At 40.9% G+C, this 144,179-nt stretch overlaps 2 protein-coding genes and 1 non-coding gene across 8 annotated transcripts in view; 2 read left to right on the plus strand and 1 right to left on the minus strand.

Annotated features, from left to right (window-relative positions):
* Positions 1 to 367: 367 nt before the first annotated feature.
* On the plus strand, positions 368 to 81,315 carry PPEF1 (protein phosphatase with EF-hand domain 1). Of its 3 annotated transcripts, XM_045582302.1 has the most exons (19): positions 2,252 to 2,400; positions 2,541 to 2,618; positions 6,514 to 6,547; positions 12,369 to 12,509; positions 23,296 to 23,423; positions 26,955 to 27,015; positions 35,791 to 35,954; positions 37,851 to 37,965; positions 41,195 to 41,241; positions 56,124 to 56,290; positions 59,177 to 59,213; positions 59,976 to 60,125; positions 66,474 to 66,614; positions 69,602 to 69,787; positions 71,667 to 71,809; positions 75,873 to 75,979; positions 78,156 to 78,319; positions 79,833 to 79,917; positions 80,721 to 81,315. In XM_045582302.1, exons 4-19 carry the CDS (start codon positions 12,464 to 12,466, stop codon positions 80,927 to 80,929), a joined length of 1,950 nt encoding a protein of 649 aa, XP_045438258.1. In that variant the 5' UTR covers positions 2,252 to 2,400; positions 2,541 to 2,618; positions 6,514 to 6,547; positions 12,369 to 12,463; the 3' UTR covers positions 80,930 to 81,315. The 3 variants fall into 3 exon arrangements, with proteins under 3 accessions (XP_036295907.1, XP_045438258.1, XP_045438257.1); XM_036440014.2 differs by lacking the exons at positions 2,252 to 2,400; positions 6,514 to 6,547 and adding an exon at positions 368 to 450; XM_045582301.1 differs by lacking the exon at positions 6,514 to 6,547.
* Positions 39,700 to 39,806, plus strand: LOC118720307. The gene has a single exon (XR_004988402.1). It is a non-coding gene; the product is annotated as a U6 spliceosomal RNA (small nuclear RNA).
* A 24,543-nt stretch (positions 81,316 to 105,858) lies between the features above and the next one.
* PHKA2 (phosphorylase kinase regulatory subunit alpha 2) overlaps positions 105,859 to 144,179 on the minus strand; it is a 59,342-nt gene continuing 21,021 nt past the window's right edge. The window contains exons 7-34 of one of the 4 annotated variants that reach the window (XM_036439710.2): positions 143,951 to 144,031; positions 142,164 to 142,262; positions 139,579 to 139,725; positions 138,975 to 139,028; positions 138,217 to 138,339; positions 136,546 to 136,641; positions 133,045 to 133,152; positions 132,586 to 132,664; positions 131,110 to 131,244; positions 130,343 to 130,452; positions 129,057 to 129,201; positions 128,715 to 128,793; positions 124,226 to 124,398; positions 123,319 to 123,495; positions 122,151 to 122,239; positions 121,018 to 121,157; positions 120,449 to 120,605; positions 119,527 to 119,606; positions 119,248 to 119,326; positions 119,015 to 119,144; positions 118,359 to 118,460; positions 115,349 to 115,467; positions 114,562 to 114,591; positions 113,112 to 113,165; positions 111,287 to 111,457; positions 108,778 to 108,831; positions 107,908 to 108,108; positions 105,859 to 107,396 (exon numbers count right to left, since the gene is read on the minus strand). In XM_036439710.2, coding sequence (XP_036295603.1) covers positions 107,226 to 107,396; positions 107,908 to 108,108; positions 108,778 to 108,831; positions 111,287 to 111,457; positions 113,112 to 113,165; positions 114,562 to 114,591; positions 115,349 to 115,467; positions 118,359 to 118,460; positions 119,015 to 119,144; positions 119,248 to 119,326; positions 119,527 to 119,606; positions 120,449 to 120,605; positions 121,018 to 121,157; positions 122,151 to 122,239; positions 123,319 to 123,495; positions 124,226 to 124,398; positions 128,715 to 128,793; positions 129,057 to 129,201; positions 130,343 to 130,452; positions 131,110 to 131,244; positions 132,586 to 132,664; positions 133,045 to 133,152; positions 136,546 to 136,641; positions 138,217 to 138,339; positions 138,975 to 139,028; positions 139,579 to 139,725; positions 142,164 to 142,262; positions 143,951 to 144,031 — 3,183 coding nt within the window. In that variant the 3' untranslated portion in view covers positions 105,859 to 107,225. Of the gene's footprint in view, positions 107,397 to 107,907; positions 108,109 to 108,777; positions 108,832 to 111,286; positions 111,458 to 113,111; positions 113,166 to 114,561; positions 114,592 to 115,348; positions 115,468 to 118,358; positions 118,461 to 119,014; positions 119,145 to 119,247; positions 119,327 to 119,526; positions 119,607 to 120,448; positions 120,606 to 121,017; positions 121,158 to 122,150; positions 122,240 to 123,318; positions 123,496 to 124,225; positions 124,399 to 128,714; positions 128,794 to 129,056; positions 129,202 to 130,342; positions 130,453 to 131,109; positions 131,245 to 132,585; positions 132,665 to 133,044; positions 133,153 to 136,545; positions 136,642 to 138,216; positions 138,340 to 138,974; positions 139,029 to 139,578; positions 139,726 to 142,163; positions 142,263 to 143,789; positions 143,865 to 143,950; positions 144,032 to 144,179 lie in introns of those variants that run through there. The other 3 variants (XM_045582306.1, XM_045582303.1, XM_045582305.1) reach the window with 3 other exon arrangements.

Raw genomic sequence — 144,179 nt, forward strand, 5'->3', positions numbered from 1 at the left:
ATCTTCTGCAATTGAAACTTTGTAGCCTGGAGTGGAGCCAAGTCTCCTGCTTGCTCTGTGGCTGCAGCCATTTCTGTTGGAATTTGTTTACCTTCTATAATCGAAACTTAGTAGCCTTCAGTAAAGGCATAGACCTGCAAGGGCAGGTGGAAAGGTTGGCTTCCTCCGTTGCTGGGGAAACCCAAGCCTCCATCCTGGTAGCCATCTTGGTTGGGTTTATTTGCATACTCGCTCTGATTGGCTGGTGGGTGTGGCTGGCGGGTGTAGTGGAGGTATGGTCAATTCGCATATTACTCTTTTTCTAGATAGGATGATGTGCCTATTGAGAGATAAATTGATCCATTATTTTTTCTTTTTTTTTAGGCTAAAACAACACACCCATCCTCAGCTGGAAGAAAACCAGATACCATCTGAATAGAAGCTGGAAACATCATTTTACAAACATATAAGGTGCTAACTGAGGCAGTATAGTGTAATGATTATAAGCAGAGGTTCTAGAATCAAAGTGCATGGGTTCAAATCCCAGCTCTACCGCTTATTTGCTGTTTGACTTTGTGCTATAGTTCTTAATTAGTAAATACGGATAATAGTAGTATATGTCTCATATGATGGTGTGTGGATTAAGGAAGGTTAACACATTTAAAATTGGTAAGTGCCTAGAACATAGTAAATCCTCAATAAATGTGCTACAGTTATTGTGATTTGTTAACATACATCAACGCTCATTCATTTAATAATTGGAGTCTGGCTATAGGACTCTGTGGTGCTCAATGTAGCTTTTTAGCATTCTTTGTACAATGGAAAAATATGGTTAAATTCTTCATTTTAAGCAAATTTTAAGTTTTAGACAAGTCACATATAGGGCACAGCCAATCCAATTCATGGTTCAGAAGCTGATCAGTAAAATAACTACCTAAATAAAGAGTTCTTATTCTCTTTTTCTTTTCTTTCTGAGCTTAATCAAATATTTGCATTTGGTGCTGTAAATGCCAAGAGGGATGAAATGGATCCTTTCCCTTCAGGGTTTCACATGCAAAAGGACAAATTACAGTGCACTTTTGCAAGTTCTATAATTGGACACACACATGGCTTTGCGTGCCAGAAGACAGAGTGACTAAGTCCCCTTTGGTGATTCAGGAAAGGCATCACACAGATGAGGTGACATTTGAACAACTATCTAGACCATAGCCATCATTTGATCAGTGGATTAAGCAGGCATTTGGCTGGAAACTCATCCATATAGCGACATTATCCATTATTTTTTAGGAGCCTGGCTAATTATGCTATCATTTACAGTGTGTATGCCAGTCTCCTCAGGTTCTAGGCTTGGAGTTCCTGCCATAGAAACCTGGATGATTACATTATCTCATAAGAGGCCCTCTGATGATATTGAATATGCTAATAAGAGTAGAGAAGCCCTTTCCGGTTATTTTAAAAGTGACTCCATTAGTATAAATATCAAACTAGGCAACTGCTTTACTGGATCTCCTGTGGCACGCAATTGCAGATAGGAATTGGCTAAAGAGTAGCTTGGGTGGGGTTATGAAATAATTATGTCTGGAGTCCTTTAAATCCTAGCTCTCTGTGCCTAAGGCCAGTATGCTAAGGCCATATGCTGTGTAAACAAGTAGGAAGAGTTTGGGAGGAAAATTGCTGTCAGTGCAGCTGCAATCAGCATGAGACCCTGGGAACAGGTCACCCCTGATTGCCTCAAAAGACAGCCGAACCGTGGCTGGTGGCATCCAGTACTAACATCCGTGCTTCGATTATTCAAGTGTGTCTTCGCTCCTCATCCTTCTCAAACTCAGCAAAATTACAGGTCAACTTTCCTTTTCCTTTCTGCTGATGGTGGGAGGGGAATCTCCCCTTCACAGATGGGTTCTTCAGCAAGTGACTAAGTGAATAGCTGGAGGAATAAAAATGTCATATAAATACATTTGCGGCACAGCACCCAACAGCCACCCCTTTAACCCATGCCTTTTCAAGTCCTAAGGAGGAATGGTTAGTAATTCCACTTCCCTTTCTTAATTGTACCCAGGTTACTATAATGTTTCCTAGAAATCATCCTTTATTTACCTAAAGAGCCAGCCATTGAATGCTTTTCTGCCCTTATTTGCCAAAATTCTCTTTTACCCTTTGTACTGATGCAGATTATTTATGCAGGCAGTGGCCTGGTCCTGCCCTCACAGAGCCTGGTCCCCCTGGAAGCAGTCATGTGACCACAGCCCATTACTTGAGCACATCCCTATCTCCTAGCGTGAAACAGGGCAGGGTTGGGGCAGAAGGCTGTGGCTCCCAGCCAGAGCTCAGGCTCTCCTGGATCTGTGGCTCTGGGCTCGGCTTCCAGGCTGAAAGACAAAGCAGCTGTGGCCTGTTTGGGTTATTTCTCTGTGTGTGCGGGTGTGTGTGTATTTCTTGATGCATTTAAGCCGGAGCTCATCCTGCAGAGAGCTGCAGAGATGTGAGATGTGTGGAGTGCGTGTGTCTATGTAGGGGGTGCTCCAGAGAGAGCTGACTTCTGTCTTTTTTTTTCCTTTCAGACTTCAGCATTCCTCATAAAGAACGTTTTTTTGGGGGGCGAGGAAAAACCTCTGCATTTGGCCAAACAAAAGAACCAGGTAATATGTTTGTTTGTTTGTTCTTAGCTATTTGGGGGAAGCAGAAGTCTACATTATCAGCATATATTATATAGCAACAAACCATGGGATGTGTACTCCTTGGAGTTTATTGTATTGCTTTGCAATTTCTCCGATTGATTTTTCTCAAGGATGCTGATTGCAAATCACTTGCCATCATCTTAAAAAATCTGTACAGATGACTTTGCAATCTGAAGGGTTGTGGCCTGTTTCAAATGAACATGATATTTGGAAAAACTCTGTGGTCACTTGAGTGAGAGCTGGAAAATGAGGGAAGGGCTACTTTAAGAAACTCTTTTAGGCCCTTCACGGGGTGTTCCCTAAACCCCATTGTGCAACTTGGTGTTCAGAATGTTCAGAAATCTTTTTTTAGCTGCCTTGGCCTCTTGTTACCACAGAGCTCCACAGGGTTTCCATCTGTCTGGAAGAAAGAGAAACAGAATTCCCTGTGACATGAAAGAATTCTCATTAGCGGCTTAGTGCTTACATACATTGACCAGGTTGGGTCCTGAAACCAGGGCATAGCAAATGTTTTCGTGGACATTTTTGTTTTTTTAAGATTAAGCAGAGTAGGTCTTCGGTTCTGCCACTGATCAGCTGTGCCACGGAGTACAATGTTTAATTTCTGAGTCTCAGTTTCTTCATCTGTACTATGGGAGTGATGATATGATCTTGAAGATTGCTGTGAAGCTTAACTGGATTAATAGGAATACAAAGCACCCACTGTACTGGGTAAATAATAGTTCCTTAATAAGTAGTGGTGATTTTAGCTGCCATTATTATTATTATTATTATTATATTGGTATAGTGTTCTTTCAGATCTTTGTGTTCTCGGGGAAAGAGCCCAGATCTTGTGAATCTGCAATTATCCCAGAACCTGTATACACCCAAGGGATTTATTCTCTGGAAGTTCCCAGCCGATGTATTCGGAAGGAGGAGATTAGAGCAAACAAGTTTCATTTCGACACTTCTACCACACGGTACCCCACCCATGCATAGCCTTTCCTAACTCATCAGCTAAGAATTGCTCCTCATTAGTCCTCCGTACAAGTATGAGAGGCCCGTTATTTTCCCTAGTTCCTTGTGAGAAAACTGAGGTGCAGAGGAATAAATGACGAGCCGAGAAGAATGTAAACTTTGGTTTGTCTGACTTCTAAACCCCAGGCTCCACTGCGCCAGCATTAGCAGTTAGAAAGCATAGGTGGTGTTGAGATGGGTTCCCTCAAAAGGGTTCCATGTTAGGCTGTTTGGGAAACAGTGGACACTATAGCCCTTTCTTAGAGATTCACAATGCACATTAACATATTGAAGGCTCTGAGGAGTCCTGTAGTAAAGAAACCTGGGTAAACATACTTCTCCTGAACTTATTTGATGATGAGACCTTTTTTTAGGAGGAGGGGAGGGGCTTATTCCTAGAATTATAAACAACATGGAACTACACTTCCACAAACACACTTTGGAAAACCTGGCACCCGGCCAAACTGCCCCTCATCACAGTCCTACCTCATATAATAGCAGATATCCACAGACACCTTCCAGTGGCCAGTATAATTTCTACCCTTTTCTTAGCCTTTAATCCAGTGGTCGGCAAACTCATTAGTCAACAGAGCCAAATATCAACAGTACAACGATTGAGAATTCTTTTGAGAGCCGAAAACCGACATCTCCGCATGGGCCACGAAGTTTCAATCGCACTGTACATGTGCGCCCGCACGTGGTATTTTGTGGAAGAGCCACACTCAAGGGGCCAAAGAGCTGCATGTGGCTAGCACGCCGCAGTTTGCCGACCACTGATTTAATCTAATGAGACCCAGGAAGAATCAGCAGCTTCGTCCTACAGATCTCCTCTTATTCATTTAGGACCCCATATTCAAGCAAAGGCTACAGTGTTTTACTGTAAAGGTAGTAGTGGAAGGAGCCTCTCTAGCATGGTCTGCCGGGGACTCCTCTACTCTATGCCCTTTAGTTATACTTAGGCCACAGACATCATGCTGTAGAACCCCTGTTTTTAATTTTTTTTTAATTTTATTTTATTGCTTAAATTATTACCAAGAGTAGTACAGATGTCTCCTCCCCCCCCTTTGACCTTCTTCTAGCCTCCCCTCCCCCCTAGTATCTTGTGTCCATTGGTTATGCTTATATGCATGCATACAAGTCCTTTGGTTGGTCTCTTACCTCCAACTCTCAACTCCCTCCCCAACCCTCCCCAGCCTTCCTGCTGTAGTTTGATAGTCTGTTCGATGCTACTCTGCCTCTATCTATTTTTGTTCATCGGTTTATAATGTTCTTTATTATCCATAAATGAATGAGATCATGTGGCATTTTTCTCTCATTGACTGGTTTATTTCACTTAGCATAATGCTCTCCAGCTCCATCCATGCTGTTGTAAATGGTAAGAATTCCTTTTTTTTTTTTTACAGCAGCGTAGTATTCCATTGTGTAAATGTACCACAGTTTTCCAGTTTTCTAACCAATTCATCTGCTGATGGGCATTTAGGCTGTTTCCATATCTTAGCTATTATAAATTGTGCTGCTATGAACATAGGGGTGCATATATCCTTTCTGATTGGTGTTTCTGATTTCTTGGAATATATTCCTAGAAGTGGTATTACTGGGTCAAATGGCAGTTCCATTTTTAATTTTTTGAGGAAACTCCATACTGTTCTCCACAATGGATTCACCAATCTGCATTCCCACCAGCAGTGCAGGGGGGCTCCTTTTTCTCTGCATCCTCACAAGCACTTGTTTGTTGATTTGTTGATGATAGGCATTCTGACAGGTGTGAGATAGTACTTAATTGTTGTTTTTATTTGCATCTCTTGGATGATTAGTGACTTTGAGCATGTTTTCATATGTTTCCTGGATTTCTGAATGTCTTCTTTCAAAAAGTGTCTATTTAGGTCTGCCCATTTTTTTATTAGATTGTTTATCTTCCTTTTCTTAAGTTGTATGAGTTCCCTGTAAATGTTGGAGATTAAACTCTTATCGATGATAACATTGGCAAATATGTTCTCCCATGCAGTGGGATTTCTTGTTGTTTTGTTGATGGTTTCTTTTGCTGTGCAAAAGTTTTTTTATCTTGATGTAGTCCCATTTATTTTCTCTTTAGTTTCTATTGCCCCGGGACAGTAGTTGGCAAACTCATTAGTCAGCAGAGCCAAATATCAATAGTACAACGATTGAAATTTCTTTTGAGAGCCAAATTTTTTAAACTTAAACTTCTTCTAACACCACTTCTTCAACATAGACTTGCCCAGGCCGTGGTATTTTGTGGAAGAGCCACACTCAAGGGGCCAAAGAGCCGCATGTGGCTCACGAGCCACGGTTTGCGGACCACTGCCCTAGGAGCTGTAAAGATATTGATATGACAAATGTCTTCTATTTTGCTGCCTATGGCTTCTACTGGGCCTCACCAGTACAGCCAAGGGTTCGGTGAGCCTAATCCGGGGTGATGAAGGATGAAAAAATGATAGACAAAGAGAAAAAGCTGGGTCTAGGCAGATCTTCTGTGCCTGGCTGAGGCCACAGAACAGATCCAGACTGCAAAATTGAGGCTTTATTTATAGTCAGGGACAAACAAGGCAATTTACAATGTTGTTATAAGTTTCACTTGTTTTGGCAGCACTTTCTGCCCCTCCCACAGCCCACTAGCTACCCAGGAAAGATCTAGGGAGCAGTTACAAGATCAAGCTTAATTCTGCTTAGAGGACTGTGCCCTCTAAATGGGACTTGTTTGCAAATTTGCCAACAGGTCAGTCTGAGGTTTAACCCTATAACCACTTCCTACATTGTTTCTTTGTCTCCCATGATCCCATGATCACTCCTCTCGGTGTTTCTGGTTATGTATTTATCTCTCTCCTGCATTGACTTTCTTTAGGCAATGCCAGCTGTGTTTGGTTCACCAGTTCTGGGTGAGTGCACTTTCTAACCCCCTGTTTAGATTTTTTATTGATTTCATAGAGGGAGGGAGAGAGGGAGGGAGGAGAGAAGGAAGAGAGAGAGAGAGAGGGAGAGAGAGAGAGAGAGAGAGAGAGAGAGAGAGAGAGAGAGAGAGAGAGAGAGAGAGAGAGGAGAGAGAGAGAGAGAGAGAGATCAATGATGAGAGGGAATCATTGATTGGCTGCCTCCTGCATGACCCCCACTGGGGACTGAGCCCACAACCTGAGCATGTGCCCTGACCGGGAATTGAACCGTGACCTCCTGGTTCATAGGTCTATGCTCAACTACTGAGCCATGCCCACCAGGCTAGAACCCCTCTTTTGATGAAGACCAAATGCCATGCAGCAGGATGAGCCTGAAGAGGTAACTGGAAGACACATCCGTGGTGTCCATCCACAGTTGAATAACTGGGTTCTATAATTGGCTTCCTCAGGGCCAGAGCTAGAGCATACATTTCTCATGAAAGCTGAGTTTTCCCTAGGAAAAGCTAAGTTTCTAGCATGGGAAACCAATCATAGTTCACATCTAGAATTCCAGAGGTGGAATCAAGGTCAATATGGCTGAGCCAAGGTGTGAGGGTTCAGTAGAGATGCATTTGAAATAAAATAATGAATAAGAACAACTTGGGGAGAGTGGGCTAGCTTAGAGGCTACTTGATGACTGAGGTTAGCTTGGCTCCAAGGACCATCTTTTGTTCTTTCTTTGTATCTTCATCTTTGGAAATGAAAAGTAGCCAGGATGAAAAGAAATGAACAACATCAAACAGTTCAACCCTCCACTTCTCCCTCTCACCCTTCTTCCACACATACACAGTGGAAACCTTTTAATGGAAGCCTTAGAAACCTTTTGTTATGCACAGTTTAAATGCGTGCCCATGATGAATCTCTTATTTTATGTTTATGCTTAAAAACCATCCTCATTATATACGTATGTATCAGTAAGGACGGAGGCACTGGGCAAGTTTCAAGCTGCTTTCTGACTGATTATGGCATCCTTGGTTCTTTCTGAATGCTGATGACACTCTCCACCTCTTGAGCTGACGAACCCATTTCAGGCTCCCGGAAACTGTTTTTTTCAGAAACTCTGGCACACTAAATGCTTTTCTAATGTGGACAGAGGGCAGGAAATGGAAGGAGCTTATGTCTTCCCAAATAATGGAAAATCCCCAAATCATTTTATCAGCTTAGCAAAAGCACATCTTTAAAAACTTGCTTCCCTCTCTGCCTTTAAGTGGATGATTACAGTCTAAGTTGGGCAGTGTGTGGGAGTAGGAAGTGGCATCTCCCTTAACCAGTTCTTGTTTTGGCGAGAATGAAAATGAACTCTTTTTTTCTTTTTTTAAAAAAATTTATATTTATTGATTTTAGAGAGACTGAGACACTGGGCAAGTTTCTGACTCAACAATGGCAAGTGATGTATTTCAGTCTCCATTTTCTTTTTCCAGAAAAAGAAAGAAAGCAATATTTAATAATATAAAAATTCTAATAACAAACTATTTTTTCTAATACCAAAGAATTCTAAAACAATTCTCACTTCCATCATGTTTTAAAAAAATTTTGTTTAAAAATGGATGTATAAATACTATCCATTTTTTGTTTAATAAAGAATTTATAATCAAATAGCCAGCATCTGTGCACAAAATTATAGACTAATAATTATATTTAGTTACTAATTTTTAAAGGACCCTGCCTTAGAAATATTCATTCATGCATGCATTCAGAATTCATCAAAAACTTGCTTTGTTAAAGATACTGTGTAGGTGCCAGAGATTCGAGGAGTATTTAGAAAGTAAGATACCCTAGAAGCTTACAGTCTAGTAGAAATATATTCAACTATGATGTATTTTAGTTCCTAGTGACTCTTTTATATGAACTTTTGTTGTACAGTGAATTAACTGAGAATCAAATGAGTTTGGAGAGATATATTGCTTTATTTATTTCTTTTTCTGGAAAAAGAAAATCGAGATTGAAATATGTCACTTCCTATTGTTGAATCAGTGTTTGTTGCCTACTCACTGCCCAACTCTTATCTACACTAATAAAAGAGTAAGATGCAAATTGACTATACCTTTGCAAAGGCCTCCAGCCAATCGGGAGTGAGTATGCAAATTAACACAACAAAGATGGTGGGTTAATTTGCATATATAGGTGCTGAGTGGTGGGGGCTGCTCTGTGCAGCATGGAAAGGTGAAAAGGCGGCTCTGGGCCAGAGCGAAAAGACCGCTTGGGCTGGAGCGATGGCAGTGCCTGCAGCCAGGGGAAGGAAGGCCCTTTCTTGCATGAATCTTCGTGCTTCAGACCTCTAGTGTATTCATAAAAAGGGTAGGAAAAATAGCATGAAGATGGAAGTGAAGCCCCAGGAAGAGCAGAGATTCTCAAACAGATATAGGGAGTGCCTGTGCCAAAGCACCCTGAAGGGTGCAGGCTACCCAGACTGCTTGAATCCAGTATTGGCAGTGAAGTCTGGTAACCTGAATTTTGATTTTATTTTTATAAAATATATTTTTATTGATTTCAGAGAGGAAGGGAGAGAGAGAGATAGGAACATTGATGATGAGAGAGAATTATTGATGGGCTGCCTCCTGCACTGGGATAGAGCCTGCAACTTGGGCAGATGCCCTTGACCAGAATTGAACCAGGACCCTTCAGTTCGCAGGCCAATGCGCTGTCCACTGAGCCAAACCAGCTAGGCCAGTCTGCATTTTTAATAATCTCTGGTACGTCTTGTGGTACTCAGGTTGGAGAGCATTAATATAGGCACTTGGATAAGGTCAGCAGGACTAGATAAACTACTTCAAAGGCTGATGAAGACCCTAGCACATGTGTTCTCATAGGCATTGCCGATAACCTTAGAGATATTTTTGAGTACGGAGAGAAAGCAAGCGATGTGTAAATATTCGATACTGCCCCAATTTCAAACATGAGAAAAGAGTAGATGCCAGAAACCGCAGCCTTACAAGCCTGACATGACCTTTGGAAAAATCTTGTTCCAAACACATGAAGTCAAAAAGCATTCAGAGGAAAATGTGATGTTCACTAGGCATCATCGTGGATTCACTAAAACATGGTCTCTATTAGAGATTGTCAAACTTCGCTGCATATTAGAATCATCTGGGGAGCTTTAAAAAATCCAGATGCCCAACTCTACCCAAGGGGACACGGGCACCAGTTTTTTTTTTAAAAGCCCTGAGAGATTCTGATTTAATAAGGTGCTGTCTGATCAATGGGAGTTTTCAAAGCTCCCCAGGTGATAACTAAAATGCAACAAAGTTTGATAACCGTTTTTGTCTATATAATAATTATGCAAGTTGCTCAACTTCCTTGTATTTTCTGTCAATTCTAGGAACTTTTAAAGGTCACTCTCACCTTTATACATCTATGATTTTGTTATTAAAAATCATTCCAAACTGATTTCCTTTTTTTCTTCCTCTTTCCTTGCCTTCCCACCCTCCCTTGTCCTTCTCTTCCTCCTCCTCTTCTTTTTCTTCTTCTGATTTGAGATAGCTTGGAATGTCAAGGTGTCAAAGTATGTATCTTAATTTCATTAAAATATTTAGCAAAATTTCCAAAGACCACCCTGACTGGTTTGGCTCAGTGGTTGGAGTGTTGGCCCATGGATCAAAGGGTCCCTGGTTTGATTCCCAGTCAAGGGCATGTACCCTCCATCTCCCTCTCCCTTTCTCCCTCTCTCCTTCCCTTGTCCCTCTCTTTCCACTCTCTACAAATCAATGGGAAAAATATCTTCTGGTAAGGATTAAAAAATTTTTCCCAAGGACCTCTCATAAATACATAAGTTGATAGGTATGCTGGATGAATGTACCACCTAAGTGCACAAATATGAGGATGTGAATGTAATGGATCTGCGGTAATCTTGGAAAATGTTTTGGAGTAGAATGTCACAAGGGTTGTTATGCTCTGGAGCTGATCTTGTTAAAATTTAAGAAAAGTATAGCTTGAACCGGTTTTGCTCAGTAGTTAAAGTGTCTGTCTGCAGACCGAAAGGTCCTGGGTTTGATTCCATTCAAGGGAATCATATGTTGGTTGCAAACTCAATCCTCCCGCCCTGATTGGGGCATGTGCAGGAGACTACCAGTCTATGTGTCTCACACTGATGTTTCTCTCTCTCTGCCTCTCCCCCTCCCTTCCATTCTCTCTCTCTAAAAATAAATAAATAAATAAATAAAAAATGGAAAAAATATCCTCAGGTGAAGATGAACAACAACAATAACAAAAGATATAAAAGAAATCCCTATTAGACTTGTCAATAATCCCAAATTTAAGAGGGTTAATTGATTCAACATGTAAAAAAAAACCAAGCTTAGATCCGATTAGAATATCTGTTTATTAAGGTTATTATTTAAAAAAAATGTTTGATAATTCAAATATTTTGCTTATTTTTGTTTTGCCTTTTCTTCAGTTGAGTTGAAATTCTGAAGCTTTTAATGTAGTGCTAGTGGAAAAATAAACATGCCTATAGGGTCCCTAGCTCTCTTTGTTTCTATCAGGAAATGCAAATATATTAGATCAGGTTGGTTTGGAGAATCAAACAATAAAGGAAATGTGGCAGCTAAAAAAAATAATGATTTTCCTCCCACCTTCTAGGTTCTTCTACGTGGGCTAATCAAATCAAAAGAAGAAAATTAAATTTTTATACACGCTCACGGGGGATTCACATAAGTATGGGTATTCCAAAGACAGTGCAGTAAAATTGGGTATATAAGTCGTTTTTAAACAAAGAAGAAACAGTGGCCCTGAGATTTCAAAGGGAATAGGCAATTTACAGGTAGTTGAGGAAGAGAGGAACATAGTTTTGCTGGCAACCCAGAAACAGCAAGACACAGGGTGGACTAGTGAACAGGCACCTGCCTGGAGTCCTCCTGTCTAGTACTACATTTCTCATCCTGAAGCAGGTGTTTTATTTTTATTTTGTCTTATCTGAATCTTTTAAGTAGGAAAGGGGGAAGGTCAAAGGTTCTTTCTGAGTCTTTTGTTTCTCTTAATATCCCTGCTTAATGATCACTATCCCCCAAAGCAAAACTTTGGCCCCCCTTCAGAAATATCACCGCCCAAAAAAGAATGGAGGAAAGGAATTTTGTCAGAAATTCCCAGGGAGTGATTGTGGAAAATCTCTGTAGCAGTTTCATAACTTGTCAGAGGGGCTGGTGAGCTACCGCAAAGAAGACTTGGAAGAGTCTCAAAAACACTGGGAGAGCTTGTTTGAAAAGGGCACTTGGACAGATTCTGATGCCTTCATTTGGCGGGGGAGACCTTGAACCTCCTTTTTATAAACAAGTGCTCTGATTCTGAGAAATATTGTCAAAGAACTCACTTTGATTTGGATGTTGGCATTTAAATATCTTGTTTTTGTCTCATAGTCCTCCAATTTGTGTTTTTCAAAGCCCAGATAGGTTTAATTATTTGAGCTGAAAACCAAAACTGTTCAATGATGTCAGAGCTTTCCTATCTTATTCCCTATGTCAATTAGAAAATTGTACGCTCTTACATTGCCACGCTTTTCTTTTCGTTTTTAATGTGTTATTTTCTGCAGACCTTGATCTGACGGAGACACGAGGAAAATAAAATTGATGTGTAGCAGAAAAGCAACCTATCGCTGCTCCATTGCTGCTGCTGTGCTGTGGAAAATAAACCAGGATTAGATTATGTCTGGTCACTTTCCACATCACGTGACCAAGGGCAGTTGAGAAGAAGCATAAAATGAATCCCGCTGAGCAGTCTAAGGACACCTAGTTGTTAACATCCTTCCTTCCCCTCCCTCCTGTGTATTCCCCTTCAGGGTCTGTGACTGAAGTGTCAGCTAAGGAGTGGTTTCACACATCTCTTCACCATCTGGAATAAGACGTTGAAGATATTCCACACCATCTAAACAACATGGGCTGCGGTAGTTCATCAATTAAAATCAGGAAATCTGCAAAAAGTGAGTGCTAGGAATGTGTCTTCCTAAAGAAAAGTGTGCCAATTACCTGTCCTCTTTTCTCATTTACGTAGATAGTTGGTTCTGGAACTGCCTGCTCTGTGTGATTTTGCACAAGGCATTATCACTTGAGCCAGAGGTTAAATATTGGGATAACATCAGAAATGACTAGTAGGAAGATTTAGCTTTGAATTTCTGATGTAGCATAAAGTATTATCTAAGAGATATTTTATATTTGATTTGATTTCAGTTGGAAATGTACCAATATAAAATCTCAATTTAAAACTCAGTGGCAGGGAACAAGAAAGCCTCTGTAAACCTACATCTGTTTATTCAGTGTGCTTATAAATAGCTATATTCATATCTGTGTAACGATTGGTAACATCATTGAATCTTTATTAGGTTTTATAACTCAGTGATCAGATTATTTTTATAGCTATTCAACACAGAACTTTATGAGATTTGCCTCATGTTTTTAGAATATTCTAGGTAGAATTTGGCAAATGTTTGATCATCTGCTTCTCCAAAAGGGGGTTGTTTCTAAATAGTTGACATGCCCCCTACTATTTCCATATAATTAGAAACTTATTATTTTCTTTATTTTGTACCAAGGTTCTTTCTCATGGCTACTAGAATCTAGTTGAAACTCGAGTGTCTAAGAAACATAGTTTTTACAAAGAAATTAAAAAAAAAACCAAGCAAGCTGGGACAATTATGTGAATAATGTGCTCTTAAATTCCATTTCTTTGCTATTTAGGTATAGATAATCTCCCCAATTTCTCTTTCACATCTTGATTTTGGAAGGTCACTCAGTCTTAGTATGGAGAGTTTAGGATGAAGAGTTTTCCATACTAGTTAGTGTGAGATGTTTTCCTTTTGGTTTCAGATGCTATGCTCTCTCCTAGTTGAATTGTGCATGTGTAGCTGGCCATCCCTATCTGGGTTTCCCATCCACTGATTTATCCAACCCCAGATCAAAAATATTAGAAAGAAAAATAGCCCCCAAAGTTCTAAAAAGCAAAACTTGAATTTGTCATGCCCTGAACACTATGCGAATCTGCAGGAATGAAGTGATGTATAGGCAGACACTGCTGTAGTCTATATGCAGATATAGTGTATATGCAAATATTATGGCATCTTAAAAATTTCTTTACTGATTAATTTATTACATATGTGTCCTTATTCCCCCATTACCCCCCCCAATACTATGCCATTTTATAGAAGGGACTTATACAAGTCCATCTACAGGTATCTTTGGGGGTCCTGGAATTAATCCCCCACAGATTCCAAGGGACAGTTGTATTGAGATGGTCATGTAGTTTTTGTCTTTTATTCTGTGATATGGTACACAGTTATTGGATTTTAGATGTTATACCAACTTTGCATTCCTGGGATAAATCCCACTTGATCATAGTGTATAATAATCCTTTTTATATGTTGCGAGATTTGGTTTGCAAATATTTTGCTTAGGGTTTTTGCACCTATATTCATAAGAGATACTGGTTTATGTGGTATCTTTGCCTGATTTTGATATCAGGATAATACTGGCCTTAAAAATTGGTTGGAAAGTGTTCCTTTTTCTTGCATTTTTTTAAAATAAGGGTTTGTGAAAAAGTTGTATTTAAATGTTTGTTAGAATTTGTCAGTGAAGCTATCTGGGTATGGGCTTTTATATATATTTATTTCTGGGATTTTCTTTGTGGGTAATTTTTGATTACTTATTCTATAGTTCTATTCAGATTTTATATTTCTTGTCATTTTCTTTAAAAATATTTTTTCACCCAGTCAGCGTGGCTCAGTGGTTGAGCATCGACCTATGAACCAGGAGGTCATGGTCACTCACCTGGGAAACCTTTTCCTGAGCACTTTCCATGTGCCAGAAATTGAGGGTCACTCCACCCAAAGCTTTTATTTACATAGTGCTCTTTAATTTTGTTTTTAGATTTAATTTCATTGTATTTTATTTTTTTCCATCACTATTTATAGTTGGCCAGGCCCTTTCACATACATTTGATCTTTAAAATCTGTGAAGAGTTCTCATTTTGTGGAAAAGGCTTTCAGAGGCAAAGTCATTTGCTCAAGAACACATGATCTGTAAGTAGCAGAGCTTGCTTCCTGTTTCTCACAGTCTCTATAGTGATAAGGGTGTTTCCCCCCATCTTGGTCATTCAGCCCCAACACAATACTCTGCCTTTGGAATGTCAAGGCAAAAAAAGTGTTTTTATTGATTTCAGAGAGAGAAAGGGAAAGGCAGAGAGAGAAAGAAACATTGCTAAGAGAAAAACACCCATAGGCTGTCTCCTGCACACCCTCTACTAAGGATCCAGCCCACAACCCTGGCATGTGCCCTGAGTGGGAATCGAACGATGACCTCCTGGTTCATGGGTAACACTCCAGCCAGCTGAACCACACTAGACAGGCTCATGGTATTTTTGAGAAAGTGTAGCCTGCATGTAAAATAGAAGCTATCCCCTTTTTGTGGGCTATTCACCTTCCATGTAGAGAAGTAGCATTGATTTTTATCATTATTGTTGTTATTTCACTCCCTTTGTGACATGCAACAGGGAAGAGAAAAATAATGGCTATACTTTACTGAGTGCCTACAACATTCATTATTTCTATTTCTCACCAAAATTCTTGGAGGAAGCTTTGGTTAGTCTCTCTTTCTAGATGAAGAAACTAAGACTTATAGAACTATCCTGAGTCATGCATTAGTTGGTGGCTGAACCTGAATTGGAGCCAGCTTTGACAGATTCCAAAGAATATGCTACTTAAAAAAAGTCTTTATTGAATGCATTTGGGTAACATTGGTTAATAAAATTGAATAGGTTTTAGCTATACAATTCTATAGCACCTCATCTGTATATTGTATTGTGTGCTTACTATCCCAAGACAAGTCTCTTTCTTTCATCATATCCTCCTTTTACCCTTTTCTACCTCCCCCTATTATTGGTGGAAGTAGAGTTCTCAGGGTGCTGCGAGGAAACAGAATTTCCTGAGGCCCAGTGGGAACACAGAGTTTTGTGGAAAGCTTTATTGATGATGTAAAATTAAGGGGTTCCCCTCCAAGCTCCCATCTTTGTCCATCTTGCCACGGAAGAAGTCCAGCCTTCAGCGGGGCCTGAATGCAGGCCACTGGCCAGAATCTCTGCTCCATATTAAAGCACAGTCCAGCCCAGCATCCGGCTAGCTTAGCTTGTGTTCCCAGCTGCAGTCCATGTGTGCGGGGTCCGCAAGCCATGGGACATGCATCTGCTTTAGGCCACATGGCTATGGAGAGAGAACAGACGAGCACACAGGTGAGTGAGGTCATGGAGCAAGAGAGAGCAAGAGAAGAACAAAGCATTGGGAACTCTATGGGGATTTTAACCAGGATCTTCTTCAAACTAACCAATTAACTTTCTAAGATTGTTCCCCATGCTAAACTGGCAGGCAAGCACCTCCCCTGCGCCACTCCAACTTCCACTGCACATGTGCCTGTTCCCCCTTTTCCCCCAATAATAAGGTGACCAGACGTCCCTCTTTTGGCGGGACAGTCCCAATTTTTAACAATTTGTGCCGTGTCCTGGGTATTTTTAAAAAGTCCCGATTTTTTAAAAGAATGCAAGACAAGCTAGGGAACGATGGGAGAATGGGAAGGGAATATACGGTTTTTGGCGGCCATGTGGCTATTTAGCCAGAATATGAGTTTTATATTATTTTTGTTAATTTTATAATGTTAAACTTTAATAATAACAAACAATTGTTGAGAACTGATTATCGAGAACTGCTTATCAAAGTTGGCATTGTTGATCAGTTGTTAGAATTCACTCAAATGAGAAATATGCCAAAGAATAAAATAATACTATACATAATTTTTTAATTTATTATATTTGTAAATTTTACTTGTGTTGAAATTTTTAACACCTTACCCAATAATCCAGTACCAGATGGGGGAAGGGAGAGGTGTTAATACTTTGGAGGAACAAGGCTGTGTGAAGCTGTAGCTTCCTGACAAAGCTTCCCAGGTGACCATGTTTACAATGTCTGACTCCATTTGCCTTCTTTCCTTTATTAATATTTATTAATGTTCTGATGATAACACCCCACCCCCCTTTCCCGCTGGTAATCGCCATACTGTTGTCTGTGTCTATGAGCTTTTGTTTTTATTTCTTAATCCCTTCACCTTTCACTCAGTCCATGCTCCTTTGGACACACTGTCCTGACTTGAAAAATTGGAATTCAACCAAAAAAACTCAGAAATTAAACATTGCAGTTTCATTCTCCTGAACTTCAGTTTACACTTAAGATTTTATATTGATGGGTTTTGAATTAATAATCTGTTTCCTTTTTCTTTTTCTCGTGGAGCACTTTGAGAACACTCTGATATATTTTCTTTTGTTTCTTTACTTGAGACCACTTAGACATGCATTTATTCATTTTCTCTAAGTGCTGAGAAGCCCACAAAGGCTATCTAGTTTTTTTAGCTTTGAAGTTTGATGTCTTAAGCTGTAACAAATGGAAAATTTCTCTAATGGAGATTGTTCTTTAAAAAAAAAATACTTGTTCTCTATTTTTACTTAAAATTTTGAAAATACTAAATAGCGACCACATACTTATATAATTCTTGGAATAACATCTAGTTAATTTAGTTGTTTAAATATCTAACAATCAAGCCATTCAGAACTGCCTGAGAGATCCCCTCTCTCCATGCCCAGCCCCATATTTCCCAGTTGTTAAAAATTGCCGTTTGTTAAAAGTTTGCTTCTGAAGGGAGTATTCACACCACTGGTCCCTATCTCTTCCTTTATCCCATCCCATGAAAAATGATTTTGACAAGTTCTTGAATGACCTTGAAGTCCAGTGGTACATTTTCAGTACTTATTTTGCTTGACATCCTGGCAGTAGTTGGCATTCTTGCACATTCCCCTCTTAACATACTCAAGGACCTTGCTTTCAATGCCAGCATATTCTTCTGGATTTCATTTTATGTCTTTGTTTGAACTATTTATCAGTCCTTTTAAAATACACACTGAGTGGCCAGATTATTATGATCTCTGAACGCATATAACCTGGTCACTCAGTGTGTGTGTGTGTGTGTGTGTGTGTGTGTGTGTGTGTGTGTGTGTGTATTAGAGATCTGGTGCATAAATTCGTGCATGAGTGGGGTCCGGCCAGCCTGGCCAGGGGGAGGGGACATGGGCAGTTGGCTGGCCAGCCTGCTGGTGAACTCCTGTTTGAGGGGACAATTTCATATTAGCCTTTTATTATATAGGATATGCACTGTGTGGCAGGATTATTATGCGTTCAGAGATCATCATAATCTGACCACTCAGTGTATATATATTTTTATTGATTTTAGAGAGGAAGAAAGAAGGAGAGAGTGATAGAAACATCAGTGATGAGGGAGAACCATTGATCAGCTGCCTCCTGCACGCCCCCACCGGGGTCTGAGCTCCCAACCTAGGCATGTGCCCTGACTGGGAATTGAACCATGACCTCTTGGTTCACAGGTCAGTGCTCAAAAACTGAGCTACACGGGTCGGGAAAGTTGCCACTTTCTTGCAACTTTTAAACATTGGGACTCCTCTGGATTCTTCATGGCCCTCTTTGTCACTCTAATGCTCTCTTTGGGTGACTTTACTCCCACGACTTTAAGATCAATATCCCAAATCTGTCAATTCTTTAGTTCTAGCCCACATTTTATACTATAATCCCTGGTTGATTGGCATCAATTGGAAATCATTTCAAAGAAGTACTTTTCTGTGTAAAAGGAGATCACTTCCTTCATCTGAAATTATGATCCCTCTCAATAAAAATTTTTACTTAATTATTCACTTTTTGATATGATACTATATGAGCCTTGAGATTTATATAGGATTGGTACTACAAATATGTTTATTGCTGCATACAAACAAAAACACTAAGCAGTCTTTTTATTCTTCACACCAATTAAATGCATCCTCTTGTTTTTCTGAATTGTTATTTGCTGTGTGATTAACCTGCCTCTGCTTTAGACATTTTCAGTATAGAGATCCTGACAAGGACTATTCGGATATCCACTCTAGAATCATGAGCCTTTAGAAAGTAGAAAGTATTGCTGAAAGAATATGAAGTCACACCGCCCCATTAAAATGCTATTTACCAGCTTCAGCAATGACTAGACAATTCACAAAGAAACCAGCTTTATAGTTAGAGCCTGTGATTTGTTAGGAAATCCTGTAACAGAGACACATTTAAACTCAGTGTAAGAAAGTTCAATACCTCAGCTCTGATTGCCAGTGATTTCCCGTAATCAGAATACCTTTCCTATACGATTATGGCTTTGTATTGCATTGTCTTTTTAGCAGCTGTGAAAGACAAAACTTTAGCGCTAATTGTATTTAACCTTGGGTGAATGAATTTGGCACTATAAGCCAGATAAGTAATTGATAACAAAGGAGACACAAAACATAATTGCAGTCAAGCCATTTAAGTTTTTCCCCACCAGGTGAGAATTAAAGGTCGTTATTGAATTGTTAAATAGAATATTTCCTCTAAGAAAATATTTTAATAATTTAAGTTGAGAGTTATACTTGTAGATAGCTAAATTTCTTATGTATTTAAGGATATGATAGTTTTTAAAAGTTGATATTTTCACAATAATGATTCTTTTAGAAAATTAGAGATTAATATAAAAGAGGTGTCACAGTTGCTTATAAACTGTTGTTCACCTGATTTTACTGATGTAGCCTATTATTTTGATATTGTATAGATAAAACTTTATATTTTCCTGAACTGTGACTCAGCCAAAGATTACAATTCTCATGGAAACTTGCATTAGATGGCTTTATGCAATCCAAGTGTTCTTCCATTGCCATATTGAATAAAAAAGGACCTAAAACGGGGCATTTAAAAATCCTAATCCTAGAAAATGTAGAACAAATGAGTTAAAATGTGCTATTTTGCAACCACCATAGAAATAATTGATTTAGGCAAAAATCATCAATGGATGTTGTGGAGAATAGAATATATACACAATCCCAAAGTGTGTTCCTGCAAATTATTTACTAATTATAAAGAGAAAGAAAATATCAGTACCATTAAAGGAAAGGAAAGCTAAGAACTTGTTCTAGAATAAAGAAGACTGAAGAAATGATGGATGATATGTGTGTGTGTGTGGAAAGAGCATGCAAGAGAATGCATATGTGACAAAATATTAACAATTTTACTATTCTTACCATTTTCCAATATGTTTGAAAATGTTTCAAAAAAAAAAATCCTAATCCTGTAGTGGCTGCAACCTAGGTTTATGTCCTTTGGAGGTACTGTTTGTTAGAGCTTCCTTGTTTTTGCTGTCCACCAACTTTCTTATTCTTTGCAGTCTCTGTATGCCACATCTTGGCATCATCTTTTTTTTTTTTTTTTTTTAATATATTTTATTGATTTTTATACAGAGAGGAAGGGAGAGAGATAGAGAGTTAGAAACATCGATGAGAGAGAGTCATGGATCAGCCGCCTCCTGCACACCCCCTACTGGGGACATGCCCGCAACCAAGGTACATGCCCTTGACTGGGATCGAACCCGGGACCCTTCAGTCCCCAAGCCGATGCTCTATCCATTGAGCCAAACCGGTCCCGGCCAGAAATTATTTTTATTACCCCACATGGATGAGTTGGTGGGTGGGCTAGTATATGAGCAAATAAAAAGGTCACAGACATTACTTCTAATTCTTGTCCTTCTCTGACTAAAAGGCCAGAGGTTTTCAAGAATGATAAAACTCTGATTTCTTTTGTCATTAGGGGAAAGTGTATAGTTTTGTTTAAAATGTTCGCCATTGTTTGGACACTGGGCCTCATGCTTTACTCTCATATACCTCTTGTTTAAGAAAAAATGCTTTCCAGGGACAAGGAGGCTGCAGGGATGTCACAATTTATGGATGAGTGAGTCTCCTAGAGGTCCTTGCCTTGTTTGCTGTCCAAGAATCAGGTTGTGTGACCATCTCACACTTTATGCTTTTCTCACTGTGACAGCCCCACACTCTAGCAGCTGGCAGATGTAGAACATCTGTACACAAAAACAATGAAAACTGTGGTCCCAGAGTTGAGTCATACCCTATTTTCAGCAAGCTTCGAATAGCTGAGGAAATAGATGCTTGTCCTCCTTATTTAAAGTCTTTTTGCCACTAGATGGTTCATTCTCTTTTCAGTTCGTTTGACTCCATTTTAATCAGTTTTATCACACTTGTGCCTCTCTCTCTTCCTGACTGGATGTCAGACCTTTTAAAGTCACACTACATATTCCCTCATCCTGGAGGCATCTACCAGCAGAATTTCAAAAAGCAGAGTCTTTAAATGGCTTATTCTGAATATAAGGCTTCTTGCTTAAAGAATGATCTGTCAAATAAACTCTTATTTCAAAAACAAACCAAACCAAACCAAACATAAGACTACCACTCTGCATGAGGAGGAACACAAGACAGAAAGTCTTAATTAAACAGTAGTTTCATTCATTTAACAAATATTTATTGGGTATCTACTATGTTCCAGGGACTGTTCCCAGCAGGGATACAGCAACTAATCCAGTAGACCAAAATCCAGCCTTTATGGAGGTTGCATTTTAGTGCAGTGGTTCTCAAGTTTTCTAATGCCGTGACCCTTTAATACAGTTACTCATGTTGTGGTGACCCTCAACCATAAAATTATTTTCATTGCCACTTCATAACTGTAATTTTGCTACAGTTAATGAATCGTAATGTAAATATCTGTGTTTTCTGACAGTCATCCTGGTAGTTCTGGTTGTTAGGTCCTAACGGTTGCTTAGGCTTTTATATATATAGGTTGATGTTTTTAATAGTAAATAGAAAGAGGTCATTTGTTTCACTTCATAATTGTGCAGATGAAGAAACTGAGATACAGAAAAAGGTCAATAGATTTATTCAGGTTAAGAGCTTGGGCTATGGGGTCAGTGAGATGTTGATTCAATTCCTGCTGTCCATTTCCATTTATTGGCTAAATGACCTTAAGTAAGTTAGTCTCTCTCAGCTTCACAGTGTGGCAAGGATTGCAGGAATGAATAAATCTATTGCCTGACCCTCAGCAAGTAGCACCAGAACATTGTGCTTGGTGAACAGAAAACCACCGAGGTGAGGATTGGTTGGTCATTACAATCACTGTTCCACAGAACACACCTTTCAGGTTACTGTCCAGAAGGATGTGGTAAGAACATGAGATTGCAGCCATGGTACTACCAACTATTTGCAACATTGAACAAGCTACTCGATTTCTTCTCCCTGTGGTTTTTCCCTATAAAGATTTTTATATTTGACCTTATGTCTATTTCCTGGGGTTTTCTGAAAGCTGAGTAATGAAATGAGAATCTCTGAAACCCAAGAGCCTTGAGGGAGCTCATAAATAAACACCCTCAGATGATTAGTGTCTACTCGGTGTACCATAGCAGTACTAAACTAAACGTACTGCGACTGGAGGCTGGATTTCTGCTTTCAAAACTCAAATGTTCTCGTTTTAGTCAACTCTTGATTTTTATGTGCCAACTGGGAAAAATTACAGCAGGAATAAAAGGAGCCAGCTGATGTTGATTCCTCTTAACTCTAAAACTTGAGGAGGGCACAAGAGAGTATGTTTTAATCTCATCTTTCACCTGATCTCTTTTTATAAAGGTCCTGGATAGTTCAAAGGCTACCAGGAGAGAGTCAGTGTGTCTGAATAGTCCTACAAACAAGAGAATACTTACCACTATAGTTGACATGTATTTAGCATGTGCTTTACATTAGTCATTTAGCTAAACTCTTTACCTGTAGTATCTCATTTTGTCCTTACAGTAACTCTATGCAGAGGGAGGTGTGTTCATTTTCATCCATCGCTTGCCAATTGAATATCAGTGTAGATAGAAGGTGGAGTGAATCATACTTCTTAATTCATTGTGCATTGTTATCATTGGTTTCTGCAAGACTCTTTTTTATGTTAATTAATTTGCTTATTCCCTTTTACCCATGTACCTGATGGTCACCCTCCCCATAAATAACCAATTATTATGTTTAGTGTGTATCTTTTCCTTTGTATTTACTCTTATGAAATGTATATTGTGGTTTTGTGTGTGTGTATTTTAAATTTATATAAAGTGGTATCATGTTATATTTCATTCTGTCTTTAAGTTTTTAATAACTGTTCTAACTGAAGCATAATTTTTTAAGACCTATTCATGTTACTATGGATTTATTGAATCTATTGCTTCCACTTCTGCCATAGATTCTATAGGTGCATCCACCACAGTTTCATATTCTCTGTCCTAGCAATAGACAGCCGGGCTGTGTGGGTGTCAAACTTCCTATTGCCACAAAGAAGCATTGTAAAGCCACATGTATCCTTAGTGGACTATGTGACAGTTGCTTTGGGTTATATAGTGGAGAATGGAATTGCTACTTCATAGAGCATATATAGATTTTATATGCTCAAATATTGCCACAGGTAATTGCTATTATTCCCATTTTACAGGTAAGGGAACTGAGGCTTTAAGAGTTTTAATAACTTACCCAAAGTCACATAAACAGTAATTAGCAGAGCTGGGATTAAAATTCAGGTAGTCTTGCTCCAAAATTTTAACTCAATATGCATGCCATTATTATTCTATGAATATTTGAGACAGGACATTTTACAAAAACATGAGGGTAAATCTCATTGATTGTAGTTTTTATGTGTGTAGAACTGAGGAATCGTGGTGAACTATTTTTTCCCCTGAAGCACCTTCTTACCCTCATCATAGCTGCATAGTAACTGTTTTCCTCTGACTTTGTGTTCTGTGTGTCTGCAGCAATAAGAGCTGCGTTGATCATCCAAAATTGGTACCGAGGTTACAGAGCTCGGTTGAAGACCAGACAACGCTATGCTCTCACCATCTTCCAGTCCATTGAATATGCCGATGAACAAGGCCAATTACAGGTCTGTTTTGTAAGCTTGTCTCTTATTTTGGTAAACTGCTTATTTTTACCCTTGTTATTGAAAGAATGACTGGTTGGGATCATTTTAAGCTGAGAAACCTTAGTGAAAGGCTTTAAAAGAAGATATAGTGATATTGTCTTGGAACTAGCTGTTGAGAGAGGGAGTATGATTTGGGATGAGGATGGTATTTTTCTGTTCTGAAGTTCATATTTTAAAAAATATATATTTTATTGATTTTTTTACAGAGAGGAAGGGAGAGATATAGAGAGCTAGAAACATTGATGAGAGAGAAACATCGACCAGCTGCCTCTTGCACACCCCCCACCGGGGATGTGCCCGCAACTCAGGTATATGCCCTTGACTGGAATCGAACCTGGGACCTTTCAGTCCACAGACCGATGCTCTACCACTGAGCCAAACCGGTTTCGGCTGAAGTTAACATTTTTAAGAGGGCTGCCATATATCTAGTTGTCTAATAAAAATGGTCTTATTCGATTTTGGGCACGTGTCCCAGTAGGAAGTTGTTATTTTATGAAGAAAAACAACAACAATACTTTATGGTGTTAAAAACTGGAAGAATTTCCTGGGAACAAACTTATGAAAGTTCTAGAAGAAAATATAGATGGGTAAGGAAGACTTTTTTCAAGCTTGCAAAAAAATATGTAAATTAAACTTTAATGCTATTGATGGAAAAAAGTACTTTTTAGTAATAAAAACATCTTAGAAAGATCTCCAATGTAATTGTTAATGAAAAAAAATCAACTTGTAGAACAGAATGTAGAGTTTTATCCCACGAATATGAAAGAAAATTAAATATACAGCAGAAGTCTGGAAAAAGCTATACGGTGAAGTATTTCCAGTGGTTATTTCTGGGGACAGGAGTGGGAGTGGATGGGAGAGGAATTCTCATTTTCATTCTGTATTGTTTGTAGTTTCCAACAATCATATTTATATGCAAATTTATCACATTATCTTTAAAAATAATTAAGAAAATTTTAAAAAAGTATCAAAGACATTGCTTGATTTATTCTTGGCAGTTATAAAGATGATATATTATGATTCAATCAGATTTTCCCTTTGCCTTGATTAGCTCACAGTGTGAGCTGTCTTTTAAGCACTGTGGAATGTAGTGATGAGTATAAAGGTAGAGTGAGCTCTAAAATTGCTATGCTTTATATGCACACATTCTAGTTTTAGTACATTCTTTAATATTGACTCTTTTTATAACAGATTTTTTGATATACAGTTTAGTTAAAGTGTAAAATTTAATGGCCTTTGGTATATACCTGAAGTCGTTACCATCACTACAATAAATTTTAGAGCATTTTTATCACCCCCCCCAAAAAAATATCTATAGTCATTAGCAGTCACTTCCCATTTCCCCTTCTTCCCAGCTCATGGCAACTACTAATTTGTTTTCTGTCTTTATGAATTTGCCTTTTCTCACCATTTCATATAAATGGAATCACAGAAAATGTGATCCTTTTGTAAAAGTCTGACTTCTTTCACTTAGTATAATATCTCCAATTTATTCATGTTGTATTGTATATCAGTACTTCATTCCTTTTTATGGATAATATTCCACTGTATGGATTTCACACATTTTGTTTATTCATTTCTCAGTAGATAGGTCATTTAACTTGTTTCCACTTTTTGGTTATTATAAATAAATAGAGGCCCAGTGCACAAAATTTGTGCACTGGAGGGGGGTGTGTGTCCCTCAGCCCAGCCTGCACCCTCTCCAATCTGGGAGGCAGTAGTTGGACATCCTTCTCACAATCAGGGACTGCTGACTCCCAACCATTTGCCTGCCTGCCTGCCTGATCACCCCCTAACCTAGGGGTGTCGAACTCAATCAGAGAAGAGGCCAAAATCTAAAATCCAGCCTAAATCGCGGGCCGAATGATTTACTGAACAGTCATAAACTGTCATTGTGATGGAAACGCAGCGGAGTGCAGTGATGACAGCGCGGTGCGGGCCACATTGCAAGGCCTGGCGGGACGGATTTGGCCCACGGGCCTTGTGTTTGACACATGTGCCCTAACCACTCCTCTGCCAGCCTGATTGACACCTAAATGCTCCCCTGCTGGCCCAATTGCCCCTGCCGGCCCGGTTGCCCCCAACTGCCCTTCCTCCTGTTCAGGCCCAGCTGTCCCCAACTGTCCTCCCCTGCTGGCCCTGTTGCCCCTAACTGCCCTCCCTTCTCTGCAGGCTCAGTCATCCCTAATTGCCCTCCCCTGCTGACCTGATCACCCACAACTGCTCTCCCCTGCTGGCCATCTTGTGGCAGCCATCTTGTGACCACATGGGGGCAGCCATCTTGTGACCACATGGAGTAGGCCATTTTGTACGAGGGCATGATGGTCAATTTGCATATTGCCTTTTTATTATATAGGATGTGGCTATGAATATTTGTGTGAAAGATTTTATGGGAACATATTCTCTTGGGTATATTCTTAGAAGTGGAATTGTTGGGTCATCTGGTAACTCTGTGTTTAACTTTTTGAGTAATTGCTAAATTGTTTTCCCAAATAGCTGCACCATTTACATCCCTCCAGCAGTATATGAGAAGTCCAATTTCACCACATCTTTGACACTTGTTATTATCTATCTTCTTTATTATAGACATCCTAGTGTGAGTGCAGTGGCATTTCATTGTGTTTTCTATTAACTCTTGACAAACCCATCAACAGTGTTAAACTTACACATTTTGACATTTGTATGGAAAGCATTCCTTGAACTCCCAGACCTATTCCCAGGTTGATAAGGTTCTTTAGTGGTCACTCTTTATGGGAGACAGGGCTTGGAGGAGTTATTTGTGCTGTATAAATGCAGGTTTTTACAGATAATTGGTAGGCATAGAGGCAGCATCTATGTGATGGTTGGAATGCTGGTGGATTTCCATCTTTTCCTCCCTCCCTCCTTCATTATTTCCCAAATATATTTGACATTTAAAAGTATCCCTTAACTCTTCATCTCACTACCAAAAGAAAAATAAGAAACTATAATGAACAAAATTTAGTAGCTAAATTAGGTTGGTTTCCTAAAATCAGAATCTGAATCAGAGATTCTGGTACAGGTGATTTCCTAAAAGTGTGCTCAGGAAAAACATATACGGAAGTGAGGAAAGCAAGATTGGACAAGGGAAGAAACTAGGGAAAACTATGGTTTCTGGAGAAGCTGACCTCAGTCTGATCCCATTGGGAGCTTTAAAGTGTGTCATGGTTTATTCCACCCAGTGGCAAGGGAACTGGGGGTCTGGGCTGTAATACCCTTGCTTCAGTTAGTCATGTCTATGGGCAGCCTCCCAGGAGGACGGATATATGAAATCCTATGCAACTCTGGGGAAGGTACCTCTCATCTGCCAAGGGTAGTTCTTGGAGGAGGGGGGCAAGTAGAGGTGGGACCTTGTGCAGCTGGGATATGAGAGCCCTAGAAGATTAAAGGGGACTTACATGAAATACCAATAGCATTTATTACAGTAGCTATTTGGGATTCATTAATTGATTAATGTGTTTTTATTTTATCCAGTTATCCAATTTCTTTTCCTTCATGTTGGAAAACTACGTACATATACAAGAGAAAGATCCAAGTAAGTAAAACTTCAGTCTTTTGAAAAGCACTCATTAAATATTGAATTGTCCTCACCAAGGAATGTAAACTCTGAAGACAGGAGAACACTAAATAATTGAAAAGATGCCCACTGGCTGGCGCTCTATCCACTGAGCCAAACTGGCTAGGGCGATAACCCTTTTTATTTGTGGCCATTTTTCTCTCTGTTGATGTGGGGTAATACCATTATTATGTATTAAGTTCCTATGAATTTTAGCATCTGTTTTAGGGTATTTTTATTTTGAGCTTTTGTACTATAAATGCTTTCTTGTCATTTGTTTTAAAATAAGAAAAATTTTCTTTTTCCTTCTTATTAAATTCGGGGATGTTTATCATTCTAAAAAAAAAAAAAAGTTGCCCACCTATCTTGTCTAGGTGACACCAAACAACAGTGAAATCAGTTCAGCTGGCTTTTTCCATCTCTGATGGGTATCTACTAAATTGACAATTTAATCCTCTCACTTTCAAAAAACTGAATTAGGTTTCATTCAATGTTACTTTGTTTAAATCTTCTCTGAACCACGATTTATTAATGTACAGTAGTAGTCTAGTAAGGAGGATCTTATTTTTTATTCATTAAACTTCAAAAAATATTTGTATTGATTTCAGAGAGGAAGGGAGAAAGAGATAGAAACATCAGAGATGAGAGGGAATCATTGATCAATTTGCCCAACACTGGAGATTAAGCCCCAAACCTGTGCATGTGCCCTGACCAGGAATTTGACTGACCTCTTGGTTCATAGGTCGATGCTTAATCACTGAGCTATACCAGCCAGGCTTTCCATGAAACTTTTGTGCTGAAAGATAAAAATATCTTGAGTATTTCATGAAATAGATCTTGGGGAAATGGTGGATTAAATACAATTGGCTCCATTATGTCTGTGACTTCTGCATAGATGTCGAGAGACAGACAACATAGGTCTGGTTAAAAATGATTTTAAAATAATAGTTTTTCACAAGGCATGTATTTCTCCTTCAAATTAACATCTGCCTGCTATTTGCAAGGTAGATGCTAGACTTTAAAACTTTTTCTTCAATTTGGGGGAAGCATTTTTTCCTAATTTAAACTGTTTATGACATCTAAGAGCATATTTTAAATAATCTAGTGAACACCTGTTGAAGTGGCAAGAGCGTGGTGGTTTAATGGCATGCTTTGAGCTAAGCACATATGTATGAAACTAATTAAAGTGTTTAATGATCTATGGAAGCTTTTTGAATGGTGGAATAGCCAAACATGAGGAGTGGGTGGAAGTAAGTATTTTGGCATTTTAGATAATTGCAATTATCAAAAAGAATGAGAGTTATTTCATTTTCTTTGTAAAAAATATTTTTGAGAGGAAATATCATATAATGATGATGAAATGAAGTAGCATTCTTTCTGCTAATGATCTAATATCTCTGTTTAGCCTATGCATCAGAATTGCTTATGGAGATTCACAGCCACAGATAGCTGGGTTCCAGCCTTACATATATTTATTTACTCAGTCTCTGATTAAAAAAAAAAATCTACATTTAAAAAATTCTGTTGGTGATTTAAAAATATACTTACAGTTTTACCAAAGAAGGGGAGAGTGGCTTAATTTTCTTTTGTAAATTTTACATTACAAAAAGTACAAAAATCATAAGTACATGACAATAGATTTTCTAAAAGTAAACAAACCCAGAACAAGAAATAAAACATTATTAGAACTACAGAATCCCCCCCCGTCCCTCTCCAATCCTTATCCAATCCCTCTTCACTATTTTTCTTACTTCTTCACCCCAGATTAATTTTGTTTGTTTTTTTTTAACTTCTCCAAATAAATGGAAGCATAGAGTTTTGAGTCTGGCTTCTTTTATACAACTTACAGTATCTGTGAGATTCATCTATGTTGATACAGTTTGGTCATTCTTATTGCTGAACAATATTCCATATTTATTAATGTGCCAAAAATTTATTCATTCTTCTCTTTATAGACTTTTGAGTTGTTTTCAGTTTTGGTCATTTAAATGGTACTTACTGCTATGCATATTCTTGTACATGTCCATTTTGGTAAGCATATGTATTCTTTTGCTAAGTACTCATTTTCAGTTATATATTGCTATCTAACAAACCATCCCAACATTTAGTGGCCTTAAAACAACAGCCATTTTTTGCTTATGATTCTGTGCATCAGGCATTTGAACAGGGCTCAGTGGGGATGACTTATCTTTGTTTCAGATGGTATCCGTTGAGCTCACTCAACCCATCTTGGTGGGGCAGGGAGGTCCAAATGGTTTTACTTACATGCCTGGGACGTTTTGGTGTTAGCTATGAACTTTGACAACTTAATTCTCTTCATGCAGCCTTTCTGTCCAACAGGATATTCTGCATTCTTTTACATGGCAGCTGGATTCCAAGGGATCAAAGGCATAGACTGCAAGGCCATTTAAGGTCTAAGCTCTGGAACACACACAAAATCAGTTCTGCCATCTTCTCTTTGTCAAAGCACATCCAAGGCCAGCTGCAGATTCCAAGGCATTAGGAAAGCTCCATCTCTTGCAGGGAGCAGGAGCAGCATTATATTGCAAAGGGATATGGGTACAAGGAAGCATGTTTCAATGGGGATCATTACTATAAAGATATACCACAACCCAGGAGTAAAAGAGTTGGATTATAGGGCATGCATATGTTCAGCTTTATTAGATACTGACAGTTTTACAAAGTTGTACCAAGTGGTACTGCCACCAGTGTGTGAGAGTCCCAGTTGTTCCATATCCTCGCCAACACTTGTAATTGTGTCTCCTTTTCATTTTAACCATTTGGTGGGTATGTAGTGGTATCACATTTCCACTTTAACGTGCATTTCCCTGGCGAGCAGTGAAATTGCTCACCTTTTTAGAAAAAGATATTTTGTTGATTTTTCACAGAGAGGAAGGCAGAGGGATAGAGAGTTAGAAACATCGATGAGAGAGAAACAACGATCAGCTGCCTCCTGCACATTCCCTACTGGGGATGTGCCTGCAACCAAGGTACATGCCCTTGACTGGACTTGAACCTGGGACCTTTCAGTCTGCAGGCCGATGCTCTATCCACTGAGCAAAACCGGTTAGGGCTGCTCACAATTTTTGTATGTTTATGTCACATGCATATCCTGCTCAATGAAGTGCCTGATCCAGTTTTTTTGCCTTTCTTTTTATTAGCAATTGATGTGAATTTTCTAAGCATTCTAATTATAAGAATATTGATCTTTGTTAGGTGAATGTGTTGCAAATATCTTCTTCTAGTCTTTGTCTTTTATTCCCCCATCCCAATCTTTAAAAAGTGTTTTTTGATGAACAGACATTTTTTATTCCATTGCAGTACAATTTTTTTTCTTTATGATTAGAAGTTTTTCTATCGTGTTTAAGAAATCTTTATATATGTATATATACTGAGTGGCCAGATTATTATGATCTCTGAGCACATAATAATCTGGCCAGTGTGTGTGTGTGTGTGTGTGTGTGTGTGTGTGTGTGTGTGTATTAGAGACCTGGTGCATGAATTCGTGCATGGGTGAGTCCAGCCAGGCTGGCCAGGGGAAGAGGACATGGGCGGTTGGCCAGCCTGCCTGCTGGTTGAACTCCTGGTTGAGGGGACAGTTTTCACATTAGCCTTTTATTATATAGGATATACAGTGAGTGGCCAGATTATTATGCGTTCAGAGATCATAATAATCTGGCCACTCAGTGTATATGCAGGGATATTCCCCCAAGATGTATACACACACTTTGAATAGTACACATTTTGGGGGGCACCCTGATTGCGCGCGCGCGCACACACACACACACACACACACACACACACACTCATTGTGAAAAAATAAATACAGAATAAACCTACAGGATAAACAGGAAACTAATGACATTTTTTTACCTACAGGTAATTGAGGAGATGGGTGGGAGTAGGAAAGAAGGAATGGTAGAATGTGGATTAGGTAGAGGGCTGAGGGGAGAGTGTCATGTCTCTGAGAATTCATTTTTGTAGTTCTGACTCTTAAAACCATGATAATGTTTCACATTCCAAAAAATATAATTAAAAACAAAGTGTACTATATGTGTGTATGTGTTTCCAAAATGGAATACACACTGTGACAAATGAACATGACTGTGTTACAAATGATAACATATCATACCTCACCTGAAGGAGGGAGGGAAGAAAAAAGCCTAACCTAATTAACATTGGAAAATAGCATTTAAACCATAATGTGCCTTGATAAGGTTTAATTTTACTTATCCTGCATGGATTTTACTGAGCTTCTTGATATCCAAGTTAATATTTTTTGTCAGATTTAGAAAATGTTCATGCATTAATTATTTAAAATATTTCTTTTTAAATCTAAATATATTTTTCTTTGGGAATCCCTCTGCTTCTAAACTTAGAAGGCCCTGAAATATTTAAAATGTGATTGCTATGCCTGTATTTTTATATTTTTTAATGGCTTAACTTTTTAAAAAGTTAACACTTTATAAATTTTGAATGTTTTAATATTAAGCTAAAAAAGGACATTTTGATGCCTAGTGATTGAGAACAATTAAAAAATACAACTACAAAGAAAATTTCAAATTAGTTAACCATTTTTCTTATACATTCATAATTTATCTTTTCACCATGATTTGTAGTACTTCCCTCATAATATATTTATTTAAAGAATGTATAATACATCTGTGCTATTGTAACTGATGTTGCAATAAACACAGAGGTACATGTATCCTTTTGATTAGTGTTTTGGATTTCTACAATAACCAGGAGTGAAATTGCTGGGTCATATGTTAGGTCTAATTTTTATTTTGAGGAACTTCCATACTGTTTTCCATCTGGCTGCACCAGATTACAATTCTATCAACAGTGCACAAGGGTTCCCATTTCTCTGCTTCCTCACAACACTTACCCCTTCTTGTCTTTTTTATAACAGCCATTCTGGCAGTGGGAGGTGATATTGTGTGGTTCTGATTTGCATTTCCCCCTTGATTAGTGACATTGAGCATTTTCTACATTTAATTTTAAATGCTACTGAATATGCCACACTATATACAAAATGGAAACCACTACCATTCTCATTCATCAAGAATTAAAATGCCATTGCACTAAAAATATCAATTATTTTACTTGTAAATATAAGCTTTTTATTTCTTTTTTAAATTTAATAAATCTTTATTGTTCAGATTTTAAAAAAAGAATGTGTAATAGGGCATATTTCTGAGCTATCTATTCTCATACATCTCTCAGTTGTAGCGTGCTAGAATCATATTGATTTAATTATTGTATATAGCAGAAAAAGAAATTTATAGATCGCTACTGTAGGTTAATTTCATTTAAATATTTTCCCAGCTTTATTAAAATATAAATGACATATAATATTGTATAAGTTTACAGTGTACAATCTAATAATTTTATTTATGTATTTATTGTGAAATGATTACCACCACAAAGTTAGTTAACTTATCCACACCAACTCACATAGTTACAATTTTTTTGTGTGTGTGGTGAGAACTTTTAAAATTTAGGCTGTTGCTCTAGCTGGTTTGGGTCAGCCTGTGGACTGAAGTGTCCCTGGTTTGATTCTGGCCAAGGGCACATGCCTGAGTTACGGGCTCAATCCCCAGTAGAAGACAAGCAGCCAATCAATGATTTTCTCTTATCATTGACGTTTCTCTCTCTCTCTCCCTCTCCCTTTCTCTCTGAAATCAATAAAAATATATAAATAAATAACCATCAAACAAATAAATAAATAAATAACATGTACTCTCTTAGAAACTTGGAAATATACATTAGAGCTGTGGTTGGCAAATTGCAGCTTGCGAGCCACATCTGGCTCTTTAGCCCCGTGAGTGTGGCTCTTCCACAAAATACCATGTGCAGGCTCACGCGTACAGTGTGATTGAAACTTCATTTCCCATGCGCAGAAGTTGGTTTTCAGCCTGGGCAAGTTTATTTTGAAGAAGTGGTGTTAGAATAATCACGGGACCAAAGAGCCATATGTGGCTCGTGAGTCGCCGTTTGCCGACCACTGCACTAGAGTATTGTTAACTAGAGTCACTATGCTGTACATTGCTTTCCAATGGCCCTCTTTGGTAGGAGAGTCCCAGACAAGCTCTACCTAGACCTATTTGGCAAAAGTGCTCTGACCTCTAAGTAAGGTATATTTAGAGGTACAACTACACCACATTTGCAGATTAATGGTTTTATTCTGAGGCACAGAGTAGGTCAACAACTCTGGGTGTTCCAAAGGTACAAGGTGACCTGGAAGCAGATATTTTCTGTGTCCTATTTTAGTTAATCAAAAGCAATTTGTAGGATTTGATGGAGAGACTCTACACATCAGCTCCAGTCTGCTTTTCCATATCAGCCTCCTCCCACAGGTAGATAGCCAAAGCTGCCATACACAGCACTAGGTTTAATCAGAAACGGGTGGCAGTGGGAGTGGAGCAGAGTGTGTGTAAGTAATGTTTTAACTTTGGTTTTTGCTTCCAACATTAACCAAAATGTCCTATCACACATACATACTAGAGGCCCAGTGCATGAAAATTCTTGCACTAGAGTGTGTGTGTGGGATCCTTCAGCCCAGCCTGCCCCCTTTCACAGTCTGGGAGGCGACACCTCCATCACACATCTGCTGCTGCCACTGCTGACAGCGCAAGCCTCGGCTGGTCCTGGGCGGCTGGGCAGCTGCCATCTGAGGCTTGCCTGTGCTCAAGCTGGCCCTCGGTGGCCCTGTTTGCCTGAGCCTCGGCCTGACCTGTTTGCCTGAGCCTCAGTCAGTGGGCAGTATAAGAGGATCCGAGGCCTCTGATGGGGCTGAGGGGATTCCGGTGGCAGGTGTGTGGAGTGGCCGGGCCAGGCTAAGGATGGAGGATACTCTCAGTGACATGAGTTATAGCTTCCAATTTGTTGGACACCACAGTCAGGCCTCAGCTTCAGGGGAGGAGGGAAGAGAGGGATGGGCAGCTTGTTGGAGGAGCCTGGGTGAACTGTCAGTCAGTGCGGGGTTCAGGAGGACCCGAGGGCCCCAGTGGGGCTGAAGGGACTTGGATGGCAGGTGTGTAAGGCGGCCGGGCCTGCCCCCACTGTGGGTGCTGCCATCTTGTCACAGTGTGATGGAAAATTTGCATATTACTTCTTTATTATATAGGATATTTTTTATTTTTCAATTACAATTTATGTTCAATATAATTTTGTATTCATTTCAGAAGTCTAGCATACTGGTTAGTCATACAGGGGTGGGAAAAGTAGGTTCATAGTTATCAGGACATAAAACTATTTTTATTCTTGAATTATATATTTTTCCATATGAATAACAATAAACCAACTTTGCCCACCCCTATATACTTTACAAAGTGTTCCTCCCAATATTTCCAGTACCCACCTGGCAAACATGTCTACTCTAAATATTCAAAATGAGAGAAACTGCTTACAGACAACTTCTGATTAATGACCTTAGTAGCAGTTGATTGTTAATGAATTGAAAAGTATGTCATCATCCTCTGTATCACTTATCTGTTTACCATAATAATACTGTGTATTAAACAACCACAATAGTTCAGTGGCATATCATAAACATTTCTTTTTGCTCATCAGTCTGCAGATTAGCTGAGCACGTCTGCTGTTCATAGCAGTCTTGATTGGGCAGTTTTTTGGGTTTTGGGTGGAGTTCGCTCGTGTCTGGAGGTCTGCTGGATGGTGGCCGATCTAGGACGGCCTTGGCTAGGGTGACTCAGCTCTGCTCCCCATGGTGTTGGAGCTTTCAGTAGGCTAGCCAGGGCTTCATAGTAGTGGTATGGTTTCAAAAGTGAGAGCATGGAAACAAACAAGTCCTTGTGAGGCCTTGGCTTGGAACTAGTATGTAACACTTCTACCACTTTCTTTAGGCCAACACGAGTCACGAACCAGCTTCAAGGGCTGGGGAAATAGAATCTTCAAAATCACATTAAAAAGGGCATGCCAGGGTTTGGGATAGAGAATTGGGATCACTGATAAAATCAATCTACAATATCCCCTCTCACCTTTCCCTACCTGATTTGGCCGGATTTCTGTACTTGAGCTGATCATTTTATGGGCAATCTAGCCAGAAAGGGACACTGGATCTTAGCACCTACCGAAATAAACGGTGCAGACAATGTGACATGGAAATGTGTCTCTGAGAGAGAGGGCCTTTGCAATTTCTGCCAATGGTTTGTCAACTTACTTTATCTGCTTTGTTACCAAGAAGAAAAAGAAAATCACGTCAGAAATTTTGTTTTTATGTGAAGAGGAGACAAATCAATTACAGTGAAGTAAAATTTGAAGTGTTTAACGGGGAAAATTAAATGTTGCAGTTTGATTTTCTGTAGATCATGAATAGTAGCAGATGTTTGAGCCAAATAGAATGCATTGTTATGTTTTCATCACTAGTTGTAAAAATCTGAGATGTAAGAGTGGGCAAAAAGAAAAAAAAGAAAAGAAAAAAAAAGTAGAGTTAGAGCTTCAGAGTGTCAAAATACCATGATTGATCAGTTTTCCCTGTGCTCATCCCTCCATTCCCCACTGATGAACTCACTGATTTGGTAAAATATCCACCCAGGAAGTGATGATAGTGATTCATATGCATCTACCTACTGGTTTCAGAACAAATCATTCCTCATGGTTATAAGTGGGATATCACGGTATTCATAACATTTAGCACAGTGCCTTACATGGGGTAGACTTTCAAGAAAATATTGATTGCATTTAAGTATGGGAATGTTGATTTTTGCCACCCTTTCTGTTTTTCCCCCCCAGCTTTAGTAAATCGGCTGTTTGGTTGCGCCCACCAGGACGACAGGGGTAGACAGGAATGTGTAGGGATAATAGAGATTCCAGACTCCTATATTGGCCCTCGGCTGCAATTTCCACTCAATAGTAATTCTCTTAATGTAATGATTGAGGCCTTTAAGCAGCAGCAGGTAAGTGGAAGCAGGTACTGCCTTGATTCTGTGCATAAAGTGTTCAATGACTATTGGTTGAATCAGTGAATGAAAACACTTCAGCAGAAACGCATTCCCTTGGGGAAAGCCTTCACATCAAGTGAAGGCTACCCTGTGCTTTGCTTAACCCATTAATGAGGTATCCTCAGATACACAGAAATCTCCTCTCTGTCCATTGCTTATTTATGGCATTTCCTTTCTAAAAATTTTTAAAAAATATATATTTCATTGATTTTTTTACAGATAGGAAGGGAGGGGGATAGAGAGCTAGAAACATTGATGAGAGGGAAATATCGACCAGCTGCCACCTATTCACCCCCTAGCCTGCGGACTGAAAGGTCCCAGGTTCAATTCCAGTTAAGGGCATGTACCTTGGTTGCGGGCACATCCCCAGTGGGGGGTGTGCAGGAGGCAGCTGATCAATGTTTCTCTCTCATCAGTGTTTCTAGTTCTCTATCCCTCTCTCTTCCTCTCTGTAAAAAAAAAAATCAATAAAATATATTTTGAAAATAAGAAAATTCTCTAAATTTAAATCATAGGTTTTTGGGGTCTGGGATAGAAAACAATTTTACTATTTTAGTAGCCAGGGAAATGGAAATTTCAGGATACCATGAGTCATGATTGTTCCAAAGGGTTCCATATGTCCTGAATTCCATACCCAAAGCAGTAACTGAACAATATGTAGATATGACCCCTCTCTCAGCCTTCAGTAATCTAAACAAGTGATGTCTAATAGAAGTTTAATGTGAGTCACAAATATTTTAAAATTTTCTAGTAGTCCCATTAAAAAGGTAAAAAGAAACAGGAGAAATTAATTTTAATAATATCTTTTATTTAATCCAACATATATAATTATTTTAATATGTTAAAAGTTTTTAATTAAACATGCAATTGTTTTCATACCAAGTCTTTGAAATCTGGTATGTATTTTGTGCCTATAGCATATCTCAATTTCCACTAGCCCCATTTCAAGTGGTCAGTAGCCCCATGGGACTGACTAGTGACTACTATATTAGGACTGCCAATAGTCCTGACCCATAAAGTGGTGTTAACATCTGTTAAATTTTTATTGGCTGTTTTACTTTTTGGCTTGTGTATTTGGAATATTTTATAATTAAAAAAAGGGAGAACAACACTCTGGATTTAAAACAAACAAAAACCCCAGAGGAGAAAACAGAGTAAATCTGTCCAAAACAATGATGTCATCAAGAACTGAATTGGAGGAGAGCAATGGAATGGTCATAATAGGAGATAATCCAAATGGTTTATTTGGGGTTTGTATATGTTTTATACTTAGACTTGTACAATATAAATATGCTTGCTGTTCTGTAGACTCACACAGTCTGTGTACCAACAATTGAGCCACACATGGGACGCCTGGCTTCCTTTTGATATCTCTCAGAACCCAGCGCTTAGTTGCCATCCTAGGTGCCAGGACATTCCAGACAAATGCAAAGCAGCCCCTCCTCATCAGTCTCTACTTCTCATTCTCTCTCTCCTTACCCTCTTTTTTATTTATTTATTTGCACACTTTTTTAGGGCAAAGGAGTCTCCAATTTTCCCTATCACTTCACTTGGAATTTACTGACCAGGAATAATCAGAAATGTTCTGTAATTGGGTGATGTCAATTAAGAACGTGGGAGTATAAATGTCCTAGGCACCATTCATTCATTCATTCAATTTACAGATCTCTAGTGAGGGATTATTATATGCCAGATGCTGTGCTGGAATCATCTATTTGAGACTGATTTAGAGATGGTCCTGAAATACGGCTATCTGCAGTGTGTTCATATGCTCCACCTTTATAGCTTTCTATTCAGTCATGCCTTTCTTCCTAGTTCGTCATATCTTTTTCTGCTCTTTTGCCCTCACAGATACTCCATGCCTATTACGTTTTAGAGATACTGTTCGAAACTAGGGAAGCCATGAAGCAAATGCCCAATTTTAATCATATAAGAACTTGTCCCACCAAAGAGATAACCATCTGTGGTAAGTCTTAGAGCAGTGTTGCCAAATTAATATTTTGGAGCCTCTTGGTTCCACGTCATTTGCCTAACTTGAAAACTGCATAAATTGGACTGTGTTAAGGGAAATGTGTTAATATAGAGTTATCTATCATGATAATACTGTTCCCCATCTTGTCTTTGTTTTGCATACCAGCTGGCAGGAATTAATTATGTGAGAAATTAAAGAACCCACAGCTTTTTATAAAGGCAGCGTTTTAATACAGAAACCACCCATGGGTGGAATAAGCGTTCTTTGCCCTCTGTCTAGCTCTCATTATCTTTGTTCCATGTTGCTTTTCCCAGGTGGGCCTCTGCATGCCACTTATGCTGGGAAGAGAAAAGCCAAAGGCAGGGTGGAGATTAAAGTCTTCTCTGCTTTTGGCTGCTGTTTTAGATTCTTTTCCAACTGGTCTCTGCAGCGTTTGGAAGACTGGGAATGTCCCAGAAATCTGTTCCTTGTTCTTCTAAATAACAAGATTGAGATTGTGTTATCCTATAGGCCAGCTTGGCAGGATATTGCTTCAAGAAACAGTACACATTGAAATTCAACACAGTTGGTGCTCTCAGCATGCTTGCAACCGTCTGAGAGTGGAGTGCGTGGAAGGAACAGCAACTCCCTTAACTTCTAATTAAGCCTTTAGGTTACAAAACAGTGATTGTTATTTTCCAAATCAATTTTTAGCCCGTGTTTCTTCTACTCTGGCAGGTAGACGTGGATTTGACAATCTAATTAAACCATTTCCATTTCTAGCATCTGATAGCGGTGACAGGGACTTGATGTAGCAGCACATACTTCATGGCATGCCTTGACTCAGGTTTTTGAAGAGTCTTCAATGGTTTAATTCCAACCAAATCAGGCCACCACATCTCTGCCGAGCAGATGAGGCATCTCAGCAGTGGGGGCCTTTTATTCAAGGCTTCACCACTCTTGCTTTTCATGGAAACAAAGGATTTGGAGTCATGAGACTTAGAAGGCCATGCCTATCTATGATGCCAGGGCTAGATTTGCTCTCAGAATATATGTAATAGTCCAAACAGAGAGTGGGGCCTGTCCCCCCCATGTTTTCAGTATACCTCCAAGTGCCATGGTGACTTATCTTTGGATAAAAGGATCTGGAAGAAGACATGAATTAATTAGAGGGCATGGAATCCTGGAATCACACAGTGTAAGAAATGAGAGGTTCTTACAGAGACCATCTGTCTGTCATGCCAAGCTTACTCAGCTGGTTAGTGACAGGGTCATGATTAAAAGCAGGCCCTCTAGTTAGAGCCATATCTGCTATCCTAACTCCACATCATGTACTGCTCTGATTGCTGTTTCATTTTCCATTGTGAGACAAAGGTTAGGGAATATAGATTGATGGGACAGTTCCATTCATTTAATGATCCCTGCATCTTGGGCATTTATTTCTAGGCTTTTCCCACATAGCACCATTGGTAAAAGGAAAAGCCAAGGTCAGTAGGTTCCCATAACATGGGAATTATTTTATATTTTTAATAGTCCCATTGAACTTAGAAAAATTGGTCATTATTTTTTTTTAAAGTTTAAAATTAGGTTCATATTTTCAAAAACATCTTCTGTTTAAGATAGTATTAGGAGAGGGAAAGAAATTGTGATGAAATTTTACCATTATCTTAATTTCCAGATGCATATTTTATATGCACATCTAAACAGGCTACAATGGTCCTCAACATGCATGAAATATAGGAGTGTTTTATGCTCACATCTGCAGTACATACACTAACATTGGAATGGTACAGAGAAGATAAGCATGGTCCCTCTGCAAGGATGACTCACACACAAGAAATATAGGGAGGTGTTTTAGTCTACAATTATGTTATAAATCATAACCAGTTCTACACTCATGTTTTGTTTGCAGTGGAAATACCTTTCTGTAGCTATCTTTCCATGATATGGCTTTTGTTTGCTGTCCACGTAGAAGTTATAAATGTTTTTATAGTCTCTTAATACACTAAAACCAATTCATTTTTAGCATGAGAGCTTCAACAGTTCTGTCTACCCAAATCTTTGAAAGATGAGTCACCCTGAAGCCAATTAGGAAAATAAAATTAGTAAAAAATATATTTAACTGATATGTAAAAAGTCCTTCCATTTTTATTTTTTAGATTTAGAGTGAGACCACATGAAAGCATGAGATTTAAGTATACAATAGTATTAATATGCTCTTAATGTTAATATTACAGTCAGTTTATGAATAAGTGCTGTGATAAGTACTTTAATTTTATCATTCCCATTATAATTGGAGTATTTTGTTGTATATATTTGTTTGAATTTGGCTATGGGTTTTTAAACAAATTGAGGAAATTTTTTTCCAAATTAAATTCTATTTGGTAATTAAGTTGAATACATGGAGTAAATATTTATGATCAGAGCTTATGAAAGATAAATATTTACCTAGAAATAATTATTCAAGTAGGCCTTTTAAATATTCATATTTCACTCTTGTTTTTAAATTAATGGCTTCATATATTCATGTAGTTTCCCTTATTTGGCTGAGTTTTATAGAGGAATGCTTTCCTTTTAATTTTTTATAACTGTCTCATCAAAAGAATGTGAGCCATCTACTCATATTTTTTAAGTTTCTAATGCAACTACCTGAACATATTCTTTAAAACATGGCTTTAAGAAGCTACGTATTATATTTAGCAATTAAATGTATTTATTGAGTTCCTGCTATACACTGGGTATAGAGGAAACATATAGGTGTTCATTGCCAAGATAGATATAATTGCTCCTTTAGAGATTATATTACAGAATAATTAATGAGGGCTTTAGTTTTGAAATGAGATAAAATTGGGTTTTAATTCCAGCTCTGATACTTGGTAGTTGGGTAACTCTGAGCCTCATCTGTAAAAATGAGAATAATGAAAATAATATCCATCTGATAGAGTGGTTATAAGGATTGAACAAGATAATTAATGTAAACCTGTAGTGCAGTACTTGGCATAGAGTAAGGTAAGCACTGTGTAAATGGCAGGAGTGAATAGATGATTGCAATATTGGATGCTGTCCTCTATAGAAAGGGGACAAAGTTTCCATAGCACCCTGGAATTAACATCATCATAGGGTAAAACCCAATGCCCCGAGAATGGTTCGACTGTATTAGCAATATTTCAGTTTGTAAAATTCTGTAACAAAATGGGCATTTTCTTGTTTCCTACTGAAGAGTGATTTTTCATTTGCCCTCCAGGTGATTTACATGGAAAATTAGAGGACCTCCTTTTGATCTTCACCAAGGTAAATGATTATTTTGTTAAATATTTGCATTTTTGTTGGGGGCAATCCTAGGTCATATAATATTTTTTTAATAGGGATGTGTACAAATACAGATGTAACATAACAGCTTTTATGCAAGAAGCTGAAAGATTTGTAGAGGAATATCCTTTGGGTTTTTCTTACACATATTTCATAAAAAATTTTTTTAAAATTTAATTTGGATCTTTGTTCAATGCTATTGTTATCTGTATAGCCCCTGGGATTCGTACCTGATTGCATTTGGGGTCTTTATTACATTGTAGATGTCTAGATGGCACAGGATGGGGAGGGGAACAGTCTGTTTTATTTTGTTCAGAAGCGAGCATATCACATATCAGTCTTCTCTCCCAATGCATACTGATTATGTCTCAAAGGAGTCCCCCATAGTAAGTTCCACATTGCTCTCTTCTCTACCCGATTCCCCATTGCTGGGCTCAGTTGCTCTTCCAGTGCCATGGCTCTTCTTCACTTGTTGGGTTTCGATGGTGGGAGTCCACACAGAGGACACAGAGTAGTTTGGTCTGCATGGGATTTCTCTGCGTCTCTTGGATTGGAGTCAATCCTCTCTCTGACTCAGTTGTTGTCAACTGAATGTTTGCTTCTAGGATGACTGCATGTAGAAAACTGACCCTGAGGTCACCTCTGCCTTCACAGTGGTATCCCTTTATCTGTCTTTGATTAATGTGTCATCCCCACAAGTAGCATGTTGAATAATTTGGCACAAGCATAGGTGTCTCAGATGGACTGAAAGAAAATATATTCTCATTATCATGGTGGCCAATCAGTTCTACTCTTTGGAGACTGTGAGAGCTTAAGTCACATAACATCATAAACCTTAATTTTTCTTTTGGCTATAATATTCTTGAGCTTCGACCTCATAAGAGATTTTCTTATTAATAAAATGACAAATATTCAGAAGCATTTTTCAGTACTAAGTTATTATAGAAATGAAAGGTTTGCATGTCACCTGTTCAGAATGGAAGCTTGGAAGGAAAAGGAGCAGACCAAACCAGGAGTGGATGAATGGAGCTGGCACTTAGGAGGTGATTCCATTAAGACTTCATGAGACCTAAGCAAGGATCTGGCATGATAGCCAGAGAGTGGGGTCAGAGGAAATGGGAGGCTGCCCAGGTAGTGGGTTGGTGTCAGGAAGTCCAGCCAAAGGTTTGCTGAGGTTAGTGGTAAAAGAGCAATCTAGAAATCAGCCCCAGAATCCAAGATGGGCAGAGAAGGAAGAGAAGCCAGGATGGGCCAATCAACTGGGAGAAATGGGAGGATTGATAGATTGTCATGTTCTCTGAGGTCTAGGGCCTTAAGGTTGACAAACTCATTAGTCAACAGAGCGGCAAACTGTGCCTCGGAGCTGCAGTTTGCCTACCACTGCCTTAGGGAACAGAATGGATAGGAAGTTGCAAGGGGCGTAATCCTAGGGGATGAATGGGTCCAACAAGTGGGTAGCTGAAATGAGGAGAAGAGAATAGAGGCCATGAAGAGGTCAAGCATGTGGAAAGCAGGCGTATTAAGTGAGATTGTGACAGGACTAAGAGATGGGGAACAGGGGAAAGGAAGTGTAGTCACAGGTCATAGGTTTTGAAGGAAGAGTAGAAGCTTTTACCTGATGCTGGCAACATAAAAAGCTGGGTTGGTGTTTTAGTGGCTCTGAGGAATAAGTAGACCCTCCCCCAGTCCTGACCCTGAGGTGTCCGTCCTGTGGAAGAATAGATCCTTTCCTCTGGGATGGCTGCAGGAGCCACGGGTACAGCAGTGTCTTTTAGACTGGCCCAGATTTCCAGAGTGAAGTCTTTTTGAATGAGTTGAAGGCAGAAGGGAGTTTATTTACTATGAAATGGGGATTCTCCTTTCCAAACCAGAACACTGTGATAGAGATAGAAATGATAGAATGGTAAGAGGACACCAAGGAATTGCAGTTTGGGGAAAGGCATTTGTGGAACTCTATATAGCACCATGTAAATGTTCAGGAGTTCAGTCCTGGTTTTGCTGACAATTACAATGTGAGGAAGGAGGAAGGGCAGAGGTGTGTGTGGAATAACCACAAAAGAAAATCTGGTAATTATTGCTCTGGAGGTTTTGGGAAATACATAAAAGGGAAAATAGTTGAGTACATGAAATGGGGAAAGTGACTTTCAAGGCATTTAGAAAAGAAAATTTCTCTAGGTAGTTGAAGATATTAAGGTGTGATCAGGGAAAGGCCTCTGGAGTAGACTTGAGAAAAGAGAGAATTCCAACATATTGCTTTAATTCCAGGGGTAAACTATATGGAACATATAAAACTGGAAGGAGATAATGTAAAGATCAAACAGGAGGAAGTGAGTGTTAAGAAGTACTATAAAAAGAACTAAAGGTGAAAATATAGCTTTCACATGAGAGCAAGAAATATTTTGAGAGTTACCCAATGAGAGTGTTCAGGAAGTAGAGATTGAGAGTCCAGTGATGAAAGAGTGGGCACTACTATTGGGATGGATTTGGGTAGAGGGAGGTGAGAAGCTTGTTTGCAAAGCAGAAGTCTGTAAGAGCCATGGATTAGAATTTTACAGGCTTTAGTGAGAAGCAGGTAAAATGCATCTTAGACATGGGAAAAAACCACATGCACCAGAATCTTGAAATTGCCTGATTTAAAAGGAGAAATGGAGGAAAGAGGCCTTGATGACAGCTAGGTTCAACTTTAAGAAATTGAAAAGATGGTGTAGTTAATGGTGTCTGAGAAGGGAGAATGAACTAGTGTGCTTATGATGATGGCAAGTCTCTTAGCTTCCTGGCAATGGGTGTCCTAAGTTAAGGGCTGAGGATGAAAAGGGCAGGGCAGAGATGTCTCGGAAAACTATGCTATTGGATGATCTCTAACTTGTAAAAGTCAGTGTTTTGCCTTTTCCTTTCTCATTTTAAAAAATATATATTTTATTGATTTTTCACAGAGAGGAAGAGAGAGGGATAGAGAGTTAGAAACATCGATGAGAGAATCACCCATCAACTGCCTCTTGCACACCCCCTACTGGGGATGTGCCTGCAACCAAGGTACATGCCCTTTACCGGAATCGAACCTGGGACCTTTCAGTCCACAGGCCGATGCTCTATCCACTGAGCCAAACCGGTGCCAGCTCTTTCTCATTTTTTTAATCTGAAGTTTAAATGAGGAATGATGATAGATGGCAGAGTATAGGCTATAGTGCTTCCTAAAATCATGCATACAAACTGTTCGGAAAATAGCGTTTGTACCTGAATACAAATGTCAGTGATATCTGTACCCCGAGGTCAAACTCCCATCTACTTATCACTTCCACAGAAACCCCAGAATTAAGTAAAAAGTGTCTCTGAGCTCTTGAAATTCTTGTCCATTGCACCTTACTCACAGGCGAGGTCCTAGGCCCTTACTCAAAGGCCAGTGAACATATATCAGTAAAACCTTATGTTATAGGAATCTCTTTCACGTCCTGAGTGGAAAGGGTTCCAATTCAGGGTTTGGGTTCTGGAGAAGGGCCACACACAAATGAAAAGAGACTTGAATAAATTCAACTTGGCGATATGGGGGGCCAGATGGTAGTCCAACTCTAGTGGGAGAACTACTCCTGCTCTGGCCCTGCCATCCCCTTTTATTAAGGCTTTGGGGAAAACATCTTAGGTGACATAAATAGAAATTTACATGTAGCCCTTAGGCAGGAAATAACAGAAACTTACACGGGACAAACAAGGTGGAGGCTGCTTCAGCTAACAATGTCTTAACTAAAGGGTGAGGGTTAGAGCAATTAAGGTTGTTGACCAGCCTTCCTGGCTTCCTGTCCACATCTCTTTTTAGTGAAACGGATTTGTTTTCCAGCATTATGTGACACATTTTCTGCAAGTTTCCCACCCCTAACAGGTTAGAGAGTGGGAGGGGAAAGGTGAAAGTGAGATTCAGTGACAGTGAAGAAAAATAAATTATGTTCCTAACAGTAAGAGGAGATCTAGAACTCTAAAAATGAGGTGGGCTATGAAGTACTAATTTCCAGGGTTCAGGGGCTGTGTGTATAGATTGGGAAGTGTTCTGTAGTTCTCAGACGACCTAAGGGCGTGCTTAGTGAGATGTGTCTGCATGGTCAAGAAAGCTTCAAGTTGTACAGTGTGTACTTTGTTAAGGAGTAAAGAAACAAACGCACATTTTAAACATTCCCAGCCAAAGTGGTTCAAGCAATTTTAAAATGTAGTCTAGCTTTTAAAGGAGTACACTTCAGTGATCTGGAAAATTCATTTCAGCAATGCTTACAGTATGAGTAAGTATCATTATTGGTCCTTAGCGAACATTAAAAAAAAAGAAAGATTCATTGAAATAAGAGTAATGGGCTAGGAACCTAAGCAATCGCTTGATTGCTTCAGGAAATGGTAGAGTTTCTTTGATGATGGCTGATTCTCACTGTGATAATGCATCCACAGCATGTTCAATCCTGATTACTGGCAATGCCCTGCATGTAGGGCTTTCCTCTGGTTCATTCATAGGAGCACCAGGATTGAGCTGCCTCGCTGTAAGCCATGGGCTAGCTGTCTTCTGTTTAGAAGAAGCTAGAGACTATGCTTTAACTAATCCTTATTTAATTTGACATCATCAACCTATCTTAGTTTTATTTATAAAAATTATTTTAAGTTTATTCAAGTTCTGATTGAACTTGAATGATAGGGAATAGTTTGGCAAACTGCATCCTGTTGGAGATTCTTGGAGCTATAAATGACCAGGTTTATATTATGCTCCCAGTAACTGATTCTTCTCTATCAACCCAAAGTAGAAACCAGGAAAAACTCAGGTTTTGACATCAGGAAAAATTTTACCTTTCTATTGGTGTTTTGCTGGACAGTTTCTTCTTTGTCAGTTCTTTTTTACAGTATTAGAGGCCCAGTGCTGTGCACCAGTGGGGTCCCTTGGCCTGGCCTGAGGGGATCAGGCTGAAACTGGCTCTCTGACACCCCCCAAGGGGTCCTGGATTGCAAGAGGGGGTTCTCAGGTGATAACCCTCCCTCTCCCGGAATTGGGCTCCCTCCTCTCTGGTTCCAGATGTGTCACCTGAGAACCTCTGCTGTCAATTGACTGCAGCTCAGCAGTTTCTGCATTGAGCATCTGCCCCCTGATGGTCAGTGCACATCATAGCTACTAACTGGTTGGCCAGCTGGTCACTTAGGCTTTTATATATATATATATATATTATAGGATCAGTAGGCTGCAGGACTGGGGACTGCTCAAGGCCAACCAAGGGCATAGCCTGAGAGCAAGAATTATAATGTAGGGTTCCCCTGAGATGCATCACCACATTACTTTAAAAAAATTATATATTTAATACACACACACACACACACACACACACACACACACTTATTTCAGAGAGGAAGGGAGAGAGAAAAAGAGAAACATCAATGATGAGAATTATTGATCAGCTGCCTCCTGCATGCCCCCTACTAGGGATTGACCCTACAACCCAGGTATGTGCCCTGATCAAGAATCAAAATGTGTTCATAGACAGACACTCAACCAGTGATCCACACCAGCCAAGTCATATTACTCTTTTCATTCAAATGGTTGATTTAGTTTAAAACTTATATTGTTATCCAAACATATATTAAATTGAATCTGTTTACTAATTTATTTATTCAACAAACTTCTGTCTGGTCCCTACAGTGTTCAAGGTACTATATAAACTGTGGAATGATACATATATGATTATGAAGTTCATTTGTTTTATGTATATGTATTAAATGCCTATTATGAATGAGGTATTCTGCTAAAGGTTGGTGATATAGTGTGACTGAAACACAGTTTTTGGCTCCAAAGACATCAGAGTTTAGTGAAGGAAGGTAAACTAATAAAACAACAGGACAATTCGGGGGGGAATGAGTTATAATTGGGATAAACACGAGACTCCAAGGGAGCACATTGGAGGGACACCTAACCTCATGGAAGACTTCTTAGAGGAGATGACATTTAAGACAATCAAATAATTTTAGTAATTGCCTAAATAATGAAGGAAAGTTTTGGATGATTGGAAAATATTTTATTTGTATACTAGTGGTCCAGTTCACAGATTCATGCACATTGAAAGACAATTAATTAGAAGAATTAATATTGCTATTTGCCCTTTCTCTATAATAGAAATGTCAGAGATGAAAGAAAATTAGTAAAATGTATATGAAAACAACATATAAATATATATAACAACAATAAATGCATGATATAGAAACAACATTGATAAAAACAATGACTCATAAATTGAGCAGTTAGTGCTGAATCGCCATGGAAACCCAGCGCCCACTTCTGGTCGGTTGAGCCTTCGGTTGTTTTGGATTTTATGGACCCTGGGTTTTTATATATTAGGATACTTTTGGTGATGCATTGCAATAAATGATGAGATTCACACTAATGATTGTTTGTTTTAAGATCTTGGTTTCTTTAATATTTGGTTGTCCTGCTGGTTTGGCTCAGTGGATAGCGTGTCGGCCCATGGACTGAAAGGTCCTGGGTTCGATTCCAGTCAAGAGCACATACCTTGGTTGCAGGCTTGATTGGGGTGTTGTGGGAGGCAACCAATCAATGTGTCTCTCTCCCGTTGATGTTTCTCTCCCTCCCATTCTCTCTAAAAATCAATGGAAAAATATCCTCGGGTGAGGATTAACAATAACAACAACAATAAAAAAACAACAACAACAATATTTGGTTGTTCTTAAAAAATTACACCATTTAGCATTTTTTCACTAACCCAGACATTTTCAGGTCATAATCGTATCTGGGTTTGAAAAGAATTTTTTACTCTGAGCACCACACTGTTACCCATGACAGGCCTGTATTGAAAGGCATCTCAACTTTATATGGCTCCATATAATCAAGTGAACCAATTTACATACCAGTGGTTAGGTCATATTTTTAGATTTTATTTTCTAAACAAGTTAATTTAAATCAGCCACTTTTGCTTAATTAAAGTGACCAATTTGAAATACTTCATTCAGAGCCTTAGTTAGCCTTGCTAACATTGCAAGACAATTTTTTTCCTCACTGGAAACAAAACTTGAAATTTTAGATCAAGTATTGGCAAATTATTTTGTTAAATTCATGCTGCGAATGGAGACCTCCTGAAGCAGAAAAAGAGATGCACATGGACAGAAAGAAGCTAATTCAGTCTTAACCCTGTGGGTGTTATACTGATGCTGTCCATTGGAAGCATTGCCATCTTGGTGTTTGTTTTCCTTCTCTCTTCCTATCGTCCTCCATCCCCAATGCCTGTGACTTTTCAGTTAAGAAATTCATTAAATATTTTCTTTTTTCTCTATCACTGATATGCTTCACCCTGCCACAGAGGTCAATTATTTTCTTTTTCAGATTAAGGCAGAATGTTGCAATCAAAAGAACAGATCTCTAAAATAGGGTTCACAAAATATAAAATTGTGGAGTTGAGGTACAGAAGTTATTGTATGATATGCACAAAAATGTCCACATAGGTTGGACATTTTTGCGCACATCATACAAAACTTCTAGATGTCTATTTTAAAATGCTCCAGTAGGAAACAGATGACAACATAGGGAAACATTGTTGTCTTTACCCTGAGTTTTCTATATTTGTCAACTTCACTTCCATGTCATAGATGGTTTATTGTATATCAGCAGCAGAATAAGCCAGAGGGTTTGGTCTGTTGGAACTGAATGAAGGATGGGGTATACAGCAGGTTTTGCTTCTTTGAAAGAAACCCAGAGAAATCTCAGTAATTCAAAGCCTAAATATTCTAGAGACTTATGTCCCAGGAGACTTATCTCCTCATCCTCTTGTCTATTTTCCAGTTCCTGTATCATTCTAAGACTAAAACATTTTTTTACTCAGACTATATAAAGTAATATGTCTAATCCTGAACCAACAGGGCATACATCAAAATGAGTCTTGCCTTCTTTGAAGGAGTTGACTTAAGAGGCTCAACATGTATACACATTTAAAACTCCTTTAAAAATCACTTCCAGAGACTGAGATATTCTATTGAGTGGCCTTCATGATCACAAATTGCAGTCTTTTGATGTGTGTGACTTTTTGAAAATGTTAAAACTCATTGGGTCTAAAGCATGCTGTATAAGGTAGATGGCCCAGCTGACCATTATTATTTTTTCTTAAAATTAGGTTTGATTAAAGAAATTCATTATTTTTGCTCACGGTAGAGATAAAATACCTATAAGCAAAGTTTGCTTTAACTGGAGATGAGTAAGTTCTAAAACAAGAAAATTTTTCAACAAGTTGAAAACTTGTTTATCATCCAAATATCTGTAATAATAAAAATCTAATATGCTAATTAGTCTGGACAGCTAAAAGACCTTCTGGACATCATTCTGGATATCCTCTGGATAAAGCTGCAACAGCAGGTGCCAACGCAGTTAGGGGTGATCAGGCAGGCAGGCAGAGTGATTAGGGGAGATCAGGCAGGCAGGCAGGTGAGCAGTTAGGAACCAGTGGTCCTAGATTGTATGAGAGATGTCAGTTTAAGTAGTTGGACATCTCCTGAGGGGTCCCGGATTGCAAGAGGGTACAGGCCAGGCTGAGGGACAAACCCCCCCCCCCCCATGCACAAATTTCATGCACCAGGCCTCTAGTAATAGTATAAATTTAGACAGTTGAATGCTTTTCTCAAATTTTGATATTATGGTTTTATAAAATGAACTGGAAAGATTTTCATCTTTTTCTAAGGTTTGGAACTTAAATCCCTAGTTCTCAAACTCGATTATACATTGTAAGCACCCAAGGAATTGGGAGAATATCTGAGTTCCACTCCCAGAAATTATGATGGACACCTATGTATGTCTAAAAGCTCTGCAAGTGATCTTAACCTGAAACCAAGGAAGGGAACCATTGATTTAAATAACATTAACACTATTTACTTTTGCCCAGCTGGGTGGCTCAGTTGGTTGAGCATCATTCTGTGCACCAGAAAGGTGGTTGGTTTGATTCATTTAAGGGCACATATCTATCTATATCTATCTATCTATCTATCTATCTATCTATCTATCTATCTATCTATCTATCTATCACTATCATCTACCTATTGTCTATCCATCTATCTATTATCTATCCATCTATCTATATCTATCTATACACCTACCTACCTACCTACCACCTACCTACCTACCTACCTATTTTTTCTTTCCCTCTTTCCCTTCCTTCCTCCCTCCCTCCCTCCCTTCCTTCCTTCCTTCCTTCCTTCCTTCCTTCCTTCCTTCCTTCCTTCCTTCTCTCCCTTCTCCTCTCTCTAAAATCAATAAAAAATATCCTCAGAAAAGGATTTAAAAAACTATTTTCTCTTGAAAACTGAGATAGAGCTCGGCTATAAAGCCATATGGAGCCAATGCACTATAAGTTTTCTACTTCTTTTTGATTAGTTTTGGTAGTTTCTAATGTCCAAGGAAGTCCTCCATTTTTTTCTAGATTGTGAAAGTACATCGCCATGGATGTGGATATTATATATTTTACTTATATCTAATTTTTTTATTCATATCTCCATATCTTTATGTATTTTTTCTGATCTTTAATCTTTTATATTCATTCTCTCTTTTTTTCACTTAGCATCATCAGGCTCATAATGAATTTATCAATTTTATTGATGTTACTGATTTTTCAGTCACCCTATGGGTTTATATACAGGAATGGCAAAACTTAAGTTTATAGTTGTGAGTATGCTAATACTTGTACTAATATTTATTAATTATTGTATTACAACTATAAACCCACTTTTGCCCATCCCCGTATTTTTCTTTTTGTTTGTGTTCTATTTCATTAATTTTATCTTTATTTTATTGATTTTATTGTTACATTCTAATTTTTTAAGATGAACACAATCTTTCATGTGCATCTTCTGTACGAATGAAGGTATTTAAGACTAAACATCTTTTTTAATTTTAGTTATGACTGAGCTTTCTGTTGAATTTGTGATACTGCTTTTAATTTCCTCTTAATTCAATGCTTATCAAGACTACAATTTTTAATTTAGGATCTTAAAAATTTAAGGAGCTCAAATTTTTTGAACAACATTTTTACTTTTTCAAATTTTATAGGAATATGATATGAGAATAAATCCTATAAAATGTTTCTCATTTTGAATTTGTTAAGGATTTCTTCAAAATAAAGTACATGACACTGTATAGACAAAGGAAATTTAATTACAATATATTCTCTATTTATAGAATTCAAAGTTCTTCATATTTCCATTGTTTATATACTAATTTTCCATACATATTATTATTATATCTGTCCAAATATGCATGTTACATATTGCTGTGTAATAAATTACTTCAATACTTAGTGGCATAGTAATCTATAAACATTTACCTCATAATTTCTGTGGGTCAGAAATTTGAGTGCAGCTTAGCAGGGTAGTTTTGGCATAAGGTCTCTCATAAGAAGACAGTCAAACTATTGGCCAGGGACATAGTCATTTGAAAGGTTGACGGGCTGGCGGACCGATTTTCAAGATTGCTAACTCATATGGCTACAGACACAATAATTCAGTTCTTTTCTGGCTATTGGCAGATCAGCTACATGGGCCACTCCATAAGGTTCCTGAGTAGTCTCATGGTGCAGCAGCTGGCTTTCCCCAGTGTGCATAATCTAACATAGAGAAAGCAGACAGAAAGCTGCAGTGTCCTTTTTAACTTAAGTCTCCAAAGTTGCACACCATCTCTTCTGATTTTTTTCCTATTTGTTAGAAGCAAATCATTAAGTCCAGCCTACATTCAAGAGATGACAAATTAGGCTTTACCTTTAAAGGGAGTGTTGCCCAGCTGGTGTAGCTCAGTGGTTGAGTGTTGACCTATGAATCAGTAGGTCACAATTTGATTCCTGGTCAGGGCACATGCCCGGGTTGCAGACTCAATCCCCAGTGTAGGGCAGCTGATCAATGATTCTCTCTCATCATTGATGTTTTTTTTTTCCCCTCTCTCTCCCTTTCCCTTCTTTTCTGAGATACATAAAAAATAATTTAAAAAATAAAGGAAATATCAAAGAATTTGTGTATATTATTAATATTTTTAAATTATTGACAGTATTATAGATGTTCCACCATTTCCCCTTCCTTTATGCTCCTCTCCCAGCCTCTACTCCCCCACGCCTTCACCACCCTATTTTCTGTGCCCAATGTATATCTATATATATAAAAACCTAAAGTGACCAGCTGACTGGCTGACTGGCTGGTAGCTATGATGTGCACTGACCACCTGGAGGGCAGACAGTCAACACAGGAGCAGAAACCAGAGGCATGGAAACATGGGACATACTGATGAATCTCAGAGAGAAGTGGGGAGGGGGAGGGCAAGAAGAGATTAACCAAAGATCTTATATGTATACTAGAGGCCTGGTGCTTGGATTAATGTACCATTGGGGTCCCTCAACCTAGCCTGTAAAGATCAGGCTGAAATTGGCCCAGTGCACAAATCCAGCTCTCTGACATCCCCTGAGGGGTCCTGGATTATGAGAGGGTGCAGGCCAGGCCAAGGGACCCCACTGATGCACGAATCCACACACTGGATCTCTATATAAGTTCTTTGATTTATCTTTTCTGCTTCCCCCCCCACACACACACACACATACACCAAAATATGTCAATCTCTTCCATGCCTCCATGCCTCAGGTATTATGTTGTTGGTCAATTCATTTTGTTTATTAGATTCCACAAATAAGTGAGATCATGTGAGACTAGTATTTGTCTTTCTTTGATTGGTTTATTTCACTTAATGTAATGGTCTCCAGATCCATCCACGCTGTATCAAAGGGCAAGATATCCTTTTTTCTTACAGCTGCATAATGGGAATGTGTGTATATTATTTTAAACCAATAATTCAATCTGAATATTATGTTTATATTTTTAAATAATTTCTTCTTGCATTTATAATAGCCAAAATGACGCAAAAACTTGCTCCTTTTTGTATTGAATACAAATTCATGAATTGACGTGGGTGAGATCGAGAGGAAACACCAAGCTGGTCAGGGGGTCCTGCAGGCTGTAAAATGCAGTTTAATCAGAGTGCCATTTTTTTTGTTCAAATGATTTTAATTATTGGAATGCACAATTTTTTAAATATGCAAATAAAAAGTTTTAAAACCTGAAGATAAAAAAAAGTTCATGAATTGTACGTTCTTCATAAAGTACCTCTTAATATGATGTAATGTTGCTTTGTGATATTGTTTAGTACTTTAAATTCCACTATGTTTGGTATTTTTATTTGAATTTTTGCTTTCTCTTTGTTGCATTGATCTTACTTTCAACTTTCCTTTCTCACAAACTGTACATATGCCCAAGTTTTATGTTTTAATGTAGTCTGGTAATCTTAGTAGTGTAAAGGCAGAATTTAATCCATTCACAATTAGTAAAACATAGTTTTTGAAAATTTTTCTTCAATTATACTTTATATACTAATTATTTAACTTATTTTCATGCTTTTATTTTTCTTTCTGCTGTTTTGGTGACGTTTTCTTTTTTATTGTTTTCTTTGGCAGTTTTACTGTGCTTTCCCATTCACTTTTCAGTTTCTTCCCATTCCTGACATTTTAAATTAATAATGTATATGTGTTTCTCAAATAGCCATAACTTTATTTTTCCATAATTATTCTCTCTCTCCTCCAATAGGGTAAATGTATTTATTTCACACTTTTCTATGTATGTTCCAGATGAGATTTGTAGAGAATTTTACTTTTCTTCCTTCACCACCCCTGCCCTCTCTAAGTACTGGCTATTGCTCACGCCATATTTTTCGTTCTTAACCATTATTAGGTTTTCCTTCATAGTATGTCTTTTCTGTTTCTATAATCCTTGCTTAGTATTTAAATGCAAGTTCCACATTTTCACTATTGATTTGTATTTATACATTTCAAGGTTCATTTTCATGTCTGTATTTGTTCCTCTTGTTCTTTCCCCAGCTTCAGGACTTTTTATTATTACCGCTGTTATTTGGTTAGAATATTTTCTTGAGTGTTTTCCTCTATGGGATATGTAGGTGCTATTTTCTTTGAATGCATGAACTTTTTATTGTTTACTTCTGTGTTTCTAGTACCTAAAACTATCTCTATTATGTAAAAAGCAACCAATATGTATTCATTTGTTGTAGCACTTACTACACATTCACATCTTTCTTCCACCCCTAATAACATTTATATCATTGGTGGTATTTGATATTTGACATATATGCAAATATTTTCTATCCCTATCAGGAGTTAATGATGTCTTAGCCTAGTCCTTTTCTCCTTTTAATTTGTAGTTTTAATTCTACTATTTTCTACCTCCCACTACTACAGGTGAGGAGTCTGATGCCTGGATGAGTATTTTCCCTTTGTAATTTATTCTTTCTGACTGGCAACTTGTAAGACTTTTTACCTGGTAATAGGATATTTTTTCCCATCAGTTGTGCACAGGAGTCATGATCTCTTTCAAACTTCAGGTGGAAGTCTCTTTTTAACCATAGAAAATTCCCTCTTGTTTATGTAATTATTGCCTCTTCTCCATCTGTTTCTTTTTCATGATTCTGGAATGCTTATTATTATTGGCATATTAGTTCTCTTGGCTTTGAATTCTAATCTCTTACTCATTATTTTCATCACTTTCCTTTTTGTTCTGTGTGAGAGATTTTTTTTTATCTGTGCTCTCTATGGTAAATAATATATATTCCAACCATTCTTTCTTTTACTTAGCTCTGATTGATATTTTAAATTTTAATGTCAAGAATTAACTTTAAAAAAATTAAATGTATTGGGGTGACATTGGTTAATATGATCATAAAGGTTTCAGGTGTGGGTTTCTGTGTTACAAGATCTGTATATTGCACTGTGTACCCATCACCCAAAGTCAAATATTCCTTTACCATATATTAGGACCCTCTTCACCCCCTGTCACCTTCCCTCCGCCAACCACCACACTGCTGTTTGTGCCCATGAATTTCAGTTTTATGTCCCACATATGAGTGAAATCATTTGGTTCTTAGCTTTTTCTGACTGACTTGTTTCACTTAGCATAATATTCTCAAAGTTCTTCCATGTTGTTGCAGATGGCAGTATTTCATATTTTCTTATGGCTGAGTAGTATTCCATTGTGTTATATACCACATCTTTTTTTTAATCACAGGACACTTTTATTGTCTCCTTGTCTTGGCCACCGTGAAGAATGCTGCAATGAGTATAGGGGTGCATATATCTTTGTGAATACTTGTTTTCAAGTATATTGTGATGCTAACACAGTTATTTGTCATGCTAACACTGTATTTAAAGGTTTTATCTTATACCCAGGAGTGATAATCAAAATATTTAACAATTAATATGGTCTGGTCAGTGAGCAGTAAGAAAACACACTATCAATACTGTGATTATATCAGAATGTACTGGTGTATCAGTCTTACATACAATTATTGGTGCCTTATACATTCCTGGGCACTTTTGTATCCATTGTCATTTGATCTAGGGAGGGGGAATATAGTGTCATCTTCCTTTTGCAATTTGAGGCAATCACACAAAGCCCAGAGAAATTAAACACAGGGCCCCTTAAAAGTTTCCCTCTTTTACAGGGAAAAGGAAGAGACGAAAGTAGCCATTTTTTATAGGACAAATATCAGCTCCTTTTAGAGGAAACTCATAGTAGATGGTGGGTAGAATGAACAATCCCCATCCCCTGATATCTTCCTGCCCCAAGCTAATTCTTCACTTTCAAGGTCCCTTGCAGGAGATGTCCACCCCGGAAGAGTGAAACTGACTCAAGCAACTGAGCAAATTTTCTCAAATGAAAGAACTGACTCAGCTTCTTTCTCCATGTCCACGGGGACATTAAGTACAAAGTAAAAGTATATTTTTGTAATTGCTTGTCTTTCCCCTCTCCTTCTTCCACAGAATGGCCTCCCCTCTGGGTATAACCCATATGTTTTTAATGGTGACTTTGTGGATCGAGGAAAATGTTCCATCGAGATCTTAATGATCCTGTTTGTGAGTTTCCTTCTCTATGGTGATGACCTGTCCTTGAACAGAGGGAACCATGAAGACTTTTTGATGAATATGAGGTAACCTATAGCCCTTTATATCTCCTCTTTTGTTTCCCATTTTATAAACTTCCATCATGTTTAGTTCCTAGCAAAGAGTTAGAGGTGAGTGTAGAGAAGTAGGGATGAGGGAAATCTCAATTCTTACCCCTGTTTATAAGCCCCAGTCTTCTACTGAGTGAGTATACATTATTCTGAAGTCCTCTTTCAGTCTTTTTTTCCTACTTCTGTTCTTCCTTCTCCCTTCTATTATGTTTTTATCCTCCCATGCCCACCCTTTACAGTCCATATCATGTGCAGGGTAAATGTTAGGCTAGGTTTGGAGGTGTCCTTGTAGGTTCTATGAGCAGGCTTAGATGGAATCATTCTCTTGCTACCCTTTTGGCTTGTGTCATGTATTGTTTCAGACACTAGTACCATATTTTTCACTGATATTTTTTATGACATAGTAATTGCTTCTGGCACAGTTGTTCATAAACATATTTGAGAACCGCTGCAACATACCATTCAACTACCTGACTCAATAGAAATTTGAAGAATACAGATTGGTTAAATGGTTTACTAGTTTTTGCTGAAAGGCCCAATGGGTGATAGATGGCCTCCTTTTTCTTCTTTCTTCTTCTTCCCCCTCCTTCCTCTTCTTCTACTCCCTCTCCTCTTCCTCCTTTTTTCCCCCTCTATTTATGAAAAACAGGAACCAGTTTGCCCTAGGGCAGTAGAAGGCATGGAGTGTTTCCTGTGTTTGGTCTTGGGCTTTTGAATACCTTGATCAATGCTCAGCAACTTATTAGTTTTGTCTTTTGGGCAGTTTTGGCACCTGACCAGAGTACAGAGTTTAAATTCTAATTCTTAGGTATAGAAGCAAATGCTGAGACTATGAAAAAAAACCTTCCAAGACTATTATCAGAGGCCCATTAATGTATAATATAGCTCAATTCTTTTATTTGGGCCTACCATTTATCCCTTCATTTATTAATTTAGCCAATCATATTTATTTAATGCTTCAGTGTTTAATGAAAGAGACGGGGTCCCTACCCTCATAGAGTTTACATCTAGAAGACAAGATACTTATTGAGCAGGTTTTGCAAGTGCAGTGAGTTTGTAAAGTGGGGGATCCAATATGGCTGAGAGGTGACAGAGGTTCTCTCTCAGAAGAATGGTGTTAGTCTGAGCCCTGAGGAATGAATTAGGAAATCAAGAGAAGGCCAAGGTGTTTCACAGCGAGGGGACAACTTATACAGAACATAAGACAAGACTTTTTAGATTTGAAAGAAGTTCAGGAGGCAGGGGCATAGACTAATGGACAGGATGGTGTCTGATAAGGTTGGAGACATAAGAAATGGTTGGATAATGCAAAGGAATTTGGATTTTCTTCTAAGGACATCGGAAATTCATTGGAGAGTATTGCAAGGTTATATTTTAAAAACAGCAGGAAGAGTAAATTTGGAGACAGAGAAGAGTACCAGTATATATGGAGAGGTCAATTAAGAAGGAGTTGAACAGTACAAAATGGATTCTCACTTACACTACAGTGGTGTGGATGGAGATGCAAAGGAGTAGATAAATTCAAGAGGAGTTTTGGAAATGATGATTTAATGTTTGGTGGTATGAGGGACTTGAAAGAGGAGAGAATCAAGGATAGACTCTAGGTTCTTGCCTTGAGTTTGGAGGTACATATCATTCCTGATATTGGGAACATGAAAAGAGGAGAAAAGATGAGATGAGAGGAAATGATAAGTTCAGTTTGAGGAAAGCTAATCTAAGGTGCTTTGAGTAGGAAGTTGAGTATGTATGTCCAGAGCTCAGAAATGAAGTGTGGGCTGCAATATTGTCCTGTAGTACTGGCATGTAAATAGTAACTGAAACCCTAGACGAGAATGACATTGCCAAGGGAGAAAGTGAAGGGACAGAATCTGAAGGAACTCCCAATTGTTTAAGGCATTTTAGTAGAGAAATTGCAAAGGAGATTCACAGTAGCTAGAAAGGCCAGAGGAAAACCAGGATAGTTTACTTTCACACCATCCATGAGAAAAGAAGTTTTCCAGGATTATGTAGTCAGCTGTATTTAGTGTTTCAGAAAGAGCAAGAAAGATGGGGACTGCAAAATGTTTATTGGATTTAAGAACATGGAAACCTTTGCTGAGTACAGGACTGAAATAGTCTCAGAAAACATCATGTTATACTGTAGAAGACTGACATGATATGATTTGCATAGAAACCTGGAGTATGTTGTGATCCAACTTCACTGTGTTGGGTACTAAGAATATATACTATTATGCTAAAGCAAGGGAAAATAACGGAAGAAAATTCTCATCATTAGATCTCTGTTATTCAGGCTCTAAAATTCCTGACACTTTCTATTAAAACCTTTAACACATAACGTGAAGTATATCTGAGAGACTATAAAGAGCCAACTTGTTTATCTTCTAGGTTTCTCTTAGTCTTCTGTCTTTTTCCCCCCTCTCCATATCATTCATTTACTGTAAGATATAGGTGGTCTGAGAAATTCTATTTAGACTAAAAGCATTCTCCTACACAGCTTTCTCCATCTGCCACAGTGCTCCTCTCTGGGTACTTGAAGCATTAACACAAGCTATGCTTACCACATATTCTTAAAGTTGCTCGTGATTGTTTCACAAAATCTTATCTTCTTTCCCCAACTTTGCTATTATACAAGCTCCTTGAGTATAGGGAGAAAAGTTTTGGCTGCTTTTGCTCTTTCCCATCATGCTTAGCAAACACTTGAGTAAATAATAATCAGTTCCAACTGAAGTCTAGTTTCTTAAGTTGCTGACATTTGTGATAGTGAGATGACAAGACCTCCCCTTTTTGCATGGTTCACATAAGTAGGAGTTAACAACATTTAATTCAATAGTTTTAATTCCCCCCCCCCCTTTTTTTTTCCAGGTATGGATTCACAAAAGAAGTCTTGAGTAAATATAAGGTAATACTCATACTTTAAAAAAAAAATTCTTTGCTGTCTATACATTGAAGTAAAAAAAAATAGCCTTCAGGAAGGATTATGGGTAAACTAGTGAGAATTTATATGAATAAAAGCACAGTAGGAAGCCCTAGCCATGACAAAGGCTTAATTTTCTTCCTGGACTAAAGCAAGCTTTTTCAATGTGGCTTTTGTAGATTTTGGCGTAGATACAAACATATTCCATTGTTTTTAAGGTACCTGGGATTTGTTTTACTCAGGTGTGGAAAAACATGCAGATGAAAACATAGCTGTCCTGAAGGAAAAGGCTTTTAATAAGCCATCAGGAAATAGAAGGCACACAGCACATTGGGGGGCGGGCACAGGGGAAGCACCAAGGGTAGGCAGAAGGCAGAGGGATTGAGAGGGCGAGTGTGTTTATTGTGTTTTCTCTGGTAAGGAATGGGGGAAGCAGTGTAAGCAGATTTAGGATTGGCTAGTTTGAGTAATTTCAGCCCCATAAAGGAGGTGGTTGGGCTTTTGATTGGTTGGCTTGCATATGACAGGCAAGTCATTTACTATCTCTGAAAATTAGCTAGTCCTGGAAGGACTCTAAAAAATACAGAATAAAAAGACATGATGAATGGATGCTAGTGGGTTAGTGACTCTGTGCTGACTTCCTTTAGGTGTCATGAAAACTGTTTTGCTTTTTGTCCATCCATTGCAACTATTCCATAAACTTGAACCCATCAGGAAAATGAGTCTTATTCAAGCTCTTACTTACAGATACATGGGAAGAAAATCTTACAAGTCTTGGAAGAAGTTTTTGCTTGGCTTCCCCTTGGTACAATCATTGATGATGAGATCCTGATCATGCATGGTGGCATATCAGAGTCTACGGATCTGAATTTACTCCATCATATAGAAAGAAACAAAGTAAGAAGGCAGTGTACATGAATCTTGTTTCATAGATTTATAAGAGGATATATGCCTCTTTTAAAAATTTATTTTTTTTGTATTCATTTGTATTTTCATGGCTATAACTGAAAAGATTGGTACAAATTTCAGAAAAATCTATGATTGTATGGTAAAGAGTTAAATGGGTAACTTCTATACCTTGGGGAATTAAATACATATATATATATATATTTTTTTTTTTTTAAAGAGGGAGGGAGAGAGAGAGATAGGGAGGGAGGAAGGATTGGGGGGGGGGAGAGAGAGAGAGAGAGAGAGAGAGAGAGAGAGAGAGAGAGAGAGAGAGAGAGAGAGATATTCTTTTGCATGCTTCCCATGTGGGTCCAACTGGGGATTAAACCCGCAGCCTACTCTAGGTACCTAACATAGGTGGAATCAGACAGCACTTGATTTCTGAATTGATATGAGTTCCCTTATAATATACTCCACATGGTTCAGGGTAATATTTTTGGAAATATTTTTAAGCCTAATTAATCATATTAAAAACAACAGAAACAGAGCAAGGGCGTGTATTAAGCCTCTGAGGGAAGTGGTTGTGCGGGTCCTGTAAAGCTCTCCCACCTTTGGGAAAGGCTCCTTCCACTGGGCTTTGTAGAATGACTGGAGTTCTCTTCCCTCTGTACCAGCCAAGTCCCCTGACCAGAGGCTTAGGGGTACCATATGGGCATGAAGCCCGATAGTAGTTGTGGAGCCAGATGATCATATATAGTCCTAGTGAGAAACAGGAACCCTTGCCCCTTAGGACTGATGACCAATTTCTAACCAATCTAGGTAGGTAGAGTCCAGAGCTGGAGTTTAATCTGATTTGGACAGAAATGTGACGCCTATTCACGTTGAGTTTTTGGAGCAATTATACCACTATACACATATGAATGATAATATTGTTGCTAACTTCTCACCCTTTTAATTTCAGCTTAAATATACCCTCTTGCAAAGCCAACCATAATGTGCAGAGTAGATCAATCCCCTTTTATATGCTCTGAAGCCCTTGTATATCCTATCTAATAAAAGAGTAATATGCAGATTGACCTTCACTCAACACACAAGATGGCTGCACCCATGTGGTCAAAGATCCTGTCCCCATGTGGATGCAAGATGGCTACCACAAGATGGCCAGCAGGGGAGGGCAGTTGGGGAAGCACTAGGCCTGCAGGGGAAGGCAGTTAGGGGTGACCAGGCCAACAGAGGAAGGAAGTTGGGGGCAAACAGGCTGGCAGGGGAACAGTTAGACATCAATCAGGCTGGCAGGGGAGTGGTTAGGGGGTGATCGGGCTGGCAGGCAGAAGCGGTTAGGAGCAATCAGGAAGGCAGGCAGGCGAGCAATTGAGAGCCAGCAGTCCTGGATTGTGAGACGGATGTCTGACTGCCTGTTTAGGCCCGATCCCAGTGGGTGGTCAGACAAGTGGGATCGGGCCTAAACGGGCAGTTGGACATCCCTTGAGTGGTACCAGATTGGAGAGGGTGCAGGCTGGGCTGAGGGACACCACCACCCCCTCCCCCATGCACAAATTTTGTGCACCGGGCCTCTAGTATCCTTCATAACAGTTACTAAAATTAAATAACAAACTGTGGTACTTTGTTTACTATCTTCCCCTGCTTCTCTAGTTCCCTGATATAACCCCAGCATCCCCAGAAATTAAGATGTAACAAGTGCTTAAATCAATGTTTATTGAATATCTCCTAAGAGATTTAAGAGCAAAGTGGGCAAACCTAAGACAGAACTGCATAAAAACATTTTTATAACCCTACTGCTAATTCTGTAGTGATTTTGCATAGTCTCTCTCCGCCCTCCCCCCAAGTTCACCCAAAGATCATCATACTTCCTGATTTATACCTGTTGTCTTGGTATAACTGTTAATAGCACCTCCCTGTACTCTTCAAAAATATCCCAGTTGCAACAAAGTTTAAGGCCACCCTAAGTTTAATGCATCTTTCTCATGGTATCAATAAATAGTCAAGTCAGTAAGATGTTTCGATAAACATGAGATAGTGTTAGCATAATGAGGGGATATGATTCTAGCCAAGAGCAAGGGAACATGATGTTTTTGTCAGTAAAATATTGGCAAGCACATAGCAGAAATGAGACACTCTATCACCACCTGTCTTATCACTACAGAACTGATCAGCTGTGGCAGCCACTACCAATTGATTAGATTGAAAAATTTTCCCTTCCTGAGATTAGCCCAAGCAGGTAGTCCTCTATAGGGTTTTTCAGATATTAAGATCTCATGTCTTTGGAATGCCTGTTACTATCTCTATTGAGAGCCTAAATTGAGAGCCACCTTGACCTAGTAAATACCATGAAGTTCTGACATCAGACAGGTATAGCTAGCTTTTCACCCTGCTTCTGCCACTTTCTGGCTGGGAGACTGGGCAAGGAACCAAAGTGGTCTAGGTCTCAGTTTTCATACCTATACATTGAAGCTAAAAATGCCTATCATATTGAATTATTAGGATTAAATATAATTACCTAGATGAAGAAAAGATCATAGAGTAAGCTCTGAACATTGAGCTCTCTTTTCCAACTCTTTCTTTTTTCCCTCTGATACTTGGGACTAAGGTTTGAATTGCAGTCATGAAGACAGACCCTGGGTAGAAGTTTCTAGACCACGAATTTTCCCAGTGTACCTCAAATTTCATAACACATAAAGATCATTGTTCTATCAACTCATAAGATGGATTTTAAAGATAAAAATTTGACTTATGTAGTTTTTGTAGCTTCTACTCTCCTAGAGTGAGGTTGAACTGGCAGCACATAGTTGTATTAAGTATAATTGAGCTGTAATAAAAGTAGTAGGTTCAGTCCTTTAGAACTCTACCAGATGAGATACAAAAGTAGATTTTGAAGTCCAATTTTTTAAAAAATGATTTGAGAGAGAAGAAGGGAGAGGGAGGAGGGAGGAAAAGGGAGAAAGAGAGAAACATCAATCTATTGTTTCACTCACCCATGCATTCATTGGTTGCCTCCTGCATATGCTGCAGCTGGGGATTAAACCTCCAAGCTTGACACATGGGGGCAGGGCTCTAACAAACTGAGCTATCTGGTCAGGGCCTCAAGTCCAAATTTACAACCCTTACTTTTTTGTCCCTTAGGGCCTTCCAAGTGTAGGGTGACCATGACTCCTCATTTACACCTGTTGTGGTATACCTATTACTAGGGGAGGGGGAGGGTTGGGGGAACCTGATGGCAACCTACATTCTAGGTTCATTAAAGGCATTTTGTAAAGTAGGCAGTTTGGGAGGATGAGTCAAAACAGAGGGACAGAGAAGGAATATTCTATAAGATTAAAATCCTAGTATTCTTTAAACTCCCTGGCAGGAATGGGGGAAGGGATGGTTAGGAGGTCCTCCAGGAGAAAATAATGGTGTGGGGCCTTAGGAATGGGGTGAGAAAAAGTATTCTGATCCCTAGTGGCCGTAAAAAAGAAGATCCACATGTACGTACTTAAGAGACCATGTGGACTTGCCCAATGAGTTTATCAAATATTGTGTGGACCCAAGTCCAGAGTATCTTCCCAGAATATTCTGCCCCGTGTAAGACCTGGGGACATTTGCTGGGGGAAGGGTATGAGTTGGGTAGGTTGTGAACTTACCAATAATAGCTGAGATTGAATTTCCAACAATCTCAATGAGACAAGAACTCAGAATAAGATTCAATTTTATTTTTGAAAAACAAAGATAAGATTTCATAAACACCCTAGTTTATACAATAGAAGAAACTAGGAGTCTACCACAGAGAATGATCTGTCACTGAACTAAGGCCACCAATATAGCAGAAATATTGTTTAAAATTATTTTGTACTAGAGGCCTGGTGCATGAAATTCGTGCACGGGGGTGTGTGTCTCTCAACCTAGCCTACACTCTCTCCAATCTGGGACTCCTTGAGGGATGTCTGACTGCCTGTTTAGGCCCGATCCTGGTAGGCTGTGCCCTTGACCAGAATTGAACCTGGGATCCTTCAGTCCTCAGGCCAATGCTCTATGCATTGAGCCAAACCAGCTAGGGCCCACTTTTTATAAAAACTCTCATCCAAGTGGAAATAGAGGGATTATACTTCAGCATAATAAAGGCCATATATTACAACCTATAGCTAGCATCTCATACTCAGTGGGCAGAAACTAAATCCATTTCCCCTAAGAACAGAAAAAATATGGGGATGTCTGCTTTCACCACTCTTATTCAACATAGTACTGGATATCTTAGCCACAGTGATCAAAAAAGAAGAAAAAGTAAAAGGCATCCAAATTGGAAAGGAGGAACTAAAATGGTCATTTTTCACAGATGACATGATATTACACATAGAAAACACTAAAGACTCCATTAAAAAAACACTATAGGATTTAATAAATTAATGCAACAACCTAGCATAATACAAAATTAACACCCAGAAATCAATGCCATTTTTATATACCAACTAGAGGCCCAGTGCACAAAATTAATGCACGGGGGTGTGTGTCCCTCAGCCCAGTCTGTACCCTCTCCAATCTGGGACCCCTCGAGGGATATCTGACTGCCCTACCGGGATTGGGCCTAAAGGGGCAGTTGGACAACCTTCTCACAATCCAGGACTGCTAGCTCCCAACTGCTCACCTGCCTGCCTTCCTGATTGCCCCTAACCACTTCTGCCTACCAGCCTGATCACCCCCTAAACACTCCCCTGCCAGCCTGATTAATGCCTAACTGCTCCTCTGCCAGCCTGTTTGCCCCTAACTGCCTTCCCCTGCAGGCCTGGTCCCCCCAACTTCCCTCCTCTGCCAGCCTGGTCACCACTAACTGCCCTCCCCTGCAGGCTTGATCATCCCCAACTGCCCTCCCTTGCAGGCCTGGTCCCTCCCAACTGCCCTCCCCTGCTGGCCATCTTGTGGTGGCCATCTTGTGTCCACATGGGTATACCCATCTTGTGTGTTGGAGTGATGGTAAATTTGCATATTACTCTTTTATTATATAGGATAGAGGCCTGGTTCATGGGTAGGGGCCAGCTGGTTTGCACAAAGGATGTCCTGGATCAGGGTGGGGGTTACCTTGGGGCATGGGGTAGCCTGGGTGAGGGGCCTGTGGAGATTTGCATGCTGGTCACGCCCCCCATTGACCCAAGCAGAAGCCTTGGTATCTGGGATTTATTTATCTTCTATAATTAAAACTTTGTAGCCTTGAGCGGAGCCAGGCCTCATGCTCACTCCATGGCTGCAGCCATTTTTGTTGGGATTTATTTATCTTCTATAATTGAAACTTTGTAGCCTTGAATGCAGGCCCAGTCAGGCTAGAGATACAGAAGTTTGGCTTCCTCCATCACTGGAGGCAACTCAAGCCACCTGTGCTGCCGCCATTTTTATTGGGATTTATTTATCTTTTATAATTAAAATTTTGTAGCCTTGAGTGAAGTCCACAGCCAGCCAGGGTGTGTTGGAAGCTTGGCTTCCTCAATTGCTGGGGAAACCCAAGCCTCCTGCTCGCTCCATGGCCACAGCCATATTGGTTGGTTTAATTTGCATAGTTGCTCCCGATTGGCCGATGGACATGGCTTGTGGGTGTAGCGGAGGTACGGTCAATTTGCATATTACTGTTTTATTATCGATAGATAGGATAAGGGTAGGGTGCTACAAAGAAACAAGTGTAAAATTATAGTCTCGAGTTATGTAAGAGAATATTGAAGGGATTATAGTAATTGGCATACTATCAGAAAGATATTTTATTTTCCAAAGAAATGCATCACTTTTATTAGTAGGATTAGAGAATAGTACCAATTGCTGGCAGGGTCAGATTGAGACCACATTGCATTTAAGTTGAAGGGCTTCCAAAGTTTTCAAGTTATGTCCTCTTTGAGAACTCTCCTGGACATAAATGTACTTTCTCTCATTTCTCCAGGAAAACACAACAAAATGAAGAGTAGCCACTTTTGGGGTATTTCTGAAATCGAAGCCTGTTGGTTCTCTCTTAGCCCCATGTATAGATAAAGGCTCAGAGGGAGATAGTTTTCCCTTAGCATCTTCCATTTCCTGAGATGATGCCTCAGAACATGTCTAGCACTGACATATGTGCCTCTAGGGTCCTTTAGAAACTAATGGGAAACTTTCCCTGTAGGGAAGTTTTTCTATTTGAAAAATGTACAAGCATAATTTAACAGGCTCACTTTCTATATATCAGTGGATCACTAAGATAAAAGAAATGAGTAAGATGCAAAAGATGACTGTGCGTTTTTCATTGGGTTCAGGCACAACAATGTAGAGAGAACAGCAACTGGTACTGAAGTTTCTGCTTGTCAGCACACCAAGCATAGGGTTTGACTAAAGCAAGAATTTGTTTTATAGATGAAATCTGTGTTGATGCCACCAGTTCCAGTGGATAAAGATGTAGGAACTGAAATGAAGAAGACTAAAGGATATACGCCTCGGGGAATCAAATTAAGTGGATCACCTTCTGATTATTTAACAAAGCATGAGTGGGAACAGGTAAGTAATTAGATTGTTCACCAAAGTGGCAAAGAAGACACAGCATAGATTATGTTGTCTCTTACAATATAGAGATAAAAAGTGACTTACCTTTATACACAGATCATATTCTTCTCACTGAATTGATCACTATATTTTTACAGCTTTATTGATATACTAAAGGCCCGGTGCACAAAATTTCTGCATGGGTGTTTGTGTGTCTCTCAGCCCAGCCTGCACCCTCTCCAATCTGGGACCCTTTGAGGGCAGTCAGACATCCCTCTCACAATCCAGAACTGCTGGCTTCTAACTGCTCGCCTGCCTGCCTGCCTGCCTGATTGCCCCTAACTGCTTCTGCCTGCCAACCTGATCATCCCCTAACCACTCCCCTGCTAGTCAGATTGATGCGTAACTGCTCCCCTGCCAGCCTGTTTGCCCCTAACTGTCCTCCCCTGCAGGCCTGGTCGCCCCTAACTGTCCTCCCCTGCAGGCCTGGTTGCCCCCAACTGCCTTCCCTTGCAGGCCTGGTCCCTCCCAACAGCCCTCTCTTGCTGGCCTGATCACCCACAACTGCCCTCCCCTGCCAGCCATCTTGTGTCCACATGGGAGTAGCCATCTTTGACTTCATGGGGGTGGCCATCTTGTATGTTGGAGTGATGGTCAATTTGCATATTCCCTCTTTAATATATAAGATAATTCACATACTACATGACGTATTTATTTAAAGTATATAATTTTTTTTTTTAATATTTTCGCCGAGACCAGTTTGGCTCAGTGGATAGAGCATCGGCCTGGGGACTGAAAGGTTCCAGGTTTGATTCCAGTCAAGGGCATGAACCTTGGTTGTGGGCACATCCGGTGTGCAGGGGGCAGCTGATCGATGATTCTCTCTCATCGATGTTTCTAACTCTCTATTCCTCTCTCTTCCTCTCTGTAAAACATTAATAAAATATATTAAAAATATTTTCACAGTGTTGTGCAGCTATTACAACAATCTAATTTTAGAATATTTTTATCACCTAATAAACTCCACACCTATTATCAGTCACTCCCCATTTCCTCCCCATCTTCCCACTCTCCCAGCCCTGCTTCTCTAGCCTCAGGTAACCACTAATCTAGTTTTGGTCTTTTCTGGAGATTTTACAATATGTGATCTCTTGTGTCTGGCTTCTTTTACTCAGTGCTTTTGCTTCATGCTTTTGGTATTATAATTAAGAAGTCATTGCCTAACCCCAAGTCATGAAGATTTATTCCTACGTTTTCTTCTAAGAGTCTTATAGTTTTAGCTCTTACATTTAGGTGTCTGATCAACTTTTAGTTAATTTTTTTATATGGTATGAGGTAGGTGTTAAAATTCATTCTGTTATATGTGGATATCCAGTCATCCCAGCACCACTTGTTAAAAAAGACTGATCCCACTGAATTTTCTTGGCACTCCCACCAAAAATCAATTGATTATAAATATGAAGGTTTATTTCTAGATTCTTAATTATATTTCGTGATCTATATGTTTATCCTTATGTTAGTGCTACACAGTTTTGATCACAGTAGCTTTGTACGAAGTTTTAAAACTGGAAAGTGTGGGTTCACACTTTTTTCTTCTTTTTCAAGTTTTTATTTATTTTATTTATTTATTTTTAACTTTTCTGGGTCCCTTAAATTTCCATATGAATTTCAGTCAGTTTGTCAATTTCTACCAAAAAACAACTGAGATTTTGGTAGGTATTTCCTTGAATCTATGGATCAATTTAGGTGCTATTGCACTCTTAAATATTATATCTTCAACTCCATGAACATGGGATGTCTTTCAATTTCTTTAGATCTTTAATTTGAACAGTGTTTTGTAATCAGTTATTTATTGACCAGGTTATAAAAAAGCTGTCATTCAGTAAAATTTTTACAATTTTTGGTTTTACAATTTCAGGAAAGAATGGTAAGTAGTTATTCTTTCTTGCACTTATCACCCAAAATACCCAGCATGTCAGAGGAGAGAGGGTGTTCTCGAGAAGACAGATTATCTCTGCCTAGGAATTTGTTTCACCCTTTATAGAAGTTTTTGTTTGAGAACCTCAGAATTAAATCTATTTTATAGCCACAGTCTGGGTAAACCTACTCAAGTGAATGAATTCTAGACAGAAAAGAAATGCAGAATGCAAGGAGTGAATTAGCTGCTTCCTGCACACCCCCTACTGGGGATGTGCCCACAACCAAGGTACATGCCCTTGACCGGAATCAAACCTAGGACCTTTCAGTCCACAGGCTGACGCTCTATCCACTGAGCCAAACATGTTTCGGCTAAGTTTAAAAAAAAATGTATTTTATTGATTTTTTTTATAGAGAGGAAGGGAGAGGGATAAAGAGCTAGAAACATCAATGGGAGAGAAACATCAATCAGCTGCCTCTTGCACACCCCTACTGGGAATGTGCCCACAACCAAGGTACATGGCCTTGACCGGAATTGAACCCTTGAGTCCTCTGGCTGAGCTCTATCTACTGAGCCAAACCAGCTAGGGCGACAATTAAGTTCTTTCAAGAAAAAATACTTTTGTAGATTTAGCAATTGTGAAACATTTGTGATGGATTAAAAAAGCCAAGGGCTGATTCTTCATGATTACTAGGTATTTCTACATTAGTTACTATTATTGCAACATTGGTTATTGGGAATGAGCAGAAAGGGATTGTGGTGGCTATAGCATTAAAACTTCTCACAGAGATTCATGGAGGATAAAAATATGAAACAATTTTGAAGGAGGAATGAGAAATAGTAAGAAAATGTGGGTAAATATTTCTGGAAAAGAAGTTGGAATATAGAAAATAAATTTTCACTTGTAAAAACCTTGTTTCCCTGAAAATAAGACATCCTCCGAAAATAAGACCTAGCGCATGGAAAGATAAGACATCCCCTGAAAATAGGACCTAGCGCAACTTTGGGAGAAAAAATTAATATAAGACACTGTCTTATTTTCGGGGGAAACAGGGTAGCAGCCTAATCTATTTGTTGTTTTAAGGTCATCGATATTCTGTGGAGCGATCCTCGTGGGAAACGAGGCTGTTACCCAAACACAAGTCGAGGAGGGGGCTGCTATTTTGGGCCAGATGTCACCACGAAGTTTCTTAATAAAAACCATTTGAAGCTTCTCATTAGATCTCACGAGTGTAAACCAGAAGGGTATGAAGTCTGCCATGATGGGAAGGTAAGTTAACATTGTTGGTGACATCATAGACATCCTTCCCCCAAGCAATCTTTCTTCACAGGATGTGTCTCACCTAAAGGCCCATGGAAGATGTGCTCCCTGGTACCTAGAGAGAAGGCCATGCTTTGGTAGACAGAAACAGGAGACTGCAGGGCTCACATACATTGTTGGACGGGGCCTCTTTGTCCCTCGCCCTAAGGGATATTTGGTTTAATTCCGTAATCTTCCCTAATCCCAAAGACAGAAACTGACATGCAACACTAAGTACACACAGAGAAAGGCTTTTACTGATCGAAGACAACTCGCCATTAAGGTGGGGTTGAGAATGTACAATACTTATCCTCATTGAGCACATAAAAGGCAGCCATGAATCAAGTTTGCTCTCTTTCGCCTTTGCATGTTCCTGGTGCAGGGCAGAGCAACAAAACACCCTTCCCCTCCACTCCCTTAAGGAGGTGATCTCTAGGAAGTCACTCACTCTAGTTAAGCTGAAGCCACTAAAATGGAGTATATTGTGCTCCTGCAGAGGTGTGTGATAAGGCTCTAGGACTGAGGAACGGGTATCTTGTCCCAATTTGTCCTGGGATGCCCCTTTTTTCTAACACTTAACAATGATGAATACAAAAGAAAATAAATTTGCATGTTATTTCCTTCCATTTCAACACTTTTGCTTTTCCTAACTATATTAGTACATTTCAGGCTCTTACTAACAATTGCGAGGTGGTTATGGCAAGTATTGTTTAGAGACTAGAGGCCTGGTACACAGAAATTCATGCACTCAAGAGGCTCCCTCAGTCCGACCTGTACTCTATTGCAGTCCAGGACCCCTCAGGGGATGTCCACCTGCTGTCTTAGGCTCGCTCGCTGGGGGATGGGGCCTAAGCTGGAAATCAGACATCCCTCTGGCAGCCTGGGAGCCCTCAGGGGATGTCCCCTGGGGAGCAGGCCTAAGCCACAGTCAGACATCTTTATTGCTGCCAAGGAGGTGGGAGAGGTTCCCACTGCTACTGCTATACTTGCAGCCATCAGCCTGGTTTCTGGCTGAGCAGAGCTCCCCCTGTGGGAGCACACTGACCACCAGGGGACAGCTCCTGCCTTGAGCGTCTGCCCCCTGGTGGTCAGTGTACATCATAGCTACCAGTTGTTCCTGGTCATTCTGCCCTTAGGGTCATTTTGCATATTACCCTGTAATTATATAGGATTGTTGGTAATGTACTTATGCTCATTGTACTTATCCCCATTGAGCACATAAAAGGCAGCCATGAATCAAGTTTGCTAGGAGAGAAAATAGCAGTGACTTATTAGGACAGGATTTGACCTAAGCAAAGTTTCTTGCCACAGACAGATGTTACCCTCCATCCTCCACCACAGCCCCAAGGCCAACAGAATGGCCGTGGTCCCTTATTTTAGCCACCGTTTCTATGCCCTTGAAGCACTGGTTTTGTGGAGGGTTCGGGGGCCTCTAAATCAGTCAGTTCCAAGCAAAAGCAAAAGACTGATACTAGACAAGTTTTATTTTGAATGCTCAGATATCACAAGGAAAGAAAATAAAGGCTTTTCCCCCTTGGAAAATTTAGAATTTGCAAAACAGCATTAAGGAAGATTCTAAGATTGAAGCTGAGATTATGCACAGGATTGCAAGGCCACACCCTGTGAGGGTGAAGGCTAGAAATCAGTACTTCTGGGGACACTGATTTAAAAGCCTTGTTTCTCTCCAGTGGAATCACGGAAAAGAAGTCTTGCAGACTTGAATGATTTGTATGGATTCTGAACTTGGTTTGATTTTTGCTTTTTTAAGATTTGAGCTATTTCTGACTTTATTGAAGGACATTTTGAGAATTACCTCTATGTAAAGCTGATCCTCTTTTTCTTTAATCAGGTTATTACGGTATTTTCTGCTTCTAATTATTATGAAGAAGGCAGCAATAGAGGAGCTTACATCAAGGTGGGTTTTAATACCAATCTGCGATTTTTCCAGTACCAAGTAACCAAGGCAACGTGCTTAGGACCTCTTCATCAAAGGTGTGTATACTCTGAACACTGGTACTGGTGATCAAATAGAACCAATCCAAAGTGATTAAGAACAGCCACGAGGGTGAAGATAACTACTTATTGTTTACTCATTGGTATGAAAATAGTTCCAGACACAAAGTAGCGAATACAGTCATATTATTTGACAACAAGAAGAGCAATTTTTAAATTTATACATCTCTTTAGATGAATAAAGTGGTCAACATCCAGTCCTTAATTGAATGTAAAAAAAAAAAAAAAAAGGTTCCCACACCACCCAGCCCTGTAACCTATAGTTTTTGTCTGTTCCCACCCTCAGACAGCCCAGTCTGGAGTTACTTCTTTGTCTCTTCTCTATCCTGCAGTGTATATGACAAAAGAGTTGTGTGTGTTTCTCCATATAATGGCATTCATAGGTTGTCTTCTTTTTATCTCTTTAACATTATCTTTTTAACATTTTTCATTATAAAATGAATATATTTATTATTAAGAAGTGAGACAAAAGAAGTGAGACCAAAAATATATATATATATAGATAAAGAAAATGTTAATCATCTCTCCCCCTACTTTTTAATAATCCTTTTCCCTATAGATAACTGAAATTAATAGCCTATTGTGGACCTTCCACCCTGTTCTCCTTGCTCCTACAAAAATAAACAAGCAATAGTTAATTCATTGAATAAAAAACCAAATTGAGCACATGCTATGTATCTGACACTGTTTTAGACACAGGTGATATAGCAATAACCCAAATAAGCAAAAATCCTTTCCCTCATCAAATGCATATCCTAGTAGGAGGAGAAAACCAATAAACACCATACATACATTACTTTTTATAAAGAGAGAATCACAAATCACACTGCACACTCTATTCTACGACTGACTATTCCCCTAAAGATTCTATCATGAACACAACTCCAAGTTAGTACATATAGACCTAATTCATTCTTTGTAGTAGATACATAATATTCTGTAGCCTACACATGCCATAACAGTTGTAAAGTCAGTAAGTCTTACTCAAATAATGACCATCCAGAATGATTCCAGGGTTTTCCACTTAAAAACAATACTATAATAAACATTTCTTTCTGTGTGTGTATATATATGCATCAGTTTTAGTCCTGTTTTTAGGTAAGATTTCAAAATATGAGATTTATGGATTTATATATTTAAAATGTTGCTGGATTCTCCAAAAGTTGTAATAATTAACAACCTGAAGAACAAAATACTGTTTCTTCACATCCTCATTAGTCTCAGATATTATAACCCTATTCTTATTTTTGCCAAGCTGAGTTTACCTCTTATGTTTTTAGAAATTGCGTTTTCTCTTCTTTGAATTTCCTATGTATATTATTCCCCCATTTTATATTATTGTGTTGTAAGAGTTCTTTATATATCCTGTATACATGTCACTTACTCGATATATGATTTGTCAAATCTAAGAAGCCATTGCCTAACCCCAAACACATTCCTATGTTTTCTTCTAAGAATTTTATTGAGTAAATTTTTACAATTGGGTGTGTGATCCATTTTGAGTTAATTTTTGTATGGTGTAAGCTAGGGATCCAACTTCATTCTTGTACTTGCGGACATTCAGTTGTCCTAGCGCAATCAGTCAGGAAGACTATCCGTCCCCCATTCAATTGTCTTGGCACACTTGTCAAAAAGCAATTGACCATAAAGGTACAGGTTTATTTCTGGACTTTAAATTGTATCCCATTGATCTATATGTCTAGCCTAATGTGAGTAATACACTGTCCTGATCACTATACCTTTGTGGTAAATTTTGAAACTGGGAAATGTGAGTCGAACCTGGTTCTTCTTTTTTGAGATAGTTTTGGTTATTCTGTGTCCATGACATTTGTCTATGAATTTTAGAATCAGCATCTCAACTTCTGCAAAAAATGCCAACTGGGATTTTGATAGGGATTAATTTATAGCTATAGATTGATTTTGTGGCTATTGGCAGCTTAACAATATGAAGTCTTCCGATCCATATTATTCTATTTATTTAGACCTTTCATTTCCTTAAACAGTGTTGTGCTTTTCAGTGTATAAGTCTTGGACGACTTTTGTTCAATTCATTTCTAAGTATTTTATTCCTTTTGGTACTATAGTAAGTGGAGTTCTTTTCTTTTTAAAAAATCTATATTGTTGAAAGTATTACAGGTGCTTTCCCCCCCCCCCCCCATTGATCCTTGCCTCCTTCCCACTCATTTCCCCTCCCCAGGCCTTCACATAAGTCCATGGGTTATGCATATATACATATAAGTTCTTTTATTTCTCTCTCCCCTCCCCCCTTCCCTCTTAAGAATCCTCAGTCTGTTGCATGTTTCCTTGTCTCTGGATCTATTTTGTCAGTTTATTTTGTTCATTAGATTCCACATGTAAGTGAGATCATGTGATACTTATCTTTCTGTGATGGACTTATTTCACTTAGCATGATACTTTCCAGGTCCCTCCATGCTGTCTCAAAGGGTAAGGGATCCTTCTTTTTACTGCTGCATAGCATTCCATTGTGTACTGATGGGCACTTGGGCTGTTTCCAGATCTTAGCTATTATAAATTGCGCTGCTATGAACATAGGGGTGCATATGCTCTTTCTGATTGATGTTTCGGATTTCTTAAGATATATTCCTAGAAGTGGGATCACTGGGTCAAATGGCAGTACCATTTTTTAATTTTTTGAGGAAACTCCATGATGTTTTCCATAGTGATTGTACCAGTTTGCATACCCACCAGCAGTATGCTAGGGTTCCCTTTTCTCAACGTTCCCACCAGCACTTGTCTGTTGATTTATTGATGGTAGCCATCCTGGCAGGTGTAAAGTGGTACCTAATTATTGTTTTAATTTGCATATCTTTAATGACTAGTGACGTTGAGCATTTTTTTCCATATGTCTCATTTTCCCATATGCCATTTGTATGTCTGCTTTGGAGAAGTATCTGTTTTAATCTGTTCATTTTTTTATTGGGTTGTTTGTCTTCCTTTTGTTAAGTTGTATAAGTACTTTATATATTTTGGAAATTAACCCATTATCAGATGTATCATTGGCACATATGTTCTCCCATTCAGTGGGCTCTCTTTTCATTTTGATGCTGATTTCCTTTGCTGTGCAGAAGCTGGATTTCTTTGTTAATTATATTGTTGGATGGTTCATTTTTAGTGTATTGAAATAAATTTATTTTTTGTGTTCTGTGCTACATTGATGAACTTTTTCATTAGTTCTGTTAGTTTTTAGCAGATTCCTTAGGATGTTCTATATATAAGATCATATTATCTGCAAATGGAGATAGTTTTACTTGTTTTTCCAGTCTGGATGTCTTTATGTCTTTTTCTTGCTTAATTGCCCTGGTTAGACCCTTCAGACCAATGTTGAATAGAAGTGGTGAAAGCAGATATTTTTGTCTTGTTCCCAGTCTTAACAGGGACACCATTTAGTCTTCCATCATTAAGTATTTAACTGTATTATTTTTTGTAGATGCCCCTTGTCAAGTTGAGGAAGTTCCCTTCTATGCCTAGTTTGTGGAGTGTTTTTATCAATGAAAGAATATTGGATTTGGTCAGATAAGTTTTCTGCATCTATTGAGATGATCATGTGGTTTTTGTTCTTTATTCTATTAATTTGGTATATAACAGGGGTGAGGTATTTCTGACCTTATATGGCCCACGAAATCCTGTGGTCTGGCCCTGCCAAGGCATTAGGATTGAGTTAATTAAATGTTTGACTAAATGTAGCAGGCTAATTTTGAAAAAAAATGTTTTTATTGCCCAGCTGATGTGGCTCAGGGGTTGACTGTCGACCTATGAACAGGTGGTTATGGTTTGATTCCTGGTCAGCACACACCTGGGTTGCGGGCTCCATTCCAGTGTGGAGTGTGCAGGAGGCAGCCGATCAATGATTTTCTCTCATAATTGATGTTTCTATCTCTCTTCCTCTCCTTTCCTCTCTCTGAAATCAATTAAAACTTTTTTTTAAAAGTAGAAACTGGTGAGTGGTAACATAGTACATTAAAATGAAACAGAACATGATAATTTATGTAATTTTCACCTAATAATTGTATTCTTAACATAGGGTGAATACCATAGAAAGTAGTGCCATCAGGATATTGAAAGAGCGAATCATTTCACGAAAAACTGACCTCATTCATAGTTTCCAACTTCAAGACCGTACTAAATCAGGTAATAAAATTATGTAATGCTTACATTTCTTAACATGCCAGGTTATATACAGATCTGTTTTTATTTTCTTTGCTTCCTTAAGATCTCAGTTCTCTATTTTTAGTAGTGAGGAATGACAGAGATAAAATAAAATATAGTCCACTATATGCTGGGAAAAAGGCGTAGTCCTCCTTTTCAGTAACCTCCTTTCAAACAACAATCCTGAATTTAAATTCTATTTTGGTAAAATGTCAGACTAGACACTGTGGAAGGCCTGCCTGTTAAAAAATTGCTAGAATCTAGAGGCAGAATTGTAGTGCATTTACCAGCCTCACAGTAAGTATGATAAATCTCTAGGCTGCATCTCTCTATGAAAGTGATTTTGGACTTAGAAATTCCAGAAGTCTAAGAGTATAAATTTGTATTATTTTAAGCTACTAATTCTGTGGTAATTTGTTATAACAGCAGTAGGAAACTAATACGGATGCCTACTCTTAATACTGTTCAACATTTTACTAGGGATATTAGCCAATGAAATAAGGCAAGTTAAAACCATAAGAATTAGAAAGGAAAAAAAATAAAATACCACCATGTATTAGTCAGAGCCTATTCAGAAGATAGAAACTACAACTCTGTTTTGAACAGTGAAACTTAGTATAAAGAATTATTAACTAGCAAAAAATTATTAATTACGAAAAGAGATAAAAGAATATAGGAATAGGAAGTGTAGGGAACAGCTACTGTCTCTAAAGCTGAGAGAGGGTACCCAAGGAAGGAACAAACTTGGAAGCATCTCCTACTTCCAACCAAGGCTAAGATTCAGACCTCGTCAGTGAAGGTGTGACTGTGGCTCACTGCAGGGAGTAGAAGGTCACTGATGTGTCTCAGGTCAGTGTTGGTTTGCAGCTAGAGGGACAGGGCTAGAGAGGATGAAGCCACCCACTGTAATACCGTGTTTCCCCAAAAATAAGACATCCTCCGAAAATAAGTCCTAGTGCAACTTTGGGAGAAAAAATAAATATAAGACACTGTCTTATTTTTGGGAAAACAGGGTACCAGCAAAACTCTCTTTGAGGTGTCCACCACTATGTCTCGCACACACTGCTGGCAAGGGAGGCACCACTGTGGTATCAGCTAAATTCACTAGTGAGTAGGAAGCAAAGCATACAAGACCATTTCTTTTGCCATGTCTTAGAGTATTCTTCCTGAACCCTCTGCTGACAAAGCCTAACATTATACCAGCTGCCAAAAAAAAAAAAAAAATTATAGGATTCAGCTCCAATATCACAAAACAGGGCAAGGAAGGGTACATTTGGAGCCAAGTGGTAATAAATTGATAGTTAGTGTAGCTAGCAATGAACTTATTGGTAATAAAACCTTAAAATATACCATTTATAATAGATAATCAAGTACCAAGGAAGAAACCAAATGATTGGTGAGTGAGGCTTTTAAAATATTATTAAAAGAAATGAAAAAGAATTGAAGTCAATGGGTAGATATTACTATGTTCAATGGCCAATGCTGTCAAGATATAAATTCTCCCCAAATTGAGCTATCGGTTCAATTCATCAAAGGGGCATGTATGGAAATGTTCTTAGCAGCATTGTTTGTGATAGCCCCAAATTGGAGATAATCCAGTGTCTGCCAACAGTAGAATGGACATATAAATTGAGAATATTGTTTTATTTCCTGTTTATTCAAAAGCATTTCAAATAAGCATGTCTTTAATAATCAGGAAAAATAAAGATTTATATTTTGAAAAACTACATATTATATTAGGGGATTAAAGGGCATTTAATCTGGGAAAATGAAAAGGGAACAATATGTCAAAATATTAAAGATAAAAGTAATCTTTTGTCCTTTATATAACTTTTTCTTTGTATTCTTTTGCATTTCAAATCTTCTATTATAAAATACTTTATTTTGTTAATCAGAAAAAGGAAAGAGACATCTAACACCCGAAGTCTGACTGCTTACACATAATAGCAAAGAGCTGTGGAATATCAAAGACTTTCTTTAGTAGTTCCTCCCTTGGAGCCCCGGGGCCTGGTAGGACAGACTGGAAAGGGGAGCAGGAGGCATTGAAACCCCAGGCTTCCCACTGGCTTCCCTGAGGAGTTTGCATTTTAAAAATCAAATTATGAACCAATTAATAGGCTTTTTTTCTTGTCTCTTTCTTTTTGGTTGTTATTGTTAGGAAAAATATCTATGGGGCAGTGGGCTTTTTCTATGGAAAACGTTTTGGGACTGAACTTGCCATGGAGAAGCCTGAGCTCACATCTCGTTCTCACTGACCAAGATGGAAACATTGACTACATGACTTGCTTCCACGACATTCACATTCAAAAACCTGTGAAAGAGGCAAGTGAAACGCAGCCCCGGCTGAAACCTGGCTAAAAACACCCTTTGGGCAACCTATAAGAGTAACTTGGTCCTTTGAAAAGATGGGAGTGGAATCGTCTAGTGGACAGAAATGACAATCTTAGGAAAGGCCTACGAGGGATCTCCCAGGTGCATTGTGGTCTATTCAGGAAAGTGCATTCTAATGATAAGCAAAAGAGAGAAAAAGCTTCTGCAAGCAAATCATGTCCAATGTGTGATTCCTTAAGTGCTGTCCAGCAGAAGTGCAGATGTGACATCCAGTCTTTCATATAACACTGCCTTTAAAATACTCAATATATTCCCTTTTCAACTGGGAGTGTATAGTCTTACTGACATGACACTTTATACCTTAAGGGCTTTTAAAAAATATATTTGTATTGATTTTGGAGAGAAAGGGAGAGGAGGAAAGAGATAGAAACAACAATAATGAGAGAATCTGATTGGCTGCCTCCTGCACGCCCCCCACTGGGGATGGAGCCCACAACCCAAGCATGTGCCCTGACTGGGAATTGAACCATGATCTCCTGGTTCATAGGTTGATGCTCAACCACTGAGCCAAGCTGGCCAGGCACCTTAAGGACTTTTAAAGTTTATAATCCTTTATTATAAATACTTTAAAATACCCCAGAAAGAGTTGTCAGACCCCCCCCCATACTTATTAATTAATGACTCATCAGCAATTAGTTTTAATATTGGGCTGAAAGTGAGCTGATGGAAACTAAGACTGAAATGATTGGAGGGAGGTGAGAAGTTAAGAGCAGAGAGAGGAAGTAAAAGTGCAGGTGGGAGCCTCAAATATTCACAAGAAGGAGACTTGGTGCCTCACTTAAGAGGCAATTTACCATGGTGACTGAGCTCATAGGCCTTGGTTTCAGGCAGCTGAGATTCAATCCCCACCTATCAGCTCTATGAACCTTGGGAAACTTACTTTACCTTTCTGTTCTTTAGTCTGTAAAATTGACATAATAGTAGTTCTTTCCTTGGGGCTGTGTTAAGGACTGAGTGAAACAACCCACAGAAAAACTCTCAGTGCAGAGCCTGGCACAACACAAGGTGCTCTCAGTAAATATTGGCTGTTATTTACTGATTTTCTTTGGCCCTGTCCCTTGGGGAGTGCAGACTGCAGACCCCTCAGAACGTAAGAGCATGGTCCTTTATCTGATTAAAGAGGGTTAACAAAAATCTTACACCTATGGATGAAGACAGTGCAGGGGTAAAGGCATGGGGTGGGGAGGGGAATCAGGTGGAGGGGAGCTATGGGGGAGGAACACCTGTAATAATCTGAACAATAAAGATTTATTATAAATTTATTATTATAAAAAATAATAATAAAAACAAAGAGCGTTAAGCCTCCAAGGAAGAATTGCCTTTTCAAATGGCTATCTAAATCCCCTACTTTGAATTGGTGATGGTGTTTTATGCTTGTTATGTTTACTAAAACTGATCTATGTTATTAATTCTATATTTTAACACTAGAAAATCTTTATTTCAGGCTCAGTCAGCTCTCATTGAAACCCTGTACAGATACCGATCTGACCTGCAAATCATTTTTAATGTCATTGACTCTGACCACTCAGGTAAAGGAACTTGGATTAGTTCACTAGCAGTGAGCAAAGGCTAGTTTGTTTCTCTGAAACCAGAACTCTGTTTTCATCTATTGCATACTTTACCCAAACTTGATTTAACTTGGGTAGGGGAGAACTCAACTATAATACTATTGTTATTTTAATTTGGCTACAAACTGTATTCAAGACTATATACTCCTATGTAGGCCTATGTATCCAGTAGTCAGACAAGAATAGCTTCTTTTATAAATCACCAGCACAGATGAAAAGATAATTCACTGTCATTTAAACATCATCGTTACTCCTGGCAATAAAAATCATTCCTAGACTTCTGATTCTATTTTTGGGACTGAGGGTTATGGAAACTCATTTTCTGCTTAGCTTTGCTGCACAATTACTTATTTTCAAACTTTTTATTTCTTGCGGAAATACTTGTTTTTTCATTAAACTTATTGTGGGTGACATTGGTTAATAAAATTATATAGGTTTAAAGTATACAATTTTATGATACATCATCTGTATATTGCATCGTGTGCCCACCTCCCATATTTTCAAACTTAAAAAAAATCATCAGATAATCCTTAACTACAGAGATTATTGAACACTAAAAAATGAATGGTAAAAACACAAAATTATTGCCTATAAAAAATGACAGGGTCCTTGTTTGCAATGCTCTTATTGAGTCCCAGCATATCTTTTCCTTCTGCATGTTAGTGAAATTCAAATTGGGACTATTCAATCTGTATGGCTTCCACACCCCTCCCTTCACTGGGTCTTAAAATGAACACTCACATCCTTCTCCTATATTCTTTTAGGTCTTATCTCTATGGAAGAATTCCATTCCATGTGGAAACTTTTTTGTAGTCACTACAACCTTCATATTGGTGATTCCCAAGTTGATGAGCTTGCTGAAAGAATGGACTTGAACAAAGATGGAAGCATCGACTTCAACGAGTTTTTAAAGGCTTTCTATGTCGTACACCAACTTGACAACTTGCACAAATCAAAGACCCAACTTGCTTAACAAGAAGTAGAGCTTTCCCTCAAGAATATAGTCACTAATACAGTGTTTTTGCAGTACCAGTGGTAGAAACAATAGGCCCAATTTCTGCCATGAGCAGATGTGTAATGTGGGTATTAGAAGTGCCTAGTAAGCTGTTTTGTTAAGACTAGGTTAAATGTCAGCTCCAGTGGCAGGACCACACATTTCTAGAGAGAAACTGATGTTGGGCCTAGTGTTGGTCTCTTTGATGTCCACTAACCAGGAGACCAAAGCAGTTTAGAAACATACTAAAAGAAAAAACCTGTAGAACACAGGAAACAAACAAAAACTACACCATCTGTAAGTGGCTCAGGAATAGGAGGAGGAATACTGAACTGCTAATGTAATAAAGCATTTCCAGCTTTCAACTGTAATCTTCTTTGGTGATACCATAAACCAGTAATTCTTAATTGTGAGGGAACCACCCTTTGGGGTGGGGGGCCATATCAGATTCTCAAGGTAAGCTGTGGGAATGTATCATTTGAAAACATATTATTTTGTTGTACGTTGGAGATACAAAGTGAACACTTTCAGCTTGATTCCTGCCTTGAATATGGTTTGACACCTTCATGGGTAAGTAAGATGAGGCTTTGGTTATGCATACATTTTGTAATTTATTCTGCTATTCCGATGGCATATCAAACACAAGAAGAGATGTCTGTTTAAAGGCAAGTGTATTTTAATTTTTCTCTAAGTTTGAGAACTTATAGATCTATCAATATGACAGGGTAGATATATTTTCTACAACACTGCCTGCTATGTACACCAAAATAATGGATAAAATATAACAAATATATTTTTAAATATAACTGAGCTGGTAGGAAAGTAAAGGGAAACCTATGGGGTAGGGGAAAAGAGCATAATTAAAGTCATAGCAATGTTAACATTAGACAGGATAGACTTTAAGGCAAAGAATATCATTAGGCATAAAAAAAGGTCATTACTGAATGCTAAAAGGAGTGATTCACCAGGAAGATATAATATTTATAAACATGCATATAATAAAAGAGCTTTAAAATTTATAATGCAAAAATTGACATAGCTACTAGAAGAAATAGAGGAAGATTTTGAATATATCTGTCAGTAATTGATAATGTAAATAAGTTAGTATATAGAAGATTGGACAGCCAAATTAATCCACCTGATTATGTGTGTGTCTGTATGTGTATACTCTGCAATTAATTTTAGAGAATGCATATTATTTTCATGAACACATGGAACATATATAAAAATGGATCATGTATTAGACCAGTGATTTTCAATCTTTTTCAACTCCTGGCCACATAAACTAATTACTAAAATTCTATGACACACCAAAAACTATATTTTTGCCAATCTGACAAAAAATAATAGGTATAATTTTGATTCATTCACACTGGATGGCTATTGTATTGGCTGCTCTCATTTTTTTTTATTTGTCAGTATAAGGGAAAAGAGATCAGTGCCCCTGACTGAATAATGATCAGGTATTGCATGTTTTAAAAATTCTTGCAGCATGCCAGTTGAAAATCACTGTATTAGACCACTAAAAAGGTCTCAAATATCAGGCAATTGGTTACAAAGAGACTATATTCTCTGATCATAATGCAATGAAATTAGAAACCATATAAGAAGATAATATTAATGACCAAAAAAGAATATAACAAGCTCTAGCAGAAATTGCTAAAAATACAGTGAATAACTTTATCCAATAATTTTTTTAGAAAATTGGACAATGGACGATTTCATAGGGGAAAATATAGTTTACTAAAGCTGACTCAAGAACGAAAGGAGGATCTGAAGAGACACATAAACATTAAAGAATGTGATGGCTTTGCAATGTGTCTACTTGAATAGGCTGAATGAAATTTCTCAGAATTCCCTTTCTTGTATATTTCTAGTTAAGGTAGGCCATGAGGGAGACTCTTGAGAGAGATGGAAGACAAAGGGAAGAACAGCCATTGTGTAGCTCCTACCCAGTGTTGCTTGTTGGTGTGAAGCCCAGTCAGGCCTGCATCCCTCTACATTCCCTTGGATCCTGTCAGCTTCTCCGACTCCTGGGCCAGGTGTGTGTGTATAGTTCTGTGACAAAGGGCCTGGCTTCTGCAGAATGACCTGTTCACCAAGGCCATGAGCGATAAGAATGGACTGAGTCCATTCTCGTGGAGTACCAGTTAGAGCTTGTGGGTTTGAGCCTGCTTCGGATCTTCCCTCCTGACTGCCTGCCCTGTGGGCTTCAAGGTCCAGCATCAGGTATGGTGTCTACAACCTGAGTCTGCTTAGCTAGCTTCCACATTTGCATAAGTTACTTTTCCTAGTGGATGGATGGAGAAGAGAGAAAGAGAGAGACAGAAAGAGAGAGACAGAGAGATAGAGAGAATGAATCACCTATGGGTTTGGCCTCTGGTTGCACCCTGATAGATACAGAATTTGGTGCTGAGAGTGGTTCCAGAAGAACAGAAGCTTAAAGGTGAGTGCTCTGCATGCATACACCTGATGTGCACAGAGCTGCCCCATCATCTCACATGAAAACCCACTGATGATCTCAGGACAGTGGTTTTAAGAAATGTCCAGTCTCTGGCATTACCGGATAGCCTTTTGTTGTTGCTTCCTAAATCACCTGGTTATTGAGTCTCAGGTTCTTTCTGGAATTCTTATTTTCTCCCTTGGGCTTCTAATCTCTGGAATTAATTATCTGCCTTTATTGGAAAATTTACCTAAAAATTTACTTTCATTTTACTAAAGATTGCTATTTAATGTTGTAAAACTTCTGCTCGATATGAGCTGTGCTTAACCACAATTCAATTTTACAAAGCATACACACACATACACATACACACATACACACACAGATATGGGCAAAGGTGAATTTACAGTTGTGAGTACATGAAAAACACAGTTTATTCTTGTGTTATCATTTATTATTGTATTTTCCATACGAATAACTGTAAACCTACTTTTGCCCAACCCTCTGTGTGTATGTGTTTATAGAGAGATGTGAAATATCTTTTAATTTCTATTTCTTTATTACAAGTGATATTGAGCATCTTATTTGTTGGTCAGTCTATTTTTTAAGAAAGTCTTGTTCTTATCCTTTGCTTATTATAATACTACACCTGTTTGCCTTTTTCTTACTAATTTTTAGGAACTTTAAAGTTCTTGATGCTGACCCACTGTTCTTTATTTGGGAAGCAGATATCTTCTCCCAGTGTGTGACTTGATTTTTCACTTTCTTTCTGACATATATTTTCAAGTCAAGTCCTGAATTTTTGTTTATAATTTGTAATTTTGAATCTTACCAAAACCCCAAAATATCCTTTCCAACCATGGAAATATCATAAAGGTACAGTTGATCCTTATTATTCACAGGTTTTATAGTTGCAACTTCACATACTCACTAACATTTATTTATAAATGAAAGTCAATATTTATGGTGACTGTGTGCAAAGTAGAGGACATTTTGAGTCACATTATGTTCCCAGCTGAGGTCGAACAGAGTGATGGCCTGCCTTCTTCCAGCTCTCTTGCTGTAAACAAGTGTCCTGACAGTCTATTTAGTGTCACATGGGATTTTTATTTTTTAGTGTTTTGTTTTCATTTTTATTTTTTTTGGACGATCTTGCTGTTTATAATACCCCCCAAATGCAGTATTGAAGTGCTGTCTAGAGTTCCTAAGTGCGAGAAAGTGGTGAGGTGCCTTATGGAGAAAATTACTTTATTCACACATGAGTTATAGTGTTGCTAGGTGAGTTCAGTGTAAACCAACAATATATATTAAACGAGGTGTTTTTAAACAGAAACACACATTAAACAAAGTTATGTTGTTGACTGACAGAGATGTTATCAGAAGCTCACAGTGACCAAAGGAACAATTGTTTTCCTAGGAACAATTTGCAAATTCGGTGGTCACAGAGATTACAGAGAACATAACGATTGCAAATAACGAGAATCTACTATAATAGTATTCTTCAAAAAGTTTTAAACATTTTACTTTTCAAAAGCATTTATCTCTTCCACCCACTGGAAATTTTGGGATGATGCAGAAGCACCATTTACTGAATTGTTCATTCGTTGCTGCTACTTTGAAATGCCACCTCTGTCATATTAAGCTCTGCCACATTAAGCTCTAATTCTAGGCTTTCTGTTAGGATCCAATGGTCTCTCTGGTCTATCATCTGACGAATACCTCATGTATTAAATACTATAGCTTATAATAGTCTTGATATTTGCTATTATGAATTCTCTTCCTCCACCTTTATTCTCCTTCAACATTTCTTTGATCCTTTAGTCCTCTGTACATATTTTAGGATAAGCTTGTTAATGCTGGGAAATCCCCTGTTGGATTTTTATGGAAACTGTATTACATTTATAGATTAATCTGGACAGAATTGCCATCATTACTGTATTGAGTTTTCCTATGCATGAACATGGTGTATTTCCCCCCAATTATTTTAGTCTTTGCTCATGTCTTTTAATAAAGAATTTCTCATTATTGTAATCTTTTTTTTTTTAAAGATTCATTCCAACATATATTATGGTGGCTTTTTTGTTTTGTTCTCTTTTAATTCTGCATGCTTTTTTTTCTCATAGGGTTTAATTCTAATGATTTTATTGTTTCCCTTCTAGTCTTCAGGCATTTTATACATATTTCATTTATAATCTCATTCTTTCTTTTTAAAAAAATATATTTTATTGATTTTGTACAGAGAGGAAGGGAGAGAGAGAGTTAGAAACATCGACGAGAGAGAGTCAGAGAGCTAGAAACGTCGATGAGAGAGAAACATCGACCAGCTGCCTCTTGCACACACCCTACTGGGGATATGCCCGCAACCAAGGTACATGCCCTTGACTGGAATCGAACCCGGGACCTTTCAGTCCCCAAGCCGACGCTCTATCCATTGAGCCAAACCGGTTTCGGCTATAATCTTATTCTTGTTAGCTCTGTGTATTTGGAGTTTGTTTGAGTGTAATTGTATGTTTGTCTTGTGTACAAACTCTTGATCAGGTTGGATTGTTCATTCTCAGACCTTGTTTTTTTTTTGTGAATTAATCATTAACAGGGCTTGTTGTTGTTTTGTGTGTGTGTGTGTGTGTGTGTGTGTGTGTGTGTGTGTGTGTGTATGAAAACCCCATGATGTTTGGGATGTAGGAGCATCTCTTCAGAGAGGTCTTTGTATGCTTCTGCCTTGTGCCTCAGGAGGGTCTCTGCCTGAGGAATAAGTCTCTCATTATTTTTTAGTGTGGAGTTTCTGAGATGTGCATAAAGTAAAAGCAATGTGAAGTGTGGTCCTGTGGTTTAGCATTCTCAGCTTTTCTTTTTTTTCTTCCACCTAAAGCCCTGTGGTCTCTCGTGTATAAATCTTTCATAAACAGAATAGTCCTTCGAGGGTCTTGGCTTTATGCAAAGCTCTCAGTTCCAATTCCCTACCTCCCAAAGCCGAAGCCTCATTTGCTGCTGCCAAATACCCCCCACCGCATTAGCTCAAGCACTTACCCTTCTGTTTTGTCACTTCCCTACTTGTTTCTGGCGCCCAGGGATTTGCTTTTTTTATTTATGAGCCTCGCTCTACATTTAAGATAATTATGTTACATTTTACTCAGTACTTCTAGGTGATTATAGTAAGAGGATTTTCAGATTGTCGGAGTCTACTGCATTTCTAAAAGCTGGTAAATACCTTAGACTTTTCTTATTGGCTATTTGTTAATAATCTTGAGGGCTTCATATTTTTACCTGGACAATGATTGAATGTTCATAATGTGCCATGGTGCTTGAATTGTGCAACATGTGTCATTTACTGGGTCTCAACTTTTAAACTTTGGTCGATTTATTTTTAAATATTTTTCCTCTTTGATGTTGGAGTTTGTTTTTTTACATAAATGGGATCATATTATATATATTTTGGAATAGGGGCACTTTTTTTTCCTTTAACCTTTCCTCCCCCAGCACAAGCATGGCCTTCATCATTCCTTCTCCCTCACCTAGGGAATCCATGTGAACCTAATACATGGCCTTCCATATTTTCATCTGTTCCATATAAACCTACATATAGGCTTCATATGTATATATTTTACATACTAATACATAATCAAGGTGGATTTATTGTTGTATATTGTATAAAAATGGGATTATGGTATACATAATTTTCTGTATTCTGCTTTTCTCAACCAATAAGATCTAGTTGAAATCCCTGCAAACTCAATGGCTCTAATTCAGGGGTGGGGAACGTCCAGCCCACGGTCCATTTAAGGCCAGTGAAATAATTTGGTTTGGCCCTGCCAAGGCATTAGGGGTCAGTTAATGAAATGTGTGACCAAATATAGCAGGCTCATTTTTAAGTTGATAATTTTGAATGGCCCTAGAATGATGTTATAAATATCCAAATGGCCCTTGGCAGGAAAAAAGTTCCCCACCCCTGCTCTAATTCGTTTTCTTTTTTGAATGCACTAATCATGAGTATACTATTTGGCAAATTTCCACCATGAATACAACCATGTAACCACCACCCAGATTGAGAAACAGAACATTACCAGTGTCCCAGGATCCCCATTATGCAATCTTTCATGAACCTCACCCCCACCCTCCACTCCAACTCAAGGGTAGCCATCATCTTTAAGAGCATTGATTTTTTTTTTTTAAGCCTGTTTTGTGCTTTATAGATTTGGAACCATTCAGTAGATACTTTTTTTGTGTGTAAAATTATAACATTCATAGTAATTGTAGCTTGTTTATTTTTTGGTTACTGTATAATACCCTATTGTATGGCTATATCAGAATTTGTTTATCCATTCTACTACTGATAGGTGTTGGGGTTATTATGGACAATGCTGCCATGAACATTTTGCTTATTAATTTATTCTTTTTAATGGCTATATAATTCAGTGCTATGGCAGACCAGTCTTTATTCAGCCATCCTGCTTTTAATAGTTGTTTATTTTGTTTCCAGCTCTTTGCCACTAAGGCAAAGCAATAAATATCGAACATATGTCCCTACATAGGAGTACTAATCCACTCCTACTAATGGGATAGTCAACCAGAAGTCCAATTGCTGGTTAGTATAATAAATGTCTTTTAAAAATAAGTGCTGTTTTCTGTTGTCTTCCAAAAAATCTTTGGAAGTGCCATTTCCATCAGCAATTTATGAAAATTCCCTTTTCCCTCATTTATACCAGCATTAGATGTCATAGTTTTATGTCTTGTGAATCTGATGGGTGTAAAATATCTCATTAATGCTTTAATTTATATGACCTGCTTACTAGAGAATCTGAATATCTTTTCATTTGTCTGGACTTGCTTTACTGTGAATTGTATATTGATATTTTTGGTCATGTTTATTTTGGACTATTCACCTTTATTTAATTCATTTTGTAAGGTATTTTTGCTTAGTATACAAATTAACCCTCTGCCGTTTGTATTACAAATTTTAATTCACATCTATTGTTAATTGCTTTGTTCATGTTACCTTTATCATACAAAAGTTGTTATATTTTAAATTAGAGGCCTGGTGCACAAATTTTTGCACGGTGGAATCTGGCCAGCCTGCCCCAATTGAGTGATGGGGCCTGTCCGGCAGGGGGGAGGTACCACAAGTGGTTGGAGGGCCTGCCCCGCCCCGGTCGAACTCAGGTTGAACTCCTGATCCAACTCCCAGTTGAGGGGATAATTTGCATATTAGCCTTTTATTATATAGGATAGTAAATATATCCATATTTGCTTCTATAACTTCTGGACTAGCAGAGGGTCTTTCTATGAACTGTAAGGTCTTTCCAAGGACTATAAGGTCTTTCCAATGACTATGAGGTTTTTCCAAGGACTATGATGTCTCTTATAGAACTATAACTTCTTTCCAAGGTCTATAACTTCTGGACTTGCAGAAGCTCTTTAGATGATGTATTTATTCTCTAGGATTTTTTGTAAGGTTTTCATTTTTTTTTTTTTTTTTGCATATAAGTTTTTACACCCAGGAGTTTTACATACTATAATATGTGGTTTGTTTGTATATTCTTCCATATAGATACCCTATTGTTCCAGCCTCATTTATTAAATAATCCATGCTTTTCCCACTAAATTGAATGACCACATCTGTAATAGACTAATTTCACAAGCATACCACTATTTTAACTCTAGATTTTCTAGACGTTTCCATTAATTTTTATCTACTTTCATACAAACATTATATTGATTTGATTTTTGTGGCTTTGTAGAATTCCCTATCTGGGAAGGCAAGTCTCACTCCACTGTTGTTTTTTTTTCCATAGTTTTCTTAGCTGTTCTCAGGCATTTCTTTTCTATATGAACTTTAAGATAATATACAATTCCAAGAAAATCCCTGTTAAGATTCTAATTGGAATATAAAATAATTTATATATCACATTAGGGAAATTTTATATTTTATGACATTAAGTATTTTTAATTAAGAACAATTTGTTTATAAATTATTTTCTGTCTTTAATAGGTATTACAGGTTTCCTTTTATGATTTTTATGGCTCTCATATTAAATTTATTTCTAAATATTTTATAGTTTTTTTTGCCACTGTTATAAATGTAAAACATCCCCATTTGCATTTCTATGTACTCCTTGTTAGAGTGAAAAATCCATTTATTATTGTTATTGTATCTGGTATCCAGCCTCCTTACCAAATATTGTTATCAATTCTAAAAGCTTTGTATTTATATATCCTCTATCTGGGTTGCAAGCAAAAATATAGAATGCCCAGTTATAAATGAATTTCAGATAAACTGAATAGTTTTTTAGTATGTCTCATACAATATATGGGACATATATTGTTAATATATTATTAATTTGAAGTTCAAATTTAACTGGGTGTTGTGTATTTTATTTGGCAACCTTCTTTCCCAATGAGTATACCTGATTTCTTTTCTTTGCTATTGCATTTGCTGCACATTAACCTGAGTTAGGAAACTTCTTTTAAAAAATACTAGTGCTAGGCCTCCAAGGTTCAGAGATTAAATTGGTATATATATTTTCAATTTTTTTTCAATAATTTACATTAAATATTATTTTTTATTAGTTTCAGGTGTACAGCATAGTGGTTAGACAATCATATACTTTGCAAAGTGTTCCACCGATATTTCCAGTACTCACCTGGCATCATACATAGTTATTACACTATTATTGACTCTATTTCCCAAGCTATACTTTAAATCTCCATGAGTACTTAGTAATTACAAATCTGTACTTCTTAATTTTAAAAAAAGATTTTCTTTGTCACCATGTACCTGACTTACATTTCTGTAAATGTTTCATGGACATACAAACAAAATACATTTTCCATTTGAAGAATGTCAGGCTCTCTCTGTATTTGTTACTCCAAATTTCTACTTGTATCAATCACTTAAACTCTGCTCCTACTGACTTTTTGCTTATTAGATATATTCAGTTCTAAAATCAAAGCATACCTCTTACACTATATTTTTATTATATTCTACTAGAGGCCCAGTGCATGAAAATTCATGCACTGGGGAGGGGGTTCCCTCAGCCCAGCCTGCCCCCTCTCACAGTCCAGAGCCCTCAGGGGATGTCCTACTGATAGCCCATGGAGAGCAGGCCTAAGCTGCAATTTGGCCTTCCTCTGTGGGAGGTAACCAGGCGGATCAGGGGAGGGGAAGGCACAGCCCCCATCTCCCTGCTGCTGCCGCCAGTGCTGGCTGTGGTGGCTGTGAGTCCTGAGCCCAGGGCCTGGCAACCACTGTGGCTTTGTCCCAATGGATGTCCAGAAGACTTCTACTCTAATTAGCATATTACCTTTTTATTAGTATAGATTTGCATTTTTATAGTTTTGACATCTATATTATTAATTAAATGCATTTATATTTATGAACATTATATGTTCTTAATTATATATTTTTATCATAGAGTATCTTTTATCTTGTTTTGAGCCCTAATTTTCTCCCTACCTCTGCTATTCCTGCTTCCTTTTTATTTGCATTTAATTTTCAATCTTTCTTTGTCACTTCATGTATTTTCCTGTAAGCAGGATTTTAACCTTTAATGGTATCAGACCATCTTCTATAGGGTGAGTTTAGTTCAATCAGCTTTGGTGAATTCACTGATATACTTGATTTTACTTTACTCATTTTACTCTGTTGACTTATTAAACTGTTGTTTTACTTTTCTCTTTTTCTATTTTAATTAAGTTGTCATTATTTCATTTTACCCTTAGTAATATCTATAATATATGGTAGATAGACTTTTTAATGGAACTTACAAGTGTATAGGATTTTTTAAAGTCTTTCACATGAGAGTTTTTAAGTGAGAGAGTAGCACAGATAAAGTCATGGACTTGAAAGTCAAACAAATGCCCTTTTTCTGTTAATCCTCACCTGAGGATATTTTCCCATTGATTTTAGAGAGAGTGGAAGGGAAGGGGAGAGACAGAAAGAGAGAAACATTGATGTGAGAGAGACGCATCAATTTGTTGCCTCCCGTATGCCCATGACCAGGGCCAGGTACAACTGAGGTACTTGCCCTTGACTGGAACTGAACCCATGACCCTTCAGTCCATGGCCTACACTCTACCTGCTGAGCCAAACCAGCTAGGGTCAAACAAATGTTCTTTTGACTCCAATCCAACTAATATTTCCATAGCACCTTGAATTTTGAACAAAACCAGGCATTTCTAACTAAATAACCATGGCTCATGCTCAGATCAGTTTAGGGTAAGGATCTGTCACTCTCTCGGGGCACATTGGTGAAGGTCTCTAGTGAGCCAGAACTGAGCATCCAGGGAGAAAGGGTGTCAGCTGGCTCCTTGTGCCTGCTATGGCCAGAACTGAAGGCCTGTTGTGTTTTCCAGGAGGCTTCTCAGAAGGGTTCTGGACTTCCTGCCCTTCTAGGAATGTGTTCTTTCCAGTAGAAAGGCTCAGCCTTGGATTCTTAGCAGGAGCAAAGCTTTGGGCTGTGCCCATAGGTCCAAGAAGGTGGTGCTCTCAGGCCCCTATGGCTTTGGGACTGTCACCAAGGGAAGAAGGCTCTTAATCATCAGAGTGGAAAGTGTGTCTTGGGCACAGGCTTGAGGCCCTATTCTCAGCAACTGCTAGTATGTCCCTTAGGCCATTGTCCAACCATTGTCCTGGGGGGCAGGGAGTGCTGCTTCAATTGCCATGTGACCAAAGCTCATAGCTCCCCTCCTGGTGTTCCTGAACCTCCTGGGAGGGCAGTCATCTAACAGGAGTCCATGAGATATTGTCATTTTGGAAAGCCCTCCAGAGACTGTACCTGGAGCTCCAATAAAATATCCAAAACCAACAAAAATGTCACATCTCTTTGTTTTTGGAAGGAATCCCAGCTCCTCGGTTTCAGAATACCATTTATCTCTTGCTCAATAGAAATCTCATCTGGCCATCATGTTGGTCTCTAATGAATAAGTTAGAGGAGAACAAATTTACCTATCACTTGCAACTTGGTAGATAAAACCTTTGAAAGCATAGAGAACATGGGGCTATTAAAAAAATGCCTGATGGTAACAAGTAGGAGATCCCTGATGCCACTTACATGTCGGGTGTGAGTAGATTAAATAGCTCTTTATTAACTAGCTCCCAGGAAACCCACAATCGGGGCAGGTCCTCTGCCTTGATAACCTCCTGGGATTGGAGTGAGGATGCAGATGAGCTGACATTGTTGGAACTTTCGCTGCTTGAATGTGTGTGCTGAGTGATGAAGGTGGTTGTGTCATGGTTGTGTAGACCAGTGTTTTTAAACCTTTTTTGGGCAAAGGCACACTTGTTTCATGAAAAAAATCACGAGGCACACCACCATTAGAAAATGTTAAAAAATTTAACTCTGTGCCTATATTGACTATATATAAAGTAATTCTCTTGAATAGGAATCAAATAAACACAAAGAAAGTATTTTATAATTACTTTATGAAATATTAAGTAAACAAAATAGTGAAAAATTATAAAATTCTTGTCTTGTCTGCACCTACGGCACACCAGGCAACATCTCACGGCACACTAGTGTGCCGCGGAACAGCAATTGAAAAACGCTGGTGTAGACTCTTCCTATCCAGCCTGGTGTGGCTCAAAGTAGCACTGTTCCCCTCTCCAAAAATGTAAGAGAACACATCAGAACACACTGGATGTGGTGACAGAAAATGGCTCTGCTCCCACTGAAAGTGTGTGAGATGGGGCTTGTATTTCCTCACCTACAACAGGAATGACAGGGCAGGATTCCGGAAAGGCCTTTGGCAGCTCCCACAGCCTGTGAATCCTACCTCCGTCAGGGCTCCTGCCCATGGCTGTCGGTAAAGCTAGTGCAACCCTATTTCCTCTGCAGACCACTGTCACTGAAGGTCTGATGGTGGTGGTGGTGGTGATGATGATGATGATAAAAGTTCACACAAAGCATTTCCTCTGAGCCCAGCGCTGTCCTAAGGACTTCATGCCTATTAACTCATTAATCTTCACAACCACTCGAAGAGGTCAATACTATTATCATCATTCCTATTTCACATACACAGAGAGCTTAAGCCAGCTACCCAAGGTCATACAGCTGGTGCATGAAAAGGGCCATGAGCCTCGGGACTGAGTGTGGCCACAAGGCTGTGCTGCTTGGTATCTGTCCTGGGAGCTAAGTTAACCAAAAGCTTCACAAGGATCTGGAAACTTCCTAATAACCAGGAGTTTCAACCTCTTCCCTCTCACCAAAATTTAATTTTTTAAAAATTGGCATGCTAGCCATAGTCAAAATGGCAACATTTTCCCTTTTCTTTCCCGGTGGCCCAGAGCCTTCCCCTCTCACCCCTGCTCTCCTCCTTCCTGGCTGCCCAGTTAGGCCCTTAGCCATCCCCCCCCGGCTTGAGGCTTTCCCCAATGAGGAAGAATAAATGTGGGCAGAGGAGTAGGGCCCTGGATACTGAACCCAAGTATAAAGACCCCAGATACAGCCAATATAAATAGAAATTCTGCGGCAGTGTGATTCACTTCACCATCATGACTCATGCTCTGCTAAGGTTTCCGTGAACAATATGTTCGCAGTCTGATTTAATTATAGCCCGATGCACTGCTGCCGGGGTGAGCCTCGGAGGGGCGCCCCTGCCCTCACTACCCCGGGCTGTGCCAGCTGAAATGCCTCCCCGTGTGAGTGGGAGAGGGCCCTGGGAATGGTTTGCCGCAGGTGCCATTTGTCACATCACGCGCGGTGGACAGCTCTTGAGGGGACCTCAGCCAGGAGGGCAGCCTCCTGGAGCAAGCTGACAAAACCTTGTGGCTGGTCTAAACCCACTGGGGTGTCTGCCTCAGGGGCTTCCCTGCATGCAGAGGCTGCATTGAGACACACAGAGCGACAGAGCGTGGGTGTTTGCAGTGATCAATCGAGGGAAACAGGATTTAGTCAAAGTTCTCTGGTGAGGGTGGAGGGAAAGGCAGGCCGCCTGCTTCACAGACTGGCACCTTCCTCCTTCCTCATCTCTGCAGCTTTAGGGACAGCACTGGAACTGCTGCATTTGAAGGGTTTCATTTAACAAATGTGGGGATGGGACCAAACCAATAGTCATGTTCCCAATGCCCTCCACCCTGGCATGAAAGCATTCGGGAAAATGATGCCGTTGCCCCCAGGATCTGGCATTATACAGAATGCACACTGCCTCTGTTGAGCTTCAGGGTTGCCGAATATAAAACATAGGCATCTTTGCTGAAACTGGTTTGGCTCAGTGGGTAGAGCGTCGGCCATGGGACTGAAAGGTCCCAGGTTCGATTCTGGTCAAGGGCATGTGCCTTGGTTGGGGGCACATCCCCAGTGGGGTGTGTGCAAGAGGGAGTTGGTCAGTGTTTCTCTCTCACTGACGTTTCTAGCTCTCTGTCCCTCTTGATTCCTCTCTGTATAAAATCAATAATATGCCAAAACCGGTTTGGCTCAGTGGATAGAGCGTCGGCCTGGGGATTGAAAGGTCCCAGGTTGGATTCTGGTCAAGGGCATGTACCATGGTTGTGGGCATATCCCCAGTAGGGGGTGTGCAAGAGGCAGCTGATAAATGATTCTCTCTCATGGATGTTTCTAACTCTCTATCCCTCTCTCTTCTTCTCTGTAAAAAATCAATAAAATATATTTAAATTATATATATATTATACATATATATATATATATATATATATATATATATATGAATTAAGTTTTAAAAAAAAATAAAATACATGCATCTAGTTCAATTTGACTTCCAGGTAACTTTTTTAGTATAAGTGTGTCCCAAATATTGTTGGGACATACCTGTAGTAAAAAATTATTCATTGTTTACCTGAAATTCCAATGTAACTGGGCACCTTGTATTCTTATTTACTAACTCAGGCAACCCTACATGGGCCTTAAAGTCACATGACTTCTGCCCCTCTGCCACCAAATGAGCTGTGAAACTCTGGACAGATGAGCAATTTGAGCTTCCGTTTCTTGTCCTGCGAAACAAGAGCAGCTGTTGGTGACCCCACATCCCCTTCTTACCAGTGCACCCAGCCCCCAGCCCCAGGACTAACTACTCACATTTGAATGCTTTTATCCTAAATTGGGCGGCTGATGGCCATGATGCCCCATTGCTCAGTGACGGAGGAGGGGCACACAGCGCAGCCTCTTGTCAAGGCAAGAAAGCGACCTGTCTTGAAGTTGACACTCCAGAGCTCTCAGAGGGCTCAGGCTAAAGCTGGTCCCCATCTGGATGTACATATAGTACTTCCTCAGCTCCTTCCCTGTCCCACTTCTCTCCTTTCCTACAGGTCTCTCCTAAGAGCAAGCCTCACCATATCAAAAACCTGCAGCCTAGGACCCTGGAATTACTGTGAGCACACTGAGAACCGAGTGTTCGAGTAGCCTGCCCAGAGCCCAGGGGTGGCTTGTGCCCTGAGAATGGGGGCATGTGGGCCTTGGGGCTGAGGTACTGTGCTATGCAGCAGAGCAGGGACTTGTTTCCTCAGGCCTGGAGTCCTCGCTGCAGAGTGGAGCCAAATATGTGGGGTGGGGTGGAGGGGGAGGGGGATGGAAGCTGCCTAGCTACCTCCTCTCCCAGAGCCAGGCTCAGGAGGCTCAAGGCCCCTGGTCTCAGCTGATCACTGGTTGGGGAAACTGTTAGGACCCGATTAAATGCAGAAGAATGGCATGGGTGTGGGGCTCCACTGGGTGCTGCCTGAACTCTCTCCCTGTCTCCCATCTTGTTTTGCACACTATTCCGTATTACTTTGAGGGTGGGGGGGAAAGCCGTGGGAAGGATGAATCCTTAGAAGGTACATTAGTACAGTGTTAAAGGGCAAGGCCCAGCACTCTCAGCTCCGCCATTTGTACACAGGCTCTGGAATATGGAGCAGTTTCTGAGCCTCCCCAGGCTTCAGCTTTCCTTCCTACAAAATGGGGATAATCAGTACTTCCCCTCACGCCCTTTGTGGCAAGTTCCAGTATAAAGAAGGAACTCAGAGGTCAAAGATGAAGACAGGGCTTTGAAACTCTTTGTTCCTCCTCCCCAAAGTGGCATCCCCTGTGTCTGTCCAGCCTACGTCATCCCAGGTCCACGGCAGAGAGACCTGCTCAGGGTAGAGCAGAGGGCAGTAACCTTGACCTCTCGAGAGTGCTAGTTCTTCACACCTGAATTGGGTCAAACCATCCTCTGCCAAGCTGCAGTTGGGACAGACCTCTTAAACATTTTTAATGTCCGTTATCTAATTTTTGTTGGTTCTTCAAAGCCTTACATGATGAGTACTGTTAATTGCATTTGACAAATGGGGAAATGCAGCTCAGAGCGTGACTTGCCATCCATGGCCACACTTCTAAAAAGTAGCCTGTCTGAATCCACATTCATAACCAGCTCAGGTGCCTCCCAAGAGTTAGGAGTCTGCAGATATAGGTGGGGTCCAAAGTGGGTGGAGTGGGGGGTGATGCAGCCATTGTTTTTTTTGTTTTTTTTGTTTTTTTAAAAAAATATATATTTTATTGATTTTGTGCAGAGAGGAAGGGAGAGAGAGAGAGTTAGAAACATTGATGAGAGAGAGTCATCGATCAGCTGCCTCTTGCACACCCCCTACTGAGGATGTGCCCGCAACCAAGGTACATGCCCTTGACCGGAATCGAACCTGGGACCCTTCAGTCCCCAAGCCGATGCTCTATCCATTGAGCCAAACCAGTCCCGGCCAGCCATTGTTTTTGAGCTTCTGCCATGCACAGTAGTTTAAGTACATTATTACATATCCCTCGTCATTGGTGTTGTTATTGTCTTATCTGTTAGTCTCTGGAACCACCCAATGTATAGTGTATACATTTACCATCCCATTTCACAGAGGAGAAACCTGAGGCACCAAGAGACTATGCATAATCCACGTGTGTCCAGCTCTAAGCAGTGTGGAGATGTGACTTCAGGCCCGCTGACCACAGAGCACCTGGCAGATAAAGGGCCAGGGGCCTAGGAAGAGTTCAAAGGCAGGTGTCACTCCTTAAGCCAAATGCCTCCATTCCAGTTTTGCTGAAGGCTGACCATCTGGCCAAGGCCTCTCAGGCGGCAGTATCCACATGACAACAGACACACTGATTGTTCAGAGATGTGGACTTTCCGAAGCACTAAGCACGTTTTGTTTTTTGTTTTTAAATATATTTTATTAATTTCTTACAGAGAGGGATAGAGAGTTAGAAACATCCATGAGAGAATCATCAATCAGCTGCCTCTTGCACAACCCCCACTGGGGATGTGCCCGCAACCAAGGTACACATGCCCTTGACCGGAATCGAACCTGGGACCTTTCAGTCCACAGGCCGACACTCTATCCACTGAGCCGAACCGGTTTTGGCTAACCACGTTTCTTTAGATTTGAAGCAGTCTTTTAGAGAGAGCAGAGGAGGACCTTCCCTTCCCACTTAAGTTGAGAGTTTAAGCCTTAAACTTTAAGGGCTACCTAGGGACCAGACTTGGCCTGAGTCCCAAGCCCAGAGTATTATTGATGATGTAGCCTTGAACTCTGGACACTTGAGCTCTGGACACACCACAGGGCTTGTGATGCCTCTCTTGGGAATGCCTTCAGTGGGGTGGGGTGCAGCCTGCTGCACCCGGTTGCCCATTTGCACATAGGACTTGGGTCATCATGGGCTGCATTGGGATTTTCTGTCCTTGTACAGTAAATTGAGAGTTCACCCCGTGCAACATTTCTCTACATATCTACCACCCAATTCCTGTGCAATCCAAGAAAATGAGTCTCTCCCTTCTGAGGTAAATTTGTAAAGGAAATGCAATACTTTTTACCCAGATCTAGGTAAACATGGAGCCTTCATTCATGGGCTTTCGTCCTGGGGGAACTCGGGAGAATTTGTGAAATTCACAAGCCCTCTTGAGCTTTGATTTCCTCATCAGTAAAATTCTATGTTAATAACAGTCATCTAACTAAGCCGATGTACAATGATAACAGTGTGCTCTCTACCTATAGCTGACCGGATGTCCGGTTTAAATCTTTGCCTTCCTTTGTCTTTCCAGCACACCTGAGGGTTGCTGAGAAGTGAGACCCACAAAAGACAAAGTCACTAATTCCAGGGACTTCTCAGAGCCAATACGGTGGGCCTCACTATTCCCACCCACCCTCCCACTCTCTTCCCCCACAGGGTGGACACCCTGGCCAGCCCCCTAAAATGTCCCCCTGACCACCACCTCTGGCAGGGAGCTGCCCCCTTCCTCCCAAGGATGACTCACTACATCGATTGCTTGCTTTCCATTGTGCTTTATTTTTTAAGTTCAAAAAAAGAAAGGTGTCACATTTAAAACTCAGCACAGCACATCTATTTAAAGTTCAGAGGCAGCAGCCTTTGGCTTGCAGCATGGAAAGCCTTTGGAGCCTGGAAAGCCTGAGCCCGTCTTTTTCGTGCTTCCTGACACCCCACTTGAAAGACAGGCAGCTGCTTGCAGGTGGCAGCGAAGAGATCTGAGGTCCCTTGGGTTGCGGATAAGGAGACATGTCTCCAAGGGCAGGTAAGAGCAGGCAAAGCGAAGTCTGAGAGTGAGAAACGGGGGCCTGAGTCCCAGCCCAGGCCCCTGGGGCGCAGGCATCAAAGCCCCATTCCCGGAAGTGTGGCGGGCAGAGGCAGGCAATGGCTGGGTACACAAGTGTGTATGTTTGCTTGAAAGTGGTTGAAGGGCTGCATGAGGTTAGGCCTGAGATAGGGAAGGAGGGTGAGGAAGAGAACAGGAATAATTTTCCTGTCATTCAACCATTCCATTGCCGCCACTTCCCAGCTACCAGATTCTTACCCCTTAAGAGCTTCAAAGCAGAAGCTGCTGAAGGAGCTTCTGAGCCAGGGGAAGGAAGTTAAATTATCTTTGGCACTTGTTCCCTTCTCCTTTTCCCCCTCCCCCCACCGACAGTCCCTCCAAACCTGAGGAAGAATGAAACCCCTCTCCCCTCTGCCCTGCCTCTTCCTGTAAAGCAAATATCTCTGGACCAGTTGGCAATGATTGTGTCATTTCTTTGTCTCTTCCCCACCCCCACCCCGCCAAAAGCCAAACTCTAAGCTCTTCCCTTTGATGGCTCCGCTTCTGCCCTCTGACCTCCTTCCCCTTCTGCAAACAGATGCACTCCTGCCTGGGGCCTCTGCCCTGTCCCCAATGCCTGGCATGCTCTTCCCCTAGGTGTGGCCTGCCTCCCTACCTCACTTCCTCCAGGTCTCAGACCAAATCCAGCTTTATCAGAGATTTTCTCTAGTCATACATAGGGCAGACCCCACAATTTGTAGGCCTCTTTGCCCTTTCTCTACGTTATTCTCGTCCTGTCCACAGCTCTTGTCATCCCCAGACACATTATGCATCTAATTGTTCCTTTGCTTATTGTCTGGGTGGGGAGAGGGAGGGGAGTCAGGCTGAGCTACAGAGAAACCTGCAGACGGCCTCACCCAGTTGCTATACCCACCCCACTGCCCCCAGCACCAGGCTTTGATATCTACCAGTAAGACAAAGTTCTTAAGAAGCTCTTGCTTGTGACCCAATTTTTCAGGGGAGTGTTTTAGTCATCCTTGACCTGCTGTGGGTGGGGAAGACCCATCACATCTAGGGGTTCGAGGACTCAACAGGTTCCCTCCCATGCAAATCCTTCCTGAGCAGTGCCAGTGTGGCCTTCTCCTTCCCCCTTGTACCATTGAGAACAGACAGCCGGTCCTGATGGAGGAGTGCCTGGCCTCTAGTGACAAAGGGCTCTGCTATGGCCTCTCTCCCACTCCCCCTCCCCCCCACCTGTTTCCAACCTCTGCTGGCCCAGTGCACAGAGTGAACCCTTCTCTGGCTCTGGGCTCTAATTTGGCCCCTCTCCCCCTATTGACTTGCTTATTTAGTCTCTTCCCTTACTAGGCCAAGCATAGCACCAACCACATAAATGTGTGCAGACAGCACAAAAGCTACTGGTATCTCTGGTCTCAATCAGGGAACCGGAGAAAGAAGCACATATGGCAGGTGTGTGTGTCATCACTGCAGCGCGTCAGCTCACTGCTTTGGGGCTTAGAAGCCCAGACACAGCCGGAGATTCAGCCTTCGGGGTCAGCTCTGCCTCCCGTGCTTCATGTCAAGGGCCCACTTAGCCATTTCTTCATCTCCTGGCTCAAACAGCTGCCTCTCCGGCTGTGAGTTGGAGGTGGAGGCCCTCTCAGAAGGCACCCTGGAGCCTCCTGGCCCCCCTTTCTCCCTCTCTCTCTCTCTCTCTCTCTCTCTCTCTCTCTCTCTCTCTCTCTCTCTCTCTAGGGGTTTACTGATTTCAGAAATGAAGAGAGATAGAAACATCAGTGATGAGAGAGAATCATTGATCAGCTGCCTCCTGCTCGCCCCACACTTGGGGTCGAGCCCACAACCAGGGCATGTGCCCTGACTGGGAATCAAACCGTGACCTCCTGGTTCATAGGTCGACACTCAACCACCTGAGCCACGCCAGGCAAGCTCTCTCTTTTGAAAATCCTCACCAGAGGATTTATTGATTTTAGAAAGAGGGGGAGGGAGGAAGAGAGAGAAATTGATCAGTTGCTACTCACCCCCCACCCATACAAGCCCTGACTAGAGATCAAACCCAAAACCTAGGAATGTGCACTGACTGGGAATTGAACCTGAAACCTTTGTTGTAAGGGATGACACTGGATTAGTTGTGGTGAAGGAGGGAGAGGGAGCAGCCATGGGAGCTTGTGAGTGGGAGAGGGAGGGGATCAGCAGAGAGAGGCCAGCTTGCCTTGATGGCTGTACCCCTAGAGCCCATGGGAGAACTCAGGGATACATCCCAGGTGACCGTTGAGGGAAATTACCTACAATGTCAGGAGAGAGGCTTACATCTGGAAGCAATTCCAATTCGTTATTTTTAAACCCCCCAGCTGGATAGACTTAGAAGGAAGGAGGCAATGATCATTTGTATCTTGTCCCAGACAAGCTGTCACTCAGGGTCCAGAAAAAGGCTGATGGGGCTGGCCTGGTGGTCACGAAACACTGTGAGGCCAGGTCATTCCTCCTTAGAAGCTGAGCACTGGTGCCAAAAGGTGACACTGCTTGGTGGTCTGGGCAGCAGTAGCAGCCAATCAGCCACGATGACTTAGTAACATCTCTACCCAAAAGAGCACTTTCAATTGTCCTAGTGGAGCCCAGAGCAGGCACTGCGATGGCCTGCACAGCCCTAGCACACCCCTGCACAGCCTTCCCCAGAGGGCACATATACCCCTTAGTCACTCCTCAGGGCAGACTGAGTGGGGAAGACACAGGTCCTTCTTCCTGGACAAAGGAATAAAAGCCAAGAGTCCTGGCTGTAGTGGGCACTTAGTTTTGGATGCTTGGCATCGAACCTCTTTCTGGGTCTGGGGAATCCCCCTGTTAGGAAGCCTACAGTGGAGGCGGCACTAGAAGATACTGGCTTTTCCAACCTCCCCCTCAGCTAACAACCTGTCCTCCTCCACCAGAGCTGAGCAAGACACCTGCCTGAGACTGAATTGACAGCTAGTGGCTGTTGAAATCCACTCTGGTGACAGGTGGCAGCCTCTGTAATTAGTTCTCAAAAGAGCAGAGGAAATGATCCTAGAGACGGTGGCTGGTGTGGGGGCATCTGTGGTGTCAGCCCCAGGGTGTAAGCCCGGGAGCACCCAGGAGTGACATGGGGAAGTGCCGCACCTGGTGACCATGTGACTTAGCCAATACCCTTTAAGAAACATACTTCCTCCCCAGCCAGATTTGCTATCACCTGCAAATAAGAACTCTGACATGGTGCCAAAAGGTGACACTGAGGACATGAAAGATTGGAGCTAAGGACAGACTTCTGTTGGTGTATCTATCCTGGGTTTGTATCTTTAAAACTCTTAAAAAGGAGACATGGAAGGTACATCCACTATCTCATGCCCAATTCAGATGCAGCTTGGTCCCATGTGGACAACCCAAAGTTGTACCCTTTGCAAAGCCTGGCGCCTCAGTTACACCCGCTGGAGGTGGAAGTGTCTGCAGTCATCCTGCTGAGAAAGAGGCCAAAGCTACTTAGGATTTAGTTTCGGGGTGTGGAAGACCAAGTGCTAAGAATGCTTCCACCGAAGGCTTGGCAGTGTCCTTCCTTACATGTCTTCCCAAACAACAGAGCCATTTTTTTTTCATCTCCTACCACCTCACTCCATGTTTCTGCATGCCGGGTGATGCACTGTAAATGCTTTCTGAGCAATCCCTTTTGCAGAATAGTTGACATATTGCAATAAGGAAGAGGGATGAGTCACATGACATCAGAGTTCATTGGTTCCAATGATTCCAGTCTTTCTAAGAAGGCATTTTTGCCAAAATTGCACATATGTTCCTTAAAACACACACACACACACACACACACACACACACAATTATTTTCTGATGGAATTTTTCCCTCTCTCAGACCATCAGTCCACTCCATGCATTAGACTTGAGTACAGTCTCTCAGGTCTTCTCATTCCTCAGAGAACTGTCCTGGTAACTCAAAGACATGGATTTTCCTAAATGGCTTTCTGAGGAGAACAAGGAGGCTCCAAGAAGGTGACAGCAGCTTTACTTTCCTCTCACACGAAGAGCTATTGGTGGCCAAGTCTGGGAGAACAGAAGGAATTCTGGGAGCACACAAAGTGCAGAGATGCACACAACAGACGGCAGGGACTTCAAAAGCATAAGTCACCTTGAAGAATAATGGTGCTAAGGGAGGGAGAAGGAAGCTTTTGTACCCTCTGACAACAAGGAAGCAGAGAAGACAAAAGCTATTTGCCAGACTTGTGCACAAATCAATAGAACTGAGACGTGGTTCTGCTGTAATTTACATCAAGGGAGGCCAACCCTCCTGTCTTCTTGTCTAGAAATAAATGGCTTCAATCAGCTGACAAACTGTTCTCTTGCCTCCTGATCTTTTTTTTTTTCTTTTTCTTTTCCTTTCTTTACACAGGGAGCATGTACATGCTCTCTATGCAGGTAGCTAATCTGTAAGACTCTTCTTCCATTCATCACGCCTCAAGTATTTCAGAAGCTCTAACTCAGTGGTTGCCAACCTTTCAGATCTCACGGATCACTGGTCTACCGTTTGGCGACCATTGCTTTGACCTCTTGTCAGAGGCCACTGTGGGAGACACAGCATGACCAGTAGAGCCCAGCCCTGGTCACCGAAAGGCATAGCTGGCCAGAGGTGAGGGAGGTGAGGGTTCCTGTGATTTCTCTGTGCTTACTCCAGTGCCAGTTCATAGGCTTCTTGCACATTTTCCAGATGGCTAACTTGAGACACAAGGCTAAATAACTCACCTAGGTCAGAGCTGGGAGGGAAGGCTGGTTGGAGCCAGAGACAGAACCTTCTTCCTTGCTGCTAGATTCACCTGGGCCAAAGCCAGGGTGAGCAGCAGGTGGGGCAGCTTCTCACCTGAGGATGTTAAATGTTTGTTTCTGGTTCTGAGACAAAACATTCTGCCCTGAGTCCCAGCAAAGGTCAAAACTGGCCCCTCCAAATCTTAGCTATGGTGAATTGTGCCGCTAGGAAGTGCCCACCAGCGGGTGAGTGGATTAAAAAAACTACACCATGGAATACTACACTGCGGTAAAAAAGAAGGAATTCTTACCATTTGCAACAGAATGGATGGAACTGGAGAGCATTATGCTAAGCGAAATAAGCCAGTCAGAGAAAGATCTCATCATTTGTGGGATATGATGAACAACATCAATTGATGAACATAAACAGATCCAGAGACAGAGAAGCAGCGATCAGACCATCAAACCTCAGAGGGAAGGTAGAGGAGGGTGGGGGTAAGGGGGAGAGATCAACCAAAGGACTTTGTGTGCATGCATATAAGCCTAACCAGTGGACACAGACCCCAGGGAGATGAGGGCATGAGTAGTGTGTGGGGTGTCAGGGAGATGAGGGCATGAGTAGTGTGTGGGGTGTCAATAGGGGGATAAGAAATAAAAAAACTGGCCTTTCTTCTCTGAGGAGGGAGATAGGAAAGTGCCCATTCCCCAACACCACGAGGCCAGGATGGTCGGGACAAGGCCACCACCATCCCCTTCCACCATCTGTTCCTCTTTGCTGTGTGGGCCTCAACTGCTCGTGAAAGGGATCAAACCTCAGAAGCCTGTTCTCCTTCTTTGAAGCTGACAGCTTGATGCCTGTGGAAATGCAGTACTATTTCAGGATTTCATTTGAAAGAGGTTTCAAAAGAGTGAATTGAGGGCTCGGTTGAATTGCTTATTATGGCTCTTCTCCCGGCCCGAGTCTCAGTTGGTGAGCCCAAACACAGCATCTGTGGCTTTTGCACGTCATCCACAGGCAGGTGATTGTTCTAAATTAGCACCTGGCTCGTTTGGGAGAGCTGTAACTCTTCCTGAGCCTTCGCCCAAGACGCAAGCGGAACTCTCACAGCTTGTGCCTCTCCTATATTATCTATGTCTGAAATGATCCTCCAGGAAGTCTACCAGATAGATGATATGAGACCCGTTTATGGCAAGCATGTCTTAAGGACACCAAAAATAAAGGCTATGAAAATGCTACTAGGAAACCTGGGTGGCTGTGACTGCCCCCCATCCCCCCCAGACCCTCAGAGGCAAACAGGATAAAACAGGTTTTCCAGGGAAGATGGGGTATGAAATGGAAGGCTCTGGGGCACTGCAGGAGCTTGGGGGAAGGGGAGCATGATGCCCACACTGTTGCTGGGGTCTGCCCCACCAGTGCCAGTGTTTGGGGCATACTCCACCTTGTCTGCCTCTCTAATACTGCCCCCACCACACTAACGCATTGGTCATCTTTTCACACAGGCCTTCCTTGAGCCATGTCTCATTTATATTTATATGCCCACACTGGCACAGAGAAGCATTCTCAACACATGCTGATGAATAAAAGAAGGATCCAGTAATCTGAGGGGAATGGTTTTACATACTAACGTGAAAAGAGGGGGTACGGGGTGTGAAGGAGAGAGGAGGAGGAGAGGAGGAATGTGGATGTCCATGGGAGTAGAAGCTGAGAGCCTGGGGCCCTTTTCCCTCAGTAATTACTCTCTACCTCATAAAGGAAAGTACTGTGCGTTTGAAGAAATTAAAACAGAGGCATTGAGGTTCCCTATGTATGGTGCCAGTACACCGCCACATCCAGGTAGGCACACCAGGGCTTGTATTCTAGACGGTCTCTCCCAGGGACAACTGTGAAATATCCGGCTGGGACTGACAAGAGGCTCTTGACTCGGAAGCATCAAGAACTTCCCTCTGCTTCCAGAACAGCCATTAGTACTACACTTAGACTCTGAGGGGTGTCACACACAGCAATGCCCCCTCAAAGCAGCTAGAGCATTGGCTTTCTCCACCATCAAACTTTCAAGCAAATATCAATGACCACATTCCCATTTCAGAGGCAGAGTTACCACAAAACCAACCTATTACTCTCACCCAGCCAGAGTTCACCATATGACCACCAGTTGACTGCCCTTTCAAGTCCTTTATTCACAGAAACTGTTTGCCTGTTGTCCCTCCCATCCCAACCCCCAGGTTATTGGCAAAAGATTGACAAGACCCTGTTGGGTCAGGTCTTATCCTGGCTCCTCTAAAACCAAGGCCACTAGCCACACCTCCCTGAGAGTATTAAGATGGCAGTGCTTACATGAGAAGGGCTTGAGTCCCCAGCCCCCAGCCTGGCTTTATCATAATAGAGAGGCATTGCTTTTGTGGGAGCACACCACCATCAATTTCCATGACCTCTGGTGTTGCATACTCAACACCTGGCTCCCCCCAGAGAACAGGGGTAGGTACAGCTGGGGTGGGAGAGTGATGAGATGGGGCACAGGCCTTCCAGAGGGACTCTCTGCCCGCTTGAGCCCCCAAACAACAGCTGGCTTACCTAATAAGAACAGTTCACTCCGCTGCCACCATTCTGTTTGTTTTGCTAGATTCTGGAAAATGTGGGATTTTTTCAGAAAGCAGGAGAAACCCCTAATTCATGGCCAGTCAGGATAAACTCCTTGAAGACCATGAGCTAAAATTAATGAAGGCAGCCATGCCAATGAAACAAGAGGTCAAGAAAGAAAGAAAGCCATGAGAAAAAGCAAACTTCCCCAGAAAGAGTTGCTCTATTTAGAAAACAGTTCGATCCACAGACAGACTACCCCTTGTCAAGGTCTTCTTCTAATGCCGCTTCTTCAAAATAGACTCCCCCAGGCCATGGTATTTTGTGGAAGAGCCACACTCAAGGGGCCAAAGAGCTGCATGTGGCTCGGGAGCTGCAGTTTGCCGACCACTGTACTAGAAGGATCTTCAACATGTGCAGTAGCTCACCAAACCTATTTTGGTAACTCTCTATGAGAGCCAATTTAAGATGGATTTTTAGTTCATATTGCACTCAAAAGATACCAGTTTCCAATTCCTCCTTAGACTCCAGGAGAACAGATGCTATGACAAAATGTTCTAGCAAAATAGACCTGGACAATAATCCTATGCCACTCGAAGCAACAGGATTCCTGTTCTTTCTTTGGCTTGGACATATACTGTTTTCAGGTCACTGCCATTTCTGCCTTGCCAGTGTTTTTTGAAAAATATGTTTTTATTGATTTCAGAGAGAGGAAGGGAGAAGGAGAGAGATAGAAACATCAATGATGAGAGAGAATCATTAATCGGCTGCCTCCTGCACACCCCACACTGGGGATCGAGCCCACAACCCTGGCATATGCTCTGACTGGGAACCGAACTGTGACCTCCTGGTTCATAGGTTGACACTTAACCACTTAGCCACGCTGGCTGGGCTCTTCCAGTGTTTCTAATGGGACATGCTTTTGTGACAGCACAGGGGATCTTGGGCACAGAAGAGAGTTCCCAATGAGGCTAGGGGGCAAGTGACAGACTCACAGCACCAAGGCACTATTGCATCTGGCAGCCTGAATTGGGCAGCAATTCTTGCAAATGAGAAGCCACTGCCTTTGTTAGATAGGTCATTGTCCCATAAGCCCCGCTTGGAGCACTGTCGTAAAAGAAGTGGCAAATGCCTGTGGCTTGGTCTTTCTCCAGGGTGTCCATGGCGCCAATCGACATCTGTAGCAGGAAAAGGCAGAGTAAAGAATGAGCAGATTTTCCAGCCCTGTGATGACTCTGTGTGCTGCGGGCCCATGGCCCATGGAGTTCCAGGCCTGGGGAAGGAGAGCCTACAGTGCCCGGGGGAACATTGACCTCTGCTCCGGGCACTGCACTGGGTTCCCACATGCCCCAGTTCACTCTAATAAGTGGATGGCTTCTCCTAATACAGAGAAAGTGGTTTTATCTACCCAGGGCTATATATGCACAGGGGCAGTATTTGCACTAAAACCTATGCTGAAATGGACCAGTCCACTTCAAAGGTCTTTAAATTTCCCAAGTGGCCACTTTGCCACTTTTTAACCAAATAGTTGACATTTTCCACCAACTGTGATGACATTTTCTTTGGTCAAGAACATTCTTTCCTATTGGACTCAGAATTTCCAATCTTGATAAATGCCAGCCTAACTGGCTACCATGCCTCTGTCCCCACCTTGGCTGTGGATGAATGAACAGGCCCGGACACACCCACCTGGTCCTGCAGGAACAGCTGGTTGGCCATCTGCACGATCTGGTCCACGTGGATGATGCCCCCGATGCTATTCATCTCGGTGTCTGAGAGCAGCGTTAGCACCATGATGGCTTCTACCAGCAGCTGCCGGTACTCGGGTTGAGGCACACGGTTCAGCACTGACTCAACATGGACAGCGAACTTGATCTCCTGCGGAGTCATCTGCCAAAGGGTCCAGTCAGGGGGTCAGGAGTGAGACAGGACAGACATAGCCTGTCACCAACACTAACCTCAACACCCACTGGGTTGAGGTCTCTGCTCAAATGTTGCCTCCTTTTTGGTCATTGTCCTGATTCTGCCAGCAGGACCCCTCTGAAACAAGAGGCCGAGGCTTTGCTCTGGGAGGCAGTTGGCCTTATCCTAGCTTTATTTGCCTATAACCCACTGGCCTTGGACTTCTTGGGGTCAGGGACCGTTTCATATTTCTCATTCTTCTTCATCATTCTTATAGCATATGGCATGGTGCCTTGGGTAGGGTAAAAACTAAAAAAAAAAACAACGTTTTTAAAAGAATGAATAAGAGGAAAGAAACCAGGGACGATGACTGCTCTCAGCAGAGAGGGGTCAGAGGAGGCTGCATGTGGGTTTGATGAGTGTGGCATGCGGCTTTGCTCTTTTCTCTTAATAGGCTTTTATGGGGCAAATCTAAAGACCTTCACAGCCAGAAACGCTATTTCTGAGAGGAAGGATAAAAGGTGATGCTAATAAGTGTGGGAAAGAAACTTTGCAAAAATTGAGGGTAAGTAAGCCTGTCTATAAATGTAAGAAGCTTGAAAGAAGTATCAGTGGTCAGAGCACTGGGTAGAAATGTTTGGGTTTTTCCCATCATACCTCTCGTGTCGTTGAGGACGGGAGCACGTAACCATCGATGGACAGGCCATGGCACTGCAGGCAGAACACACACATCACATTTCAGTCCAATTCCAGCATGCGATTGATAAGTGTGCACACACATGCGCACACACGCAAGTTGCTTTGCCCTGAAAACCTGCATGAGGGCTGGAACACGCCAGACTGTCATTTATTTTTAGAGAGCTGTTCTCACTGCCCACAGGCTGTGTTTTCGAATGGAACAATCCTAGGGAACCAACAGGCATGTTTCAGATCTCCCACGAACAATGCCCCAGGAACTGCCAGGTCTTCATACACTTGGCTGAGAGGCCCCCATTGGTGCCATATAAAAGGAGACTTTCATTACTCCTGCTGGTGAAGTGATACTTCTGTGCCTTTGCAAGGCATCTATTTTTGAGATTTCTAAAATAAGCAGCAATCACATAAAAAACAAAACAAAACTCGAGCACATGCACAGACACTCACACGCACACCCATGTATATAAATATCAAGCGCCAACTCGATACAAAATGCTGTTTCTTCATAATAAGAGTGTCTTGGTATTGAGTCAGTGGAAGTCTAGATGGAAGTGTGTGATGCCCCAGGAAGAGTGAGGAGATTTTTCTAGGAACAGTTCGTACTAGTCTAATTGGCTGCCTTCCAAATCCCAGTGTCTTGGCCGGCAGCAAATGCCCACCCCTGTCCTTGGGGGGCTGAGGACAGAGTGGCTGCAAACACTAGTGCCTCCTGACGAGAGGCAGAGAATGGAGAACTAGAGGCCTGTGTGGGCTCTGAGGGCTCTCATACCACGTGGGGACCAGGAGCCCAGCTGCATAAGGACAGGAACCACTCTGACCGCCCCATGCCCGGCTCAGTAAGACAGACAGAGAGGCCAAAGGTATGTCCACAGAAATATCACAGCTGAGTGATGCTGTGGCTTTAGGAAGGAACTCGTAGGCACTCATTTGGGATGGCTTTTCTCTCCTCTCCTACTGTGAAATGAGCTATCAAAAATAGCTTCTGAAAAAAATCCATCCTGCCCATTGTTCCTGGTTTGCATAGAAGCTTTTTATTAAATTTCTTTTTCTATTGAGTTTATTGAGGTGACATTGGTTAATAAAAGATTTCACTTATCTGTGGGATCTAATTAACAAAATAAACTAACAAAGTAGAGACAGAGTCATGGATATAGAGAGCAGACTGCAGCCCTCATGGGGTTGGAGAGAGGGGCTGGGTGAGAAGGGTGAAGGGATTAAACAAAGAAAAAAAAACCCAGAAAGATTCATAGACACAGAGGACAGTATGGTGATTGCCAGAGGGAAGGGAAGGGGAGGTAGAAAAGGGTAAGGGGGGTAAATGCTGATGCATAGAAGCTTTTAACTGAGGCTTACTGCCCCTCCGGGCAGGAGGAAAGACAAGATCTACTGGGACCCATGGAGATACAAATGCTCTGGGGTATATGTAGAAGGGGGACAGAATGTGGGTACAGAGAGCAATGGCCATGGTTTCCCCCACGGACCCCTCCTTGGCCATAGGCATTTGGGCTGGGCTCTTCCGCACTCAGGTGCATGCAGTGCATGCTGTCTGTGGCTGTCCCCTTACCTCTGTTTCCGATGACTTAGCTCTGCTAAGATTTTTGCAGGCCACAGGAATAGAGAGCACTAAAGAGAGGGGTGTGAGGTCCCTGTCCTCCATGTGGAAGCCTAGGGTGTGTACAGCTTGTGCTTTAGGGAACCTGGGACCTGGAGTCAGACTGGAAGACCTCAGGACCCAACAGATGGGAACTGCCCAATCATGTCACTGACAGATGTGGATACTATGCCTGTCTGATCATGTAGGAGATTAAGGGATGGGGGTGGGCTGTTCTAGGTTATCTATGTCATGGTGTTTTCATCCAAAGCCTTCCCTGCCTTCTCTGGTTCTTATGTATCTTCTGACTTTTCTACATTCCCAATATGTCAAAGGGGACGGTCCCACACAACCTGGGCTGTCTCCTCATCTGACTTGCTGTGGTTCCAATCAGCAGTTCTCAACCATGGGTGGTTTGCTAATACAGAGGACAAATGGAGACATTTTTGGTTGTCACAACTGGGGAAGGGGGTGCTATTGACCTGGGATGCTGGTTAATATTCCACAATGGACAGAATAGCCCCCGCACAAAAAAAAGAATTCCCCAGGCCCAAGTGTCAGTGATGCCAAGATGGAAAAAGCCTGTTCTAGGCTGTGAGCATCCAAGGTCAAGGGCTATGTGTTCGCTTGTTCTGCAACCACGAGCTACTTGATGACACCAGTAGGTGAAGGGATTAAACAAAGAAAAAAAAAACCCAGAAAGATTCATAGACACAGAGGACAGTATGGTGATTGCCAGAGGGAAGGGAAGGGGAGGTAGAAAAGGGTAAAGGGGGGTAAATTTCACAAAGGGAATAAGGGCGGATTGGTCCATTTACCAGGGAGCGTGTGTCTCCCAGCCCCAAGGCCTGCGGAATTCATTATAGTGGCCAAGCTCACCTTCTGAAGGATCTTCCACACCTTCTGGTAGAATCCCACAGGCACCCTGTTGATGGCCCCATCCAGCCTTCTCCTGCGCAGCCACTGGCCCTGTCGCTCCCCCCAGCCAATGTGATGCCCTCCTGAGTCTGACGATGATGTGCCAGTGGGCGAAGGTGGGGTGCTGGACCTCTGCAAGACAGTGCGTGGCCTTCAGAAGCCTCATAGCTGGCGCTGCAAGACAACTCGGTGAATCAAAACACCAGCTCACCACTTGCCCATGGAGTAGACTCTTTCCCACACCGGTTTGGTTAGTGAACCTGTTTGGTGCACAAGGACCCCAACCTGACAGGGAGGCCAAACAGCTGACAGTGTGGGCTCTGGGATCAGCTGCGAATCCCAGCTCAGCACTAGCTGTGGCAACTCCTGACCCAGACACTGGCTCCAGGTCTTGACCTCCTCTACACCTTGGGACACAGTTGGACTGTCCTGCAACACTCACTGAATGAAAATACACAAAACCCCATGAATACGCATGGCTAAGTGCCCACAGGGGCCCTTGGAGTAGGTGAGACCACCCACCCAGAGGTAATGCAGCCCAGGGAGACAAATGCCAAAGTGCCCACTTCTGCAGTGCCACAGAGAACTGATCACCTCCCTGTAACATGGGGTGAGAATGTGGTGTGTGGGGGAGGCTTTGGAGCCAAAACCAAAAAGAAAAGGCTAGGGATCCCCATTTAGTAGCGAGGACCCCAGGGAGTATTGTATGTGCATCTGTCCTTTTCAATCTGCTCTCAGCCTGCTCTCAGAACAGCGCTTTATCCTAATTTGGGGCAATGGCTGCCTCTGCGCCAGGAAGATATGCTTTGCTGAAGCAGAGGGAAAGGTGTCATATCCTGCCCACCTCCCTGCCTGAGGCTAGACTTATTCTGGCCTCTTCGAGGGATGTGCTGGGGCAGGGCCTGCCCATGACCTCAGAGGTGGCTCTGAGATGCTCCCATTGGGGATCCGGAGACCAGGCCTGAATGTGGTGACCCCCAGCAGCAGATGGGGTGAAGCCACACTGTGCTCCCTTCCCGCAAGCAAGGCTCTGGGCCTGCCTTCTTCTCATGGATGGATTCTAAGCACATGGTCTCCAGGTTGGAAAGGGTTAACCTACATCCTTGCCATTATCTTTGCTCTGGACTACCTGGCATTTTCACTTCTCAGGGCACAACATTAAATTGAAAGGTTTAAAAATGAAATCCAAATGTTAAGCATGCTACTAGGGCAGGAGGCAGGAGTGTTCTCTGTGGACTCATTCTGACTTCATGGGATCTTATTTTGAAAAGGCTGTTAGGCTGGGCTCTTCCATTGGGCTCATTACTGCAATTTAAATACGGCAACAATTAGATACAAATAAAAGTAATTACAGCCGCACTCATCAATGACTCAGCTGGTTTCCTCCTTTTCATTTCAGGACGAAGCTTAAGCCTCGCCTCAGCGATTCCCACACTTCCTAGTCCTCCACTTTATGTGAGGCCTCATGCCAAGCAGAGCATTCTGAGCACACAGTGCTAATGAGCACATGTGGACAATGGTTCCCCACCATGGCACCGGGGAGAGGTACAAAACCATTGCCTCCAAGGTTCCAGAAGCTCCTGGACAAACAAAGCTCACTTCAAGAACTTCTCAAAAAAAAGAACTGCTCGGCTTTCTAGACTCTATTCCTAATGACGGTCAAATGAAAACATTGAACGCTATTTAAATCTTCAGGAATGAGGGATGAGGTGGGGGGCATGAGAAGGTCAACAGGAGGATTAACACATCACAAACAAGGGGACAAGGGTCAGGACGCATGGTTTACCATAGACTTGAAGCAATGCGAGGTGCTGGATGAGGCCTGGCTCACAGAAAAGAGCTACAAGACAAAGAGAGTCCATTCAGTCACGTGACGTGATACCAAAGGATGCAAGCAGAAAGGAGGGACATAGAACAGTGTGGGAAATATCCTCAGAAAGAAGGTGCAGAGGATGCAGGTGGACAGACGATCTCATTCAGCACCAGGCAAACAGCCTTGGTCAGGCAGGCAGATCTGGGCTCTGAGCGGTGAACTTGGGGAATGCTCTTTCTCTCAGTATGAAATGGTACCACTCAGATGGGGAGGGTCCCTCATCAAGTTAGGACCCAATTTATTCCCAAAGTCACAGCCATGAAAAGCTCATCTTTTATGTTAAGAGTTGTGAAAATCTACAGAGAGCAACAAAATACCCAGAAAGAGCATTTAGCATCTGGCACCTACTGGCATTCAATAGATATTTGTTAAATGAACAGATAAAACCAGGCTGTATTTCCTCACCTAAACATCTAGAATGCACCCTTCATATTTCCTGTCATACACATGTGCACCCACGCGTGGTGTTCTTGCAAAAATGAACAGACATTTCAAATGCCATGGCAGCTATTAAATTTTGAATAGAGAAAATGTTTCCTTGATGGAAGTGGCCAAATACAAAACTTGTACTTGGCTGACTGACTCTAAAGCCATAAAAATAAATAAAAAAACACCCCACACACACAAAGGTGATCATTGTGTCCCCATAATATACGAGGACATTACATGGAGACAGAAGAAACCACACATATTCCCCAGGAAGGTGCCAGGGGGATGTGGGTAACTAGAGGGATGGTGCCACCGAGTGGCTGGCAAAAGGAACATGTTTTGGAAAGTCTTGGAAAGAGCATACATGTCAATGAGACAGCACAGTGTTTGTCATTATATGATTCCTGTATATTCTCTGTCATGGAGACATTAAATCATTAAAAAGGTGACTCCAATTTTCTGGAGGAAGGAGGAGGAAGCATGGTGATATAAAAGAACGGTTCCCTTACATTTTTTCCCGTTCAGGGTTAAATCCCCCCAGGCAATTTGGGAATAGGAATATGGTATACTTTCTACTGATATACTCAATGGCCACATTTTACTTTTTCCTATTTATTTCCCTTTTATTTAACAGACACCTCTGATGGAGCAAAGCCCAGAACCATCTCTTTCACAGAGTATCCTACAAAACCCAAGAGCTGAATAAATGGACTTTGCTTAAAGGCCGGAGCAAGGCCATGTCTCCTGCTTTCAAGTCCAGCACTCTGTCTGCCCCCAGGGCTGCCTGCCACATCTGTGGAGTTACCTCCACCCACTCCTGACCCTTCTCTAAACGTTCAGACTCTCTGTATTCATAGCCTTGCTTTCCACATTCGAGCCAGAAAGAACACGAAGCACGCACAGCAAAGGGCGAAACAAGACAAAGATGTTTCACCTGTCCATCGGTACTAAATCGCCTAGTCATCTGAAAGTAAAAATACATCAGGAATTAAATATTTGGAATCAAGGGTGCCCTGCTACTTCTATCACCCTCTAGACAACCCAGGGAAGTTCTGTCCCGAATGCGGGGTAAATGACCCATTATTGTCACCTGGACTCTATCTAGTGGGTCATCATTTAAAGTGCAGAAGAAAACCCGAGTGCATTTCATGGTCAGAAGGACACTATTTTCTACTGTAGATCATGGTCACGTCCTAGCACAGCACCAGCACATTAAGACTGAAAAGCTGTTGACTGGTCATTCTGTGAGGTCAGTCCAGAAGGAATTTATTGTGGATTAAATAAAGGTGAGCAAAGAAAACAGACGCTTGTGACTGGTGGAAAATACAGGTATCACCAGCATTCCATTCTATTTCTAGATCCCTCTGGGTATTTCATTTGAAGGGTGCGTTTGATGGAGAGATGATGCAGTTACTTTTTCCACATCTCTATTTTTTGAGTGGCTTTGGCCCACTCAAAAGAGCGAGTCTCAGCAACCGAGGCAAACATGGAGAAGGGTGTTTTCTGGAATGTTCACGTAACATATGAAAGTTAAGGGTGAGCATGTGTGAGAAGCTCTGGGATATCTGGGTACGGGGTATATTCAGATTCCAGGAGAGAAGGAATCTCATCCTCTCAAAGAGCAGGCTGCACCCTACTTGCCCTGGGTTTCTATTATTTTCCGAAATGAGCCCACGTAGGAAAACCACTTCTCTCCTGGCACTGTCGCAAGCTCTTCTTACCTGTTTCATCTCACTTCTTAGCCTGCTGATGCCACTCCTCTCAGTTTTGGTGACTCCTGTATGTCCCACCTCATGGATAGAGATGGCAGGGCTGGATGTACAAGAATGGATAGGTCGCACTGGAGGGGAAACACACATGGTTCTTAGAAACTATATAGCATTCACGCTGAGTAAGGAATATGTGCAATGTACTTATTTGTATCCACATCTCTCTCCCCCACTACTTGACTATAAACTCCATCAAAGAGACTTCATCTGCCCTCCTGGCTCAATATGTGTTCAAGTGAGTGGGTGAGAGTGAACATCACATAAGCAGTATGCAGAAAGCACTGGTTGGTCATAATATCCTTCATGAATTGGATATTTTATTTATTCTTATTTTTTATTTTTTAATATATTTTATTGATTTTTTTACAGAGAGGAAGGGAGAGAGCTAGAGGGCTAGAAACATCGATGAGAGAGAAGCATCTACCAGCTGCCTCCGGCACCCCAACCCCTCCCACTGGGGTTGTGCCCGCAACCAAGGTACATGCCCTTGACTGGAATTGAACCTGGGAACTTTCAGTCCACAGGCTGATGCTCTATCCACTGAGCAAAACCGGTTTCGGCATGAATTGGACATTTTAAAAGTAACTTCTTTACTTCTCTAAAAGCACACCTTCCTTGTAGAAAACAGACCACCCATTTAAGGGGCCTTTGGGCTGGAGAGGGAAGTCTTGGGAGAACAAGCCAAACCAAGGGCTGTTGGGAGCCATCAGAGTTGAGACAAGCAACTCCGTCTTAAGAAAATACAACTCCATCTTAGAATTAAGTTTCTTCTAGCAGAAGTTATGCGGTGCCCTGCGGGTTTGGCCAGAAGCTAAAGATTAACCTGCCGCTTAGCACATCTTGCTCCGGGAGGATCTTTGCAACATCCCCTTCCTGATCCTCCCCCATAGCTAGCCGGGCCTTGGAATGTTACACCTTGGAATGTCACACCGCCCTGACAGTTAGCCTATCCTGTGTTGCCAGATACCTTACCACCTTGTCACTCAGTGCCTAAACCAACTATACACTGTCAAAGACCCCGCTGCATAGGCAACCCTGCCCCCCTTTGTTCCTGCTGTATATATACTGCCATTTCAAAAATAAAGTTTGAGGCTTGATCAGAACTTTGTCTTGCCTCCATTTCTCCGTGCCCCTGTCCCTTCTTTTCATCCTCCACAGGTCCTCCCTCTCCCCACGTTGCTGTGCCCCGTGGGTCGGGGCAAAGGGCTAGAGGCAGAGATTCGGCCGGCATAGCCTCTTTTCTGCAGGCCCAGTTCAAAGGTCTCTTCCTTAGGCAGCATTCCCTGCACGCCCAGCCTTCCCAACAAACTTACCACTGAAGCCATGCAGTGGAGGGCACTGCCCAGGGGAGTAGAGGCAACCAAGGAGCCAGGTGCACCAACATTTAAAGGACAGCAGAGAGGAAGGGACCCACAAAGGAAACAATGATTAGCTGGAGAGGGAGGAGGGACATGAGGAAAGAAACCAAAAGGGTCTGGGAAGCTCCAGTGGGACCTGTATGGGGTGAGCATCAGCTGGAAATACTTCACTCAGACATCTCAGGACTGAATCAAAATCCTAAGACCATTTGAGTTTTGTCATTTATAAAAACTGAGCCATTAAAAAGTACAATTAACCAATGATGTTAGAAAAGGACAGGGCCTCTTCTGGCCTTGCTTGCAATTAGACATATTTATGACATTACTCGGTGCCTAGTTTTGTAAGCATCCATAGTTTTATATCCGATAACAAAATTTTCCTAATTATCTGTGTCAAAGCATGTATATTATTTTGATGAGCCGAACACATTCAATATTTATCTTGTACATTTACATTTCAAGGATCAGGCGTTGAAAGAACGGAAAATTACTTTTGGAAAAGCATCTCGAGCATGCCTTCTTCAGGAAAGGAGAAAAGCCACCAAAACCCCATCCGAAAGCACAATGTGGTCTTTGTTAGCTGGCTGGCGCGCACTCTGGGGGGAAATATTAAGTACCCAATGTCCTTCTTATTAAATAGAAAGAATGACAACCCACGCTGCATTTCTTTGGCTTGATTAAATAAATTCACAAATGTGTCTGCAAATCATTTCGCTCTATTATGAGGAGAAATGATAATTGCTTCAATTACAATTAGAGAGCATTTGAGAACAGTATTCCACCAGGACTTGGGTGATTATATTTCCTAACACTGCAAACAGGGTGTGGGGATAGATAAAAATGGAACGGGCCGTCCGGGGAGGAATCAAAGTCACTCAGCAAGAAGGCATTGTGAGGTTGCAAAGGGGTCTTCTCTGAGCCCCATAGAGGGGACTAGGATCTGCTTGAGGACACTTCTTCTTTTTTTTTTTTTTTAGTATATTTTATTGATTTTTTACAGAGAGGAAGAGAGAGGGATAGAGAGTTAGAAACATCGATGAGAGAGAATAATCAATCAGCTGCCTCTTGCACCACCCCTACTGGGGATGTGCCCACAACCAAGGTACATTCCTCTGACCAGAATTGAACCTGGGACCTTTCAGTCCTCAGGCTGATGCTCAATCCATTGAGCCAAACCAGTTTCGGTTGCTTGAGGACACTTCTGTCCAAACCAAAGGTGGGGCCCTCAGGCGTTCAGAAAAGACAGGCATTTCACCCTGATTAACTCACCCCTCCTAACACGTGTGCACAGTGACAGTACATGGACCTGACAGGAGGAGGAAGGCAGCAGACCAAGGTGCAGAGGTGTGTTCACCACATCCGTGCGGGACCAGGGCCGTCCCAGCAAGCCTACGAGGGTCACTAAGCCCGACAAGCCGGGACCTTGTCCCTGGGACTTTGTCCATCTCGGTAAAGTAGGAACATTACCCTTATGCATTATGCCCTACATTGCAATTACTGATGTCAGGTTGTATATCAATGAAGCCATTTCAGGCAATGCTGAATGCATCCATCAGGCCCTCTCTGCTCTCCTCCCCACAGAGGTAAGATGAGCATTTACTTACTGCTTCTCTCAACGCCAAATTCCTTTCCACTTAGAATATGATGCAGGAGATTTTTCATATCAAAAGGGCTGAGGTTCATTAAACTTTCAGAAGCTTCTTCTCCTAAAAACAAACATTTGGTAAGTATCTCGGACACAAGGCTGGTGGTAAGTGAAGGCAGAGTTGGTTGGGCCTTGGGGTGACAAAGGATGCTGTGGCAGCTTTCCCTACTCAGGATTACCTCTCTACTGCTGGAGGGCTGAAATGTACTGCTCCTTGGTGATTCTAAATGCTGCTGTTTAAGTTATGTATTTTCCTGTCACAGGCATATTTTCACACTGTAATGATCCTGCTATTAGAATGTGTCTTGCGATTCATTCACAGATTTCAGTTGGTAGGATTTGTCCCAGCAGAGGTGTTATTAAATAGGTGATGACCTCACTGCAAGGAGCTACAGTGAGGAACTCAGATGTCAGGAGCAGGACAGAAGATTCTAATGCCTCTTTCCCTGACAAGAAATTCAACAGGATGGCCTGGTGGAAGTTCCGTCTAAACTAGAGAACCAGGTGAAGCAATAGCATGTGCAAAGGCACAAAAGTTTGGGTTCCAGAGTGCTTGCGCGGGGTTCCCCTGGACTGACCACAGGAGCCTCCCGAGGGCCCGCCCACTCTTTGTACCTGAACAGTTCAGGCTCCTCGCCAGCTCCGTGGCCATCACCTGAATGATCAGTCCGACCCGGAGCCGGAGCATCTCCACGAAGAGGCTGGGCTGAGCCCGGACGTACATGGCCAAGTAGACCACAATCTCCTGCCACAGACACACATGGACACGGCGTTTCAGAAAGCAGGTGGTGGCGGAGGCCTGGAGAAGGCTGCAGCCCTGCCCATCCCCCCTCCTCCAGCCAGCGGACCTGTGTGAGGACAGCGATACTAATGTCCTGCCCGCTGGCTTCATAGATGAGTTTTGTGAGCTCCTCCGGGGGAAGAGGCCTAGGAAAGAGTGTCAAGACACAAACACCGTGAAAGATACCTAAGAGGTGTCTCCTCGCCCTCTGTGGAAGGCCCTTATTTTCCTGCTAGGAGCTCCAGAGTGACGGTGTCTTTAAGGAGACCCTCTTTCTGAGTGGCGGATGGCACTGATGTTTTACCGTGGCCCCCACAAACCCAAGGCCCCCAGGCTGAAGACTTACGCAGAGATGATCTTCTCCCGAGGCTCTGGCGGCAGGCCCACTGTGAGCTGCGTCTGGTGGGACAGCAGGTCTGTGCAGGCCTACTCATTGAGGGAAATGGGTGAGGGAGGAAGGGAGTAAGGAAGAGAGGGAGAGGAGGAAGTGAGCAAATTCAAAGGGGAAGGGTATACTAACAAGATCATAACTTTTTGCCTTTACAAAATGTATGACACATGTTGCCATTTATTTGAAAAATTCACTCCTAGATCCCAGACTGAGCAACCCAGGCAGGGCTGCATCCCTGTGACCTTTCTGTGACCTTTGTGCTCCCAATATGTGGCCCCAGGCTGGCTCTGCAGGCCCTGTTGGTGGATATTTAACGCCCAGCTACTGCAGCCAATACATTGGATTCACTGATATGCTACAAGGGGTTGGGCCATTGTGAGTCCTGAAATACCAATGTGAAGAGTTAATGACCATATTATAGCCTTAAATTGTCAGTTTCCCCATCATTCACATATAATAAACGCCACCTCCCTACCATATCACTGAACTGTAATGTCTTAGAAAGCAGTTCTGGATTTTGCAGGGCCAGAAGGTTAAAGAGATTAATGATGATTATAGCGTGGTTGTACAGAAATAAGAGAGCTCTGTTTAAGAGGATGCCAGGCCACAGAGCATTTTTGTTTTACTTCTCGGCAAACCTCTTTCTGCAGCTAAGAAGGAACAAAATGAATCAACTTCCATTTCATTTCCTCTGCTCGCCTTCCAAGAAGCAGTGGGAGATCGGGAGAGGAGAGCCCACTCCACCCGTATATTAAATAACTTGTTTCCTTTACAAATAAGAGGTGCTTGCCTCAAGCTTTCAAAAAAAAAAAAAAAAAAAGGGAAGAGGGCATGGGGCTAGAAAAGACAGACCAACAGCCAGCGCAGTGGCTCTGACCTCGGCCAGGACCTCCACTTTCTTCCTGAGCAGGCCAGAGATGTAGCGGATCAAACCCCACTCCTGGTTCAGGCCAGCTTTCCCGTAGAGCTCACTGAGGAGGTTTTGAACTGTGACTCCATGCTGTCCGGAGAGATTTGTGTCCCAGCTGGGGCCCCTGTTGAGAGAAAACCCTAGAAGTGTGGCCCACAACGTTTATGGTCCTCATTCTCTTGCAGCGGAGCTCCAGTGGCAGGGAGGGGGGATGAGTCACCGCACACTCTGCCAATGCTCGGGGCCCTCCTACTGCCTCAAAGTCTCGGGATTGGGTTGAGTCTTACCAATGCATCCCTCTGTCCACTGGAAACAGAAGCCTAACATCGGGAAACAGTGAGATCCTGGCTTCACCTAGCCTCCTCATCCTGAGAAGCCAGCATGAATAGGCAGTAAAGGGGATAGAAGTCTGTTGGCAGTGATCCTGGGTAATTTGGGTAATATATTCATGACCCAGCTTGTTGGAAGGCCAAAAAGACCAAGACAGAATCAAGGAGATGGGGGAAAGCTCGGATTAGCAAAGACCAGAAACTTACTTTATCACATACAGAATGTACAGAATGTCTGCTTGGTCCTGTAGGTTTGAACAGTCTTTCAGCTGCTCGACCAGCTTCTCACAGTCCATATCGCCATGACCATCTCTGGGCCACTGGAAGTCACCTTCGGGGACCGGACCCTACGAAAACCAAAAAGCAGGGGAGAAGAACTGAGCATGCACACTTTCAGATCCGAAGTGACACATCAAGCTGGTCTTGGAACTCTGTCACCATACTCCAGGTTTTCAGTAAATCTTTTGTAGCTTTTTATGTATGTGTTTTGCTATTTTTGATCAGTGAATCACTGCATTAGTCAATGTTTGCAAGACACGGGACTGAACAGGTTAAAATATGGATGAGTTTTATTTATACCAAGTTCAAAAACAGCAAAACTAACCCCGGGTGTTAGAACTTATGCTATCCAAAGTTACCTTTGGAGTGGAGAGGTGGAAGCCACTGGAAAAGTACAAAGAGTGGTCATTTACCTGTGTCTACTGGTGTGGTGATAATTCAGTGAGCTTGTATACTTACACTCTGCACACTCTTCTATATATGTAATACTCAATAAATAATTTTTTTAAAAACAAATGCAAAAAGTATGTGAGTTTTAAACAACCTAAAACTGAGGTTAGGTTAAAATATTCTCCAATAGATACTGAATCTCTCTATTCATGTGGGATAAAATCAAAGGAGATTTCTGGGTAAAATAACAGATTATGGGAACCAGTGGGAAACACCCTGAGATTTATTCCCCTGAGGAGTCTTTTCTGATTTTGTACCCCATCCTGCATGTTGCCAGCCTTGGCTGGCTGGCACAGACAGGACAGGGCTAGGTAGTGAGCTAGCTTATTTCCTGCAGTGTAACATAGATTCTGATGAGTGGGAAAAAAGTCAGTAGCATTTTCATACATGCAGAAAATCAAAGTTTGCATCAAATTCAATGTGCATACTGACACAAAGCAGATTTTAGACAACTGAGTTGGTTCATATGGAAAAGCAGAACTTCTAATCCTAAAAGTTCTGAATATCAAGAAATATGCTTTCTTTTGAGTTCAACCATGTAAAAGATTTCTTGGGATTACACCAACATCAAGGAATATTACATTTGTTAGCAAAGTGATTCTAAATTTTACCTGTTTTAGGAGTGGATGAGGAGAATCAACAAGATTCAGCGATTTACGGTGTGTATTTAGAGCTTTAGTTGGCAAAGTCATAGGAACAACTGGAAAACCAAAGAATAAAGAGCATTCTTTTGAGGAGGAGGAAAGAGAAAATACTTCTTTGAAGAGGTACAGTAGTAGTTACTCCTCATTCAATACAAAACAATTTAAAAAAGTGATTACTTAATTAGTTTTACTTCAACAACAATTTATCATGTAGCTACATCATGTGCTGGAAACACATGAGCAGGACATTGATCTTGCTTTAAGGAGTAAAATTTCACTTTTGCCTCCTGGAATTCAGGGGGAAATTACATAGCGTTTTAGGACTGGACTGAGCCTTAGAAATGATTAAGCCCAATTTCTTTTTCTTTCAGATGAAAAAAACTGAGAATCAGAGAGGGTAGGTCATTTGTACAAGGTCACTGGTCTTCTCATAATCAAGGTGTCTGGGCTTCCTACAAAATATGTGTTTCACTTTGCCACTGCCAGGCATTAAGATATATGTTTTCCAACTACCTTTGGATGTTATCATTAAAGGTTTATTAAAAATAAATTTAAAATAGTGAAATGAAAAAATTCCTAGGTATGATTGACCTGGTGGAAATTTATATTAAGAGGCCATTGGAAAGTATAAAAAGGAAGCAAGGCAAATTAAAAGATAGGGCAACTATTAGCTTTAGAAAAAAAAGTAAAAAACAATATAATTATAGTATACTATAATGCTCAGTTGAGAATAATATTTGCATACAAACAATAAAATAAAGAGTGAGTATTGATTTAACTTAGTTTTAATACATCTATATCTGACTGCTAGGGAAAGTGAAGCAGAGGGAGAGGTGGTGATTTAAGACACCCAAAACCTCACCCCATAAGAGAAAGTCAACAGATACTGAATAAAGTCAATGCATCAAAAGACAGCAGTACATACACATTATTTTAGAATTAACTTAGAAATGTGGAGCTATATAAATGCCAGAAGAAATAAATAAGAGTTGAATGTGGTTGCCTCGAAGAAGGACTGGGGACAGTAGAGAGGGGAGGGGTGAGGGAGAAAACATCTGTATTTTGTTGTCTCTCTGGAGTCTTTGACTTTGATTAAAAATGTATTTGAACAGGCAGAAAAGAGTTAATAACATACATGGAATTTCCAAACCCTTTGCTTTTGCCATCACGGAAAGTATATCCCGTGTGGAGTGGATAGCACTGAAAACATGGGTGTCTTCTGAAGTCTTCTTACGAAGAGAGGGCAGGTAGCATTTCAAGGATGTGCTCTGCAGGAGATTGTTGATATACTGGTCAAGTTCATCCTGGCTTTCTGCAATTGGACAGGCAAGCAAAAGAGCCAATGAAAACAAGCTACAGAAATATCCTAAAGGCATCATAGTGATTTTCCTCACACAGCACTAGGTAAATTTAGTGGAAGATATTTACACCCTTCTCCAAGTGAGGAGATTTATACATATAAAGCTACTGTTTGAAAAAAACAACTCTATCCTAGGAAAAGATAGTGTACATATGAGAGCATTACAACATGAACTGAATATGTAAGGCACCCTGAGGGCCAGCAGCTGACACCTGCTTTTTATTTTAATTTGTCATGAGTGAGCTAAGCGTTATGGAATCCCCAGCCCCAATCCCAAGTACTATCCCAAAGTAAAAAGCAGGTCACTTCAACCCCAAAACCTATTCAGTTTGAGAAATGTTATGCACGTAGGATTTCAGCTCTCATATCCAACCAAACCTAGATCATTCTGCCATTCCTTTGAAAATTCAAGCCCTGGGTTTTTGTCTTTAGAATACTGTATATTTTGTGAAGAGTCCTCATGCCTGAAACTCTTTGTCACTCTAGGTTTTAAAAAGCCCCGCTGTAGTTGAGGTTTTGAAAGTGGCATTGTATTCGTTTTAATGCCTACAAGTTTCCAAAGCCTTTTTTGTCAAGTTAATGAACAATCATTTTCTGTGTTTGTGTCTTAGGGCAATTCTACCACTATGCTAAGGTTTCATTAAGTTCAATGAACAGCCTGCAAAGGCATTCCTAGCTATACCTCGATTGTAAGACTCTTCGAAATATCCTCCCAAATCTGAATCGCTATCAGGACTGATGCTCCCTTCGTTGGAATCATCATCAAATAACTTTTCCTCACAGTCTGGATCCAGGAAGGTCAGATACGTGTAGAAAGACGTGGTGAGAAATTCCGAAAGGCTCCCTAATTTTACTCTGCCAAGGAGACACTATGTTAGAGATATAGGTGCACATGGACAAACTTCCACTAATGAATCATGGAAATACTTTTCAAGAATCAGATAGCACTTCTGCCAGGATCAATAAATATGTCGTTCTGCAGCAGTCAGCCAAGCAATTCAAATGAAAATTCAATAGCAAGAATAAAGTGGAAGTACACAGCATATTAACAGCCAAAATGAATCACGCTGATTTCTTATACCTGAGCCCAATACAAACAGAAATAAATTTTACTGAACCAACCAAAGTTTTACAAAACATACTGAACAAAAAAAGAAGAAAAAAACAAAAACATATTGAGCGAATCACTTTTAACCAGAACCAAACTTTTGGAGGTGTTTCCCCCCCCCCCCCCCCTCAGTGACTGGACCAGAACAAAACTATAAGAAATGATTCTCTGGTTGTACTTGTGCCATCATTTGAGTCCCTACCATGCAATGGGGTCACTCAGGGGCAGATGGCACGTCTCAGAGCCCAAGTTCTGTCTAGAACAGTGGTTCTCAACCTTTCTAATGCCGAGGCCCTTTAATACAGTTCCTCATGTTGTGGTGACCCCAACCATAAAATTATTTTCATTGCTATTTCATAACTAATTTTGCTACTATTATGAATCGTAATGTTAATATCTGTGTTTTCCAGCGGTCTTAGGCTCTACAGCAGCAGTTCTCAACCTGTGTGTTGTGACCCACAGGTTGAGAACCGCTAGCAGGGTCACCTAAGACCATCGGAAAACACAGAGATTTACATTACGATTCATAACAGTAGCAAAATTACAGTTATGAAGCAGCAACAAAAATAATTTTATGGTGGGGGTCACCACAGCATGAGGAACTGTATTAACGGGTCGCAGCATTAGGAAGGTTGAGAATCACTGGTCTAAAAGGAATGTGAGGGGTGGGCCAGCCCCAAACCAGAGTAAGTGCTCAGAGTGCCCTAGTGTATTACCAGGCTAGGAAAAGGTCCACTGAAAACTGAGAGATGGCTTTGCCAGTGTGGGATCCCGCTACAAAGGCACCACCCTCAGGTTCGGGGTATAGCGGGGTGTCCACACTACAAAAAGAAAACCTCTTCTGTGTGCTTCTTAAAAATGTTACATCTGGCCGGGACCGGTTTGGCTCAGTGGATAGAGCGTGGGCCTGCGGACTGAGGGGTCCCAGGTTCGATTCTGGTCAAGGGCATGTACATTGGTTGCGGGCACATCCCCAGTGGGGGGTATGCAAGAGGCAGCTGGTCGATGTTTCTCTCTCATTGACGTTTCTAACTCTCTGTCCCTCTCAATTCCTCTCTGTGTAAAATCAATAAAATATTTAAAAAAAAAGTTACATCTGGAGGCAGTAAGATGCCTTGGAGCTACTAGCATCAGATTATGACTTTAAGGAATAAATGAAAGCAGTGATGCAAATGAATTCATAGGTGGTTGAGCTTCAATGGGCAAATGGACTACATCATAAACAAGGCCTGCGGACAAGACTTCTCTTGATAAAGTAATAACTTTCCCCCCAGAGCCCTGGAGTCAGTTCAGGTGATGGTTTTGTCCTGAGGTTGGGGAATGGGACTGGTGAGGTAGACCAGGAAAAAAGACAATGGAAAGTTTCCCTCTGAGTAAGTTGAAAGATGTCAGGTCAAAGGTCGAAAGGCAGTCATTTGATAGCAAGCTACCCCAGTTGGTTCCAGGAAGTGGAGACCAGCATCTAGGGTGAGTTCAGCTTTTACAAGACCCTCAGCCACAAAGGAAAAAGCAAAATGAGATTCAGTTGTAACTGCTGTGGACGAAAAGGGACCACGTGCTAACTTGAAAAGCTCAGGGAAGGCCTGTGTGGCAACCTTGCAAATTCGGAGGAAGGTCTGAAATTAAAGCATTTGAACTAAAAGTTTATGTCAGGTAGTCCTGTCCTAGACTAGAATCTTGCCTAACAAAGGTCAATCTTTACCTTAACAGCCTGTCTATTGTCTTTTGCATCTATGATAACATACCTTTATAAAGTCAGGGTAACTTCCCCTTTTTTTCTGGCCCCTCTGGGCACAACCAATGCACCAGAGCAGATACTACACACCCTCTCATTGTTATTTTTATCATGTGGTTGATTAGTAACTATCCTGTACCCCATTTTACTTTTTACCCAGTCCCAGAGATTTCCCTCTTCTGCTTTCTCCTGCCTCCTTAATCTATTACCAATGAATTTCATATAACCCACTTACATCTTCTCTTTGGATTGTAATGCATAAAATAAGGTGCAAAACTGCCATTCTCTGGAGCTTTATCTCATGATGTTGAGATTTGGCTTCCTGGCAATTGCCATATTTCGGTTCAAATAAACTCCCAAAAATTCTTTACAGGTTTGAATGTTTCTTATGTTGAAAGAACTCAGTAGGAAAGGTAGGCATTCCTGTTTGGTTCCCTGGTTCTCTGAATCATTGTACTCTGTAAATGGGAGGTTCTCTCAATTCCTAGAAGCCTTCCGCCAGCTCCCCATGGGATTAGGGCCTGGTTTCTGGATTCACACAGAGCTTCTGCACCCATTTGTCTTGTGCGCTGGCTCTCTGAGGTGACTGCTCCTTCTTTCTAAAGTGGGAATACAGCCCATGTGACGAAGTGAAAATTAAATGTGGCAATGAGTACCAAGCGACAGAGAACACATTGCAAGTGCTCCATTAACTACAGCGTTCTTTTGACAATGATTATATTTCAATTAATATATAATTTTGAAAAACAGTTAATTATGGGCATATAGTATTTTCTCCCGGTTAAGATGCTGCACACCACGTGGTAACTTATTCAGACGGGAGGTAAAATGGATGAATGTGGGTGCCAACTGCAGGTATGGCACTAGTGCTGGAAATGTAGACGGCAAAATGTTGTGGACGGACTCACTGACACTCCTGAGAGAAGCCAGGAGCAGCTCAGAGTGAGAGTCCCTTCAAGTCTAGAGCAAAACTTGCAGTGGGTCTGTGAGCAGACGTACCAAGCCCAGCACAGTGACTCAACCTTGAAGACATCAGGCTGCGTGAAATGAGCCAGTCACAAAGACAGAAATACAGTGGTGCCTCGCATAAAGAACGCCTCGCACAGCGAACGCTGCACACAACGAACTTCATTTCATGATTCATACAATGAACTTCGTTTCACACAACGAAGTGGCCCGAGCTTCCAGGACCGCTTTGCCCCAGCTTCCACGACTGCTTCGCCCGAGCTTCTACGATCGCTGCCGATGTATTGCATCCTTCCGCGCAGGCACTGCAGGCAGTCGTTAGTCACTGCGCTTAACTTAAGCACGTATCGCGGCAATCGTTCTTCATTACGAATTAAATCACGCACGTATCACGGCAGTTGTCCTTTTAAGTTAAACTCAATATTTTTTTTATATAATTTTTTTTTTTAAAATTATGTTTTTAGATGTATCTAAATAAAAATAATAACAAAAAATTTATCTTTTTTATGTCATCTTAGCATATTTTATGCTACAGAACGAATTATTTTTTTTAACATGTATTGTTATGGGAAAACACGTTTCACATAACGAACTTTTCGCATAACAAACTTGCTCCTGGAACGAATTAAGTTCGTTGTGTGAGGCACCACTGTACTGGATGAGCCCACTTGCTACCAAGAGACCGGAAATAGAATGGTGGTTCCCAGGGGCTGGGGCAGGGGAAAAGGGAGAGCTGTTTAATGAGCACAGAAGTTCAGTTTTACAAGATGAAGAGTTCTAGAGGTTGGTTACATAACACTGTGGCCCATGCGCAGAAGTTGGTTTTTGGCTCTCAAAAGAAATTTCAATCGTTGTACTGTTGATATTTGGCTCTGTTGACTGATGAGTTTGCCGACCACTGGTCTAGGCATATTCAGGTGCTCTGCACTGAGGGCCGCTAAGGAATTTGTAAAGTTCTGTGAATCATTCTTCAGGTGATTGCACACTCAAGTCAATTCAAGAAGCATTTACTGAGCAACTACTAGATCTTAGGCACTTGGTCTTTTCTTTCATGTCTTTTACTAGAAACAGCACAGAATTCCATACATGCATTCCAGGAATGCCACTTCAGAGAATTGATATGTTTACCTCTTTTTGCCCCAGGCCTCCTGGTGTCCACAAAACCTTCACAAACACCCACTGAATGCTGCTTTAGAGATTATTTCAGTTTCACATGGGTCACTGGAGTCAATAAGTTTTAACTTCCTTCTTACCCAAAAGCACCACGCTTCTATGTTTAACAATTGACATGAAAAATGGGAGAAGGGAAGCAAAAGGACGTTAAGAAAGTTACTTTTTTTTTAAAAAAAAATCATAAATTACCTAGCTCCTCCAAAATATCCATCCTCTAGTTTTCTAATTGTAGAAAGAACTGCAGGATGAATGTCTGAGCCATCATTTGCTAAGGGGGAAAGAGGAAAAGATTAGTTAAGTTTACTTCATCTGGGAATTCTTTGTGGCAGGGAGAAGCATGCACTGAAATGTTTTCATCAACACAACCTAATTAAATACCTATGTCATAGAAGAGTCCTGAGCTAAGAGACTGAACTGCTGAAAAACCCCTTCAATACTTAGCTCTGTCCACAGGAGCCATTTTAAACACTGGGACAAGGGCCCAACCCAACAGTGGGATGTGATTCAGGCAGAGCAAGTTCATGGAGTTACTGAGCATGGTGTGGGAGATCGGGAAGGTGAGCGTGGGTCTGCCCGTCATCCGCCAGCAGGTGCACAAGTAAGCCAGCTCAATCCTCAGCATCTCCACGATCATCTCGTTGTCCAGGGCCAGATAGAAGTGATGCTGGTCGGTAAACTGCAAGTCAGAGCGGGCCCAGTAAGCGGTTGTCCTTCATTTCCCTCGACATGACCCCAGCTGTCATTCACGGCAGCGCTAATCCTCGTGCCATGTTTCCAGAGAAACAGCTCAATCCTGGTTATAATCCACCTATCAGGGGGCTCTCAGACAAATCGACCTGTCCCCTGCACGGGAGCTGTGGAAGGGAAAGTTGCACGGCTAAATCTATTTACAACTCCTCAGATGCGGACATAAGCACCAGGCCCAATATCACTGTCTCCTAAAGGAAATCAATAACTCCCTAATTCTTACTCCTCCAGGGCTGCTGGGCTCAGAGTTGCTTTCCAAGTGAGGGCACCGAGAGCAACCGAGATGTGGGAATTATGATTACCTGATGGATGGCCTGGCTAATGTGAACTAAAGGCACTGTGCCCTGATGTCGATGAAAATCAAATTGGTCTTCCGGCCTCTGGACCAGTCTATGCTCAGTTCATGCTCTGGTCTGCAATGTGTTGGGAACAGAAATAACTCACAAGATTGAAGTGAGCAGTGTGGGTTAGGGTGAAAAAGAGCAATGGGGCCACTGACCCCTGACTATGTGCCTAGGTAGCGGGGGCGCTGTGCTCCATGTTGACAAAGTGGTACCACAGTTGGTCTTTCTAGCTGCCCAAATGGATGGAAAACGTTTGGTTTGGGTTCCAGAGGACAAGTTTTTGTTTTGTTTTGTTTTTGAAACAAAAACTCTGAAAGTTCCATAATCAGTATATTCAGGATCCCATCAAGGGGGTTGGGGCCTGAAAATCAGATTGGCTGTGTGTTACAGAGGGTCTGAACACAACTTAAGCAAGGTGAGGGACTCTTGTCATTAGGGGCACAAGGGCTATGAGGCAAGTGATATGTTACTAGCAAATTTATAAAGTGGTGTGAATTTCACTACTAATGACTGGAAGTTATGACACACTCAATTTGATCCAAGGCACAATAATTGTGCACCTACTATGAGTAAAGAATTGTACTAGGGTAATAGGTGTCATCCTAAATGTCTCTATTTGAACATATAGGCATGCACATTCTACCACATTCAAAATGGCTCACCAGCCAGAAAAGAGAGCTTAATGAAAAGATGCTTGTTGGTTTCCTACTGGCATGCTCTTCTCACCTGAGGTGTGAAAGTAAATATTTGGTTCCTAATCACATAGAGTTTAGATGTTCCAAGGACGCCAATGTGCCTATATGGTCGCCCGCTCAATTTCATATTCTTATTGCGTCCTATTTGGAAAAAAAAGAGAAATGGTGTTAGAGTAAATACAGTAACATCTAATCCAACTGACTTCAGCAAAGACTGAACATATTTTTATGTCAAACAACCCATTGTGGGGTTTGATTTTTCTAACACCAGTACATCTTTAAATAGGATAAAGATGAGTTAAAAACAAGTCTCACCCCCTTTTCATGAATGTATATGAGTAGTACCTGATTCAACATCTATATAGAAGAAAACTGTTGCAAAAATTTAATTAATGTTTACTTCTAATTTACTAAAAAATGTCAGATTTTAGAAAAAGTAAAGAGAAACCCCTCCTATTTGAATGGGTAAATGACCATTTTTCTGAGACTCTAGATGAAAATTAAAACGTTATCAAGACATAAATGACTGTTCCAATTGTGAATTTTTCAAAGGTGGCTGCATATTTTACAACAGATTTGGCAAATCACATGGCCAACCTGTGGTGACATCTACTGAACCAGCATGAGGAGAACGTGCTTGTTTGCCCATTCTTCTTCACATGGAAGTGACCAAACCGCCTGCTATAGGGCTTTGCACAAAATTCTAAAGAATCTATACATATCACGGTCTCCCCCCAGATCCAAAGCCTAGAACAGAGATGCCTCCTTGCCAAACATGCCCTATTTTCCCAAACCTACCCAGCTTGGCGTATATGTGACTAAGGATCCGGCCTGGTTGGACTCGGATTGGGTGAATGTCAGCAATACTCTGGATGTCTATCCCATGCTTCCTCAACAAGTCCTTAATGTGGTTGTTTTCTGCCAGAACAGTCACTGCAAATGAAGAACACAAAATCTTCATTACATTGCGGCCATTGTCTCCTCACATGGATATATGTATCATTGACTGACCTCTTTTCTGGCCTGTGATACACACATTAGTATGCTCTCCATGAACTAGGTGTCTTTGAAAATGACAGCACATGTACTGCTGCTCTTCCTGATTCTCTCTGGCTTTGCCTCTTCTCAACACTCATGATGCATATTTCATGTACTTACAATGTACATGACAGTCTGATAAGAGACTTCTAAAAATGGTCTTCAACAGATACCATGTCAAATTACCCCATTTCATATGATGTCTTGCATTCCCCTGGATCTACATTTATTCTAAACCTGCCTGGTGTTCTTTTCACATGTGGTCAGGAATAGAGACAGATGCACATGGGAGTACCAGGAGAAACCTGTGCCCCTGCTCCCAAAGGACATAGCTTCCATGCTAGCACATGCCACCTGCATCACCACAAACATGTGAGTAATGTGTTCTGCTATGATGTTACAAATTAATATACACTAAAGCATACATATATCATACACACTTAAACAATAGAAAATCAGGGAACATTTGCATTAAAAATACATGTGTTTTCCCAGAAGTGGAATCGCGGGATCATAAGGCATTTCCATAGGAATCTATCCTAAGAATCCTAAAACAATGATTAGAAGGAATATATGCACCCCTATGTTCATGGCAGTGCTGTTTACAATAGCCAAGATTTTGATGCAACCTAAGTGCCCAACAGTAGGTGAGTGGATAAAAAAGCTGTTGGTACATTTACACAATGGAATATTAATTGGCTATAAAAAAGAAGGAAATCTTACCTTTTGGGACAGCATGGATGGACTGCGAGAGTATTATGCTAAGTGAAATAAGCCAGCCAGAGAAAGACAAGTAGCATATGATTTCACTTACATGTGGAATCTAATGAACAAAATAAACTAATAAACAATATAGAGACAGACTCATGGATACAAAGAACATACTGACAGCTGCCAGAGGGAAGGGGGGTTTTGGAGCTGGGTGAAAAAGGTAAAAGAATTGAAAAAAAAACACTCATAGACACAGACAACAGTATGGTGATTGCCAGAGGGAATGGGGGTTAAGGGGAAGTAAAAAAAGGGTAAAGGGGGGATAAATGGTGATGGATGGAGACTTGATTAGGGGTGCTAAATACACAATATAATGTGCAGATGATGTATTATAGAACTGTACACCTGAAACCTATATAATTTTATTAACCAATGTCACCCCAATAAATTCAATAAAAAAAATCAAGCAAAAAATACACATGGGTTTTACTAAGTTAAATAAAAATAGTAAACACGCTCACAAACCTTGTACCACAACATCAGGCTTAACAGAAGTGGAAAATCTTCTATTTAAGGGGTCAATTTCACCAGTGGCAAGGAATCCCTAGGGGGGAAAAAGGAGCATTAACACTATGAAATATCGATTAATCAAAATTTAACCTGAATTTGAAAATGACATATTTTGGGGCTCAAAATATTCAGTACTTATTCCCTTATATATTTCAAGTCTATTGCTTATTTTCTCTGAAACACATAGATCATTTAGATAGGCACTGATAAATGTGTTACGACTTCGGCACCTCACTCTCTACAGCTAGTCAAATATGCCACCATCTTATGTGAGTGAAGAGAACAATGGTAACGAATACTTCAGAGCAGCTGACTTTAAAGCCATGAAGATGCCAAAGACATTCACCACCATAGTGGACAGAGAGCCACTGTGCTCTTTCGGTTCCCCATCTGTGAAGCCCCCAAGTTGCCTACCTCTGCCAAGAGTGAGCTGAGGATGTACAAGGACTGACCCCACAGATGGGGCAGCTTCCCCAGAGGAACTCTGTCCACCGTGTGAGGATTCTTATACTCTTCGTCTACCTGGCAGAGAGAGAAAATCCTAAAGTCAGAATGTCAGAGGATAAAAAGGCCAGTGTCACCATACACTAGAGAGCACACTGAGGATTTATAAAATGCTACTCACTTGCTCCCCCAGGCCAATTCTGTGTGAGAGCCGGAATTGGGAGGCCAAGGAGGCTAAAGCTTTGTGCTGGTGGTAGTGGGTGGGAGGGGTGGTTCACACGTAAAGGCAGCAGAGGCAGAACTCATATCTGGGCCTGGCCCCAGGCCAGTGCTCTGCCCACAAGCACACTGATGGCAGAAGGCAGAGAGACAGACACTGGAAGCCTGGCCAGCCTTCTTTGAGCACAGCTCCAGGCAACAAGAAGTTGCACAGCTAATGCTTACATCTGGCTGTATTTTGGATACAATGATCTACAACATCAGCCTTCTTCTGCCCTAACCTGTGTGGCTCAGTGGATAGAGCGTCGGCCTGCGGACTGAAGGGTCCCAGGTTCGATTCTGGTCAAGGGCACATCCTCAGTAGGGGGTATGCAGGAGGCAGCTGATCAATGTTTCTCTCTCATCGATGTTTCTAACTCTTTATCCCTCTCCCTTCCTCTCTGTAAAAATCAATAAAATATATTACAAATAAAATAAAAATGGGTTGAGGCCTTTAAAAAATAAAATAAAATAAAGCATCAGCCTTCTGCCATGGCAGTGCATCACTGATGCTAAGTCTTCTTTGATCTTGCTATCCCCAGGAGTTCATAAACTGTATGCTTACACAAGAAAATTACCAGAAGGTGGCACTATTTATTGAGAAAAGAACAATTGTACTATTAGATCAGGAAGTTTTCATCAGGGATTCACAAAGCTGAATCCATTGGGGGCTCTTGACTCATCTAAATAAGTTACAGTTCTCTTTTTGATGGACAGTACTGGCTATGCACTCTAAGAGTTAGTCTACCACTTTCTCTGTTGTAAACTCCATGCTGACCTTTGGGTTTTTATTCAGTACAACGTTGGTTGGGAATAATGTCGGTGACCACTTTTTTCCTTCCAGAAAATATCAGTCGATCAAAGGAAGTAGACACATTTATCCTTCTCCAAAGGGGAAAATCACACTACGAGGGCAATCATTCTTTGTGTGTTAATCAGTGATGTTATTAATATACTTTGTAAAAATTTTAAAATTTGCTGTAGTAGCAAACATTAAGAAAACCTGAAGATCATACACTAAACAGAATTAAACATCACCAGCAATCAAATAATCAAATGGGATACTAGTATGAAATGAGATTCACCAAAATGTCACAGTGGTTATCTTTGGGTAGTAAGATTAGAGATAGGTGTTTACTTCTTTTGGCAGAATTCTGGATGTTTTGCAGTGTGCAGGATTATTTTTACAATCAGATTGTACGCTAAAGCTACTGAAATATAAGTAATGTCCAGAAAGACTGAAAAGATCTAGAATGAGAAATAGTCTATGCAAAGAACAGAAGGCAGGCAAGGTGTCCGGATCACAAGACAGCCTGGCTCTACCCTGTTGCCACCCACGGGCTGGCTACTGCCTCCCTCTAGTGGCATCTCCTCCCCCTTTCCCACCCCTTCTGATCTGCTTGCAAGTCTTTCAATGCATCAGGTCTTTGCCACCACCACTCCTATGTCTGTTCTCCATCCCCGGACTAGCTCCTCTGACCCCCCACTAGCCTGCAAGCTTGCAGAGGCAGAGCTGGCATTGCAACCCTTTTGTGCCCCAGAATCTAGTCTGGTACCAGGCCCGGAGCAGCTGCTTAATACGTATCTGCTGGGCACACTTGAATTAGTCTCAAGCTGTGCAATGGAGGACCCCATGGATGGTAGCCCTTTGTACAAGCATGTCTAGTTGAGGAAGAGTGAGGCTGACATCCAGGCTTGATGCCACTTTGGCCTGGGGCTGCAGCCACTTCAAGGATGAGGTCCTTTTTCTAATTTGCACAAAGGTGCCATATGGATCTGGGTGTCCCATCTGCAGTGGTTTCTACACGCCACTGCTGTGATGGGTGAACCTTCCCACATGTTCTCTGTAAGCAGCCTACACACACTGTGTTCAAATAGGTGCCTTGCTTAAATGTCAGTGCAAAGTTTAGAAGAAAGAAAAGCTGCAGAGTAATTTTTTACAACATGTAGCCAGCACTGTTCACACCTAGCATTTACTATAGTCATGAATACATGCCTTCTAGTAGAACACAGATGGATGGTTATTCTCTTCCATAAAATAGCTAAAATACCCATGAAGTCATTTATTTCCACTTGCTCTGCTTCCAGGATCCAAATGGCCTCCTATTACCAATTTTTGTTCTGCCAAGTGCCTCAGTATTGGAAATGGGAAACCTGAACACATTGCTGGGAAATAACTACCAAGGCCCGACTGTCAGCCCCTCACCAGCAACACATTCATATGAATACATTTGTAGGATGCCTAGGACTCTGACATAGTGAAAAGACCCCTTGTAGGCTCCATGGCCTGATCTGTGACTATAGTGAGGGACTCTCCATCACCTGGAAATGTACTACCCATTAGGAGGCACCTCCGGACTGGTCCCAGGTGGACCAGTGCTATCTGAGCACTAACAGGTTCCAGAGCCTCTTTGGGCAGAGACACACAATTCCAGAGGCCCTACAGTTCTCTGACCATGTGCTTGTGGGCTTGATTTAACCAGAGAACCCCTAAACCTAAGCTATGGCATGACAGCTTCTGCTGGATTATGATCGCCTGCTGTTCCTGTCAATTAGGGGGAATATGATGCTCTTTGAAGTCTCTACTTCCTGCAAATATAGAAATGAAGCAATAGGAACAGATGAAGGACAAACAGCCTGAATCAAGAATTCTTTCTTCTAAACATGACACACACATAGGGAAATCTTCCCATCAAGATCTATATAGGTCCATCATGGCCCAATATAGGAAACTGGATAGAACAGAACTATCTTTAGGCATCTTATTGATAATTTCTCTCTCCCTGATGTAGAATGTCTTCTAAGTGATTGCTTGAGCTTTAGCTCTGGAATGGCTTGATTCAAAGGAAGAGATTCTCAACTCTATCTACACATCTCTCCTCTTTCCCCAGGAAGATTCTGTCTGGTTTCTTCTTCTGTGGATATGCGTGAGGACATGGTGTACAACAGTGTTTTGTGCATTTGAAGGTTCATTTGGCTTTGGGCTCCGGTGAGGAATAGATATCATTGGAAGGTCCTCCATTGATGCCTCACTTATATTCCCCTTTGCAAGCAAGGCTCCAAAGCCATAACTTCTGTGATAGTTAGGAACACTGCTGAAGGCTTTACAAACCACTTCTCCTGGAGAAAAAGTGTTAGTTCTGGAAAGGGGGTGAAAAATATGAAAAGGCTTGCACTAAGTCACTTTGTTCTCGATAAGCAATGCCTGATTACCTTGTTAGGTGGGATGGCATAGAGTTCTGGCACCAGGTGGATCCCATTCTTGCCCCTGATTAATATTCCCTCCAGGGCCTCTCGGTATTCTTGGACCTGGAAAATAGTCCGATCCCCAATGGTATGAAAAAGGGGTCCTTAATGCTGTAACGTCAGTGTAACACAGAAAAACACCATTCTCGACAACAGATTAGAAGTAGGACACGGGTCCAGGAAATGCACAAATACCTTTAGCTCAAAGAGGGCAGGAGGAACCGGGACTCTTGCTGACAGCAAGTGTTAGGAGGAGCGAAACACAACTGGTCTTTTCTGTATGGCCTTTTTCTTCTTTCTCTGGGTGGTCTTTAACCCATGAGTTAAAAATTTCACTCTTAACTTCTCACATATTTAAATTTTGTCTTGCCCTGGCCAGCATGATTCAGTTGGTTAGAGCATTGTCCTGTGGAAGGTCACAGGTTTGATTCCCAGTCAGGGCACCTACCTAGGTTGAGGGTTCAATCCCTGGTCAGGGTGAGTAAAGGAGGCAACCGATAGATGTATCTCTCTCACATCAATGTTTGTTCCTCCCTCTCCCTATCTCCCTCTCTAAAAAAAATAAGTAAAAAATAATAAATAAATAAATAACTACAATTTGTCTCACCAGCTAGACTATAAGCTTCTTGGAGTGGAGGCTGGATCATAAGAAGTGCATCCCACTTCCACCTATAGGTTAGTTTTATACTACAAGGCCCTCATTCAAATATTCATTGCTCAAGAAACATTTGCTGAACAAGGAACTATATATACCATGATCGATGTACCCCTATTCTTAGGATGCTGTTGATGTAAACATTTTCATGAAATGAAAAAGGCAATGATAAAACTCTACATATTAAAAGGGAAGAGAAAAAAGGGAGGGGAAAAAACCTTTAACTAGCCACCTGCTATTTAAGACATTTCATCTTTGGAGAGCCCAGTCAAAGCATGACCAGGGGTGCATCCCTTTTTTAAATGTCATTGGGCAAAAAGTAGAAGAGATAGGGTAGGCATAAGTGTCGTAAATTTTATGAGACCTAGAAAACAAGGTACTAAGTACAGTCTTTTGTGTCCCCTTAGTCTTTGTTTGTTTCTGATCATTGTCAAGCTTATTCACAATGAAATTCTAACTCAATCTTTTTGAGATCTTTCAGTTCTGGGATAAAAAGAAATCATAAGATCCAAGATAATCACTACAGCATAAAAGTAAGAATAAACAATGGGAAATATCAACATTTCAAGCTTGCTATTGTTTCTGCACCAACAGCCCCCCCCCCCACAGCGTTCCTGAGCAGAGGCAGCTTTCAAAAACTAAAATAAATCTTATATTGTTCACCCCAACCTAGAACATATGATTCAAGCAGGTTATAAAAATGTCAGATCTGAAAAAGTTAAAAAAACAGCAAAACTTTGAGTGTATCAGTCATGTACATAAGCTTCATAAAGACAAATCTATTTTGCTCACCCAAGTATGCACAGCAGCAAATGCTAAAGAACCCTGTCTTGAACAAATGGATGCTGCATTAACAAATATTTACTGTGTACTTACTATGTCATAGGCACAGGGACTATGTTGGTGAACTGGATAGACCACCTCTAGCAAAGTCCTTTGACGGATAAGTGGAAGATTAAACATAATACCCCGCATCTCCTTACCTGAACAGCGTCACCACTGAAGACCCCATCAATTATGAAGTATGTCCAGAACACAGGCCATTCACATTCAATGTTTTCAAAGAGCTTGAGTTCTGCAGGGTCATAATGCAATCGGTTTGGGTCCTGTAATCAAGTAGGTAAACCTTCTAAAAGGTGATGTCATAGATACATAGATAATACCATTGCACCTTACTGGGTTTCCTTCGCTTGTTTGTTTCAATGCAGCTTGGAGGTTGGTATAACATAATTAGGATTCTGCTATAATGGGGAGATGCTGTTTTTGGCAGTTTTCTATGGTAAAATATCAGAAATGTACACAAGATTGCTTGGTAGTTTATTGTTTCCTATCTCTAACAAATAAATAGCAATTTATCTCTCACAGTGCTTGGCAGACTATTTTATTGATATTATTCTATCAGTCACTATGGCAAAGAAACCCAAGGAAGGGGCAACAGTTGGTATTTAAAAACCCACGTGAGCCACAGAACTGTTTGTCCTGTCTAAAAGCTGGTTTTAAACCACCAGCTTGCTGTCCTCCTAATGATTTTACTATTCTATTGTCTAACTCCAGGCTTGTAATACCAAAATTAAGACTTCTCTTTCCAATATTCTATCAAGTAACTATAATCAACAGAGGAAGAACACCACAGTGGCAACTTAGATATGAAGCAGTTAAGGAATCTTAGGAAACATTGTTTAAATACAACCTCTCTTAATAAATAAATAAATAAATAAATAAATAAATAAATAAATACAACCTCTCTTGGGGTTTTATAACCATCTCGAAGGAAGCGACAACATCCATAACGCCCCTAAGAAGAGAAAGAAAAACAAATGCATTTGAGGACATCAGAAGAATTTCTTTGCTTTTTGATTTTAACTCCAGTCAAGCCTCTGCCCCCTTTTCTCATGAATCTTGTAGTACTGAAATGTGTACCAAGTACTCTTTATCATCGATATAAAAAGTTATTTTTAGGTCCTACGTAAAGTAAATTCAGTTTGAAGAAAATTCCAAAATACTACAGTAAGCTATCAGAGGTGTGAGAATAATCACTGAGAGTTCAGTGAATGACCAGCCTTTCATTCTGATTTGTCATATTATGCAATGGTGCAAAGGGAACCTCACTGTGTGGAAAAGCCACCATTCAGATACCTGGATTGGACTGCTTCTACTTGAAAGACTGGAAAACTAAAGGGGCATTCGAGTCCTTGCAGATAGGTTCTATTCATAAAATTCATGTCTTCCACTGCAAGGAACTCTATAGCTCTCAAGACATTTTCAAAGGAGTCTGTGATTTCTAAAGGGTTAAGAAATTATGCCTTAACACAGGGCAGATCAGCACTAGGGTGACCACCGCTTACCTGGAGCTTCGAAATAATTTCATTTTTGGTCACATTCACAAGGTTCATATCTTCCACTGCAAAGGCCGGGAAAGAAATAATAGAAAGAAGTCCAGCATCAATCTCTTTAGACGTCGATGCTCTTGGCAGCATGGAGAACAGAATAGACTGAATGAAAAACAGAAGTGGCTTTAACCTGTGACATACTAATAATTATGTACAGTATCTAGAAATCATGACCTTTGCCCCAAAGGAATATTCAAGTGATTAGAGCTTTGTCCTACCAATATGACCCTGTTGGGCGACCTTGCCCACCCAATGCTTCCTGTTCCTTGGGGGGAGAATAAGGAGTTGGAGGGAGTGTGGTACTGCCTGGAGACCATGCTGAGAACTCCTTGTCTCCCTTCCTTCATGACTTCTGTTGACTTTGCTGGGCCTTCAGGACATACAGGGAAGGAACTAGGGGCTACCTTTGTCAGCAGGATAGGATGTCCTGATGGTGAAGAAAAAGAGAGAGAAGGACACACATACAGGGCCACTACAGAGAAATGTCTGGCTTCTATGGAATGTGGCCAGTTGGACTAGGTGACTGGGAAACCACTAAAAGAAAAAGGCAAATCCAGAAGACCACAAGAACACTCAGGCAAAATGGTAACAACAGTATTTAGTTCAGTCCTAGAGAGAATGGGTTACTTAGTAGCACTATAATATGACCTAAATTATAAGGTGGTTGGATTAGGCATTGTAAAATAAAGAAAGCTGAGATTATAAGGAAAAGTTTGGGAAGGGAAGAAGCTAATCCTGAGATTTAACATGTAAAGACATGGGGCTAGACCCTTGAAAAAATAAGCTTATTAAATCTTCCATATGAAGAAGGAATTCAGGTACTACATCCAATTCACACATGAGAACTCAAGACAAGTACAAAGACTCAGTCTGAAGAAATGCAGCCAGTATGTGACAGATCTAGGATTTCCACCCAGGACCAGCTGGGTACAAAGCTCACACAATTTCCATTAGACTATTTCATCTATTAAGATGCACACTAGGCCGAAGCTGGTTTGGCTCAGTGGATAAAGCGTTGGCCTGCGGACTGAAAGGTCCCAAGTTCGATTCGGGTCAAGGGCATGTACCTTGGTTGCGGGCACATCCCCAGTAGGGGGTGTGCAAGAGGCAGCTGATCAATGTCTCTCTATCATCGATGTTTCTAACTCTCTATCCCTCTCTCTTCCTCTCTGTAAAAAATCAATAAAATATATTTTTAAAAAAGAAAGATGCACACTAGTTTGACTCTATTAAACCATACTTCAAGAACCAAAGGACTTATGTACACACATATGAGCCTAACCAGTGATCAAGGACAATAGGGGGGTGGGAGCATGAGGGGAGTGGGGGATTGGAATGGGGGGTTGAAGACAAATAAGTGATACCTTAATCAATAAAGAAATTAATTTTAAAAATCAAAACAAAAGAAATTGCAGAATCCTCACTAACAAATATCTAATGGGGGGAAATGAGTGAGCCGGATAGTGGGATAAAAATGGGGGGTGAACCTTCAGCTTCAGAGTAAAACCTCATTTTTTATAACCAAGTGAACCCTTCCCCCATCCCGCCCCAAGTTTAGTTTTTAACTAGTTATTCTTTCCTAGGCTTTCTCTGCCTGGAAACATACACTCCCTCCAGAAGCTCTCTGCTTACAAGTTTTTATGTATCTGATTCTCATAGCCCTAGCACACAGTGGGCCCTCACTAAATAAGAGTTTGGTGATTGACTAATAGTTGGTGACCTACTATCTGCTTAATCTTGTCAAAATCGCTCCTTTTTCTGATTTTTATTTCATGAAGGTTCCACTTCTTTGCCATTTCTCCCATCTCATCTCTCCACCATTACCCATTCTGCCCATCTCCTCCTCGCTCCCCAAGAGAACTAGTGCTTGATAGTCATTCAATTTGGGAGCATCATGAAATAAACCTGAGAGAAAACCACCTATATGTTCAAAACAAATAAAACAGATTTTGTCTTCTGCAAAACAAGGTGTCTTGATTGCTGACTCCATATGTACATTGAGTGGCCAGATTATTATGATCTCTGAACACATAATAATCTGGCCACTCAGTGTATATCCTATATAATAAAAGGCTAATATGCAAATAGTCCCCTCGACCAGGAGTTCGACCAGCAGGCAGGCTGGCCAACCACCTATGTCCCCTCCCCCTGGCCAGGCTGGCTGGACCCCACCCATGCACAAATTCATGCACCAGGCCTCTAATATATGTATATATACACTGAGTGACCAGATTATTATGCGTTCAGAGATCATAATAATCTGGTCACTCAGTGTATATTATTGTTGTGTCTTATGTTTGTATGGTACTTTGGTACTTTCTGGCTTACAAAGTACTTTGACAAATTAAGTGGATTTACTCTTATCCTTAGGACCACCTTGTGCAGCAGGAGGGAAAGGGTCCAATATGCCCACTGTATGAATGAGGGAACTAAAGCTCAAAGAAGCCAAGTACCACCAAGCTAGAAAGGTAAGGAAAACTGGAGCCCATGTCTTCCCTCATGAGTCCAGCTCTCTGGAATATGAGAGGCTGTGCTGTTACCTGGCAGTGTTCAACCTCATCAGGCAGGACATGGATCACTGACTTGCGTCCTCCGTGGGCTCCAAAAAGATCCAGTTCATCAATTGCTTCAAGTGCTGCCTACAAACACAGGTCAGAATTACTTTTCCTTTCTAGTGAACATGCACTCCCATATCCAATACTCCTTTTTCATTAAGCAATCTAGGTATACACATTTCCCCAAAGGTGATGAAACATTATCTTTAAAATCCAGCCAAAGAGTCCTATGGTCATGTTCTATCCTTATTTTCAGTAGATCAGAGCTTTCCTAAATGTTGCAGCTCATTAAGGGAGCAAGCAGAGGAAAATAAAAATATTTCCTCAAATGAAATGATTATACAAAAATGAAATATTAACAAATTAATAATTGTGTGTGTGTGTGTGTGTGTGTGCACGCACATACACAGGGGGCACTATAATTCATGGTTGGCTTTTTTTCTTTCTTTTAAAAAAAATATATTTTATTGCTTTTTTTACAGAGAGGGAGAGAGAGAGCCAGGAATGTTGATGAGAGAGAAACACCAACCAGCCACCTCCTGCACACCCCCCACTGGAGATGTGCCCACAACCAACATATATGCCCTTGCCTGGAATCGAACCCGAGACCTTTCAGTACGCAGACTGACGCTCTACCACTGAGCCAAACCAGTTTTGGCTATGGTTGGCTTTTCTTTCTCCTATTTTAGTGATCAATTCCTGACAGCATATCTGGCACTTAAAAAGTTCTTTTTTTTTTTTTTTAGTACTATGTTGTTTGTCAGTTGACCTTAACAGAGCATATTTTTTACTCTTATTATTTATGTATTTATTTTTATTATGATTTTTGTTTCACTTGCAGTTTGCATTCAATATTATTCTTTATTAGCTTCAGGTGTACAGCATAGTGGTTAGAGAATCATATACTTTACAAAGTGTTTCCCCCGATATTTCCAGTACCCACCTGGCACCATACATAGTTATTATAATATCATTGACTATATTCCCAATGCTGTACTTTATATCCCCATGACTATTTTGTAACTACCAATCTACTTCTCAATCCCTTCACCTTTTTAACTCTCCTCCCAACCCCCTAGAATCTGGCAACCATCAGTCTGTTCTCTTAACAGAGCATATTTATTGTTGCTTTAACAATTCTGGCGCTGGAGTCTTTCCAAAAGTACACCTTGATATTGAAGAGGAGGAGAGGAAAGCATGCTAAATGTCTAGGACAAGAGATGAAAACTGGTAGCCTGCAGACTGAATGTGCCCCACAGGTGTATTCTGACCTAAGTATGTTTTTAAAATGATTTTGAACTGCAATACCTTTAGAGAATGTCCTCAGTATCCACAATACTCCTTGATATTTTTCTATCTGGCCAACTTCACATGTTTATATTTTACTTGCCTGGCCCTATAGACTTTTGAACTTGTAAACCCTGCCCTACAAAGTGGTCATGTTCTTCAGCCCTCTTTATGACCCAGAAAAGAAAACTGAAGATCTACATCCAGCTTCCTAGACAACAGTAAGAGTTTAGACCCGTGGGTGATAACAATACCCAATGAGGAAGGAGTGCCCTTATTTTCAAGCACATGCAGATTTCAGTGCAGGAAACCTACATTCTTTACCTATAATTTCAGTTGGCTGGGTACATGCACCACTTGAATTTCACACTTGCTGTTGACTTTTGAAAAAGATACTAATCAGATTAAGTTCATACTTCTAATGAGAACCAAGTCAAAGCAGTAAAAAACGCACAGAAGGAAGAACAAGGAGGATGAGCCGTCACCTTGGCCATTCCTACAGAGCTTGCATTCAATTCTGGAATGCCCTGATTAGTCTTATCGCCACGTTCCCACATTCCATAATCCTGCAGGAGAAAAAGACAGTAATCAGAGCAGGAAAAGAGGAACATGAGAAGTGCTACGGAAAAATGATTCCTTTATGTTACTGCAGGCATAATGGAACATGAATATCTCTTCTCCAAGACAACCAAATTCATGGTTTTACACACTCAG

The sequence above is a fragment of the Pipistrellus kuhlii genome, unplaced genomic scaffold (assembly GCF_014108245.1).
Source record: "Pipistrellus kuhlii isolate mPipKuh1 unplaced genomic scaffold, mPipKuh1.p scaffold_m20_p_16, whole genome shotgun sequence".
NCBI lineage: Eukaryota > Metazoa > Chordata > Mammalia > Chiroptera > Vespertilionidae > Pipistrellus > Pipistrellus kuhlii.

Excerpts from the sequence above, each read along its gene's own strand:
- PPEF1 (XM_036440014.2), top strand. The coding sequence starts at position 12,464 with ATGGGCTGCGGTAGTTCATCAATTAAAATCAGGAAATCTGCAAAAA. Across the intron at positions 23,424-26,954 it reads ATGAACAAGGCCAATTACAG|TTATCCAATTTCTTTTCCTT; the intron begins GTCTGTTTTGTA and ends TATTTTATCCAG. Across the intron at positions 56,291-59,176 it reads GACTTTTTGATGAATATGAG|GTATGGATTCACAAAAGAAG; the intron begins GTAACCTATAGC and ends TTTTTTTTCCAG.